The sequence below is a fragment of the Sarcophilus harrisii genome, chromosome 4, assembly GCF_902635505.1.
Source record: "Sarcophilus harrisii chromosome 4, mSarHar1.11, whole genome shotgun sequence".
In the NCBI taxonomy this organism is placed as follows: Eukaryota; Metazoa; Chordata; class Mammalia; order Dasyuromorphia; family Dasyuridae; genus Sarcophilus; species Sarcophilus harrisii.
This window is the reverse complement of record NC_045429.1, coordinates 138,641,169-138,785,347: the sequence shown is the minus strand read 5'-3', so window position 1 is coordinate 138,785,347 and position 144,179 is coordinate 138,641,169.

Sequence of the window (144,179 nt, the reverse complement as noted above, 5' to 3'; positions counted from 1 at the left end):
GAGGAGGTGGAGGGAGAGAAGGCAAAAGTTGGAATAGAAGTGAGTGCAAGGGGCAATGTTGTAAAAAATTGCCCATGCACATGTTCTGTCAATAAAAAGGTACAATTTTTAAAAAATTTATTTCTACTATTCTTTTCTTTCTGGGATATAAACTTAGGATACACTTAGGCTACAATACTGGACTCCCCCTGACAATGGGAGAAAAAGGTAAGAAGTGGGATTGGGGACTTCTGGTCAGGGTCTATATAAACTTGCATTTTACAGTTTTCACTTTGCACTCTCTATTGAAACTTATTTGTTTGGAGTTGCCCTTTCTGGTAAGATTGTAATAAATTCTTTTTTTTTCTTTTTACCTTGAGAATTTCTGATTTTAATTTGGATAAGGGTCACTCTCCTACACAATTTTGTGGGAGAGTCACTCTCCATACAATTTTGGAGGCTTGTCCAGGATATTTCCTGTTCCTGAAGTGTTTCTCCCATAGCAAATACATTTCTCCATTAGAAAGGCTTCTGCAATGGGGACTGGCTAGGCTGGTATACCTGGTTGGCCTGGCTTCTTCTGGGGTTTGTGATGATGCCCCAACATCTTTAACATGGCTTCCAGGCATTTCTGGCATGGAGGATGGCCTAATCACTGGACCAGAGACCTGCAGCCAGATACCTGGATCCAAATTTTTCTGACTTTCTCCCCCAGAATCCTAATGTCCATTAATTTCTTAAAACCCTATAGAGGGTCTTGAAATGACAATTTTCTATCACCTTAAATTTTAGAGCTATGTATGTTTAAATTGGAATTCTGGTATTGAAATTACTATTTACTAGTACATGCTAAAATTTTGAACTTTCTTATTCTGGTATAAGATTTTAGAAATATGTGTGAATTAACATAGAATTATTGCTACTAGAATTTTAACTCTGTATTTGATTTGATTTTAAGTATGAGCTGTGCTTTAACATTTTGTCAGCCTTTGTGAATATATGGTATAAATTTTGTCCAAAGTTATTTAGATATCACCTATATTCTGAATCTTAAGGTTTGTCTTGCTTTTTTCTCTTTCACAAAGTAGTAAACGGAAGAAAATCTGGTATATGGATTTATGTATAATTGCAAAACAAATTATATATAAAAAGTGTGTAATATGTCTAAACATAACTAAGAAAATATTGATGAAGTAGCTCTCTGAATGGAGGTAGCATGGTTCCAAAATATTCAAGTTAGATTTTAATGAAATGGCACCAGTGGGGAAACTGAAATATAGTGGACCATTTGATAGCATGCTTAGAAACTTTCCCCTGAGCTCCACTGCTTTAAGAGAGATTAGGGGAATAATTTGGAACAAATTGTACCTAGGTATGGGTTAGTTGATTCTGATAAAAGAACATATTTTACAAATATAGATGCCTATCAGGAAAGTCAGTAACAACAGAAATGATAAAACAAACAAACAGACATATACATCTAACAACAGATAGATGAATAGTCCAAATATTCACCTACTTATTTAGGATATAATGACCACACATTTTCAGATAGGAAACTGAAAAATCTTACATACTTTAATTGTGCTCACAGCTTCTACTGAACACTTACCCTGATTATAGAAATTTGCTATAACAGGAAAAAGCAGGGACATGATTATAATAAAAAAAAAACTGCTTCTGGCCTCAACCTGAAAGTACATACATGACAGGATAAAACACCCTTAACTCAGTCTGATTTTAGTTAATTGTATATAATTACAATTCCACCTTATAGCCAGGTCACAAATAATCAGATGGATTATTATTTAAAGGAACACCCCTGGGAAACTGAATCAGAAGGATTTATATCAAAATATGTTCAAGTATTAACCATATTCAAAAAGGGACAAAGGTATAGACCACTGTTCTCAGAATCTCCCTAAACAATGTGAAAAGCCTGAAAATAACTCAATACAACCTCACTGATGTGATCTATGGTGTAGGGTTTGTTACCAAATGGTAGCAAGCACCACAAGTTGGGGTTTGGTCATATGAAGAATCCATAATGGTCATTCTCTTTGGCAATGACAATTATAAAATATATAAAAATATATTATAAAGCAGCGAACATCAAATCTATTTTGAAGTGGCTAAGAAATAGAGTAATTGATCAATGGAATAGGTTGGGTTCACAAGACACTATAGTTAATAACTATAAATATCTAGTGCTCGATAGAGCCAAAGACCCCAGTTTCTGAGATAAGAACTCACTATTTGACAACCTTTATGGAAAAATTGGAAAATAGTATGGAAGAAACTAGACAGTTACCAACACCTAACACTGTATACCGAGATAAAGTCAAAATGAGTTCATAATTTAGAGATAAAGAATGATATTATAGCAAATTAAAAGAATAAAGGAAAGTCTACCTCTCAGATCTGTGGAGAAAAAAAATTTATGGGCAAAGAATAACTACAGTATAATACAAAATGAACAGTTTTGATTATATTAAATTAAAAAGGTTTTGTACAAACAAAAGTAATGCAGAGAAGATAAAAAGGGAATGAGAAAAGCAGAAACAAATCTTTATATCCAAGAGTTCTGATAAAGGTCTTATTTCTAAATTACATACAAAATGAATCATTTTTTTAATAATACAAGTCATTTTCCAGTTGATAAACAGGTAAAGGATATGAATCAACAATTTTCAGATGAAGAAATTGAAACCATTTCTAGTCATATAAAAAAGTTCTACAGCACTATTGATCAGAGAAATGCAAATTAATACAATTCTGAAATATCACTACACTCCTTTCAAATCGGCTGAAATGACAGGAAAAGGTAATGATAAATGTTCAAGGGGATGTGGAAAAACTGGGACACTAATTCATTGTTAGTGGAGTTGTGAACTTATCTAGCCATTCTGGAGAGCAATTTGGAATTATGCCCAAAGGGCTATCAAACTGTGCATGCCTTTTGATCCAGCACTGTCTTTATCATGGAGATCATAAAAAGGAAAAAGGACCCACATTTAAAAAATGTGTCTAGCAGCCCTTTTATAGTGGCAAGAAACTGGAAACTGAGTGAATGTTCATCATTTGTAGACTGGATCAATAAGTTATGGTATGTGAATGTTATGGAATATTATTGTTCTATAAGAAATGATCAGCAGGATGATTTCAGAGGCCTGGAGAGATTTATATGAACTGATGCTAAGTGAAATGAGCAGAACCAAGAGAACATTGTACATAGCAACAAGATTATGTAATAATCATTTCTGATGAAGAGACTCTTTTTGACAAATAGATGATCCAGGTCAATTCCAATAGACTTGTGATGGAGGGAATCATCTGCATTTAGAAAGAGGAGTGTCGGGACTGAATATGTATCACAACATAGTTTTTTTTTTAATTTTTTAATTTTTTCACTTTTTTGTTGTTTGTTTGCTTGGAAAAAAATTTGGAACACAAGGTTTTGCCAAGAGTGAATGCTGAAAATGACCTATGGATATGTTTTGAAAATAAAAAGCTTTAACAACAACAAAAAAAATCATTCCACAATCTTGTTGTTGCTGTCTAAAATGTTCTTTTGGTTCTATTCACTTCACTTAGCATCAGTTCATGCAAGTCTTTCCAGTACAGAACAATAATATTCCATTACATCCATATAGCATAACTTATTCAGCTGTTCTCCAGCTGATGGACATCCACTTAGTTTCCATTTACTTGCTACTACAAAAACGTCTGTTACAAATATTTTTTGCACATGTAGGTACTTTTCCCTTTTTATGATCTCTTTGGGACTCTATTTTAAAAATGAACAATTTCCATTTAAGCCCATTTGTTTTAAAATGTCATTATTGGTATTTAATTTAACAAAACATTAACTGTGTATTGAGACTTTAAAAGATAAAAGAAATGACATAATTGATATGTCTGTAGCTGTTTAGATGATTTTTAAGATGTAATTCTGAAGTTACCAATCAAATAACAAGATATTGTGCTCACATTTCATTGAGAATATGCCATTTTTTTTTCAGAATCAAACATATGGTTTGTTTTTTCTGCAGTTTCATATATTTGTTTTCTGTTTGTATCCTAGAATTATTGGGCATGTATAATTTGCATTGTTTGCAAATAAAAAAATTTTTGCTTGAATAAAAATTGCTATGTTTGTATGATAAGTAGCATTCATAAAAATAAGTTAATACCTGAAAGAGGGCCTTACTTATTTGCCAGTAGTTTTCTTTTACATTAAGGAGGGCCAAGATTCAAGCCCTCACTGGTACATTGTATGACCTTGGTTTGATAAGTTATATAATCTCTTGGCATCCTCAAAATGTTGCAAGAAACCTGCCTTTTCTATATTAGTAGAATTTCTTATCTTGGTTGGTCAATTAAGACATGTATTTATTCAATTTATGTTTATTCTGCATATACTTATTTGGAGCTTCCCAAAAGTTTAAATATTTTGTTAATTTAACACTGTACAAAGGCTTTTTGTACCACCCAATATATTCTTGCCTGAATCTGGTCAAGAAAAGGTGAAAGCACATTTATCAGACCAAGGGAGTGAAGGAATGTAATAAATAAATTCTGAACCTGCAGTCAGAAAGATTCATTTTCATGGATTCAAATCTGGCCTCAGACACTTATTAGTTATGCTACCCTAAGCAAGTTATTTAATCTTGTCTGCTTCCTTATGTGTAAAAATAAGCTAGTGAAGGAAATGGTAAACCACTCCATATTTTTGTCAAACCCCAAATGAGGTCACAAGGTTGGACATGACTTAAATGACTGACAAATAGAAAGTGTTTACAAGGACATTAATGAATTACATCCAGATTAAGATACTTAACCCTGGCTGACCTTTTCCTGAGTTCCAGTCCCATCTTTCCATTGGTTTGCGTTATGTATTTACCTGATGTTCTATAAGCATCTGACCCTGAACATGGATGTCTAAGTAAGTTATTTAACCTTTATGAGGGTTTAACACAATTATCTCTATGCTTCCTTCAGTCTTTGCTGAGAGACTAAGATAATTCTGAAGAAAAGAGTAAAGCTGATGAATTTCCCCAGCTCTGCCTTCCTTTAACCCAATTCAATATCAAGGCGAGATATCACCTTCATGATGTCATTGGTTCTCTTTGAAAATGAAGAGTCAGTGATTACACATGTATAACCTATATCAGATTGCTTGCTGTCATTGGAAATGGGGAGGTAAGGAAGGAAGGGGGATTTGGAACTCAAAAATTTTACAAAGATGAATATTGAAAGCTATCTTTATGTGTAATTAGAGGAAAATACTTTTGAGAATGAAGGGTCAACAACAAGACCATTATCCTATATTCCAAACTATATTCCCTCCAAAACCCCTAAACTTCATCATGTCTGAATTTCTACAATTCACAATCTCCTTCTCTCACTATGAATAATCAGTTCTTAGGTTCTATTGATTCTGTCTTTGTAATAGCTTTCATGTTTAGTCCATTTTTATCCTATGTTTATCAAAACTATGCTTCTTATTATTTTTTACTTTGACTATTTTTATAATTTTGATATAAACCTTTCAGGTAACCATTGTCAAGGGTTTACTTTGAACCTTGGCAGGCAAAATTTTCTTTTATGCCATGTTAAATGTCTTATCTGTGTTCTACTTCATTTATGGCAATCAGCCTCTACAACATTTTGCCTTTTCCATTTGAATTCTATCTATCTCCCAGGGTAGTTTCTTCACTTTATCTATCTGTCAATAAATGTCTAGATGCCCTGATATATTGGATTGCCTAATGGGCTGACTTTGAACATTTTTTCCCCTTCCTTGGTATTTTAACCATGGATATAATAACATAGACCACAGCAAGAAACAATATATGCATACAAAAACATATATGCATGCATGCATATTTTATGTATTTCAGAAATCTCTTAAAATTCCATATTTCAGTAATTTTTGATGGATTCAATAACATGAAGTAAATAGATTTCACTTTCTCTCATAGTTCTTTATTGTTCCATTAAAGTAAAATAGCTATTATGATTGTTAATTGACTCAATCAATAAGAATACTGATAAAATTATTGAATGATTCATTAATGTAGAATCTGTTTTAGTCTAGGATTTCAATTATATTAGTCTATAATCATAATTATTGATAAATCAAGGTATCATGTCTGATGTTGCCTTTGTTGAAATTTGGAGAAAAAGAAGAATTTTATGTTAATTTCTATTGTCTTAAATTTTTTTCATGTTTCTAATCTTAATTTAATAGAAATAATATCCCTCTAGAGAAAGAGGCTGTGAGATGATGCCTTAGCAACTTGATTGGTTAATAATTGTCCTTCTTTCTCAAAGTGGACCAGAGTGACATCACTATCTTGGTGGCAAGATACAGTGTGGCTAACTGTGGCTGATTAGACTAATATAACCTCAGAATGCTCTATCATAGGTCCAGCACAAATAGTCCATTTGGAGAACTTGATATTAAGAGTATATAATAACCAGTCCAGGGAAAGTGTTCAAGACATCTGTCATTTTAGCTCTTTCAGTGAAATGGGAATTAAAGGAAGTCAATGAGAAGGTGAATGGTCGGAGTAGAGAAGTAATTATATATAGGAAGAACTCTGGGCTGAAGGACTACAGAACTCCTGGCCAAGGGGATCGACTCATGAAGAGTGGCCTCCTTTATCATTTCCCCAATCATTTGATTTCTAGAGATGGGCTATCCAGATATCATTCTGAGGAAATAAAATGTATAGGGAAAACATTATAAAATATAGAGTCAGCCATTTCAGTGAGACTAGGACATTATTTTAAAATGCCAAACAGAAACTCTAAAGTGAAGGTTACTTGAATGCTAGAATTACTTGAAATTACTTGAATGCTACAACCCTGGAAGAATGAAAATTGAATCAATGAAAAGAGAAGGGTAGAAAGAAAAAAGTGTTTGTTAGTTGTATCAAGATTTGTTTGCCTAACATTGTGTCAAATGTATTACAAATATTGTCTCATTTAATCCTCACAACAAAAAATGTGTTGTGGTATCACAATGAGGTGGGTATCATTATTGTCCCCATTTTGCAGATGGGAAATCAAGACATATATTAAATGACTTACCTTGGGTCATATAGCTACTAAGTATCTGAGGTCATTTGAATTCAAGTCTTTATAACCAACTAGGTGGTGTAATGGATAGAATGTTAGGTTTAGAGTCAGGGAAACCTGAGTTCAAATCCAGCCTCAGAAACTTACTAGCTGTGTTGTGCTGGGCAAAGCATGGAATCTTATTTGTCTCAGTTTCCTCATCATAATGTGAGCTGCAGAAGGAAATGGCAAACTATTCCAGTAGTCACAGGGAATGTGATTTGATCCACAGGGCAACTGACCTAAACTTTGCAGCAAAAATGGCAAAATTGCTTTGATTGGCAGAGCAAAAAGATCAAAACTAAGGATATGGGAGATGAAAGATGGAGTAGATATATTTGTAGCAGTGGTAAGGCATGATCCAAGATGTTTGGGAAGGTGATTAAATAGAATGTGAAATTTAAGAAAGGATGTATCCTAGTTGGGAAGGGAAGAGTAAAGGAGAGATGATAAGAAAGTCATTTGCATATCTAGATATGACTTGCCATACCTAGACCTATAGATGGAGAAGTAAATTCGAATCAATCTGAGATTATAAACATTTTTGCCAAATTGAATCAAGCAGGGAGAACCCTTGAATTGTTCTATCACTTAACTCATATTGTAGTGAGAACACCTACATGAAAAGTTTCAATAACGAAGGAGCAAGTAAGAAAAAAAAATCAGGTATAGCTGCTTTTTGTTAGATTGTAAGACAAGTATTAATGTCTGTAATTTGTTTCCTTTTTGGTTTCTCTATAATATTGTTTTAAATTTTCAAGCTTTCAAAAAGTCCCACTGAGAATCCAGAGGTTGATATGCTGTTTTTGTTAAACAGAATCAAAGAAAAAGAAAAATTAAATGAAAAAAAAAAGTTTAACAACAACAATAAAGAAGGAGCACCAACAGTCAGTCATATCCTGGGATTTCTTAAGGAAGGAAAAAATGTGTGATATTGCAGGGAACTATAGGCACAAAGCATCATTATATAAAGGCTCTATATTCTGAAAACAGCTAACAACCAGGAAGAAAGCCAGTCCTTAAAATGGCTAAAGCAGACTTCCATTTATTAAATCCATGTAACTTCCTATTACTAAACTGTCTTGAATTCTTACTTAGATGTTATTTATTCATATGTAATATCTTTCTAATTTACTGTCATACTTGATTCTCTATAGATTAGATGGAAACAACCACTGAAAATGCAACTATTAGAGAATGGAGAGGTGACAGCAATTAGAAGTAAGAAAAAGACTGAAAAAGCAGATATAAGAACTTAAAACTTGTGGCAAGTGGGGACCATTTAGTCAAAGGCCAAATAACTTTGCATACTTCATTGGACCAACAAAATAGATAAACCTTTAGTTATTCTCATTGGAAAAAGGAAAGAAGATCAAATTACTACTATCAAAAATGAAAAGGGTGAATTTTCCATCAATGAAGAGTAAATTAAAGGAATAATTAGGAGCTATTTTGCCCAACTGTAGGCCAATAATCTGATAATCTAAGTGAAATGAATAAGTACTTACAAAAATATAGATGGCCCAGATTAAGAGGAAATAAATTACTTAAATAGTCCCATTTTAGAAAAAGAAATTAAATAAACTTAATAAATTCTCTATGAAAAATATCTTGGGCCAGATGATTTTAAAAATGAATTCTACCAAACATTTAAAGAACAATTAATTCCAATACTATGCAAACTATTTGGAAAAATAGGGAAAGAAGCAAGCCTGCCAAATTCTTTCTCTGACAGAGATATGGTCCTAATACCTAAAACAGGTATGGTCAAAATAGAGAAAGAAAATTACAGTCTAATATCATAATGAATATTGATGCAAAAATTTTAAATAATATATTATCAACTTATCAGCAGGATAATAGATGATTATTAAATGGGATACCAGGAATACAGTGATGGTTCAATATCAGGAAAATTATTACCATAATGGATCATATCAATAACAAAATAAATAGAAATCATATTGATAATCTCAACAGATGGAGAAAAAAGCTTTTTGAGAAAATACAGCACCCATTCCTGTGAAAAACAATAGAGAACATAACGATAAAGACAGCTTTCTTAAAATAATAAGCAGTATCTATCTAAAACCAAAAGCAAGTATTATATGTAATGTAGAGCAACTGGATGCATTCCCGGTAAAATCAGGGGTGAAACAAGGATGCCCCTTATCACCACTATTATTAAACATCATACTAAATGTTGATTTTAGCAATAAAAAAGCAATTAAAGGAATTGATAGACAATGATGAAATAAAACTTTCATTCTTTTCAGATGATATGATGATGTACTTAAACAATACTAGAACATAATTTTAAAAATTACTGGGAACAATTAATAGATTCAGCAAAGTTGCAGGATATAAGTCATAGAAACCTCCATCACTTTTTATATATTACTGACAAAACCTAGCATGAAGACATAGAAAGAGATATTCCATTTAAAATAACCATAGACAAAATAAAATGTTTGTGGAATCTACTTGCCAAGACAAACCCAGGAACTATATGAACACAATTACAAAACACTTCTCACACAAATAAAGTCAGATCTAAACAATTTTAAAAATATTGATTGAAGATGGGTAGGCTGAGCTAATATAATAAAAAAATGACAATCCTGCGTAAATTGATCTACTTTTTTAGTGCCATATCAATCAAACTGCCAAAATATTATTTTTTAGGATTAGAAAAAATAATGACAAAATTCATCTAGAAGAACAAAAGGCCAAAAATATCAAGGGAATTAATAAAATAAATTACAAGGGTGTTGGCTTAGAAGTACCAAACCTGAAACTATATTAAAAAGCAGCAATAATCACAGTCATATGGTACTGGCTAAGAAAAAGAGTAGTGAATCAGTGGAATCGATTAGACACACATGTCAAAATAATCAAGACCTATTATAATCTAATATTTGATACAGTATCAACTCCAGCTTCTGGAGCTTTTGGAATAAGAATACTATTTGACAAAAATTCCTGGGAAAACAAATTAGGAGAGCAAAGGATAATTTACCTATTAGATCTTTGGAGAAGGGAGGAATTTATGACCAAAAAAAGATCTAGAGAACATTATGAAAGGCAAAATGGACAACTTTGATTACATTAGATTAAAAAGGTTTTGTACAAACAAAACCAACACAAACAAGATTTAAAAGAAAGTACCAAGCTGGGAAAAATGTTTACAATTAGTGTTTCTGATAAATGCCTCATTTCTAAAATATATAAAGAACTGTGTCTAATTTATAACCATAAAAGTAATCTCCAAATGAAAAATGATCAAAGGATATGGACAATACCCAGATGCTGAAACTAAAGCCATCTGTCACCATATGAAAAAATGCACTATATTACTATATATTTACTATAGTAAATATATAGTAATATAGTAATAGAGAAATGCAAAATGACTCTGAGGTGCCACTATACCCCTTTTAAATTGGCTAAGATGACAAGAAAAGATAATGACAAATATTGGAGGAGGTAGGGAAAACTGGGACACAAATGCATTTTTGGTGGAGTTGTGAAATGATCCAATCATTCTGGAAAGGTTGAAACTATGCCCAAAAGGCTATCAAACTGTGTGTTACCTTTGACCCAGAAGTGCTATTATTAGGTCTGTATCCCCAAGAAATCATAAAGGAGGGAAAGGGACCCACATTTGTAAACATGTTTATAGCAGCTCTTTGTGGTAGCAAAGAACTGGAAAATGAATAGATGCTCATCAATTCAGGAATGGTTGAACATATTGTGATTTATGAAGGTACGGAATATTATTGTTTTATTAAAAAGTGATGAACAAGTTGATTTTAGAAAAGCCTGAAAAAATTTATAAGAACTGATGCTGAGCAAAACAAGCAGAACCATGAATTCATTTTACATATTAACAGCAAAAATGTGTTATAGTCAACTATGTAAGAACTATGTTTCCTTTCAATGGTTCAACGATACAAAGCAATCCCAATATTTTGGATGGGAAATGCTATTTGCACCCAGAAAAAGAATTATGGAGACTAAATATAAATCAACACATGCTTTATTCACTTCTTTTTCTGTTTTTTTTTTTAATTTTTTCCCTTTTGCTGTGATTTTTCTCTCCCAACATGTTCCATAATAAAATGTATAATAAAAATAAATTAATTTTTAAAATAAGAAAAATAAATTGAAAAAGCTACTAATCAACTCCCTTAGAAAAAATCTTCAGGGTCAAATGATTTTACAAGTGAATTCTACTAAACATTAAAAAAACACTTAATTCCTATGCTATGCAAACTATTTGGAAAAATAGAGAAAGAAGGAGTTCTACCAAATACCTTTTATGACATAGATATGGTGCTGATACCTAAAACAGGGAGGGTTAAAATAGGGAAAGAAAATTATAGATCAAATTCCTAATGAATATTGATGCAAAAATCTTAAATAAAACATTAGCAAAGAGATTACAGAAACTTATCAGCACGATAAAACACTATGGCCAAGTAGGATTTATACCAGGACTGGTTCCATATTAGGAAAACTATTAGCATAGTTGACTATATCAATAGCAAGAGAAATAGAAGTAATATGATTATCTCACTAGATGCAGAAAAATCATTTGACAAAATACAATATTACTCCTATTTAAAACACTAGACAGAACATGAATAAATAGATACTTTCTTAAAATGATCTGTAGTATCTATCTAAAACTATCAGCAAGCACTATATGTAGGGAGGGTAAGGTAAACTAGAAACATTCCCAATAAGATGAGGGGTAAAACAACTTTGCCTACCATCACAATTATTGTTTAATATTATATTAGCTTTAGCAATAAAAGAAAATAAGAAATTAAAGGAATTATTAGGTAATAATGAAACAAAATTATCACTCTTTGCAGATGATATGATGGTATATTAAGAGAATCCTAGAGATTCAACTAAAAAAACTACTAGAAACAATTCACAACTTTAGTAAAGTTGCAGGCTATAAAATTAACCCACATAAATCATCAGCATTTCTATATGTTACCAGCAAAGTCTAGCAGCAAGAGATACAAAGAGAAATTCCATTTAAAATAACTGTATGAAACATTTGGGAATCACTTGCCAAGTCAAAGTCAGGAACTATATTAACACAATTACAAAATTCTTTCTACACGAATAAAGTCAGATATAAACAATTTGAAGAATATCAAGTAGCTTGTTAGGCTGACAATTTTATAAATTGCCAATAATAAATAATGACAATTCTACCTAAATTAGTCTACTTATTTGGTGCCATACCAATAAAAATGCCAAGAAGTCACAGAGCTAGAAAAATCAATAACAATGTTCATCTGGAAAATAAAATGTCAATAATTTCAAGGCTATTGATGAAAATAAATTGCAAATGAGTGTGGCTAGCTGTACCAGACCTAAAACTATGTTACAAAACAGTGGTCATCAAAATCATTTGCTACTGGTTAAGAAATAGAGTAACTGATCAATGGAATAAGTTAGGTTCCCAAGATACAACAGTCAATGACTATAGTAATCTAATGTTTGATAAACCCAAAGACTCCATCTTCTGGGATATCACTATTTGACAAAAATTTCTGGAAAAATTGGAAAATATGTCAGAAATTAGACATTGATCACAACTAACAGCCTATGCCAAGATAAGATCAAAAAAGGTTTGTGATTTAAACATAAAGAGTGAAACTATAAGCAAATTAGGAGAACAAAGGATAGTCTTTCTCTTAGATCTGTGGAGAAAAAAGGAATTTATAGCCAAAGAAGAATTAGAGAATATTATGAAATGCAAAACAGAAATTTTGATTCCATTAAATTAAAAACTTTTTGTATAAACAAAACCAATGCAGACAAGGTTAGAAGTAAAGCAGAAAATTGGGAGGGGAGATCTTTTTATCCAAGGTTTCTGATAAAAGAATCATTCCAAAAATATATAGATAATTGATTCAGATTTATAATAATAAAAGTCATTCTCCAACTGATAATAGTTCAAAGGATACAACAGACAATTTTCAGATGAAGACATTAAAAGCATTTCTAGTCATATAAAAAATGCTCTAAATTCTTGATCAGAGAAATGCAAATTAAGACATTCTGAGGTACCTCTACATATCTCTCAGATTTGCTAAAATGACAGGAAAAGGTAATAATACATGCTGGAGGGAATGTTGGAAAATTGGGGCACTAATGCATTGTTGGTGGAGCTGTGAACTGATCCGATCATTTTGGAGAGTAATTTGAAGCTATGCCCATAGGCCCATGGGCCTATGAATCTGTGCGTACACTTTGATCCACCAGTGTCTCTACTGGGCTGAATTCCAAAGAAATCATAAAAAAGGGAAACGTACTCACAAGTGCAAAAAAAGCCTTTTTGTAGAGGCAAGGAACTAGAAACTGAGTGGATATCCATCAGTTGGAGAGTGGCTGAATAACTTATGGTATATGAATGATATAGAATATATTGTTCTATAAGAAATGGGCAGCAGGATGATTTTAGAAAGGTTCAAAGAAACTTATACGAACTGATGCTAAATGAAGTGAGTAGAACAAAGAGATTATTGAACACAACAGCAAGATTATGTAATAATCAATTTTGATGTATGTGGCACTTTTCAACAATGAATTCATCAAGGCCAAGTCCAAAATGGAGAGAGTCATCTATGTCCAGAAAGAGAACTCTGGGGGCTGACTGTGTATCACAACATAGCATTTTCATTTTTTTGTAATTGCATGCTTCCTTTTTTTTTTTCCTTTATCATATTTTTCCTTTTTGATATGATTTTTCTTGTGCAGAAAGATAAATGTGGAAATACACACATACACACACACACACACACACACACACACACACATATATATATATATATGTATATATAAGAATTACACATCATTAACATACTGCTAAGGGAGGGCTGGGAGAAGGGAGGGAGAAAAATTTGGAACACAAAGTTTTGCAAGAGTGAATGTTGAAAACTATCTTTGCATGTATTTGAAAATAACAAGCTATTATTTAAAAATTAAAATTGTATTTTAAATTGCATAAAATTAAAATTAAAGTATAAATTGTTTTTTTAAAATATATTTCAAAATAGCTCACTAAGTTAAATTGCCATTTTTATTCATCTTCTTAAGGCATGCACACAGGACTTTATACAATTACTTTTCTTTTTAGAAATAGAAAACTGTTTATAAAGAAGTTTCCATAAGTTTTGGCAGAACCAAAAGGTATTGATATTCTCAGGAAGCAATGTTCCTGAAAGGCCCTTTGTTTCTTTGAATTATTTCAGTTAGACAGGTTTATAGCTAAAGAGGAAGAAAAACTGCCAAAAAAAAACAGATAGAGAAGGTTATTTGATTAGGATTACAAATACTTGAAATAGTCAGCTGTACTTGTCTCCTATTCTTTGAAACAGCCAGACAGCTTATAATGCACTCTTTATATGAGATGATTCAACTGAAAGCAAAAGACATTGTACAAAATGTACAGCTAATATCTTAGTTGAAATCCATCTATTTTCTGAGGCACTTGGTATACTGCCATTCACATAAGTACTCAGAAAAGTTATGTTATGTTCAAGACACAGTATAATTAAACACCCATTAAGGCCACATTTAAACTTGGGCAGATGGGTCTTCCTGACTAGGGCCTGATACTGTCCACTGCGCCACCAAAAGTCAGGAAGCATTTGTAAGGGGGAAGGCACATATGTAGTAATAGATGTTTCCTATGAAATAGATTTCATGGGACAAAATAAATGAAAATTTAACATTTAAAATGAAGCATTATACTTTGACATTTAAAAAATATATAAGTGAATACTTACTCCTAATCATAGCTCATGAGCATCTTTTGATGTGCTTCATTTTATCTGCTTAGCAGAGAACACAATGTTAAAAAGTAAAAGACAGTGAAACGAACAGTTTTGCATATTACATATGCAGAGGAGATGTATAACAAAAGAAAATTTTAAAAAAAATTATGATCTCAGGAACACAATATGACTCAAGAACTTATGAGGACATAGATGTTAATAACCCATGTGTCCAGAGCACACACATTTGGAAACTACAAATATTCAAAGGAATTCAAACCTTTTATCCTTCATAGCAGCTGGTATCCTATGGTAATGTAATAATAGAGTTTTCTGTCACTTTCTGCTAGGTATTACTATATTATTATTATATATTTATTTTCCTTTGGATGTGTCACTTTTTCAAGTTATTCTTTCTCTATGTTAGATGCAACATCTCAGTTCTACATTGGCTACTCCAATTTTTTTTCTTGTTAATGGACTTATCTCTGCTATTAATTTTGATATTAACCTCTTCAGGATCAAAAGTATTTAACTTTTATCTGCTAAAGTATCATGACAGTAATATAGGCAAGTTATGAGCTCAGATATTTAGTCCATAGCCAACATTATATGCCCCTATACCAAGGTAAGGCTAACTAATAAAAGGCAGTCTAAACAGACTAATATTAGGTAGATTTTTGACTGCTTCTACCTTATAGAGAATGATTTAAAGTTAGTCATTCCAAACAATCATGTGACTTTATGTTGTTGTTGTTGTTGTTTTATCAACTGCATTTCTGATTACATTAGCATGAGCAATTTTTGGTGAGGTTTTTTTTTTTTTTGTAAGTTTTAAAAGTTTTTTTTTTCTTTTAAAGATACAAATAAAGATTAAAATATGAACAGGGGCAATCCAGAGAGAAAATTACCTATAGGACTTAAAATTTAAGGTGAGTTTAATGCATCCAGAAAATCAAAGATAATTTAGATTTTACATTGTAAAATCCATATTTCCATAGAAATGTATCTTTTTTATTTTTTTATTTTTGGAAGGGAAGTATGGGATGGTAGAAAGATAATCTAATAGGAAGAGGAAATATAAGAAACAGAAGAAGATAGAGATATACTCCTACCATCCAAGAGGGCTAAAAAGGAATAGTCGAGTCCCCTGACAAGCAATGTGGGAGACTATCAGCATCACACATTCCTTTTACTGAAATAAAATCTATATTATATCAGACAAATTATAAAGAAATATAAAAAATAATAAGTTCCATCAAAAAAATCCTTCTTTATGGACTGTAACACAAAATCCAAATCTTGACTGAAATAAAATGACATTGTGAATAGCAAGTGAATCCAAAACCAAACTATATAAATAATTATCAGCTATTTATGAGATTGACAATGAGAAGTTATATAAGGATTTTTACATGAAACTGACTCAGTCCTTAGAGGGAAAATTTTAACTCTAAAAATATCATAAGAAAATGGAAAGTAAATAATTAATTAACTGAACAAACAGTTAAAATCCAGGAAATAAATAGATTAATAAACTCAAAACATTAACAAAAGAAAAATCCTAGAAGTGGGAAAAGAAATAGATAAAATGGGAAACAGGAAAGGGTAGGAAAAGTGCTAAAATGAAAAACTTTTTTAATGACTGCAAAATCAATTAACTTTTAACTAACTGAATAAAAAAGGTGAAGGAAACTCAAATAAAAGTAAAAATGGACAAGACGAATTCAGAATGAATAGAAAAGAAAACTACAAATTACATAATCATATAATAAATAAGAGAATTTAATGGAAATGGATGAATACCTACTAATACTTATACCAAAACTAATAAAAAATAGAAATCTTGCAAAAACCCTTTGAAAATTGAACAAACTTTAAAGGATTTGAAAAAAGAAAAAAAATTACCCATATGGATTTATAAGTGAATCCATTCATATTTGAAGAGCAATTATTATCTCTCATTGAAAAAAATTCCCAATAACAGAAAAATAATGTTACCACCCAAAATACTTTATAAGACAATTTTTCTTCTTTGATATAAAAAGCAAAGAGAGAAAGAGAAGTCCAGGTAGATTTCACCAGTGAATAGGAAAAAAATGTTATTCTATGATTCCATTATTATAAGAAAATCCCCATCTGAGGAAACTCCATTCATCAAATACAATTCTAATGAATCTAAGAAAAATTCTATTAAAATATGAGAAAGAATTCTACTGATATTTTTTACTGCCTTTATTTTTCTCTTTGTAGAGCCATGACTTAGCATAGTGGTTGAAACCCATTAAACATCTAATATACTTTTACCCCCCAATCTTCATTGATTGATTCATTTGGAAATTATTTCTATTATCTAATAGTTGAGTTCTTTATTTTTCTAATTCCATTATGAAGTTAGTAGGACCAGACTTGTTTTTAATAAAGACCTATTAGCTTCTAATGATCACCACTTCCTTTTTAAAATATTCAAAAAGCAATTGATAAATCATCTTTGAATTTTTATAGTAACTGACATTCATATAACTAACAATTTTTCAGGTTCTGTTATTTTCCCTTTTTTCTTGAAATGGGAACATCATTGATCCTTCTTCTATCTTCCAGAATACATCAAGTTAGCCATATGTTTTTCTTTTTTTTTCTTTTCTTTTGTTCTTTCTCTTCCTATCCTTTCTCCCCCCCCCTCTTTTTTTTTTCAAAGACTGAACCCAGTGATAATGTTGATTGGCACAAAATCTTTGGTATGCTTTTTTCTTCAATATGATTCAGGGCAACTTGGTGTGAACTAAGAATTTATCATAATTGTGCTAATCTTAGTGAGTCTTAGGAGAACATATCTTACCTACTCTGGTTCAGAACTCATTGACTCAAACAATGTGCTAGTTTCCATTTTGTTGGCTGCAAAAACTATAAGCATCACCCAATGCATATGGTTCAATGAGCTTTCAAATTTCACTTATAGTAGCTCATCATTCATAAGGGTCTTTTTTACTTCAAAGCCAGCTCTCAATTTACTACTCCTCACTCCACTTAAGACATCTTTCTAAATTTATGTTGATCCATTAATGACTAATCTTTGTATCCATTCATTCTACCATTTTCCAAATCTTTATAACTATTACAATGTAATTAGTTTTTGGTTGGTCTTTAGTTTGTTCAGTCCTTGTGATCTGAACTCATTAGGGTCAATTAGGTGTTCTCTCACTGTCTTATTTAAATTCAGTTTTAACTTACAATTGATCTTTTTTTTTTTTCCTGTGTGTGCAAATGTTACAACATCATAGATCCACAGTTGGAATTGGTCTTAAAAGTCACCAATGAGTCCATCCCCAAATAAGCAAACTGAGGGTCAGAGAAATAATTTGCCCAGGGGATTTGAAGATGCTTTCCTGACTCTAATTCTATACAGTTATTATTTTTGTTATCATTAACTGCCAAATTGGTTTCTAACTTTCCTAACAACATCCTTACAGGGCCATGGTGTTCTTTTGTGTACATTTTCAATTACTTGTCCATAATGCTATCTGCTGTACTAATGAATCATAGGTCCAAGGTGTAAGGAACCTTGCAACAGCATTTATATGAATTTCCTAAGAACACACTAGTATTAAGTAACAGAAATCAGGATTTGAACTTAATAATTCTTCTGACTCCAAATACAACAGTTTCCCCACTCTACTATGTAGCCTTCATAGTTCATTTTAAAAAGTAGTTGGTTATATAACCGTATTATTTCCCTGAGTCATCTTTTTTTTTCATCAGAATTACTTATATGTGTTTTCAGAAGTTACATTATTTACTTCTTATTTTTTAAATTAACCTTCTGAAAACTATCTAGATTACATGTCACTATACCCATATTCCCACTTCTCTATTATGAACTCTAAGAAGGAAAAATTGAATTGTTTTCAAGTTTCCTTTCATCTCTCCTTGAGCAACCACATGTTTTAGATGGTCAGAATCATGTTTAGAATAAAAATTTCCCTTGTCATTTATTTCATTTTAGGGGGAAATAAATAAATTTTATTAAAGCAAGTCATGAAGTTATCAATTGTTCCATGTATTTTTGGTGAAAAGAGCATCAAAGCAGATGAATAGAGAGTTTAAATAATGTGGTATTACAGTGTCATGCCTCTGCACCAGCTTTATGATGTTTCCCTAAACCCTTGTTTAATAACTTCTGTCTACTGTTGAGTTTAGATTGCTGATATTACTTGTTTCAGTTTTTGACACAAACCCAAGGGCTCTACTATATTTCTCTTTTAGATGCCTGAATTTTCTTATATAACTGTATTTTCTAAATGTGAAATTATACTATCCCCCATTCTTTTCCATTCAAACATGGTATATCTGTACAGAGGCATTTTCTGTTCATAAGCTATATCCCATAAAATCCTAGTTATACCTACAAGGTCAAATTTACTGCCTTGTGTTTGTATTTCTAATTTCCCCTTTTCACTAAACATATTTTGCTGATTGTTCAATTATGTTTTCAGTTTTGTTTTATCTTACAATACTTTCTTTGTATTTTCATACATAGTTTCCTATAAACTAATACTTTCTATTTCTATTTTTCCATGTTATAATACTTACCATTCTATTGGCAGCTATTACAGAGACTTACATGAATCATTTCCTCCCGATCTTTCCCTTTTCAGTTTTTAAAAAAATTTTATTCATACCTTTTGTTTGAACGAGATCTTTCTCCTTATTCAGTATGCTTTCTCTTGCAAAAGAAAATATGTCTAAAATGTCCTAAAATCCCCCAAACCTTCTCTTTAAGTCTACTATTTAAGTCTGGCTGGATTTAAAGATTAATCATTTCCACAGGTTTCCAGATATATGGTCAGTTAAAGAAGCTCATCCATGACAAACATCATGCCTATATGTTAAGGGATGCAGCATGTCCCTCAATTTAGAAAATCCTCTCTTTATTGTTTAAAGTTTGACTTTTTCTTACTTATCCAGTGATGCTACAATTTACTCACTTGTAAATATTCTAAAATAGTTACAATGATTTACTTGTTTGCTTTATGCACAATACTCTCATGACTCCATTCTTTAGCACTGACTCAAGCCTGAAATGTCCTTCCTCAATTCTGCCTTCTAGCTTCCTTCTCTTCCTTCAAAACTAAGCTCAAACCCATCTTCTGCAAGAAACCCTTCCTATTCTACCCATCTCCCCTCACTTCTGTTAGTGTTTTCCAATTGAGATTATTGTGTATTTATATGACGTAGTTATGTTTATGTATTTATCTGTATCCATCTATCTATCTATCTATCTATCTAACTATATTCAATTATATACATGCTGTCTCCCTCATTAGAATGTGAAGTTCCTAAGGACAATTACTGTTTCTTTGTTTGTTTTTTTAATTTTCTTTTTTCCCCATGCTTGCTGACTGACACTGCTAGTTCTGTAATTATTTATAACTGTATTATATATTTTATACTTATTCACTTTAATTAATGATGAATTATATACATATATACACACATATATATTTATGTATATGTGTGTATGTGTGTGTGTGTATGTGTATGTGTTTATGTATGTGTGTTTTTTGTCTCACTCCATTAGAATATAAACTCCATGAAGGTATCTAGGCAGCCTAGCACTAAAACTGAAGTCAGAGAGACCTCAGTTTGAATCCATTGTCAAAAACTTATTGGTTGTGTGACCCTAGATAATTCTCAATTCCTAATCTCTAAAACTTGAAGTAATGATACCACTTACCTCCCAGAGTTATTGAAAGATTTAAATGAGGTCTTTTAAAAGTCTCTTACAAATTATAAATCATTATATAAAAGTTATCAAAAGTATTATTTAAATAATACATAAATATTATTGCTATTATTGGCTGCTTTCCTAGGCCCTAAAGGAATGACTGATAAATAGTAGATATTTACATATAAGTGTTTATTAATTGTTTGATTCATGGTTGTAGTGATAATAACTATTCAGCTTCAATCAAGCATAATAAAGAATATAGCTGCTTACTAAGATCTTATTTGTGAAAAAAATGAATAAATGATGAAAAGTGGTTGAATTGTATAATATGACTTACTAGACAAGCCATACTCTGAAAAGGTTCCGTTTGTTGTCTCAATGTGCCCTTTTATTTCAAAGACTGCTAGAATTTTTCAGGAGCAAGGTCAGGAATGAAGAGAGATCCACATGAAGTGAAATTGACCAGTGGAACACATTAGGCACAGAAGATATAAAAATAAAGTAACTTGGTAACATAGTATTCAATAAATTCAAATATACCAATTACTTGTTAGCATCTCCCTAGTCCAAAAAAAGCTTCTAGAAACATTATAAAACAGAAGTAATTAAGTTTAAATATAAGCTTTAGACCAACACCTCATATTTTGTACCATAACAGAGTCCAAATGAACATATCCAACATATACAAAATCATATCATAAACTGTAGGGGAGGATATAGCTTTCACAGCTATGGAAAAGGGAAGTACTTTTGAAAAAAAAAGATAGTGTTAAATGAATTCTTTTTAATTACATAAAATGTGCAAAATTAAAATCAATGCAATTGAAACTGGAAGACGGAGAGTTAACTGAGAAAAATGTTTGCAGCACGTTTCTCTGACAAAGTTCTGGTACTGAAGATATTTAGAGAACTAATCCACATATATAATAGCAAGTACCATTCCTAATGACTAAATATAAGTAGATAGTTACTAAAGGAATAAAATCAATCTAACATCTTTGCCGATGGCATGATGGTATACTTAGAGAACCCCAGAGATTCTGCTAAAAAGTTATTAGAAATAATCCACAACTTTAGCAAAGTTGCTGGTTATAAAATAAACCCACATAAGTCATCAGCATTCTTATATATCACTAACAAAATCCAACAGTCAGAGTTACAAAGAGAAATTCCATTTAAAGTAACTACTGATAATATAAAATATTTAGGAATCTATCTGCCAAGGGAAAATCAGAAACTTTATGAGCAAAATTACAGACCACTTCTCACACAAATTAAGTCTGATCTAACCAATTGGAAAAATATTAAATGCTCTTGGATAGGGCGAGCAAATATAATAAAGATGACAATATTACCTAAACTAATCTATTTAGCGCTATACCAATCAGACTCCCAAAAAACTATTTTAATGACCTAGAAAAAATAACAACAAAGTTCATGTGGAAAAACAAAAGGTCAAGAATTTCAAGGGAATTAATGAAAAAAAAATCAAATGATGGTGGCTTAGCTGTACCAGATCTAAAAATATATTATAGAGCAGCAGTTACCAAAACTATTTGGTATTGGCTAAGGAATAGATTAGTTGATCAGTGGAATAGAGTAGGTTCAAGGGATAAAACAGTCAACAAATATAGCAACCTAGTCTTTGACAAACCCAAAGATCCCAGCTTTTGGGATAAGAAATTACTGTCTGATAAAAATTGCTGGGAAAATTGGAAACTAATATGGCAGAAACTAGGCATTGATCCATACTTAACGCCGTACACCAAGATAAGGTCAAAATGGGTTCATGACCTAGGCATAAAGAATGAAATTATTAATAAATTAGAGGAACATAGGATAGTTTACCTCTCAGACCTGTGGAAGGGGAAGGTCTTTATGACCAAAGCAGAACTAGAGATCATTACTGATCACAAAATAGAAAATTTCGATTATACCAAACTGAAAAGTTTTTGTACAAACAAAACTAATGCAGACAAGATTAGAAGGAAGCAATAAACGGGAAAATATTTTTACAGTCAAAGGTTCTGATAAAGGCCTCATTTCCAAAATATATAGAGAATTAACTCTAATTTATAAAAATCAAGCCATTCTCCAATTGAAAAATGGTCAAAGGATATGAACAGACAATTCTCAGATGAAGAAATTGAAACTATTTCTAGTCATATGAAAAGATGCTCCAAGTCATTATTAATCAGAGAAATGCAAATTAAGACAACTCTAAGATACACTACACACCTGTCAGATTGGCTAAGATGACAGGAAAAATAATGATGATTGTTGGAGGGGATGCGGAAAACTGGGACATTGATGCATTGTTGGTGGAGTTGTGAACGAATCCAACCATTTTGGAGAGTAGTTTGGAACTATGCTCAAAAAGTTATCAAACTGTGCATACCCTTTGATCCAGCAGTGTTACTACTGGGATTATATCCCAAAGAGATTATAAAGAAGGAAAGGGACCTGTATGTGCACGAATGTTTGTGGCAGCCCTTTTGTAGTGGCTAAAACTGGAAACTGAATGGATGTCCATCAGTTGGAGAATGGTTGAATAAATTGTGGTATATGAAAATTATGGAATATTACTGTTCTGTAAGAAATGACCAACAGGATAATTTCAGAAAGGCCTGGAGAGACTTACACGAACTGATGCTGAGTGAAATGAGCAGGACCAGGAGATCATTATATACTTCAACAACAATACTAGATGATGACCAGTTCTGATGGATCAGGCCCTCCTCAGCACCGAGATCAACCAAATCATTTCTAATGGAGCAGTAATGAACTGAACTAGCTATGCCCAGAAAAAGAACTCTGGGAGATGACTAAAACCATTACATTGAATTCCAATCCCTATATTTATGCACACCTGCATTTTTGATTTCCTTCACAAGCTAATTGTACAATATTTCAGAGTCTGATTCTTTTTCTACAGCAAAATAATGTTTTGGTCAGGTATACTTATTGTGTATCTAATTTATATTTTAATATATTTAACATCTACTAGTCATCCTGCCATCTAGGGGGGGGGGGGGGGTAAGAGGTGAAAAATTGGAACAAGAGGTTTGGCAATTGTTAATTTTGTAAAGTTACCATGTATATATCCTGTAAATAAAAGGCTATTAAATAAAAAAAAATCAATCTAACAACAACGTATGAAAAATGTTCTGAATAACTAATAAGGGAAATAAAAATTAAAACAACTATGAGCTTCTCCCTCACACCCATTAAATTAGAAAATAAATTTTTAAATAAAAAATATATAAGGGATATGGGAGTGCAAGTCCACTAACTGTTTGAGTTTGGGAATTTGGTCTAGTCATTCTGAAAGATAATTAAAACTATATCACAAAAAGTTACTAAACCATACATTTTTAACCAAGCAATACCATTATTAACAACATAAATAATTTTAAGGTCACTAAAAACTCAAGCCCTATAATACTCTAGAACTTCCTAACAGAGATGAGCACATAGAATTTTGTTTAATAATCCAATGAAGAAATACTAGATCAATGAAGAATATCTGAAAAAAATACCTATTTCCCACATTACTATATGCATTTTTGACTGAAATTGATTTGTAATAATTGCATTCGTTTACTCAGAAGGCATATGAGTCATGCCCAAGAGCTGTTCAAGGGGTTACTTTCAGTTTGTCAGAAATAGAATAGAAGAACAGTGAACTTTAAGAGCTAGACAACACCAGTGAAAAGACTTTATAATCTTTATCCAGGCTATAATGAATCCATTTTAAAAGAATCAGAGGCACAAAGGAAGCAACCAAAAGGAGGGGAAAAACAGAAGAAAACAAAACAACAATAACAAAAAGAGAAACTAAACGAAGTGCTGAACTGTGCCAGAGAAGAGAAAAATTGATCCATGGAATCCTATAAATATCTTGGGAGAAAAAAATCAAAATGAAGCAATTGTACTTTACTCTCAAAGGACCAGAAGTTCCCTTTAAAAAAAAAAAAAAAGGCTGCTATTTTCATTAGAGTAGATCTATGTTTTCTTTCACTTTATTTGACTTTCTTTTGACTTTTGTGGAAATGTTTTGCATAACTTTACATGTGGTTTCTTAATTGTGAGTGGGGATAAGGAAGAGAACCTAGAATTAAAAAAAAATTTAAAACAAATGTAATTTTTTGTTTGTTTTTAATGTCACACTGGCAAAAACATTAAATATTTTTTTAAAGAAAAGTCTGTTCTCTACCCTACCTCCCAACTCTTCCTCCCTATACTATTCAGTATCTAACATTATAATATACTTCCTCATTAAAAAACACCACCACCAACCTTTGGTTTAAGATAGAGACCTAGATATCTGTCTGGATGTTGTTTTTCTAAGTGAGTACTTGGAACTATTGCAATTTCACAATAAACTTCTTAAAACAATAGAGAAAAGAATAATAAGGACCTGAAGGACATTGTGTTGTCCTAAGGATTAAAATAAAGTCTAATTGTTGCAGTACTTTGTGGCTAATTAAATTTCTAGCCTCCAATAGGAGAAAGGAAAGGAGACTGGGCAAGAGAAATGAGATCTACATAAGATTGAGCTCCACACTTTGTAGAACAAAGAAAAAAGCTGAAAGTAACAAATATTTTCTAAATTACTGCCCTCCAGCACTATCTATCTATCTGTCTGTCTGTCTGTCTATCTATCTGCCTGTCTATCATTCTGTCATCTATCTATTTTCTCTACTTCTCATTTTCTGTACATGCTTATACATGTGCATGCATACATACAAATGAATATATATGCACATATCTGTAGAAATGTGTGTAGATATGTAACTATATATGCACATTATATACATGTATGTGTATGGTAAATATGTATTAGTATTATGTTTGTGTCTTTACATATACATATGTGCATGTTTTATATATATATATATATATATATATATATATATATATATATATACATGCCTGTACAAATTATTCAAAGTTCTTCAACCATGAATCATGAAATTTATTTTGTATAAAATTCAAATAAATAAAATATTCTCCACCAATGATAAGGTTATTCAAATATTTCTAATTAGTAGAAAACATCATGTTAATTACCTTGAGCTCTAGAGAAGGAAAAGGAATACTGAGTTTAGGGACCTAGATCTAATTCTAGTTCTACTGTTTAATAATCTTCCTTATTTCTTTTAATTAGTTCTATTTTTGCCTTTGCTTGATCTGAGATCAGGATTGCTACCCTTGTTGTTTTTTTTCCCAGTTGAAACATAATAGATTCTACTTCAGTCTTTTACCTTTACTTTGTTTGTATCACTCTGTTTTAAATGTGTTTCTTGGAAACAACATGTAGGATTCCATTCTGCTCTCTGCTTCTGTTTTCTGGGAGAATTTATCCCATTCACATTCACAGTTAATATTACTACCTCTTTATTTCCTTCCATCTTATTTTTCAAAAGTTATACTTTTGTCTTTCCTTTCCCTCTTTCCCTCCTCTTCAGTGTTTTGCTTCTGACCAACATCTTCCCCAAACAGCCCTCTCCTTTTAAACCCCCCTTTCTTATCCTTTTCACCTCTACTTCTGTTCTCCCTTCTATTAGCCTCCTCCATTCTCTTCCCTTTCCTCTCCTACTTACAGTGAGACAAGTTTCTATGTAAGCTAAACACGGATGATGTTATGGGCCAGAACTCTGAATTTGAAACAAAGGATTCTTACAAAGTACTAAGTCAGTGGAATTGATAGAGACAATAGTTATCTAATTTAGCATGGTTCAGTATGATTGATTTAATGCTACAAGAAGATGTTATGGGCCAAAACTTGAAACAAGGTACTAAATGGAATTGAAGAGACAATGGTTAAATATAGTTTAGCATTGATTTAATCCTACAACAAGTAATGGTTTCCTAGTGATATAGTGATTGGTTTGTACTCAGCCAGGAAGATTCAGAGACAAGCAGACAGAAGCCTGGAGGCTGAAGGCTGGAGCACAAACTCTTGAACTCGGACAGATTCATCCTATCTCATACCAACTTGGTGGCAGGCTCTCCTCCTTTACTTCTCCACTGAAACCAAGACTCCAGAAAGCCTCAAGAAAACTAGCCAAGCCCCAAGCTGAAGGGGATAGGACTTTGAAAGAGATAATAAAGGATTTGAACTTTAACACCTGGCTGTATTTGTGGTGATTACTGAACTGAAATGAAGGCTGCTCCAGAGACCCCAAGAAAACCTCCACAGAGAACATTACATTTTAAAGAGAATATTATAGTATGTGGTATAATATCATGCAGTCATTCAAAACCTGTCATTTTTACAATGCTCCACTAGAAAGATAGTTTCTTTTATTTTAAAATTTAATTTCATATTCTATACTTAAACAAAAAACACATTTTAAATATGCAAAGAACAAATTAGAAAATTTCATAAGAATGGAGTTTCTTTTATGTACCCACTTTGTTTGGTGGGTTTTTTTATTGTTGTTGTTGAAGTGAAATGAAGGCTGCTCCAGAGACCCCAAGAAAACCTCAACAGAGAACATTCCATTTTGAAGAAAACACTACATAATGATATTCTCTCTTTGAGGCAAATCCAACGAGATTAAGGTTTACATACTGCCCATCCCCCTCCCTTCATTCCCTCAATTGTAATAGGTCATTTTTGCCTCTTTGTGAGATGGAATTTACCCCATTTTACTTCCCCCTTCTTCTTCCAGTACAATATTCTTTGAACCTCTATTCTTTTTTATGCCATCATAATAAAATCAAATTTTACCTCTAAGTATACCCATAACAGAGATATAGTCCTCAAGAGTTAAACATATCATCTTCCTATATAGAAATGTATTTTAATTTTCAAAAGAAAAGTTATTTTTTTCTTCCCTTTTTACCTTTTTATAGTTCTTTTGAGTTCTGCATTGGAAGATCAAACTTTCTGTTCATCTCTAATCTTTTCATCAGAAATAAATGTAATTTACCTGTTTTCATTGAATGTCCATCTATTCCCCTGACAGGGAATGCTTATTTTTGCTGGATAGTTGATACTTAACTGCAATTCAAGTCCCCATGCCGTTTGAAATATCATATTCAATGCCCCTAAATCCTTTTAAAATGGAAGTTGCATGTCAGACTGGCTAAGATGAAAGGAAAAAATAATGATGGATGTTGGAGGGGATGTGGGAAAACTGGGACACTGTTGTATTGTTAGTGGAGTTGTGAATAAATCTAACAATTCTGGAGAGCAATCTGGAATTATGCCCAAAAATTATCAAACTGTGCATACCCTTTGATCCAGCAGTGTTACTATGGGGCTTATATCCCCATGAGATACTAAAGAAGGGAAAGGGACCTGTATGTGACAAAATGTTTGTGGCAGTCCTTTTTGTAGTGGCTAGAAACTGGAAAATGAATGGATGCCCATCAATTGGAGAATGGTTGGATAAATTATGGTATATGAATGTTATGGAATATTATTGTTCTGAAAGAAATGACCACCAAGATGAATACAGAGAGGCTTGGAAAGACTTACATGAACTGATGCTGAGTGAAATGAGCAGGACAAGGAGATTATACACTTCAACAATAATACTGTATGAGGATGTATTCTGGTGGAAGTGGATTTCTTTGACAAAGAGAAGATCTAATTCAGTTCCAACTGATCAATGATGGACAGAATCAGCTACACCCAGAAAAGGAACACTGGGAAATGAGTGTGAACTGTTTGCATTTTTGTTTTTCTTCCCAGGTTATTTTTACCTTCTGAATCCAATTCTTCCTGTGCAACAAGAGAACTATTTGGTTCTGCACACATATATTATATCTAAGATATAGTATAACATATTTAACATGTATAAGACTGCCTGCCATCTAGGGGAGGGGTGGAGGGAAGGAAGGGAAAAGTCAGAATGAGTGCAAGGGATAATGTTGTAAAAAATTACCCATGCATATGTACTGTCAATAAAAAGTTATAAAAAATTTAAAATTAAAAAAAAGACTATACTACTCCAAGGAGAAGGAAATATGACAAATCACCAAGAATGTGAGCAATGGGTCAAACCATTCTGGAGAATAACTTGGAACTATGCTCACGGCCTCATAAAATTGTGCATACATTTTGACCTAATCATTACTAGAGAAAGAGAAAGAAGGAAGGAAGAAAGAAAAGGAAGAAGAGAGGAAGATATTGACAGGAAATAGAAGTAAGGGGAAATAAAAGAGAATGAATATAAAAGTATGACACATTCCTATAAAAATCATGTTGGGAACAATACTATATGATCACCAATTCTGATGGACCTGGCCATTTACAGCAATGAGATCAACCAAATCAGTTCCAATGGAGCAGTGATGAAGTGAACCAGCTACGCCCAGTGAAAGAATTCTGGGAGATTACTAAAAAACCATTACATTGAATTTCCAATCCCTATATTTTTGCCCACCTGCATTTTGGATTTCCTTCACAGGCCTAATTGTACAATATTTCAGAGTCCTATTCTTTTTGTACAGCAAAATAACGGTTTGGTCATGTATACTTATTGTGTATCTAATTTATATTTTAATATATTTAACATCTACTGGTCATTCTGCCATCTGGGGGAGGGGTTACATTGAATTTCCAATCCCTACATATAACCTGTAAATAAAAGGCTATTAAAAAAAAAAAAAAAAAAGATCAAGCAATGTTTTGCAACTGCCATGCTAAAAGAGGGAAGGGCTTGGAATATGATATTGTGCAAAAAGGGTTGGGGGGAGCTGTGATTACAATAAAAAATAAAGTATGTGACAAAACTGAAAAAAATCATGTTGGGGTACTGAAATCCAGAATGAGAAGAGTCTATTAAGGAAGGTTAAAAAAAGCAAAAAGACATTTAAAAGTTATATTGGGAAAATCAAAGATGAAATATGTCCCTTGCTTGAGGTGAATGGGCTAATGATGACTGACAAAAGAGATAACATAAAATGATACAGTTCTTATTTTGCTTACTGGAAGATGGAAAAATGAAAATGGCTAAGAGAGAAATATCTGGTCTTACTACCCAAGATAAATAAAGAAGTAATGGGAGAGAGCACCTATTTGTCATTGATGAGTTCAAGTCATCTATACACATCTTTCAAAAAGAACTAGAAACTGTGATTGCTAAGCCATTGTCATTAACGTTTGAAAGAACATGAAAATAGGAAAAATATCACAAAACTAGAAAATGGCAAAAAAAAAAAAAAAAAAAAAAAGGAACTAGGCCGGAGGCCAAAAAAAGGTGCTAGGTCATGGGTAATCCTGATTGTGGCTTCTTGATATTTGAATTGTTTCTTTCTGTCTGCTTGAAATATTTTCTCCTTGATCTGATAATTCCAAAATTTAGCTATGATATTCCTTGGAGTGGTCCTTTTGTGTCACAAAAGGGGGAAAGAGGGGACCTCTTTCAGGAAGTGATTGGTGAATTCTTTCAAAGACTATTTTACCCTCTATTTCTAGGATACAAGGACAGTTTTCCTTGATGATATCCTGAAAGATGTTTTCTAGGCTCTGTTTTTCATCATGGTTTTCAGAAAGTCCAATAATTATTACATTGCCTCTCCTGGATCTATTTTTCAGGTCAAATGTTTTTCCAATAAGCTATTTTACCTTTTCTTCATTTTTAAAAAAATTTTGTTTGATTGATTCTCAATGTCTCATTGAGTTATTTACTTCCATTTCTTCAATTTTAATTTTTAGTGAATTATTTTTCCTTAGCTTTTTTATCTCCTTTTGCATTTGCTCAATTGGGTTGTTTTGTTCATTGGTGTTTTTTTTTTCATTTCATAAAGCTGTTTTTTAATGAGTTGGTTTCTTTTTATATTTTGCCAAATCTACTTTTGTCAGGAGTTATATGCTTTTTTCCCCCATTTTCCTAAATTTATTTTAAGGAGTTTTTTTTTCCAGATAATTTCTGTGTTTCCTTTTCCAAACTCTCCTGCAAAATTTTTGTTTCCTTTCTCCATTTTTCTTCTCACTCTGCTTTAATATCCTTTTTGAATTCTTCCAAAATAGCTTTGTGAGATGAAGACCAGCTCATATCACTCTTCGGGGCTTCATGTGGAGATGATTTGCCTTTTGTGTCTTCAGGATTTGAAGTTTGTTCTTCTTTTTCTTCATAAAACTATCTATATATCAGATATTTTTTTTTCTTTTTTCTCTTTTTGTTCATTTTTAACAAAAAATTGATCTCCAACAATTAGGATTCAAGAGAAGCAGAAAAGGTAAAAGGAACTCTTGAGAACTGTATCTCTGTTGTGGATATACATAAAAACTAGCTTTATAATTTGATTTTACTGATAAAACATAAAAAAGGGAAGTAGAAATGGAAAGTGGATAGTGTCAGAAAAAGGGGAAAGGGGGATAAAAAGATGGAAACTACATCCCATGAAGAGGCAAAGAAAACCTATCATGTCTGAGGGAATTTAGAAAAGGCAAGGAACATTGTGTGAATACTACTCTCAACAGAGTTGTCTCAAAGAGAAAATAATTGACATATTTGTTGTACAGAGAATCTTCTCTCACCTCATTAAAAAGGGGGAGAGGAAAAAGGTCAAAGAAAAGAGTAATAAGGGAAGGGAACAAGAAATGGTAAGAGATTCAAAGGGGGGAAGGGACTGATCCTAAAGAGGGTGAGCAGTGTGATACAAGTGGGGCCCAAAAGTTCAAAACTGGGAAAGAGGGTTAGGGGGGGATAAAAATAAGGGAGATAGGAAAAAGAAAGGCATAATCTGGGGATAATGAGATGGCAGAAATACAGAATTAGTAATTTTAACCATAAATGTGAATGGGAATGAACTCTCCCATTAAGCAGAGGCAGATAGCAGATTGGAGCAAAAGTCAGAACCCTACAATTATTGTTTTTAAGGAAACACATTTAAAGGGGTACATACAGGTAAAAGAAAATAGGACAAATTTATTTGCTTATGAATCAAAAAAGAGGGATAGCCTCTTATCTCAGACAAAGAAAAAAAAGATCTAATTAAAAAGAGATAAAGGGAAACTATTCTTCTAAAGGATAACATAGACAATAAACAATATAATACTAAAACATATATACACCAAGGTATAGCATCAAACCCAAAGGAAAGTTAAGGGGTTTCAAAAAAAAAGACAGCAAAACTATAATAGTGGGAGATCCAACCTTGCACTCCCGAAATAGATAAATCAAATCACAAAACAAACAAAAAGAAAATTAAAAAGATAAATAGAATATTAGAAAAATTAAATTATGATAGATCTTTGGAAAACTGAATGGAAACAGAAAAGGAATATCTCTCTTCTCAGCTTTCTGGAACTTACACAAAAATTGACCATATATTAGGACAAAAGACCTCAAAATTTAAATGTGGAAGACAGAAAAAAAATTTTCTTTAGTAAAATAAAGACACAAAAAAATGTTTTAAATACACAAAACATAATTGGAAACTAAACAATCCTTTCTTAAAAAATGATTTGGGAAAACAAATTATAGACACAATTAATAATTTCCTAAATAAATAAGGACCCACATTAACACCATATACCAAATAAATCAAATGGGTTCAATTTGCAAAAAATAGATTAAAATAAATTAGAAACATAGGATAGTTTTTCTAACCTGTGGAGGGGAAAATAAATTTGTGACCAAAAGATTAACTAGGACCTTTTGTCCCAAAACAGAAAATTTTGATTATATCAAATTAAAAAGCTTTTGTACAAACAAAACTAATGCAAACAAGATTGGGGGGCAACAAACTGGGAAAACATCTTCACAGTTAAAGGTTCTGATAAAGGCCTCATTTCCAAAATATAAGAAATTGACTCTAATTTATGGAAACCAAAGACATTCTCCAATTGTTAAATGGAAGGATATGAACAGACAATTTAGATGATGAAATTGAAACTATTACCTTTCTATGAATAGGTTCCAAATCATAGTCGGAAATGCAAATTAACAACTCTGGATAAACTACACACCTGTCAATTGGCTAAGATTACAGGAAAAAATAATGATGAATGTTGGGGGATGGGGAAAACTGGGAATTTGTGCATTTTGGTGGGTTTGGAACGAATCCAACCATTCTGGAAACAATCTGAATTATGCCCAAAAAGTTATCAAACTTGTACCCTTTACCCCAGGTACTACTGGCTTCCCCGAGATACTAAAGAAGAAGGACCAATATGCCAAAATGTTTGTGGCAGCCCTGTTTTGTGGCTAGAAACTGGAAAATGAAAGGACCCTTAAATTGGAGAATGGTTGGGAAATTGTGTATAAGAATTTTGGAATATTATTGTTCTGTAAGAAATACCAGTGGGATGAATAAAGAGAAGCTTGGGAGACTTACAAGAAATGATACTAATGAAATGGGCGAAAGGAGATCATAGGTATCTTTTGAATATACTTAAAACGATACTCTATAAAAATTATTCTGATGGAAGTGGTTTCTTTGAAAAGAGACCTAATTCAGTTTCAATTGATCAATGATGGACGAAAACTACAAAAGAAAGAACACTGAAAAATTAAACTGTTTGCATTTTTGTTTTTCCCAGGTTATTTTACCTTCTAAATCCAATTTTCCTGTAATAAAGAATTTTGGTTTGACACAATATTTATCTGGATATCTGCAAATATTCAACATATATAGGACTGCTTGCCATCTAGGGGAGGGGGTGGAGGGAGAGAGAGGAAAAATCAGAACAGAAGTGAGTGCAAGGGATAATGTTGTAAAAAATTATCCTGGCATGGGTTCTGTCAATAAAAAGTTATTATAATAAATAAATAAAAAGATAATGATAATGATGAGACATCATACCAAAATGTGTGGGATGCAGCCAAAGCAGTAATAAGGGGAATTTTTATATCTTTAGAGGCTTACTTGAATAAAATAGAGAAAGAAAAGATCAATGAATTGGGCTTGCAACTTCAAAAGCTAGAAAAAGCCCAAATTAAACCTCCCTAATCAAATACTAAACTTGAAATTCTAAAATTAAAAGGAGAAATTAATACTATTGTAAGTAAAAAAAAACTATTGAACTAATAAATAAAACTAAGAGTTGATTTTATGAAAAAAAAACAATAAAATAGATAAACTTTTGGTAAATCTGATTAGAAAAAGGAGAGAGGAAAATCAAATTAGTATTCTTAAAAATGAAAAGGGAGAACTTTCCACCAATGAAGAGTAAATTAAAGAAATAATAAGGAGTCACTTTGCCCAACTTTATGCCAATAAATGTGATAACCTAAGTGAAATGGATGACTACCTCAAAAAAATGTAGGCTTCCCAGATTAACAGAGGAGGAAGTGAATTGCTTAAATAGTCCCATTTCAGAAAAAGAAATAGAACAACTCCCTAAGAAAAAATTCCCAAGACCAGATGGATTTACATGTGAATTCTACCAAACACTTAAAGAACAATTAGCCCTAATGCTATATAAACTATTTTAAAAAATAGGGAATGAAGGAGTCCTACCAAATTCCTTTTATGATACAGGCATGATACTGATACCTAAACCATGTAGGTTGAAAACAGAGAAAGAAAAATTATAGACTAATCTTCTTAATGAATATTGATGCTAAAATCTTAAATAAGATATTAGCAAAAAGATTACAGAAAATCATCACAGGAAAATACACCATGATCAAGTAGGATTTATACCAGGAATGCAGGGCTTGTTCAATATTAGGAAAACTATCAGTATATTTGGCCATATTAATAACCAAATTAACAAAAACCATATGATCATGTCAATAGATACAGAAAAAGCATTTGATAAAATCCAACATCCATTCCTATTAAAAACACTTGAGAGAGTATAGGAATAAATGGACTTTTCCTTAAAATAATCAGTAGCATCTATTTAAAACCATCAGTAAGCATCATATATAATGGGGACAACCGCAGCCATTCCCAATAAGATCAGGAGTGAAGCAAGCCCACTATCACCATTACTATTCAATATTATATTAGAAATGCTAGCTTTGGCAATAAGAGTTGAAAGATTAAAGGAATGAGAGTAGGCAATGAGAAAACCAAATCATCACTCTTTGCTGATGATATGATCATATACTTAGAGAACCCCAGAGATTCTACTAAAAAGTTATTAGAAATAATCCTCACCTTAACAAAGTTGCAGGATACAAAATAAACCCACATAAGTCATCAGCATTCTTATATATCACTAACAAAATCCAACAGTTAGAGTTACAAACAGAAATTCCATTTAAAGTAACTACTGATAGTATAAAATATTTAGGAATCTATCTGTCAAGGGAAAATCAGAAACCTTATGAGCAAAACCACACGAATTAAGTCTTATCTAGCCAACTGGAAAAATATTAAATGTTCTTGGATAGGGTGAGCAAATATAACAAAGATCACAATACTACCTAAACTAATCTATTTATTTAGTGCTATACCAATCAGACTCCCAAAAAACTATTTTAATGACCTAGAAAAAAAAAATAACAAAGTTCATATGGAAAAACAAAAGGTCAAGAATTTCAAGGGAATTAATGGGAAAAAAATTAAATGAAGGTGGCCTAGCTGTACCAGATCTAAAATTTTATTATAAAGTAGTGGTTACCAAAACCATTTGGTATTGGCTAAGAAATAGACTAGTTCATCAGTGGAATAGGTTAGGTTCAAAGGACAAAACAGCCAATAACTTTGAAAATCTAGTGTTTGACAAACCCCAAAACCCCAGTTTTGGGGATAAGAATTCACTGACAGTAATTTCTGGGAAAATTGGAAATTAGTATGGCAGAAACTAGTCATTGACCCACACTTAACACCATACACCAAGGTAAGGTCAAAATGGGTTCATGACCTAGTCATAAAGAATGAGATTATAAATAAATTGGAAGAGCATAGGATAGTTTACCTCTCATACCTGTGGAAGAGAAAGGAATTTATGACCAAAGAAGAACTAGAGATCATTATTGATCACAAAATAGAAAAATTTGATTATATCAAATTGAAAAGTTTTTGTACAAACAAAACTAATGCCGATAAGTTTAGAAGGGAAGCAACAAACTGGGAAAACATTTTCACAATTAAAAGTTCTGATAAAAGCCTCATTTCCAAAATATAGAGAATTGACTCTAATTTATAAGAAATCAAGCCATTCTCCAATTGATGCATGGTCAAAGGATATGAATAGACAATTTTCCGATGATGAAATCGAAACTATGTCCACTCAAATGAAAGTGTTCCAAATCACTATTCATCAGAGAAATGGAAATTAAGACAACTCTGAGATACCACTATATACCTGTCAGATTGACTAGAATGACAGGCAAAGATAATGCTGAATGTTGGAGGAGATGTGGGAAAACAGGGACACTAATTGTTGGTGCAATTGTGAATACATCCAGTCATTCTGGAGAGCAATTTGGAACTATGCTCAAAAAATTATCAAACTGTGCATACCCTTTGATCCAGCAGTGTTTCTACTGGGCTTATATCCCAAAGAGATCTTAAAGAAGGGAAAGGGACCTGTATATGCAAGAATGTTTGTGGCAGCCCTCTTTGTAGTGGCCAGAAACTGGAAACTGGGTGAATGCCCCTGAATTGGAGAATAGCTGAATAAATTGTGGTATATGAATATTATGGAATAGTATTGTTCATTAAGAAATGACCAGCAGAATGGTTTCAGAAAGGCCTGAAGAGACTTTTATGAATTGATGCTGAGTGAAATGAGTAGGACCAGGAGATCATTATATACTTCAACAACAATACTGTATGATGATCAATTCTGATGGACGTGGCTATCTCCAGCAATGAGATGAACCAAATCAGTTCCAATAGAGCAGTAATGAATTGAACCAGCTTCACCCAGCAAAAGAACTCTGGGAGATGACTATGAACCATTACGTAGAATTCCCAATCCCTATATTTTTGTCTGATTGCATTTTTTATTTCCTTTACAGGCTAATAGTACAGTATTTCAAAGTCTGATTCTTTTTGTACAACAAAATAACTATTTGGACATGTATACTTATATTGTATTTAATTTATACTTTAACATATTTAACATGTATTGGTCAACCTGCTATTTGGGAGAGGGGATGGGGGCAAGGAGGGGAAAACTTGGAACAAAAGGTTTGGCAATTATCAATGCTGTACAATTTCCCATGTATATTACGTGTAAATAAAAAGCTATTTAAAAAAAAGAGTTCATCAATGGTTTGTTCAATTTCCTATTCTATCACCCTTTCCCCCTTTCTCTTATCCTTTTCTCTAGTGTTTCTGCACTCCCTTTTATCCCTTTTCTTTTCTCTTTCTCCTGATATTTTTTTATAGATAATTTCTATAAATGATTAAGTTATCCTCACTTAGAGCCACAAGTGATGAGATTAGGCTTCAGACAATATTCATTCCCTTCCCTTTCTTCCCTCGATTGTAAAAGGTCTTTGGTGCCTTTTCATGATATAATTGTCATATACCACCACTTTCCTCTTTTCTTAGCAGAAATATTTCCCCTTAATATCTTTTTCTTTGATATTATCATATCAGAATCAATTCACACCACACTCTCAATCCATGTGATTCCTCTTTCTGTCTGCTGCAGTGACAAATAACAGTTCTCAAGAATTACCAATATAATTTTCCCATCTAGGTATGTAAACAGTTTAACCTTTAAATAATATATAATTCCCCCCACTTACCTTTCTATGTTTCTCTTGAGTATTGTCTTTGTAGATGAAATTTTCTGATTATTTCCGGCTTTTTCAATAGAAAAAGTTTCTTATTTCATTGAGATCCATCACATCCTCTGAAAGATGATTGTCAGTCTCTCTGGGTAGTTAATTCTTGGTTGTAACCTTAGGTCTTTTGCTTTTTGTAATATGATATTTCAGGCCCTCCAATCATTTATTATAGATGCTGTCAGATACTGGATAATCCTGAATATTTCTCCTTGACATATGAATTATTTTTATCTGGCAGTTTGCAGTATTTTTTCCTTAAAATAGTAGTTCTGGACTTTTTTTTTTAAAAACGACCCTTGAGCTTTTCCTTATAAGATCTCTTTTTGAAGATGACCAGTTGATTCTTTCAAAAAGTATTCCCCACTCTGTTTCTAGAATATCATGGCAGTTTTCCTTAATGATCTCTTGAAGAATGTTGCCCGTTTTGTTTTTTTTTAATAAAACATCTTTATCATCTTTGTTATATTTGCTCACCTTATCCAAGAGCATTTAATATTTTTCCAGTTGGTTAGATAAGACTTAATTTGTGTGGAAAAACAAAAATAAAATAAAATAAAAAAGGCTTTTTTTTTTTTGGGTGGGGTGTCATGGTCTTTAGAGAGGCCAATAATTTTTAATTTGTCTCTCCAGGAGCTATTCTCCAGGTCAACTATGTTTCCAATGAGACCTTTCATATTTTCTTCCATTGTTTTCATTCTTTATAGTTTGTCTGACTGATTCTTAGTGTCTTATGTTCCAGTTTCTCTCCAAGGTATTTCCATCATGTTCTTGGAAGCAAATTCCTCACTTGCTCCTCATGGAGAAACTCTGGCTCAGATGTTCTGTGCATGTGCCAGATTCCTGTTATGAACTATTAGTAATTTAACTTTCCTTGGCATTCATTATCCTGTATGAAAAGTCATAGTAATTTAAAATTCAAGTGTGTATTAATTCTGTTTATTATAATGTGTGTGCTAAAACTAGGAAAGAGAGTAGAACAAAATAAAAATGAAAGCAGATTTAGATGATTGAGAATTTGAAAACTGAAGTTGAATTTGTCAAATCAAGGTGGCTGAGGGTCTACTAGCAATGTGTCTAAATTTAGAGTGCATTAGAGTGAGATAACATTTAGAGCCAAATCTTTTTGAGAGTATTTTCATAAATAGGTCATCAGAAATAGTTGAGTAATCAGGTATGATGAAAGTGGACATTTTTCTATGTTAGGCTTAAAAAGAATGCACTGCTAAAGAAAGCTCCACCCCACTATAAAGAAGGTGGGTGAGTTTCTTAGAAAGAAAGCCATATGTCTGGGAAGCTAAGAAAAAACAAGCCTTTACCTCATCCAAATTAAAGATAATTGATACCTTAACCAAATTTGATCAAAGCAGAACTTTTATACTTTCCTCTACTCTAAAAACAAAACATAACATTTTAATGTTCCTTTTTTTGTTTGTTTCCAACATCATCATAATAGCTAACATGCATGTACATACACACATCTACACACACTCTGCCAAGCACTTTACAAATATTTTCTCATTTGATCCTCACAGCAACTCTGGGAGATAAGTTCTACATTTTATAGATAAGGAAACTGAGACAAAGATTAAGTGATTTATCTAGAGTCAAACAGTTAATGAATCTCTCAGGTCATATTTGAAGTTAGTTCTTCCACACTCCAGTCTCAAAACTCCATCTACTGTATCACCTAGCTACCTTTAATTTCTAATATGTGCAAACTGAGGAACATACTTGACTTCCCTTGATTCTTTTATTCCTTTCCAGGCTGCATACTTCACTTTTTGTGCAGTACTTTTTTATTTAACAATGCTTCCTTTCTCTTCACTGTCTTCATTCACTCTTCTCTCCTTTTATAATTTCCTTTTATTCTCTCATTAGAATGTAAGTCCCTTGAGGGCAGGAATTGTTTTTCTTTCTGCTTATATTTGTATTCTCAATGTTTAATATAGTAACTAAAAGAAAATGCTTAATAAATGTTTGTTGACTTGACTTGACTTGACTTGTTGTAGTTTTCATATCTAGTCTACTTACCTTCAAAATATACTTTACATTCTTACTATCATTTGTTAACTGGTAACTTTGTTCCAAACACTCTACACTCTGTTCATTCTCTTCTCTTCACCCACTAAGGTAAAACCATCAGTAGCTGTCACCTAGATTATTGAAAAAGCCAAAGAATTCATGTTCATCTTTTAGTTTTTCTGCCTACCAATTGATCCTTCACATAGTTGTCAAACTAATGTTTCTATAACATATAACTAGCTATGTCAGTCCCTGCTTAAGAAGGTAGTTGATATGGGTCCCTCTGGCTTCTAGGATTAAATATAAAGTCCTCTATGTTGTAAAAATCTCTTTTATGTATCTAGCCTACATTTTCAAGCTTATTGCATATCATTTTCCTTCACACATTTACATGTTCCAGCAAAATTGTTCATTTATAATTGTGATGACCACGTATTTTAAAATCAGCCGGAGTCAGGAATTCAGGTTAGGGGGAAATTGTCGTTCTTTATTCTTAGCAGAGATGAAGAAAGATCAGAGGAAGAAGGGAATCAGTAATAGCAATGTCAGCAGCTGAATCAAGAAGCTAGCTAGACCAAAAGCCACAAGACCAGCAGCTACCAGAATAGAACCCAGCCAGGAATGTCTCCCAGCCTCTCTTCCTGTTTCTCTGCCTCCACCCACCAAAATCGTCATTTCCTATACAACACATCAGGACTTGCACAGAGAGTGGGCGGGGCCATTCTTTCTCCAAACATGTATATTAATAGAGTATAGTTCAATTACTATTTAGCCTCACATGCTTGAGACCTCAGTGCATCAACTCAAGCCTCAGCCCATTACATATAATTACTTATACTTCTGTTTTAGAACTTATGCTTAGATTTTTCCACTAAGTTTGAAATGTTTTTCATTTTATTTCATAGAATTTCACAGAATTCAATTTCATAGAATTATAGAATCATCATAATTTCATAGAATTTTTAGCAGTTTATATCAATTCCTCCAATTACTAGTGACTTTTCCCTGATCATAACTGCTTATATCCTCCATTTAATTTTTATGAGATTTAGCCCCCTGGCTGACTGAACAGTTCTGATGCAAACTTATCTGATATGTTGTAACCGACTGGTCTCAAACTCTGCATCACATTCCTTACAGCCATCCATCAATATACCAATAATTGCAGGGGTATCTTGTCATCTGCCCTATCATCCTTTATATATCCTACATTTTCACTTTCTGTTGAAATTAATAATCAGATTGATACCATTAATGCTACTGAACATATGGCAAGCAACTTTTCTAGGATATTACCCACAATTTCTATAATTTTATAGACCAAATATTTTTTCCTGGCCACCAGTACTTCTTAGAACACAAGTACTTTGAAGGTAGGAACTGTCTCACTTTTGTATTCTATACCTTTTACTTAATACAGTGCCTACTAGTATATAATAAGCACAGTAATTCCTGACACAAGCATTTCATCTTCTTCCCTTTTCTTTTTTTTTTCTTTTTTTCCTTTCTTCTTCACTTTGCTCACCTCTCTATAATAGTGGATAGTATAAAAGCCATGCAGTCAAGAAGCTCAAAGTTTTTATCTAGCCTTAGACACTTACTAGCTGTATGATCCTGAGCAAGTCATTTAACTAATACCTGTCTCAGTTTCCTTGTCTTCAAAGTGAGAATAATAATACCTACTCTCCAGAGTTATCTGGGATAAATTAGATAATATTTGTAAAATGATTTATAAACAATAAAACTAGAAATTCTAGTTATTGTTATCATTTATTATCTTTTTTTTCACTTTTTTTTTTTATTTAATAGCCTTTTATTTACAGGATATATACATGGGTAACTGATTAACAATTGCAAACCTCTTATTAATTTTCACCCCCCCCCCCCTCCCTAATGGGGATGACCAGTAGATGTTAAATATTTAAATAAAATTAGATACAAATAATATTCACAAAAAATTATTTTGCTGTAGAAAAAGAATCAGACTCTGAAATATTTACAATTAGCTTGTAAGGAAATCAAAATGCAGGTGGCATAAATAAAGGATAGGGAATTCAATTAATGGTTTTATCATCTCCCAAGGTTCTTTTTCTGGGCATAGTAGTTCAGTTCATTCTGCTCCATGAAATGATTTGGTTGATCTTGTTGCTGAGGATGGCTGATCCATCAGAACTGGTATCATCTATATTTTTGTTGGTATATAATGATCTCCTGGTCCTGCTCATTTCCTCAGCATCAGTTCGTTAAGTCTCTCAGGCCTTTCTGAAATTATCCTGTTGGTCATTTCTTACAGAACAGTAATTTCCATAATTTTCATATACCCAAATTTTTAACCTTCTCAATGTGGACATCCATTCAGTTTCAGTTTTAGCCACTAAAAGGCTGCCAAAACTTAGTCACATACGGTCCCTTTCCCTTTTTATAATCTCTTTGGGATATAATCCCATAGTAACCTTGGATCAAAGGGTATACGTTTGATAACTTTTAGTAGTTCAAACTACTCTCCAAAATGGTTGGTTCGTTCACAACTCCACCAACAATGATCAATGTCCCAGTTTTCCATCCCCTCCAACAATCATCATTATTTTTCCTGTTCTTAGCCAATCGCAGGTGTGTAGTTATCTTGAGTTGTCTTAATTTGCATTTCTCATTAATAATGACTTGGAGCATCTTTTCATATGACTAGAAATGTTTCAATTTCTTCATCTAGAATTGTCTTTCATATCCGACCATTTTCAATTGGAAATGGCTTGATTTTTATAAATTAGAGTTAATTCTCTATATATTTTAAATAGGGCCATCAGAACCTTTGACTGTAAAAATATTTTCCCATTTTTTCCCTTTAATCTTTCCTTCTTTGGTTTTGTGCTTTTCAGTTTGGTATAATCAAATTTTCTATTTTGTGATCATTGATCTCTGTTCTCTTTGGTCATAAATTCCCCTTCCAAAGGTCTGAGGGTAAACTATTGTTTCCTCAATTTATTTAATTTATTCTTTATCCTGGTCATAACCCTTTTTTGACCTTATCTTGGTGTCGGCTTAATATGGATCTGCCTAGTTTCTGCCATATTAGTTTCCAATTTTCCCAAATTTTTTATCAAACAGTAAGTTCTTATCCCAAAAGCTGGGATCTTTGGTTTTCAAAGACGGTTCTATATTTGTTGACTGTTTTATCCCTTGAACCTAATCTGTTCCACTGATCAACTAATCTATTCCTTAGCCAATACCAAATAGTTTTGGTAACTGCTGCTCTATAATATAATATAATATAATATAATATAATATAATATAATATAATTTAGATCTGGTACAGCTACGCCACCATCATTTGATTTTTTTTTTCATTAATTCCTTGAAATCCTTGACCTTTTGTTTTTCAATATGAACTTTTTGTTATTTTTTCAGGTCATTAAAATAGTTTTTTAATCTGATTGGTAAACCTAAATAGATTGTTTAATAATATTTCATCTTTATTATTTTTTGCCTATCCAAAAACATTTAATATTTTTCAATTGTTAATCAGACTTAATTTGTGTGAAAAGTGGTCTTAATTTTGCTCAAAAGTTTCTGATTTTCTTTGGAGATGATTCCTAAATATCTTATATTATCGTATTCTTTAAATAATTTCTTTTGTAACTCTGACTGTTGGTTTTTTAGTATTATAAGAATGCTGATGACTTATTGGGTTTTTTTTATAAAGCAACTTTGCTAAAGTTGTGGATTATTTCTAAAACTTTTTATAGAATCTTGGGGTTCTCTAATTAATCATTCATCGGCAAAGGTAAATTTGGCTTCCTCATTGCCTATTCTTATTCCTTTAATCTCTTTCTCAGCTCTTTTTATATAGTGTTTCTAATAAATTTAAATATAACGGTGATAGTAAATTTTTCCTCAGATATTATTGGGAATGGGTTTTCTCCATTACATATAGTTTGGGTTTTAAATAGATGCTGCTGTTATTTTAAGGAAAAGTCCATTTTTTTATATAAGTGTTTTTTTAATAAATGGATGTTGGTTTTATAAATGCTTTTTCCATCTTTGGATGATCATATGGTTTTTTAATTTGTTATTAAATTAATTATATTGATAGTTTTCCCTAATATTAAACCCCATTTCCTGGTTAAATCCTTTGATCAAGTGTATTATCTTGGAGATGATTTTCTGGTTTTTTCAATTCTTATTTGATTTTAGCATCAATTATTGGGAATTGGTCTATAATTTTCTTTCTCTGTTTTCATACCTGGTTTAGGTATCAGTACCATGTCTGTTCATAGAAGGAATTTGGTAGGACTCTTATTTCCCTATTTTATCAAATAATTTATATAGCATTGGGGCCAATTTTCTTTTGTTTGGTAAAATTCAATTAAAATCCATCGGTCCTGGGGATTTTTCTTAGGGAGTTGTTTAATTTCCTGTTCTATTTCTTTTTCTGAAATGGGACTATTCAAACAATTACTTCCTCCTCTTTAGTCTGGGAAGTTATTTTTGGAGGTAGTCATCCATTTCACGGGTTATCAAATTTATTGGCATAAAAGTTGAGCAAAATAATCCTTATTATTTTCTAATTCCCTCTTCATTGGTGGAAAGTTCTGCCTTTTCATTTTTTAAGATCTAATTTCATTTTTTTTTTTTTCTGATCAGATTTCCAAAGGCATATCTATTTTATTTTTTTTCATAGAAAACTCTTAGTTTTTTAATTAGTTCAATGTTTTTTTCTTTAATATTTTAATTTCTCCTTTTAATTTTAAATTTCCAATTTATTTTGATTGGGGGTTTTTAATTTGGTCTTTTTTAGTTTTTTGTTTCAAGCCCAATTCATTAATCTTTTCTTTTCTGTTTTTATTCAAATGCCTCTAATTTAATTCCTCTTATTACCCTTTGGCTGCATCCAAAATTTTGGTCTGATGTCTCATCATTGTCATTTCTTGAAAATTATTAATTTTATCTATAATTTGCTGCTTCACCCAATCATTCTTTAAGATGAAAGTTGTTTAGTTTCAATTACTTTTGGTCTATTTCCCCCTAACTTTTTTGTTGAATGTAGTTTTATTGCATCTGATCTGAAAAAAGCTTTACTACTGCTTTCTTGCATTTTAATTTGGGTCTTTTGTCCTAATATATAATAATTTTGAATAGGTTCCAGAACTGCTGAAAGAAAGTATATTCCCCTTCTCCATTCAATTTCTCCAAGATCCAACATACCTAATTTTTCTAATATTCTTTTAAACTTCTTTAATTTTTTCTTATTTGTTTTGGTTTTGGTTGTCAATTGAGGTGAAGGTTGGGGATCTCCTCTTTACAGTTTTTGTCATTTCTTCTTGCAACTCTCTTTTCCTTTGGGAAGTTGGTGTACCATGGTGCAATTTTTAATATTTGATATTTTTTGTTTATTACCCTTTAGCAGGATGTGTTTCCTTCCTTATCTCTTTAATTAGTCAATTTTTCTTTTGCTTGTCAGATGGTGGCTACCCTCTTTTTTGACTTCACCTGAATCATAAGATTTTGCTCCAGCCTTTTTATTTACTGTATTTTCCCCCTGCTTTAAATGTGTTTCTTTAAACCTTTGTAGGGTTCTGACTTTTTATCAGTCTGCTTCTGCCTCCTCTTTGTAGGGGGTCCATCCCATTCCCATTTGGTTAAATTACTAAATCTGTTTTCCTGCCATCCTAATAACCCCAGTTGTGCTTTTTTTCTTGTCTCCCCAACCCTCTTTCCCTCTTTTAAACTTATTCCCTCTTGTATCACATACTTTCCTCTTTTAATCCCCTCCCTCCCCCTTTGGTCTTTTTCCTTCCCTTTTACTCTTTTCTTTCCTTTTCCTCTCCCCCGTTTTTAATGGGAGGGAGGAAATTTTCTCTAAAACAAATTCAAATTTTTTTTCTTTAGAACTCGATGGAGTAAGATTCACCAAATTTCCTCCCCTCTCTAAATTCCCTCAGATATGATGCCTTGGCCTCTTTGTGGGATGTGGTTTCCCCTTTTTTCCCTCCCCACCTTATTCTGCCATAATCCCTTTTCCATTATCTCTTCCCCTTTTTTTGTTATATCATCAATCAAATTTTCATTATTCTTTTGTATATCCCACGAAATACAACTCAAGAGTTATTTTACCTTTTCTGCATTCTTGGGTTCTATTTTGGAGTAAATTTTTTTTGTTTGGTTTTCTTCAAAGTTCTTTGTTTCATTAAATTCCACTTCTTCCTAAAAAGCACAGCTGGGTGATTCTTGGCTCATTAAGTTTTGTGCCTTTGATATCATTTCAGGCCCTTCTTTTTTTAATTTGGGGCAGAGTTTGGGTGATTCTTATTTGGCACCTCTATTTAAATGGTTTTGGTGTTAAAAAGTTTTCCCTTTCTATAGTTCGAAATTTTTAAAATATTCCCTTGGGTTTTTTTTTAGGTTTCTTTCAGAAGGTTTCATGTTCTTTCAATTTTTTTGGCTTCTGTTCTATTAATCGGGGTTTCTTTGTAGTTCTTTAAAAAGATTGGTTTTTTTCATTAGCTTTCGTAATAATTCAATTTTTTAGATTTTTTCAAGTTTCATTTTACAATGATTTCTTTTTCAATTTTGTCTTTTGTTTTGTCTTTTTCGTTCAAGAATTTTTCTTTTGTTCTTTTTTTTAAAAATTTTTTTTTCAAGTTTTTACTTTTTCGTTATGTCAAGGGGTTTTGTTTTTTTGGTCTTTTTTTTTCCCATTTCCTTTTTTTTTGGAATTTTTTTTCTTTTCAATTAAGATCCTCTTTTTCTGTTTTTTCTTTCATTCCGGACCTCTTTCTATGTTCTTTATTTTTTTCTTCAAATTTTATTTCCGGATTTTTTCTTTTTCCAATTCATTTCGGAATTGGTTTGCTCTTTTTGGTTTTTTCCTTTTCCCCCATTTACTTCTAACTCTCTTTTGGGATTTTAATGGTCTCCCTTCGTGGGCAAGGGGGGAAGTCTATGCATTTTTGCTTTGAGGGTTTTCAGGGCGACCTGCCCTTTTCTGCATCCCATCTTTTTATTCAAATGCTTTAAAAGCCTTTAAAGGGTGGGGCCCTAGGCAAGGTTTTTCCTCTGCCAGGAAATTAAAAACCCTCCATTTGGGGTGCTCTGGTGAATTTTCCCTTCCCCCGGGGATTCACACGGGACTTCCTGTAGTAGGGAAATTTTTGGCGAGCCCTCGCTGGGACAAGGGGGTGAAATTCATCCCCAGGGGAGCCTTTTGGGCTGTTTTGGTGAGGGAGAAAAGGCCCGGACCCAGACCCCATCTCTGCCCCCCAAATTTTTCTGGATTCAAATCGGCCCTGGAAAAGCTCTATGGCCCCAAGCCAAGCTCCCCACTGCACAGATTGGAGGCTAACCTGGGCTGTGTCCTCCTGCCGTGCAGGATCACAGCTGCCCCAAGGAAAAGCCCGTACTGCGGGTTGGGGCTGCATGCTTCTGCTGAGATCTGTGCCTTCACCCTCAGTTTGAGACTCTCCTTGGAACCTACTTTCTCTCCCCGTCTGCGCTGATCTCCCCCCTGGCCCCGGAACCAACCTTTTTTGGCGAGACTGCAGATTTTCTTCGGCAGGTGAGTTGTTCTACTTCTTATCTTTATGAATTGTAGCAGTCAAGACTATTTTTGAGGCTCGATATAATATTGATAAAGAGGGTAAGAGAAGAGCTTAGAAAGTCGCGTGTGTCTTCTCCGCCATCTTGGCTCCTCCCTGTTATCATTTATTATCAATGAAATGAGACTTCAGATCATGTCAGAGAGTAAATGATTTTTTTTCCTTCAATTCCAACTTTAATGTTGTTGTTTTGTTTTGTTTTGTTTTTAATAATTTGAACTTTAGTTATACAGAATGAGTATAGATGTTTTCTAGTTTTCCTTGTCATTGCTTACATGCCCACATATTTTTTTTCCTTAGTTCTGCAGGTGATATGTTTCAGTGTATATTTCTTAATATGTTCTCTATGCTGAGTTCTTAGACATATTATATCTTTTAGGATACTATCTCAGAATGTATAAAATTGACTCCTATCAGGACTTTTTTGATCTCCATTTACTTTGAAAGGAGAGATCTAAAGAGCTCTGAGAGAACATGTGAAATACATAACTAACAGAAAAGCAAAAGTTCAAAGTAGAATGGATGATCCAAATATAAAATGTGAAGTGGGAACAAAAGCATTCAGACTTTGTAACACGAAAAATGAGTCACAGAGAAAGAAAAGGAATCTCCTTTGGGAGAAAAAAAGCTCAAAATGACTATCGATTTTTTTTTAATGCTACAAGGAGGTCTGTGGAATTTAGGTTCTCTTTTCAAGGACCATTTGTATCAATACTTTTTTAAAAAGCTCTTTAAAGGGGTTTGAGAAAAGCATTTTAGTTAAGTAGTATTTATTATCTTTCCTCCCAAGCATGATTTAAGGTACTTCAGAGTGAATTGATAAATGATATGTTGTCTTTGCTTTGATAGGTTGTAATCCAAATGTGGTATTAATTTTCTATGGTACCCCTCTTATAGTGCACTATTAAGGAAGAGAAACTGGTGGACAACAGCAATGATCTTTCATTCAGTTTAATCTCCTTTACTATTATGGACTGGCCCTATATATAGATGATTTATTGCCAAATGATGTGATGTGATGTAATGATACCTTAAATTTGGTAACATAGCTCATAATTATATTTTGTTTGTTAGGCATAATTGAATGCCAGTAAAATATTCAGAAAATTCTAATTTCTATAAGAGTCAGGTTTGGAACATTCCTGGAACCATTCCTGTCATTCAGGGCTTCTTAAACTTTTTTCTCTTGTAACCTTCTTTTTCTCCAGAAATTTTTATGTGACCCCAAGTATAAAGGTATAAAATAGGTATACAAATCAAATATTTACTGATAATAAATCATAGTTTTGTGAACCCAAGATTCAATTATGACTCCATATGAAGTTGTAAATCATATTTTAAGAATCTAGGATCTAAATGATAATACTAGAAACAAGACCTGTAATTTCAATTATATAGGGCATTTCCAAATGAAAAAAAAAAAAAAAACTCAATCAATGCAGGTTGGCCTTTTCCTGCAATCTTGAGATTATAGTCTTTAGCTTCATTGAAATTTAAAAGATGAGGCATTATTTATAGGATAAGTCTCATTAAAGGAGAAAGGCATTAAAAGAGCCATGAAATATGCTGAAGGTACTAAAGATTGCTCTCCTGTTTAGTTTTGGGTCAAATTTATCTTTATTAGGCATATTAATATCTTTATTATCTTTATTAAGCATATTATCTTTAGTAAGCATATATATGGTTTTAATTTCTCTCAATGTCTCTGATCAGTTTTATGTGGCTTTTTTTGGCTTACTTTTTTTTTTTTGGAGAATTGCCTGTTTATATTCTTTGAAAGAATAAATTGGGAATGGCTCCTTTAAAAATATATTTCTCTTAATTGTTTCATAACTTTAATGTTAGATATTTATTAGGAATTTGCCACAAACATTTAGTGGTGGTTTATTTCCTTTCTAATTCTAATACATTTATTTTGTTTGTGCAGAAACTTTTCATTTTATGCAATTAAAATAATCCAAATTATATTTTTTGACTTTTTTATGTAGGTATTGATTCTCCCACTAGTTTTCATTCTGAAAGGCAATATCTTTTCTCTCTAACAGTTTTTTAATGACATGACCTTTACCTTTAGGTAACTTATATATTTCAAATTTATTAAAACATATGGTCTGATTTGTTGATCTAGACCTAATTTACATCAGATTATTCACTAGTTTTGTAAGCATTCTGTCTTTTTCCATCCTTATCTGAGATACTTATGCCTTAACATAGCTGAAGTTCTTGGGCTTATAGAAAACTGTTACTATATTCATTAGTTTCTGTATCTTACCTACCTCATCTATTTTATTGTTCAACATTTTCTCTTGTAACCAATACTAATCTGTTCTGATATTATGAAATTTATAGTATAGTTTGAGATTTAGAACTACTAGTTGCCCTTCATTTCTATTTTTATTTTCATGAGATTCTTGACCCTTTGTTTCTCTGAATGAAATTTTCTATTACTCTGTCTAGCTCTCTATAATAACTCAATAATTTGTTTGGTATTAGACTAAATATATAAATTAATATAGATATGATTGCACTTTTTATTGTACTAGCATGCTTCAATAATGAGCCAATATTTCTCAAATTATTTTTATTTCTGTAAAAATGTGTAATTTTTAATTGTATTCATTTAAGTTCTAAATATACTAAGTAGGCTGAAGTCTATGTATTTAATGAAAGTGGATTTATTTTGAGTGTGATTTTTAAAAATTCAGCAGGATTGTTTTTAGTAATGTATAAAAAGCTAATTCTGAGATTAATTCATTGATCTTGGTTTCATATTTTATTTAACATTGAGAACTCCTCCGAATAACTAATAATATCACATACAAATAAATTTAATTCTGTTTCTAACTTTGCCTATGCTTATTTGTAATGTCTGGGCTAGCCCTCTAGAGGACCTCAGGATCAGGCAAAATCCTTGGTCTTAGGGTGGAGAAATGAAGGAGACAGGAGAGTTGCCACAAGGCTGGTCCAAGATGGAGTCTGGAGTCTGGAGTCTGGAGTCTGAAGCCTGAAATCTTCTCTGGCTGAAAGCTGCAGCTAAGAGCTGAGGCTGAGAGAAAGCCCTCTGTCCCTGGGACTCCCCTTAAATACCCCAGCATGACTACATCACTACACCACACTTGGCATGCACAATTGTAGAATATCACGTCATTGCATTACTCTAAGTATACACAGACTAGATTGACCACATCATTACATTACATCAAATATGTGCTTAGAGAACAACCATCTCCCACTGAATAGGTACTTAACTACAAGCACCTTGCTGTCTTAGATTCAAGTACACCCTTTCAGAGGTGTTCAGCCACTACACTTATTGACTCATTTTCTTCATTTTCTCATGGTAACTAGTGTTACCAAAATAATATTAAATAATAGCAGAGACAATGAAAATTCTTGCTCTGTCCCTTATATTACTGAAAGAAACACTGTCTTTACTATTGATAATGCTGGTTGGGTTTACCGTATGTTATTTTCCTTTAGAGAAAAACTTTATCCATATTCTTTTCTAATGTTTTTTAACATGTTTATCAAGTCAAATTGAATGATGTTTTACCATTTTTTTCAATATTAATTCCTATTTTCATTCTTTTTTCAATTTCATTAATCTTTGGTTTTCATGACTAATTTTGTAGAAATCTTTAATACTTTTAAAATTTGTTTTAGTAGCATATCTAATTTGATAATTTCTTGTTTTTCTCTTAAATGTGTGTAGAGACATCAATTTTCTGCTAAAGACTGCTTTGACTGAATCCTACAACTTTTGTTATGTTGTCTCATCATTAAAATTTTCTTTGATAATATTTTCTCTTCAATCTATATCTCCTTTATAATTGCCATTTAGTTTTTATTTATGTTTGAATTGTATCTTTATTTCCCCCCTTTAAATATAATTTATATTATGTAGTAGTCAAGAAGAATATATTTAATATTTTTGATTTTCCACAGTTTTTTATATTTTATGCCCTAATTCCTAAAAAAAATTAAAAAGTTAGAAATGTGTACATATGTATATATATACATATATTTATATGGACATATACAGATATACATATACTTGCATATGCATATATATGCATTTTCCCATAAGTATGTATATATGTATTCATCCATCCATCTATCTACCCACCAGACATCTACCATTTACCAGAGTTCTCTCACACATAACTTTTGCCAATCTCTATTCAGATCTGAAAATTTTGTGGTAAATCTTTGTAAAAAATTTTTTTTGTATAATTCTACAAGAAGCAAATTAGAATCCCTAATAAGTATTGCTTTGCTATCTATTTCTCCATATAGATAAAATATCATTAGTTTTAGACTTTTAGATAATATTCAATTAATATATATATTTAGCACTACTATTATTTTTCTGTGGTTAAACACAATGAGATTTATATCCTTATATCTTTTAGTTGGTTTTTTTTTAAATAGATCCTTTTTTGACATCATGATTGCTACTCCCTCTGGCTTTTTTTTTTTTTAACTAACCTGAGATGCAATAGATTCTTCTCTGACCCCTTGTGTTAATATTATGCAAATATCAAATGCATTTCTTGTATTCTACTTTTAAATTCATTCTGTTATCCTCATCCATGTTATGAGTGAATTTATCTCATTTATAGTCACAATTATATTAATTTCACTTATGGTTTTTTTGCTACATTTTATGATGTTTTCTTGCCCACCTGTTTTCTTTTTTTATAAAGAAAAAGGTGTTTTTTTTTTTTTAAAGGGGAGTTGGATCAACATTAGTACAGTAATTATTCATACAGTACAAGTATTAGTACATTAATTATAATTTTAGAGATCTGATTTCACTTTTTATCTCTACATTGCTTAGACTATACCTATTTTCTAGGTCTTATATTTTTTCTCCCCTTTTACTCTTGCCTTTATCATCAGTCTTCCACAGTTGAAATTGTGTGTGCTATTCTATATCTGATTCTTTGCTCTCTCTTCAATATTCCTCTTCCCTCTTTTTGTTTGCATTTATTCTTCTGATGTTTAATGTGTTTGTGTATCTTTAACTTTTCTTCTTGTTTGGATAGGAATGGGATTCACCCCCACCTCCATATGTTCATATTTGATCTCATAGGGCCCCAATTTTTTTTTACTTTTCAATCAATAATATTTTCTTTTTTCAAATACATGTAAAGATAATTTTCAATATTTATCCTTGTGAGACTTTGTGTTTTTCTCCCTTCCTTCTTTATATCCTCCTCTCAATGACAGCAAGCAATCTGACATAAATTAAACATGTGCACTCATTTTAAATATGGTTCCATATTTGTCATACTGTGCAAGAAAAATCAGATCAAAAAAAAAAAAAACATGAGAAAGAAAAGACAAAGAAACAAAAAAGTGAAGGTACTATAAGTCAATCGACATTCAGTCTCCATAGTTATTTCTTTGGATGTAGTTGGCATTTTCCATCTGAAGTTTATTGGAATTGTCTTAGATTACTATATTGCTAAGAAGAGCCAAGTCCATCATAGTCAATCATCAAACAATCTTGCTACTATTGTGCACAATATTTTCCTAGTTCTGCTCAATTCACTTAGCATCAGTCCATGTAAGTCTTTCTAGGTTTTTCTAAAATCAGCCTGCTCACCAATTTTTTTGTTGAACAATTATATTCCATTACACCCACATTCCATAACTTACTCAGTCATTCCTCAGTTAATGGATATACATTCAATTTCTAATCTAATAAATCACAGGGACAACTGAGCTCCTGCTAATCCACTAAGAAGATACCTTTTTAGAATAGAGTTCTACAGCCCTAACAGAGAGTTATGCTTTTGGTGGTACTCAGTAAGTGCTGTTGATTGAATCTTAGTCAGGAAATGGAATAGAGATCAGAAACATTGATAGATAATTTGATGATTAAGTTCTAGCAGAAATATTAAATAGAGGAAAGAAAGAATTGTAGGGGAGCGAAAAGATCATATTGAAAGTGCAGTAATGAATAGAATCAGCTACACCCAGCGAAAGAACTCTGGGAAATGAGTGTGAACCACTACATAGAATTCCCAATCCCTCTATTTTTGTCTGCCTGCATTTTTTATTTCCTTCACAGATTAATTGTATGTTATTTCAAAGTCCGATTCTTGTGCAGCAAAATAACTGTATGGACATGTATACATATATTGTATTTAATATATACTTGAACATATTTAACATGTATTGGTCTACCTGTCATCTGGGGGAGGGGGCAGGGGAAAGGAGGGGAAAAATTGAAACAAAAGGTCTTGCAATTGTCAATGCTGAAAAATTACCCATGCATATATATGGTAAATAAAAAGCTATAATAAAAAAATTTTTTTTTTTTAAAAAAGATAATATTGGAATAGGCTAGCATCTTCTTTGAATCTTATAGTCTTAAAGAGTTGCCTAGGGGACTGAGAAGTTAAGGGACTTGGTCAAACAGCCCATCTGTCTTAAAAACAGTACTTGAACTCAAGCTCTAAGGATGTAAGACTACCTCTTTATGTATTACATCATTCTATCTCTGTTACACATGTGAATGAGTGTGTAGGTATATATACATGTGGGTATAGTTGAGTATAAAATACATGAGTGTGAATATACAAGTATATATTGAGTACAAAATATATAAATGCTCATATACATTTTGTATATACAAATGCTCTGTGTGTTTACATGCATAGATATACATATATATATATATATATATATACATGTGTATTTATGCATGTGTATGAGTATAAATATATTATCCTTTAGGATGATATAAAAGGAAACTGAGCATAAGCATCATATTAAGTGCTTTTTATGTGCCAGATTCTATAATAAAGCCACAGATTACAATGGACAAAAGGCAGTCCTTACCTTCAAGGAGCTCACAATCTAATTAAAAGTGATCTGCAGTTGACTAATACCAAATATCCTATACCAAGATAAGATCACAATGGGTGGATTATTTCTACATAAAGAGTGTTAGTATAAGCAAATTAGGATAACAAGAAGTAGTCTACCTCTTGTATATGTAGAGAAAGAAGGAATTTATGGCTAAAGAAGAAATGGAGCATGTTATTGAATACAGAAAGGATAATTTTGATTATATTAAGTTAAAAAGTTTTTGTACAACAAAAGCAATTCAGCCAAGATTAAAAGGGAAGCAGATAACTGGGAAATTTTCTTTTATATCCAAGGGTTTTGAGAAAGGCCTCATTTCTAAAATATGGAGAGAGTTGACTCAAATTTATGAGAATACAAACCATTCTCCAACTGATACATGGTCAAAGGATATGAACAATTTTCAGATCAAGAAACTAAACCATTTCTAGCCATATGAAAAATGCTCTAAATCACTATTGATTAGAGAAATGCAAATTAATACAATTATGAGGTACCATTTATACCTCTTAGATTGGCTAAGGTGACAGGAAAAAATGTTGATAAATGTTGGAGGGGATGTGAGAAACCTGGGACATTAAGACATTGTTGGTGGAGTTGTGAGCTGATCCAACACTAGAGAGCGATTTGGACATATACTCAAAGGGCTATCAGAGTGTGCCTACACTTTGATCTATCAGTATATCTACTGTATCTGTATCCCAAAGAAATCATTAAAAGAGGTGAAAAGGATTCATGCACAAAAATATTTCCAGCAGCACTTTTTGTAGCAGCAAGAACTAGAAACTAAGTGGATGCCCATCATTTGGGGAATGACTGAAAAAGTTATGGTATATGAATGTAGTGGAATATTATGTTTTTATAAGAAATGAACAACCTGGAGAGACTTACATGAACTGAAGTGAGTAGAACCAAGAGAATATTGTACATAGCAAAAACAACATTAAGTGATGATCAATTGTGATGTACTTGACCCTACAACAATGAGGTGATTTAGACCAATTCCATTAGACTTGTGATGAAGAGAGCTATCTGCATCCAGAGAGAGGAATAACAATATAGTATTTTCACCTTTGTTGTTGTTGTTTTTTTTGTTTTTTCATTTCTCATTTCCCTCCTTCTTTCCTGATTTTTCTTGTGCAGAATGATAAATGTGAAAATTTGTTTAGAAAAATTGCACAAAAAAAGAAGTGGTTTGCAAAATGTACCCAGTTGCCAAATAAAATTATGAGTTGTTGACATCAGACATTTTACTTAGTTCATAAGAAAATAAAATGAACAGAAAACTTCATAGTTAAACCTCAATAACAATAAAATATAATGCAGCAATTTTTGTTTATTCTTTGCTATGTAATTTTAATTATTCAAATATGCTGAGAAAACAAAAAGAATAGTGATCTTGTAATAAAACATTGTTCATTCATGTTTAAAATGAATTTATGATAGAGAAGAAAAGAAATCAATTTGAGCAGAAAAAAATGTCCCTCTTGCAAGTAACAAAAACTGAGAAAAATTTTAAGTCATTTATCTTTTTTTGTCTTCCCAACATTGAAAAGAATAAAAGATATATTGGTAAACACTGTAACTGAATGATTTTGTATGTGAGGTAAATGAACCAAAACATTTCAATGAGTTTTCATGGGAATGAATTTGAAATATAAATTCATTTCTAGAGATTGATAAACTGTTAAAGAAAATAAGTCATTGTATTTCAGTATAGTTTGGTAATATTTCCTATTTTGCATATTTATATAGTTTTCTAAATTGCACATTTGTTGCCTTATCCTTTTCAACAACTCTGTACCAAGAAGGGCAGATTTTTATTATCCTCTTCTTATAGCAACTGGTTTTTTTCTATTCCAAATTACTGTATAATGGTATCAAACTAGAAAACAAATCTGAGTTCAAGCTTAATTATTTTCCTTTATTGTTGCTGTTCAGTCATTTCAGTTTTGTTCTACTCTTCCTAATATCTTTTAAAATTTCCTTGACAAAGATATCAATGTAGTTTTCCATTTCCTTTTCCAGTTCATTTTATACATGAGAAAATTGAGACAAATATGATTAAATGATTTGTGATGGGTCATATACCTATTGTGTTTGAAGATGGATTTGAATTCAGGTTTTTTCTGATTCCAAGATCAGCATCGTCTAACTTCCTATACTTTTCCTTAGGTCAGGCTGAATTTTTCTTCATATTTAGGATTAATGCTTTATGCTTTATTGCTTTATGCTTGGCAGTAGGCAGTCCTTAAGATGAACCTTGGTAAATTGAATTGACCTCTATGTATGCATTTTATCTTTGAATGTAAGCTGCTAAAGATCAGAAGCCTTTATTTTTGTTTGCTTTCTATTCCTTAATACCTAATGTACCAACCACCTAAATAATAGTATAGCTATACTATAGTGTAGTATGTGCTAAATTATCCTATACCTAATGTAGTGGGTGCTTAATAAGTACTTGTTGATTAAATGTTCCCATATATACCTAGGTGTAATTACTTCCTCATTACAAAAGTAACGCACTTCTCACAACATAATGGTAGGTCACAAAAACAAAACAAAACAAAACAAAACAAAACAAAACAAAACAAAAATCATTTTGTATATACCAAGGCAGCATCTATTAAAAAAAAACCCTGCAAATCATATTAGATATAAAATCCTTTTGTGAAACAGAAATAATCACTGGTGGTTATGGTTGTTATTGTTGGAATTTTTGCAGGTGTCTTGAAGTGAATCATATTTATTTTCATATAGAAAATACCTAAAATATGCTCCTCAAATCAGTTTAAGTAATATTTAAAATTTAGACCTTTTATAATTTCTAGTACTTCAAGTTCTGGGAAGCCTTGAAGAAGAGTTCATTGAAGATATTATCTCTGGGTCAAAACCTACATGCTTTTCTTGATTTAGTTTTGAGAGATACTGTAAACCAAGTTTAGAAAACAACTAAATTAGATTAGTTTAATTAAAATTAAAATTAAAAGGGGAGTAAAATACAGTCTTTGCCCTCAAGGAACTTTCAAGGAACTTAGTAGAACAATCATTTATGTTGACATCTTATTTTTGGCATGTTTAAATATTATTTTTTATTATTTTTTTTAATTTAGGCTTTTTATTTTTAAAATATATGCATGGATAATTTTCAACATTCAAAATCTTGTGTTATAATTTTTTTCTGTCCCTTCCCCCCACACTCTCTCTTAAACAGCAAGTGATCTAATATATGTTAAACATGTGCAATTCCTCTATACATATGATTACAAGTATCATGCTGCACAAGAAAAATCAGATCAAAAGGGGAAAAATGAGAAAGAAAACAAAATGCAAGCATACAAGAACAAAAAGAATGAAAATATTATGTTGTGGTCCACATTCATTTCCCACTGTCCTTGGAATGCAGCCAAGAATAAACTACCCCACTAAAGTGAGCTTTTTCTTCCAGGATAGAAGATGGGACTTCAGTAAAACAAGTGAATTCCATTTATTTCTCATGAAAAAACCAGAGCTAAACAAAAAAAAAAAATTGACCTCCAAATATGGGACTCAAGAGAAGCATAAAAGGCAAAAAGAATTCTTGAGAATTATATTTCTGTTATGGGTACATAGAGAGTGCATGTATAATTTGATTTTACTGTTATAATATAAAAAAGGAACTAGAGGACTTCCAGCCAATATGGCAGAGATGACACACACATCTATTGAAGCTCAGTCTTACTCTCATTGTATTTTTTTCAGGACAAGGCCTTGGAATTAATGCTTGCCTGAAAAAACCCGCAAATAATTACCAACAGAAGATATGCTCGAAATTCACCAGAGAAGGTCTGGTTTTGCTCACAGGCAGGGATGGATAGATCAGGCACAGACTGAATGCAGGCAGTGAGAGTAAAGAAGGCATCTCACACTGAGCAGACCTGAGGGCAGTGGGGTGTGATCTCAGCTGTTTCTGTGGGGAGAACTTTACCACAGTGTGGCTACTCTGTCCTGGCAACAAGCCAGTAGATCAGCAGAGAAGCTATAAACACAGGGGATAAAGACTATAACCCCAAAAAGCTAGAGTCTCTGGGACATGGCCACACCCACCCAGAATGACTCAGCAAGCTCTCAGTCTCAGAGTGCTAAGACACAGCACAGTCATTGCTGTCCTGCTAGTGCCTCACTGCTGCCCTTTACAATCTGTAGAGGAAGTTCAGTAATACCATCCAACACTCACCCCTGCCCCCCCCAAAAAAAAAGCAGACAGAATTTGTTTTTTGTGTTTTGTTAGTTTGCTTTCTTTGATCCTTCTTTGACAAAATGAGCAAAAAATTAAAGTGCACTCTAACTATTGATAGGTTCTATATGGAAGAGAGCAGACTTTAAACGCTGAGGAGACTAAAAACAGATTGTCTCCAGATGAATCCCCAAAGAGGGATATGATCTGGTCCTCAACACACAAGACTCTTATAGAAGAAATTAAAAAAAGCTCTTACAAGAGAGGTAGAAGAAAAATGGGGAAAGGAAAGAGAAGCTTGGCAAGAGGGACTGGATAGAAATCAAATCCTTGAAAGACAGAATTAGTGATTTGGAAAAGGTAAACAATTCCAAGAAAAACAGAATTAGTGAATTGGAAAAGGAAAAGAGCTCTCTAAAAAATAAAATTGGCAAAATGGAAAAAAATTCCATAGAACAAAACAGTTCACTTAAAAACTCAATTGGACAATTAGAAAAAGATACAAAAAAGTGAGTGAAAAAAATAATTCATTAAAAATCAGAATTGAACAGATGGAATTGGACTTCCTGAAAAATAAGATGATGAAAAAAAGAGCCTCGACACTATTTTCCAGCACATTATCAAAGAGAACTCCCAGATGTTACAGAAACAGAGGATAAAATAGACATTGAAAGAATTCATCAATCACCTACTGAAAGGGAGCCTAAGATCAAAACTCCAAGAAATATTATGGCTAAATTCCAGAACTATCAGACCAAGGAAAAAATAATACAAGCAGCTAGAAAAAATCAATTCAAATATAGAGGAGCCACAAAAAAGTTTACTCAGGATCTACCAGCATCCACATTAAAAGATTGAAGGGCCTGGAATCTGATATTCCAAAAGGCTAAGGAACTTGGTATGCAGCCAAGAATAATTTACCCAGCAAAAATGAGCATTTTTTCCCCAGGGAAGAAGATAGACATTCAATGAAATAGGTGAATTTCATCTAATTCTGATGAAAAAAAAAATGGAACTAAACAAAAAGTTTGATCTCCAAATATAGGACTCAAGAGAAACCTAAAAAGGTAAAAAGAAATTTTGGGAACTGTATTAATGTTATAAAGATATATACAGAACACATGTTATGAGCCACAACTTGAAACAAGGTGCTCACTCAATGGAATTGGTGGAAGCAATTCTTGTGTGCTTGGGTTTGCACCTTTAAGATTTTACACATTAGAGCTTACACATTAGAACTCACACCTTTGAGAGTTCACACGTTAGCTCACACGTTGGAGTTCACAAGTTCAGGAGATTCACAAGTCAGAAACCCACAATCCCACTCTTTCAGAGGAGTCAACAAGTGTTCACACCTTTAAGAGATCATATATAAGAAGCTCTTAGAGCTTTAGTGAGTCAGTTCAGAAGATTGCCAGGAGTCGGAGTTGAGCTAGAAGCAGAAGCTGCTAGAGGCAAAAGATTAGCAATGAGAGCTCTCAGAACCAAAGAAAGCTCAAGTGAGTTCAGTTAATGAGACTGACAAACTAGAGACTGAAGTTGGGCAGAACTGGGGATTTGGGAGAGGCCTCTAAGAAAGCTAAGCAGGCCCAAAGAAAGAGACAAGACTTGGAAGGAGAAAATAAATGTTTGGATTTTATCAAGCTGGCTGCACTTGAAGTGATTATTACTTTGAACTGAAACTAAGGTTGCCTCCAGAAACCTCCCAAGAAACATGCTCACAGAGAACAATTATATATTATAAAAAAGAAGAACACCACAAACACATGTATAACTTGTTCTAGAAACTAGAGGTGGAAAGGATATTGTACCAGAAAAAGGGTAAAGTGGGGGTACTACATCTCACAAAGAGGCAAAGGAAATCTATTATATCTGAGAGAAAGAATGCAGGGGGATGAATATAGTGTATGTCTTACTCTCATCAGAATTGCCTCAAAAAGAAAAATGTAAATATTCGATTTACACTGAAACTTCTCCCACATCATTGAAAAGTGGGAGGGGAAAAGTAAAAAAGAGAAGGAGTAAGCTAAGCAGAAGGAAATACAGAAATTGTGAGGAAAGGAGGTAAGAAGGTAGGGGAGGGATACTAAAAAGAGAGAGCTGTGAGAAGCAAGTGGTGCTCACAAATTTAATACTGGGGAGGGGGGTAAATGGGAAAGAAAGGAGAAAAGGATAAGCAGGGGTTAACAAGATTGCAAGTAATACAGAATTGATCATTTTAACCATAAATGTGAATGGGGTAAACTCCCTCATAAAGAAGCAGTTAGCAGATTGGATTAAAAGCCAGAATCCTACAATATGTTGTTTACAGGAAACACACCTGAAACAGGGCGATACATGCAGAGTAAAGGTAAAAGGTTGGAGCAAAATCTACTATGCTTCAGGTGAAGTCAAAAAAAGCAGGGGTAGCCATCCTCATCTCAGATCAAGCAAAAGCAAAAACTGATTTAATTAAAAGAGATAAGGAAGGGCACAATATCTTGCTACTGGGTAGCATAGATGATGAAGCAATATCAATATTAAACATATATGCACCAAGTGGTATAGCATCTAAATTCTTAAAAGAGAAATTAAGAGAGCTGCAAGAAGAAATAGACAGAAAAGCTATAATAGTGGGAGATCTCAACCTTGCATTCTCAGAATTAGATAAATCAAACCACAAAATAAATAAGAAAGAAATCAAAGAGGTAAATAAACTAGAAAACAGGAATGATTTTTAAAAATAAAAAGCAAAATTCAATTAAATATTAATACAATCATATTAACAAAATATACAATTTAAAAATTTCAAAAAAGAATTTAAAATAAAGAAAAGAAAAAAAAAATAACCCTAAAAAACATTTAGAATAGGAATAAATCCCAAAATATAAAAAATTTAAAAGTAAATAAACAAATGGGGAAAAAGACCTTTTTAAAAAAAGGGGAAAAGGGACCAATATTATATTCAATTTTATTAAAAAATAGCTTTCAATAAATAAAAGAATTAAAGAAAAGATGTAAAAACTAAATTACATCTTTGAGATGAATAAGGATAACGACCCCCAAAATTTCGAAAAATATTAAAAAATTTAAATTTACAAAGTTAATATAAATAAATCCAAAACCTCAATTTTTTAAAATCACCAGCAAAACCCAAACAAGAGAAAAAAAAAATTTCCATTCAAAAAACCTTGATAGTATAAAATATTTGGGAATCTATCTACCAAAGTAAAGTCAGGAATTATATGAGCAAAATTACAAAACACTTTCCACACAAATAAAGTCAGATCTAAATATTTGGAAAAATGTTGTGCTCTTGGATAGGCCGAGCAAATATAATAAATATGACAATTCTCCCTAAACTAATCTATTTATTTACTGCTATTCCAATCAGACTCCCAAGGAGCTATTTTAATGACCTAGAAAAAAATAAAACCAAAATTCATATGGAAGAACAAAAGGTTGAGAATTTCAAGAGAATTAATGAAAAAAAAAAATCAAATGGAGGAGACCTCCTCCTACATTATAAAGCAGCAGTCACCAAAACCATTTGGTATTAGCTAAGAAATAGATTAGTTGATCAGTGTAATAGGTTAGGTTCACAAGACAAAATAGTCAATAATTATAGCAATCTAGTGTTTGACAAACCCAAAGATCCCAACTTTTGGGGTAACAATTCATTATTTGACAAAAACTGCTGGGAAAACTGGAAATTAGTAAGGCAGAAATTAGGCATGGACCCACATTTAACACCATACAACAAGATAAGATCAAAATGGGTCCATGATTTAGACATAAAGAATGAGATTATAAATAAATTAGAGGAACATAGGAAGTTTACCTCTCAGACTTGTAGAGACAGAAGGAATTTGTGACCAAAGAAGAACTATTATTAATATTATTAATCACAAAATGGAAAATTTTGATTATATCAAATTAAAAAGCCTTTGTACAAACAAAACTAATGCAAACAAGATTGTAAGGGAAGCAACAAATGGGAAAACATTTTCACAGTTAAAGGTTCTGATAAAGGCCTCATTTCCAAAATATATAGAGAATTGACTCTAATTTATAAGAAATCAAGCCATTCTCCAATTTATAAATGGTTAAAAGATATGAACAGACAATTTTCAGATGATGAAATTGAAACTATTTCCATTCATATGAAAGAGTGTTCCAAATCACTATTGATCAAAGAAATGCAAATTAAAACAACTCTGTGATACCACTACCAATCTGAGATCAGATTGGTTAAGATGACAAGAAAAAATAATGATGAATGTTGGATGGGATGTGGGAAAACAAGGACACTGATGTATTGTTGGTGGAGTTGTAAACAAAGCCAACCATTCTGGAGAGCAATCTGGAATTATGCTCAAAAAGTTATCAAACTGTGTATACCCTTTGATCCAGCAGTGTAACTACTGGGCTTATATCCCAAAGAGATACTAAGGAAGAGAAAGAGACCTGTATGTGTAAAAATGTTTGTGGCAGTCCTTTTTGTAGGGGCTAGAAACTGGATAACAAATGGATGCCCATAATTGGAGAATGGTTGGTAATTTGTAGTATATGAATGTTATGGAATATCATTGTTCAGTAAGAAATGACCAGCAGGATGATTTCATAGAGGCCTGGAGAGATTTTTATAAACTGATGTTAAGTGAAATGAGCAGAATCAGGACATCATTATACATGGCAACAACAAAATTAGATGATATTCAATTCTGATGGATGTGGTTCTTTTCAACAATGAAATGATTCAAACCAGTTCCAATAGTTTAGTAATGAAGAGAGTCAGCTAAATACAGAGAGAAAACTATGGAAAATGAGTGTGGACTACAACATAGCCTTTCCACGCTTTCTGTTATTGTTTGCTTGCATTTTTGTCTTCCTTCTCACTTTTTTTTCTTTCTTTTGAGATCTGATTTTTCTTGTGCAGCAAAATAACTTTATAAATATATATACATATATTGAATTTAACAAAATTTACTTTAACATATTTAACATGTACCAGACTACCTGCCATATATGGGAGGGGGGTGAGGTGAAGAAAGAGAAAAGTTGGAACAGAAGGTTTTGCAAAGGTCAATGTTGAAAAATTACCCATGCCTATGTTTTGTAAATAAAATGCAATAATAACAATAAAAATATTCAATAAATTTTGAACCAGTCAAACCTGGTCCACACAAAACATGAAAGAAAAAGAAGACCCAATGATGTATTAGTATCCCAATTTTCCCACATCCCCTTCAACATTCGTCATTATCATTTCCTGTCATTTTAGTGAATCTGATAGGTATGTAATGTAACTTCAAGATTATCTTAATTTTCATTTCTCTGATTGATAGTGATTTAGAACATCTTTTCATATAATCAGAAATGGTTTTAATTTCAACTGAAAATTTCCTGTTCATATCCTTTGACCATTTATCAATTGAAGAATGGCTTGGATTCTTGTAAATTTGAGTCAATTCTCTTATATTTTATAAATGAGGCCTTTATCAGAACCTTTGAATGACCATTTTTTCCCAATTTATTGCTTCCTTTCTAATGCTGTTTGCATTAGTTTTGTTTGTACAAAAACATTTTAAATTTAATATAATCAAAATTATCCATTTTGCATTCAAATATGTACTCAAGTTTATTTTTGGCCACAAATTCCTTTCTTCTCCAATAATAAACTATTCTTTGTTTTTCTAATTTGCTAATAATATCACTCCTTATGTCTAAATTGGGAACACATTTTGATCCTATCTTGGTATTATATTGACATCTTCACAATAGCAAAAGAGAGAATTAGAAGAATATCCCAGTAAAGTAATGTGGTAGGTAAATATTTACTTATTATTGCCTTTTATGATCTCTGGGTATAGTCAAATTAAAATCCTTGTGTATACGCTAATTCAGATTTCCAGCTTTTGTCTGTACACCATGCCCATCATTACAAAAGTACTTATTCCTCATTTCATCTGTTAGCTCAGATGTTGCCTCTTTAGATAATATAGCTTCCATTTAAATAGGGCAACTAGGTGCTTCAGTGGGTAGAATGCCAAGCCTGGAGTTAGGAAGACTCATATTTGTGAGTTCAAATAGAGTCTCAGACACTGCCAAGCTGTGTGCCCCCCGGCTTCTTCATCTGTAAAATGAGCTAGAGAAAGAAATGGCAAAACACTTCAGTATCTTTGACAAGAAAGGCCCAAATGAGGTCTTGAAGAGGTGACAGGACCAGAATGTCTGAATAACAATAAAACCATTTAGATAGTACTTTAAACTTTGTGATAATATAAAAATATTACTTCATTCTCTCCTCATAACAACTCTGGGAGGTAGGTGCTATTTTTATCCCGAATTAGGTAGCAAAACTGAAGCAAGCAAAAGTCAAGTGAATTTCTCAGAATCATACATCTGGTTAAGTTTTTCAATCATAATTTGAACTCCTGACTCCAGGTTCTGACTCTATCCACTGTGATATCGACTTTCCAATTTTTCCTCAGTGGAATGTAAGTTCTTTGAAAGCAGATGGTATTTTTAATGTTGCCTTTGTATCTCCAACACATGACATAGTTTTTTTGCATGTAGTAGATCTTTACTGAATGATTTCTGAATCAAATTAAATGTAATTTAATTTTACATTTTAAAAATAAAAGTTCATTTCTTCAATCAAGGGTAAATTAATAAATGTATATATATATATATATATATATATATTACGTGGAGGAGACTATTTCTTCCCATATGCTAGGCAGTTTTTATTCACTGCAATAGAAAAACAGAAGGTTGAAAGTCACAAGGTCTAGGTATGAGTTCAAACTACCTTTTGTAAAAATTTCACAGTACTCCATAAAATTGAAGCTCACCTTGTTCAGCAGTATGGGGATCACTGTTTGGGGAAATGATTATTACAATCCTTTGATATATTCTGTAGTGACTAATTCAGTGTTGCACAACTAGTAAAAAAATCACTCCATGTCTGCTGAAGAAAAGGAGTCACAAGGATTGGTGCTCTCAGAGTTCTTTCAGCTCTAGCAAGATCCCTAAGCAGCTTTCTATTCCATTTATTATGGTCTTGAGCTAGCTATTAGTTTATAGCTGTGGCTACATCTGCTTCAGATGAGAGATTCTCAGGAGGGAGGGAGGGTAGGAAGGAAGGAAGGAAGGAAGGAGATGGGGGCAAGGAGAGAGGAAGGAAAAGAGAAGAAAAGAAAGAAGAGGAGGGAGGGAGGGAAGGAGGGAAGGTGGAAAAAAAGAAAAGATGTAGGGAGGGAAGAAAGGAAGGAAGGAAGGAAGGAAGGAAGGAAGGAAGGAAGGAAGGAAGGAAGGAAGGAAGGAAGGAGAATGCTTGCTATGTGCCAGGCATCATGCTAAGCATTTTACAAATATTATCACACTTGATCCTCACAACAATGCTGGGAGTTAAGCATTATCGTTAGCCCCATTTTGCATTTGCAGTTGAGAAAACTGAAGCAAATAGAGATGACTTGCCCAAGATCACATAACTAATATCTGAGGTTAGATTTGAACTCAGATTTTCTTGCCCTCAGAATCAGTGATCTGTGCACTATGCCACCTATTTGCCTAGAAAAACGAAACTTGTTTAAGCTTGGCTAAAGATAATAGCAGATTGGCTTGACATTATACAAGAATAAAGGCATAATTATAATGACCCTTTTTCATCCAGTAGCAGAGAAATTAAGAATAGGACTATAGGGACTCATCATTTCTCTTTTCCTCTACATCTTTCCTCTTTCTTTTGCCTTATTTTACTTTTCCTTTTGTTTCCCCTTTTCTTTTTCTTCTTTGCATTGAAGGAGTATTGGGAATATCTAAACTTTCTACACTTAAAGCTAGTGCTATAGAGACAGGAGCAAAGTATTTCAGAACAAATATTCCATTTAATAGGGTAGCAATTTTCTTATTTATAGCACCTTTTGATGGTGTTTGAGAAAATCAGCATCAGTGTTGATTGCAAGCCATTGATAGAATTTTATTTGCTTTGTACTCTGTTAACAGAGGATTAGGCACTTGTGTATACTCAGTATTGATCAAAAAATGTTAAAGATATTTGAGAAAAGTAATAAGAAAGAAAATTGATAGTGAAAAGACTGTAGCCTATGACAATGTTGGCATATATGTATGAAATATTACCCCATGTAGAGACATAATATAATATAGCTATAAATTAAAAGCAGGTTTCTTCAAAGAAACTCTACATTTGGATACCTGTCCACAATTCTTAAAGTAGAATGATAGCTTATGATAGCATATCAAAAGGTAATGAGATAAAACATGAAATTGATTCATAATCTGCTAATCTGAAATTTCATCAAAACATTTATATCATCCAAGGGAAGTTTTCTCTCCAAAAATATGAATTTAAAGCCATTTTTAATGAATAGAGAATGAAAATAGACATAAAATCAAAACACAAAACCCAATTATGCTTATTTGTATACTACAGACTTAATATTTGCAAGAACAAATTCTTCCAAAAATCCTTCAAGGTAGTTGGAACATGTAATGTATAAAAGAATAAGGTCATTATCCCTCATTCCTCCACCAAGTGTGGTTGATACAGTCAGAGAAAGCAAAGATTTCATAATAAAAAGAAAAGATCTTAGCATGTTAACAAGATGTAAACATCCCCTTAAGGAAATGTGGACCTTTTGCTCTGAAAAAATTAAAGGGAGAATTTTTTTTTTGGACAAGTAAACAATGGAAATACCATTATAGGTTTTAAATACCAAAATCCTGGACCTGCATTTGGGAATGCAGAATAAAAATACTTCCATGTGTTAGATGCTAGGGATACAAAAATGAAAAATAACAGTTGTCTTGTAGAACTTTAAAGGACAATGGTATAATTATCTATGACATATATGAATAATAATAATACAATATAGAATGTGATGAAAGTCTCAAAAGAGAATGTTTTTAATTAGAGTCATTAAAGAAAGGCTTCATGAAACATTTTGTTTAATAATTTTATTTTTTAAAAAGTCATAACAACAGAATGAATATATATATATATATATATATATATATATATATATATATATATATATATATATATATAAAATTCACACTGTTGGCCAGGTGAAACCCACTCCTCAAAATGCAGAGGAGTCCAATCAGAGTTGAAAGCAGATAAGTTTAATTAGGAAGAAAATCAAACACTAATGCTGAATACTTTCCCCTTACTTCACTCCCAGTACAAGGTATAAATGAGTCCCTAGCCCAGGAGAGGCAGGGGAAATTTATACTTGAAAACCACAAAAGTGAGATTCAGGGGGAGGTTGAAAAAATGAATGCTCTATTTTTCTCAAGAATAGATGGATATAGAAGCAGGATATTTTACAGGAACCATTTACCACAATGCTGGTGTGGATCACTGGGGAATGGGTTGTGGACATTTTAGCAAGGTTAGTCTGTGAATACCAACAAAGGCTTCTGGGAATGAGAAAGACTTTGGCTCACTGCAGGCTCCTGATTGGCTCCTTTTAGCAAAGACTAACTCTGTGGGCAGTGCACCAATTTCATAAGGTAATTTTTTTTTAATACATGACCAAACTGTTATTTTGCTGTACAAAAAGAATCAGACTCTGAAATATTGTACAATTAGCTTGAGAAGGAAATCAAAAATGCAGGTGGGCATAAATATAGGGATTGGGAATTCAATGTAATGGTTTTTAGTCATCTCCCAGAGTTCTTTCTCTGGGCGTAGCTGGTTCAGTTCATTACTGCTCCATTGGAAATGATTTGGTTGATCTCGTTGCTGAGGATGGCCTGGTCCATCAGAACTGGTCATCATATAGTATTGTTGTTGAAGTATATAATTTCATAAGGTAATTAATAAAGCAAAAAAAAAAATCTCAGGAGCACTTCTACATTCCCCAGTTTTGGTCAAGGGCCATGGCTGACCATGGAGGCAAAATTTGTTGCTACCTTGTATGTTTTCTCCTTGCACAAATCTAATGGGATCTTAGGTTGCCAGTGTTTTGGTGTTTTTTTTTTTTTTTTGTCTGCACAAGAAAAATCAGATTAAAAAGGGGAAAATTATAAAAGGAAAAAAAGCAAGTAAACAACAAAAAAGGCAAAAATGCTATGTTGTGATCCACATTCACTACTCACAATCTTCTTTTATCAAAATCTTTCTGATGATTACAATTGTCCAAAAGTAGGATGAGCTGTTTAGAGATATGGTAAGTTCCCTCTTCCTCATGTCCTCTCTACTTTGAAGGTCTTTAAAGATAGAAACAGATAGGTCAATTAAGAAGTTCTAGTACTTCAAGAAAAGAATAGAGACTGAATAAGAACAATTAGAAGGAGGTATAAAGGAAGCAGAATTTCCAAACTCTTGCATATGAAGAATAGAAAAAGAAAATATCAAGTATGAGGTAAGGAATCCACATTAATATGATAAATCTCCAAAAATTGATAAATCTGTTCTTGAAAAACAGTTGTTTAATTGAACAGCATATGATTTGTGTTATTTTAGGTGTCTGTGGTGTCAGAAAATAATGTAGGCATACATACATATCTGATATTTCATACCTGTGATATATCCATGTGTATATTTCAGTCACAATGGTAGAGATCTGAGTTGACTTACTGAGAAATTTTGACACATAGTATGGACAAAGATTGATATTCTGGACTCCTCTTCATTGACACCTGGAAAACTTTTTCTTTGTAGGACACTGAAACAGTTTAATGGGAAAAAGAGATAAACAATTGTGCAACCATGTGCTATGAAATATTATTCTTAGTGAACTCAATTTATATCTTTCTCTGTGAATTTTTTCTAATCCACTTGCATTCATGGATTGTGGAGTGATTATTTCATAAGAACAGCATATGACTCTGAACCACTTGAGAATCTGGAAACACTTGAAAGACTATCACCTGAGACAAAATATAAGACTTTTCACCAGTTTCACAATATGGCTCTCATATTTTTGAGAATTGATAATAGACCACTGAACTCATCAAGCTATACCTAGAAATTGTTATATTCTCTTTAATATTTCAGAAGCTAAAACTCTGACAATATTTGAACACTACTTTCTTCAGATTCCTCTCACCTCTGATTGAAAGGCTAGAAAGCAGAGTACCAAACAATGTCTTTCAGTAATGGAGTCTCAGCTCATCCACTTTGCAGCTGCTTTTTTGCCTGGTTTCAACTCCCTGGTACAATTGTGCTGGGGATTTCTTACTGATCCTCTTCCACTTTGGTGGTAAATGTCTTGGTAAAAAAATGTCTTCTCTAGTATTAGATAATAAACTCCTTGAGAACAGGAACTATTTTTCTTACTATTAATAGTATCTTCAGTGCTTAATCACAGTGCCAAGCACATAGTAGATGGTTATTCGATTTAATTAATTTGGAATATAAATGACAGTATATTCTATTCAGTACCAATAAATGAGCCAAAAGGTTCATTATTCATAGTTGATTCCTGGCTCCTAGTTTATAAGAATAATCCTAAAACTTGCTATCTCAGGTCAAGTTAATCAAACCTGGAGCAACTGGATGATGTGCCTAAATGCAGGACTTGGAGTCAGGAAGACCTGAGCTCAAATCCAGACTCAGTCACTTTACTAACTATATGACACTGGGGCAACTTAATCTGTCTGCTTGGTTTTCTCATTTTTAAAATGATCATAATAGGAGCATTATATCCCTCTCTAAGAATATTATTTTGTTGTCTACATTCATAACTAAAGGAAATGCTAAATTATAGAGTTAGAAAAGTATGTATTTTTTCTTATTCATATCTCCAGATCCATTGAAACCAGAAGCCCTTGAGCCCCAGTTTTAAGAATTTCTACTCCATTGGAATATATATTTTTTTTCAGAATAGAGGCTGTCTTGCTTTTTCTCTTTGTATTACTAGTGCTTAGTATAGTGTTTTGGATATAAATAAGTACATCACAATTTATGCAAAAATAGTATTAGAAAAAGAGGTAGTCATGACTTGGTGAGTTAAAAATAGTAAATGTATTATACTATTCACAAATTATGTTTTAAAAAATGTAAATAAAGACCTAAGTAGATCTAGAGGAAAACTCCTGCATGTTGCATAGACCATTGATTTAGGGCTGGAAAAAGATCTTAGGAATGTTCAAGTCCAAAAGACTCATGTTACATAGGTTTTGATTTAAACCAGTGATGGGAGTACCAAAATGGATAAGTTCATAGTTATAGAATAATATTGTAGTGACACATCAAATGATTGCCAAAACTTTTTGATAGAACCGTCAATAATCTTCGTTTAACAAAGTTGTTATTGCCTTTTACCACTAGATGGTGGTCACAGGGTCTCTTTATGTTAAAAAGTTTTATTTAAGTTTGGCTACTGTATGATATTAGTAACCTTTTCATGATGTGCATATATTTTGCACAGTATTGTGTCTCTCACATTTATCCCCATATGAATACAGCTCAGGAGTTTGCTTGTAGACAAATGCATAACTGAGAAAGTTGAGGATATAGATTTTTTTATTATTTATTCTTTCTTTAATGATTCATAATGATGGCATATATTTAATTTAAAGCTATTACTTTTGGAATGTCATACCAATTGGAGGCTATTCAATATAAAACTTAGGCTATAGTTTCTACTGATATTTGTTTTGTAGTTATGATAAAAAAAATACAAAAAAAACCCCAACAACCCAGATATCTACACATTTTTCTTTTGCAGTATGATATTTATGGAAATATGTATAGAAGAATTTCAGATATTTAACATATATTGGATTACTTGCCATCTAGGACAGAGGGTTAGAGGGGAGAGAGGGAAAAATTTGGAACACAAGGTTTTGCAACAGTGAATAATGAAAATTTTCCATGCATGTTATTTGAAAATAAAAAGCTTTAATAAAAATCATAAAAAGAAAAATAACAATAATTCCATAAAAATTCTATTATGTGATATTTACAAAATCAATCACTAAACTAATTAATCAAATTAATGATATGCTATGCCTATATTTGTTACAGTGAATCACACTATTTAAAAAATCATTATTCTAAAGATAATTATCATGTTTCCCTTCAAGACAGCTCATACACATATATACTCTTCTTGCTGATGCTAATGTTTCTAATACAATATTGTATAGTAATGGTGATAGTGGGCAACATTGCTTCACTCCAGATCTTACTGGGAAAGGTTCCAATTTTTCCCCATTGCATATGATGCTTACTGACAGTTTTAAAAAGATGCCCCTGACTATTTTAAGGAAAAGTCCATTTATTCTTATACTCTCAAGTGTTTTTATTAGGAATGGATGTTGGATTTTATCAAAAGCTTTTTCTGCATCTATTGAGATGATCATATGGTTTTTGTTAGTTTGGTTATTGATATAGTCAATTATCCTAATAGTTTTCCTAATATTGAACCAGCCTTGAATTCCTGGTATAAATCCTACTTGTTCATAATGTATTATCCTGGGGATGATATTCTGTAATCTTTTTGGTAATACTTTATTTAGGATTTTAGCATCTATATTCATTAGGGAGATTGGTCTATAATTTTCCTATAATTTTCTTTCTTTGTTTTCAGCCTACCTGGTTTAGGAATCAGTACCATGTCTATGTCATAAAAGGAGTTTGGTAGGACTCCTTCAATCCCAATTTTTTCAAATAGTTTATATAGCATTGGAGTTAATTGTTCTTTAAATTTTTGGTAGAATTCACATGTAAATCCATCTGGTTCTGGGGATTTTTTCTTAGTGAGTTGGTTAATAGCTTGTTCTATTTCTTTTTCTAAGATGGGACTGTTTAGGATATTTACTTCTTCCTCTGTTAATCTGGGCAAGCTATATTTTGGAAGGTATTCTTCCATTTCTTTAAATGGTGGAATTTATTGGCATAAATGTGGGCAAAGTAATTACTAATTATTGCTTTAATTTCCTCTTTGTTAGTGGTGAATTCTCCCTTTTCATTTTTAAGACTAATAATTTGATTTTCCTCTTTCCTTTTTTTAATCAGATTTACTAAGGGTTTGTCTATTTTGTTGTTTTTTTCATAGAACCAACTCTTAGATTTATTAATTAATTCAATAGATTTTTTTACTTTCAATTTTATTGATCTCTCCTTTTATTTTTAGAATTTCAAGTTTAGTGTTTGGCTGGGGGTTTTTAATTTGTTCCTTTTCTAGCATTTTTAGGTGCAAGCCCAATTCATTGACCTTCTCTTTCTCTATTTTATGCAAGTAGGCCTCTAAAGATATAAAATTTCCCCTTATTACAGCTTTGGCTGCATCCCACGCATTTTGGTATGATGTCTCATTATTGTTGTTTTCTTGGGTGAAGTTATTAATTATGTCTATGATTTGCTGTTTCACCCAATCGTTCTTTAGTACGAGATTATTTAGTTTCCAATTATTTTTTGGTCTACTTTCCCCTAGCTTTTTGTTGAATGTAATTTTTATTGCATTGTGGTCTGAAAAGGATGCACTTACTATTTCTGCCTTCCTGCATTTGAGTTTAAGGTTTTTATGTCCTAATATATGGTCTATTTTTGTATAGGTCCCATGAACTGCTGAAAAGAAACTGTACTCCTTTCTGTCTCCATTTTGTTTTCTCCAGAGATCTATCATATCTAACTTTTCTAGTATTCTATTTACCTCTTTATTATTTATTCTTATTTATTTTGTGGTTTGATTTACCTAATTCTGAGAGTGTAAGGTTGAGATCTCCCACTATTATAGTTTTGCTGTCTATTTCTTCTTGCAGCTCTCTTAATTTCTCTTTTAAGACTTTAGATGCTGCACCACTTGGTGTTTAATATTGATATTGCTTCATTATCTATGCTACCCTTTAGCAAGATATAATGCCCTTCCTTATGTCTTTTAATTAGATAAATTTTTGTTTTTGCTTGATCTGAGATCAGGATGGCTACCCCTGCTTTTTTGACTTCACCTGAAGGATAGTAGATTTTGCTCCAACCTTTTACCTTTACTCTGCATCTATCTCCCTGCTTCAGGTGTGTTTTCTGTAAACAACATATTGTAGGATTCTGGCTTTTAATCCATTCTGCTAACCGCTTCTTCTTTATGGGGGACTTTACCCTGTTCACATTTATGGTTAAAATTACCAATTCTGTATTACTTGCCATCTTGTTAACCCCTGTTTATGCTTTTCTCCCTTCTTTCCCCCTTACCCCCCTCCCCAGTATCAAACTTGTGAGTACCACTTGCTTCTCACAGACCTCCCTTTTTAGTATCCCTCCCCCCACCACCTTAGAGTTCCTCCCCTTATCTTACTCCTTTCCCTCAGTTTCCATATTCCCTTCTGCTTAACTTATTCCTTCCCTTTTCACTTTTCACTTTTCCCTTTTCAATGAGGTGGGAGAAGTTTCACCATAAATTGAATATGTCTACAATTTTTCTCTTAAAGCTAATTCTGATGGCAGTAAGATACCCACTATATTCATCCCCTTCCATTCTTTCTCTCAGATATAATAGGTTTCCTTTGCCTCTTTGTGAGATGTAGTACCCCCACTTTACCCTTTTTCTGGTACATGTCCTTTCCACCTCTAGTTTCTAGAACAAGGTATACATGTACTCTTTATACATCTTTATAGCAGAAATATAGTTCCCAATATTTCTTTTTACCTTTTTAGGTTTCTCTTGCATTCTATATTTATAGATCAAACTTTTTGTTAAGTTCTGTTTTTTTCATCAAAAATAGGTGAAATTCGCTTATTTCATTGAATGACCATCTTCTTCCCTAGAAAAAGATGCTCATTCTTTCTGGGTAAGTTATTTTTGGTTGAGTACAGAGTTCCTTAGTCTTTCAGAATGTCATATACCAGGCCCTTCAATCTTTTAATGTGGATGCTGCTAGATCTTGGGTGATCCTTATTGTGGTGCCTCTATATTTGAATTGTTTTTTTCTAGCCACTTGGAGTATTTTTTCCTTTGTTTGAGGGTTCTGGCATTTGGCCACTATATTTCTTGGTGTTTTGATTTTAGGATCCCTTTCAGTAGGTGATTGATGAATTCTTTCAATGTCTATTTTACCCTCTGTTTCTATGACTTCTGGGAAGTTCTCTTTGATAATTTCCTGGAAAATAGTGTCCGGGCTCTTTTTTTCATCATATTTTTATGGGAGTCCAACAATTCTCAGATTGTCTCTCCTAGACCTATTTTCCAAGTCTGTTGTTTTCCCAAGAAGGTATTTCACATTTTTCTCCATTGTTTGATTTTTTTGGTCTTGCTTGACTGATTCTTGTTGTCTCCTCGAGTCATTCAATTCCATTTGCTCAATTCTAATTTTCAAGGAAGTATTTTCTTCATTCACTTTTTTTATATCTTTTTCTAATTGTCCAATTGTGTTATTTTGTTCTGTGGAATTTTTTTCCATTTCACCAATTTTATTTTTTAGAGAACTATTTTCTTTTTCCAGTTCACTAATTCTATTTTTCAAGGATTTGATTTCTTTATCCATTCTGTCTTTAAATGAGTGGGATGACTTCTGCAGACTCTCTTGCCAAGCCTCCCTCTCCTTTTCCCATTTTTTTTTCTAGCTTTCTTATGAGAGCCTTTTTAATTTCTTCTATGAGATTCATCTGTGCTGAGGAGCAGATGATTTCCTCCTTTGGGGATTCACCTGGAGACAGTCTGTTTTTAATCTCCTCAGGGTTTAGAGTCTGCTCTCTATCTATGTAGAAGCTGTCAATCATTAAGGTCCTTTTCAATTTTTTGCTCATTTTGTCAGAGAAGAATCAGAAACAAACTAACAAAGAAAAAAAAAGAAAAAAACCCCAAATGGAATCTGCTTTTTTGGGGGGGAGGGGCTGGGTGGTGTTACCAAGCTTCCTCTGTAGACTGGGGGGAGGGGGAGGAAGGCAGCATCGAGGCACTAGGAGAACTGTGCTGCATCTGCGCTCTGAAATTCTGAGAGCATGCTGAGACTCTGAGAGAGTACTGAGACTCTGTGGGGGAGGGGTGACCAGGTCCTGAGAAACTTCAGCTGTTTGGGGTTGTATTCTTCAGCCCCAGTGTTTTTAGCTTTTCTGCTGGGCTACTGACTTGCTGGTAGAGCAAAGTATCCAATCCTGTAGCAAAGCTCTCCCCACAGAGATGGCTGAAATCACACCTCACCCCACTCCAGTCTGCTCGGCTGTGACCTGTCTGCCGAGGTCTCGCTGCCACTGCCCTCAGCCTATGCCCGATCTAAAACTGTCCCTGCCCTCGAGCAAAAATAGACCTTTCCTGTGGAATCTCAAGGATGTCTTCTCTTGGTAATTATTTGTGGGGTTTTTTTCAGTCAAGCATTAATTCAGAAGCTTGTCATGAAATGAATTCTGAGAGAAAATGCGGAGCTTACACAACTGTGTGCCTCCTCTCCGCCATCTTGACCAGAAGTCCAATTCTGTTTTTCAATGAGTTTTTTTTCCAAATCTATTTTGTAAGATGTTATATACTTTTCCGATCTTGTCAAATCTATTTTGTAAGGAGTTAGATGATTTTTACATTTCACTAAATCTGTTTTATAAGTTTTCTTCAAATAACTTCTTTGTTTCCTTTTCAAAATTCTCTTCCAAAGTTCTCATTTCCTTTACCCATTTTTCTTCCAACTCTCTTTTAAAATCCTTTTCAAATTCTTCCAAGAGAGCTTGTTATAAGAGAACCAACTCAACTAACTCTTGTGACTTTACTGGAGATGATTTACCTTTAATATTTTTAAGGAACTTTGGGAGTTAGTTCTCTGTCTCCATAAAAGCTATCTATGCTCAGAGTTCTTTTTGCTTTTTTCCTCATTTTGTAATGGTTGAAATCTGCTATTAGTGCAAAGGGGAGAATTTTTCAAACTTCTTCTACAGATGACAGTGACTTAATGCTGTTCTGGGCCAGTGCTTCTGACTTCCTTTCTAGACTGGGTGGGTATGGCCAAGTTCTATATTATACTAGGGTCAGAATCTCACTATTTACTATTTGTATTTGTGTTGGATATTTCACAGCTAATCTGCTGATCCACTGGTTTCAGAGTAAGCAGCATTGCTGAATTTTGGCTAAGTCTCCCAGCAGATTTTTCATAGTACACCACTCTGTGTCCCTGGCTGTGCCTGTGTTTGGCCATCTAACCCCTTACCCTTGCTTGATGGAAACAGATCTTTTCTGAAGTTATTCCAAAATATATTTTGTTGAAAATTTGTTACACTCCAAATATTTGTGCTACTGTTACTCCAAAACCAGTTCAGAGGCTTGATCTGGTATTTATCTGAGTGAAGCCAGAAAGAGCTGAGATAAAGTACTGTCTACTCTCTGCCATCTTGGCTTTTCCCCTCTCTGTTTTAGTTTTTAATGTGTAATTTTCTTTGGTTATCTTTTTATCTCTTTTTCCATTTAGTTAATTCTACTTTTGAAGGTATTGTTTTCTTCAATGGATTTTTTTTTCATTTGGTTAACTATATATATTTTTAAGGAATTGCCTTCCTCTCATTTCTTTTCTCATTTTTCTTCTGTCTCTCTTATTTACCTTTTACCATATTTAATGAGCACTTCCAAGAAGCATTTTTTTGGACTTGAGACCAATTCATATCATTTGTTGAGATTTCCTCTGTGGAAATCCGTCTTCATCTTAGTTGGTGTTTTGGTCTTCCCTGTCAGTACAGTAGATTTCTATGGTTCTTTTCTATTTCTTACTCCTTTCCTTTCCTTTTCTTTTGGTATTTCCTTTTTTTTTTTTTTTTCCTTTTATAGTTGAACTCTGTTCTTGAGATAAAGGGAAGTTGTCCCAAACCTATTGAGCAGCTCTGAGCCTTTGTTTTGAGCACAGGGTCACCTTGTGCTTGCAGGGGATAGCTTTGCCTACTCTATTTAGGAAACAGCGTGGTATCTCGGAGTTTCCCGTCTAAGTTGATACTGTAGGCTGGTCTGCTTCTCTGTTCTTCCACTAAGCCAAGACCAAAGGTTTCAGTTGCTGATTTGTTGAGATTAAGACTCTTTCAATGACTTTCTCAAAGTCTGTCTGAGCTAGACTGAATATTTTTCAACCCAGTGAAACTTCCCTTTCTTGAAGTTTTCCTATTGTATCTTGAATTGTAGAGCGGTTTCATTGCATCAGAATCTGTTCAGAGGTTTAGTTCCATATGGTTTTTCAGGGAAACTGGGAGAGCTCGAGCAGCTTCCTGGTTTTGCTCTGCCATCTTGACTCCAACCCCTCAAAACCATATGATTCTTACACATCAGAGAGAAAAGATAGATAAGATACCTATTAAAATCAAAAGACAGTGTTTAAATTGTTTAAAAAAAAAGGAACGTGTTTCTTTAGTACAGACTTACACCTTAGACCAAAGAAAACTATATCTACCTTATCAGTCAGTCACTAAACATTGGTTAAAAACCTACTTTAAGTACTTTATTAGATTGAATAAAAAATGGCTGAAGTCTTCCTTGAAGTATTGAGTTTCTCTGAGGTTAGCTAGTTTTGTTGTTGTTATTTGAGTAGTCTTCAAGCAATTTGTGGGAAGGAAAATAGACATTAAGGTATGTCAAAGAGAAATCACAGAAAGAAAAAATAAAAAGCAAATAAAAGACAAAATAAAGCCAGTTATCTTATTATCTCTCCTGTTAAAAGGCATACTCATTTCAAGTAAGATTTGTTTCATTTGTTTTATGTGAAAACCCTGCATGTAAGATAGAGCCTGGCATATCATAGCTGCTTGTCTAATTCTTACTCATTTATTGATTAATTAAAAAAAATGATTAACCTTCTATGCTTTGTAGTCAAAAACATTCAGAAAGCAATATTTTATGAAATAAACTATTTTCCATTTTGGCAGAAAAATATAATTTAACTGAAATTTTAATAGGTAAACTATATTCATAGGTAAGGTTTATTTTATATCTTGAGGTTGACTTCCCCTCCCTGAAGAGCACATTACCATTTTTATCTAAGAGGTAAATGGATAAATATGGTTCAGTTTCAAAAAATTTATAGTCATATTTCAGAAATAAAATGGATAGAGCAGTGGACTTATAAGCAGGAGTTCATATTCTGCCTCAAAAACATGACCCTTCACCATATAACCTCTAAGATTGAGGCTTCTCATTTTTAAAATGAGATAATAATGCTCCTAACTCACCTGCTTTCTTTGAGATCAAATGAGATAATATATATATAAAGTAATCTATAAACCTTAGTGTACAATATAATGGCAAGCTATTTCATAAATTGAGCTACATGCATTGGTTACTAAGTGGAATTTATTTTATTTTTATTTTGCTGTTTGTACTGAACAACAACAAAAAGTTATTTTGAAAGATCACTTTTCTTAGGGATCTCATTATTTCCTAGAACAAAAATAATTTTTCTTTGGTTAGAACTAAGACTGCATTGCTTAGAACAAATTGTTGCTCATAGCTGGAGAGAAACAATCTCTTCTGGTTAAATCAATCCTCAAGTAACAATGTTCAATTTTGATTCTCTGTCTCTCATGGAAACAAAGGAATTTATCTATTTGTAAAATAAATTTTATGTAACACTCTTAGTGTTTCTTATAAGCAGTAGAAATTGACCAGAAAAGAGAACATTTAAAAAGAAAGAAAATTAGTATGTAGATTATAGGAAAGCTGTTTTTTTTTTTTTTTATGAAAAAAGGAGGTCCTAAATGAAACTTATTTTCAGAGTTTAAAAAATGATAATGAAGCATCCATAAAATAGATAGATAATTTCAAAAATTTTAAAAACAGCTTCCTTCAATCTTTTTACTTCAGAGCCAACTTCAAATTGGAACTATTTTTGTCTATTTGAATTGTTCTAGTATGTTTTCCTCTTGTCTTTTCTTCTTGTTTATAAACTGATAATTGAACCAAAAGAATTCATATACCATAGATTATCTTATCTTTTAGACTACTCATCCAACTGTAGTGACTTTATAAGAAAACATATTTTTGAATGATTTCCAACTTGATTTCAGAGACAGTAGAGGCCCAGATGAGCTCTTAGTACATTAAATACCATCTGAAATGAGTCTGAAATGAGAACCTCTTGAGATTTACCAAATAACACTAATTGCCCAGATCAAGTAAACTATAGTAAAAAAAAAAAAAAAAAAAAAAAAAACATTCTAACAAGGCCTTTACAAAAAAAATGTTAGAAATTAGAATAGAATATGTGAAGCAAAACCAGTTCCAAGAGAGGAACTGAAAGATAGCACTATTTCAGGAAAACATGTGCAAGGAAATAAAATCATTACAATTTGAGAGCTCTCATTTAGCCATCCTCACAATAGCAAGACTATTCTTCACTTATCTCAACTCTAAAATATTCTGCAAATTAAACTTGACAAGTTTTGAGAAATATATAATCTCTCAAGACTTCTGATTCTCCATCTGTAAAATGAGGGTATTAAACTAAATGTCTCCTAAGGTGCTATTCCAGACCCAAATCCATTTCAGTGCGATCCTCTGCTCTATTAATGCAAATAGAAAATATCTTCAAAACATGGAAATTTCACAGCTGGCTTATTGTCTAACATATCTTTATATTTATGCAGCTGAAAAAGCAGACCATAACAAAGAAAAAAACCATTTCTTTCCCTTTCACTATTAATATATGTACTGGACAAGCAATACCTATTTTTGAGAAGTCCAAAGTGAATGTCTGACATACTATATTTCCTTTCTTTGGAGTATGCAGATAGAACAAGAGTTTTCTAATTATAAATCTTAGTCTTTTCTTAAATGGGTCTAAAATACTCATTGCATACCAAGGATTATTATTTTATTCCATTTAAAAATACTTTCAAAAGATCTTGTGCCATAATTTGGATTTTGATTATTTCATTGGTGTTTCTGTCTAAAGGTTCACTTGTTTGTTTATTTAATCAGTTCACTCAAAAATATATGAAAATGCAAATAAAGGAAAGGTTAAGTCAAACTCAAACCCATGTCTTCTCTGTATCTAGGTATTATGGACTGAGACAATGTTGTTAGTATGTGGGCTCTTAACCTAAAATCCATTAATTTGTTTCGGTAGTTGTGTTGTATTTCAATATAATCTGTTTCCATTGTAATTCTTTGCATTTTATCATGTACATATAAAAACAATATTCTGAAAAGGGATATATAGGCTTCAGTAGATTGATAAAAGTATTCATGAAACACAAAAAAGTTAAGAAGTCCTTTTCTGGAGACAATTTCTTCAAACTTTCAATCAAGAAAACTTTGTAAATATATACACCTCAATTAAGTATTCAGATTTCTCATCTGTAAAATGGGATAATAATGCTACTATTTCAATAGGTTGCTATGAGAGTCTTACCACCTGGACACTTGTTATATGCATGTTCAGTGTGATGTGATGTAATCTACTGGAGTATTTAAAGGAAGTCTCAGACACAGAAGATTCTTTCTCAGCCACAGCTCTCAGCCATAGACCCAAGACAAGATGCCAGATTCTAGATTCCATTTTTGACCAGCCGTGGCTTTCCTGCCTTCTTCACTCCTCCACTAACACTAAGGACCCGGGCCCATCCTGAGGTCCTCCAGATAGAGCTAATCCAGACATTTTAGGGACTCACCTCATTATTTAGAAAGTATGGCTATTTCATGTGGTTATTTAGAAAGCATATCTCTTGAAACCAGGGATAATTTGGGTGAAAAAATGCATGGTGTTATTCTTTCTCCACACATTTAGACATACCAGTATGAAAGCAGTTTAGAATGAATGAGCCAATCCATAAAGTGAATAGGTATCCACATAATCCTTTGAGTTGAGAGGTATTAAAATGTGAATGTCTATATATGATTTTTTTATTCATATCAATTCATGAAGATTATCAACTGAAAAGTATTTTAGTAGAAAGAAAGCCTATACCAATGAAATCATATCCTGAAATATCATTGTTAGTGACTATTAATATAGCCTAAATTCATGTGTTAGGTTAAGTTACACAACCACCCTGATTCAAAATATGGAAATCTGCAATACAATTGTCATTATACTGACTTTAAAGATGAACAAAGAAACTCAAAGAGGTTAGGCAACTCGTTTAACTTTTGTAAATAATTGTCACAAACCTAGAGTCAGAGGAAGAATTTAAACCTAGATCTCCCAACTCTTAATGTTTTATTCTTTCAATCACATTCCACTTAAGAGTGCAACAGGAAGTTTAGACAATGTATAATAAGCATTATGTGTCATGTATCCAAAGTAGTATGATATGAATTCTGTGGAATGATAGCTTATATATTATAAATATTTGCAAAACAGGTTTAAAATGATCTGCATCTTAATTCTTCTTTGGGAGGGGACTTTAAAGGGCCCCTGCTCTCCAATTAACTTTTAGCTCATTTCAGTCCATATTTTTCTTTTGTTTCTAACTTTCCTTTTTTAATAAAACAATAATAGCATTACTAAAAAATTAGAACTACAGACAGTAAAAAATGAACATTTCATCAAATTATTTCAAAGTTTAAAATACTATAGCTTAGTTTTGTGGGATTCTTTCCTATAAATCTACACTTATAAACAACATATGATGCCATTTCATTTATTAATTCAAAAAACTTTTATTGAGAATGTGTCTAAAACAATGAACTGTGCATCTTTGAAACATATTTCTCTGAATATATTCGTTTGTAAGTCTATAGCAGACTTATAGAATTGTAGCAGAATTAGTTTAATTATAAAATTAGTTTAAATTCATTAAAATATTAGTTTGGTCCTGCTTCTAAAATAATTATTCAATACTGATTTTAAAAAATGATCATCTATGTACCTCTCAGATCTGTGGAGAAGAGATGAATTTATGGACAAAGAAGAACTAGAGAACTTTATGAAATGCAAAATGGATAATTTTGATTACATTAAAATTAAAAGGTTTTGCACACAAAAAATCCCAATACCTCCAAGATTAGAAGGGAAACAATAAACTGGGAAAATGTTTATATTCAAGGGTTCTCACAAAGGCCTCATTTCTAAAATGTATAGTATTATAACTAAGTCTTTCATAAAATGATTCTGATGGGCTTTTGGGATCAACTTTTAATAATTTCTAAGTATTCATACTAATTGTTCTTCTAAAGCTTAATAGAATTTTCCTCTGAATCCATCAGAACTGAGAGACTTTCCCCCTATCCTTTGGTAGCTTCTTTATAGACTACTCTTTGCCCTCTGATTCAAAGAGCTCTACACAGTTTTTCTTTCATGATATTTTGAATTATGTCTATTTATATATAAATGTGGGTGAGTGTGTATCACTTTGAAGCCTTGCTTGTAAGAGTTTTTGGAATTATTCTTTGCCTTATGTGTTTGTATTTTGGATACTTATAATCTAGAATTATAATTCTAGATTCTAGATTATGATTATTAATTATATTATTATATATGTACATATTATATAATGTATGATCGTATTATATAATATTACATATATAATAATATAAAATTATTAATTTTAATAGATTTTTTTTGAGGGGATAATACTTCCAGTTCTATGCTCTGAATGATGTAGAATTCTTGCCTTAACAGGAAATTTTAGGAGCTGAAACTGGGACCCTGGACCCTCTAGGAAAACCATCTGTTGCTGTTCTGGACAGGAAGATGAGTTAGAGATAATTTTTTAGTTGTCCCCTTAAAGCTGGTTCTGGTAACGGTTCTGCATTCTCTGCTCCTTTGGAGACACTATATTATCTAATGAGCTAGGGGGCTTTGTGTACTGAGTTTATGATCCTGTATGACATGATGAAAACTGTGGTCTACAATTCCTACCCTAGTCATTTACCTGTAGGCTGAATTTGTGATCTTGAATGCAACAGAGATAATTGTTTTTTCTCCTTTATTTTTTAATCACTTCTTACTTGGTCCTTGTTTTTCTTGTGTATTTACTGGAAAAGTTAAAGTCTGTACTACACAGCTTTCTCCTACTCCATTATCTTGATTCCCTTTACCCTCCCTCTTTAACATTTCTTAACTATTCTAATTTTCTTTCAAAAACTGTGTTCTGTTTTTTCAATAAATAAAACTGTAAAGTAAGCCAAATTTCTTTTTATCTCAAATTATGTAGAGCTTCAAATCATAAAGGGGTAGATATTTGAGCAATATTTTAATAATATGAAATTATAAGTGGCAGTAGCACTTAAATTTTTCTTTTCCTTTAAATAGTATTATTTTGTATTGTTCAACCCCATTAAGACAATTGAGATTATAAAGAGCATACAGTATTGTTTTCTTATTAGATTTAATGATTCTCATCTTTAAATTCCATAGAAACACACATTTTGTTTTGCATATGAAAAAGTATTAGCTCCTTATCAAATAATGGGGTTTGTTTCCTAAGCTAGGAAATTGGACTGTGAGAAAAGAGGGATGAGAGGCTATCTTACCATCTAGTTTTTCCACCCTTCTATGATGTCTCATCATAAAATTATATAAATGATCATAAATGAATACCATCATTTTCTGCTATAAAAAAATTCTGTATTTTAGAAGGGAAAATAAAAGGTAATTTTGCTTAGTTCCATAGATGTAAATGTAGGTCTGAATTCAGACATGAAATTAACATGTAATTGCTTAAGACTTCTCTACCTAGCACATTTTCTAAGAATTTTTAAAGGCAATATTTCAACAGAAAATGTGATTGTCAGGTTAATTTCTTTTTGTTCACTGTATCTTGGATGAGTAAGATTTTATAAAAGATAAAAAATTGTATATCAAATTTTTAAAATGGTTTTAGAACTTAGACAATTTTTAAACAAAAATATTAAGATCTTTAGCAATTGTTTTATATTTAATTTCCAATTTCATAGCTTATGTTAATGCCAAAGAATATTGGAAAGGCTTATGCAACCTTCTCTCCCACCCCTCTTTCCTTCTCTCTCATTCTTCCTTTCTTCCTTCCTTCTTTCTTTCAACCTCAAAAATAAAGAATAGAAAACACAGCCTAGTGGTATCAGATCTCAAACTATAAACTACAAAATAGTCATTTTAAATAATTTGGCAGTTGTTTCAAAAAATTAGAGAGGTACATCAGCAGAACAGATTAGGCATACAATATAATTGCTAGTGAAAGTACACAAGCAATTTAATGCTCAGGTCAATCTGGTTGGCTACTTTTTCTGATGGCATAGGCAGGAAAATGTCAGGTGTTAACTAACATGAGTACTTTGGCTAAACCAATTAAAGTTTTAGAAAATATTTAAAGAGGGAAGTAATAGAGAGCAGGGCATGACCTATTTTCACAGCAGAGTTAAGAGAACATTTGGAAGCTTTCCTAGTATTCTTTTTCTTTCAGATTCCATTGCATTTATTCTACACATTTTATCCCCCATAATATACACTGATCCATGTGTGTGTGTGTGTGTGTGTGTGTGTGTGGGTGGGTGTGTGTGGGTGTGTGTCTGTGTCTGTGAGTGTAAAAGTATATAAGCTCCTTGAGGATGATCATATATCCATCACAATGTTTTGCATATACTAAATACTTAATAAAAGTTAAATTGAATTATGAAATTATTTTATGACATGATTGTCTTATGTGCACACACACACATACACACACACATGAGAGCAGCTAGGTAGCACAGTGGATAGAAAACCCAGCCTGGAGTCAGGAAAACTTAAGTTCAAATCTACCTTTAAACACTTACTAACTGTATAACACTGGGCATATTACTTAAACTCTGTTTGCCTCAGTTTCCTCATCCATAAAATAAGGATAGGATTGTTGTGAGAATCAGATGAGATAAGAATTATCAAGTGTTTAAGAGACTACCTGAGACTATGTGCCATAGTAAACACTACATAAATTTTGCTATTAGTATTTTATGTAATTGGTTAGATTTTAATAATAGTTACAAGAACATTAGGTAAAAATAGTAATAATGTTAGCTAATAATATAATATTTAGGATTTTAAGTACTTTTCATGTACTATTGAATCTGTTCTTAACAGCTTGCACAGTAGGTGCTATGATTATCATGTCCATTTGATGGAACAAATAATAAACTAGCAAATAAATTACTTGCTCATACCCAGTCAGCTAGAAATTATCAGATACAGAATTCAAACTCAAGTCTCTTTAATATACCACCAGTTAGTTGCCTTATTCTTAAAATTAGAGTACAACTATTGGGGCCCCTTCTAATTCAACCTTGAGGAGATTTTGGCCTTTCTCAAGGCCCATGAATCCTCTATTCCATAAAGTGGCACTGGATTAGGACTTTGTGGAAATTTTCTTTGCACAAACCTTTATTATTAAAATAACACAACATTCATGGATTTTCCATTTGATAAAACTACTATATGATACTCTTTGGGCCTGGAGTCATGAAGACTTGATGTCTCATTGAATCATTCACTTCCATTTGTCCAATTCTAATTTCTAATAAATTATTTTCTTTGGTTAGCTTCTTTCTCTTTTTTTGCATTTTGCCAATTGTACTTTTTTAGCTTTTTATTTTTAGATTATATACAATGTTTTCAACATTCAATTTAGAATATATGCTTTATGTTTTTAGAATATATGCAATGTTTTCAACATTCAACCTTGTAAAATATTGTGTTGCAAATTTTTTTCTTCCTTGCTTCTCCACATGCCCCCCTTTAGAGACCAAATCCAATATGTTAAACATATACAATTTTTTATACCTATTTCCTCAATTACCATGCTGCACAAGAAAAATCACATAAAAAAGGAAAGAAAATGAGAAAGAAAACATAAAGCAAACAAACAACAAAAAAGCTGAAAATACTATAGTGTGATCCACACTCAGTTCCCACACTTCAATATACTAGTGTCCCAATTTTTCCACATCCCCTCCAACATTTATCATTATCTTTTCTTGTCATCTTAGCCAATCCAAGAGGCATGTAGTAATATCACAGAATTGTCTCAATTTGCATTTCTCTGATCAACAGTGATTTAGAGCATTTTTATATGACTAGTACTATTTTTAATTTCTTCATCTGAAAATTATCTGTTCACATCTTTTGAGCATTTATCAATTGAAGAATGGCTTATATTATTATTACAAATTTGAGTCAGTTCTCTATATATTTTAGAAATGAGACCTTTATCAGAATTATTGGGTATAACATTTTTTCTCAATGCTTCCTTTCTAATCTTGTCTGCATTGACTTTGTTTCTTAAAAAAAAAAAAAAAAAAAAAAAAAAAAAAAAAACTTTTTAATTTAAAATAATCAAAACCATCCATTTTGCATTTCATAATGCATTGTAAATGTTCTTTGGCCACAAATTCCTTCCTTCTCCAGAGATTTGAGAGCGAGAGAGAATATTGTTTGTTATTCTAATTTGGTTATAGAATCACTATGTCTAAATCATGAACCCATTTTGACTTTATCTTGGTTATAGGGTCTGAGGAATTGACGAATGTCAATGCCTAGTTTCTTCCATACTGTTTTCCAATTTTCCTAGAAATTTTTGTCAAACAGTAAATTCTTATTCCAGAAGCTGAGATTTTTGGGATTATAAAATACTAGATTAATATAAACATTGACTATTACGTCTTCTGAACCTAACTATTCTGCTAATCAACTACTCTATTTCTTAGCCAGTACTAAATGGTTTTGATGATCGCTGCTTTAGAAGATAGTTTTAGATTTGATACAGCTTGGTCACCTTCATTTGCATTTTTTCGCATTAAGTCCCTTGAAATTCCTGAGCTTTTGTTCTTCCAGATGAACTTTGTTATTATTTTTCTAGCTCTATAATGTGATTTCTTTTCAGTTTTATTATGTAGAATTACCTTTTTATTATGTTAGGTTAGTGTAGCCATTAACACTTGATATTCTTCCAGATGTTTAGATCTGACTTCATTTGTGTGGAAAGTGTTTTGTAATTGTGTTCATACAGTTCATAATTTTGTCTTGTCACATAGATTCCCAAATATTTTATATTATTTTACATTTATTTAAAATGGGAACTCTCTTTGTATTTCTTGCTGATGAACTTTCTTTGTAACATATAGAAATGCTGATGCGTTAGATGGATTCGTTTTGTGCCTTGCAATTTTGCTAAAGTTGTTCATTGTTTCTAGTAGTTTTTTAGTTGATTTTCTAGGATTCTCCAAGTATAGAATCATATCATCTGCAAAGAATGATGTTGATTTCCTCATGACATACTCTAATTCTTTAATTTTTTTCTTATTGCTAAAGATAATGTTTCTAATACAATGCTGAATAGTAATGGAGATAGGGGACAACCTTGTTTCACCCATATCTTATTAGCAATGCTTCTAGTTTATCTCATTACATATGATGCTTTTTGATGCTTTTAAATAGAGGCTCATGATAATTTTGAGGAAAACTCTATGCATCCCTATGTTCTCAAATGTTTTTAATAAGAATGGATGCAGGAATTTATCTAAAGTTTTTCTACTTTCTGAATATCTTGAAATAATCATATGATTTCTATGAGTTTGATTATTGCTCGTAGTTTTCCTAATATTGACCAGCCCTACATTCCTCATATATATTCTCTTTGGTCATAGTATATTATCCAGGTGATAATATACTCTTATCCCTTTGCTAATATTTTATTTAAGATTTTTGCATCAATATTTATTAGAGAAACTAGTCTGTATTTTTTTTCCTTTTTTTTCTTTTTTATTTATATATTCATTTGGTCTGTAATTTTCCTTCTTTGTTTTGACCCTACCTAGTTTAGTTATCAGCAACAGATCTGTGTCATACATGGTATATAGTAGGACTCCTTCTTTCTCTAATTTTTCCAATAGTTTGCCTGATATTGGCAATTACCAATTGGCAATTAATTGGAATTAATTGTTCCTTAAATGGAATTTCCAATTAATTGGAATTAATTGTTCTTTAAATGTTTTACAAAACTTATTTATAAATCCACCTGGCCCTGAAAATCTTTTCTTAGGGAGTTGATAATAACTTTTTCAATTTCTTTTTCTAAAATAGGACTATTTAAATGTAAGTTCTAATCAATTGGAAAAAAATATCAAGTTCTCATGGGTAGGCAAAGTTAATATAATAAAAAAGACAATAGTATCTAAATTAATATACTTATTCAATGCCTCACCAATCAAACTCCCAACAAATTAATTTACAAAGCTAGAAAAAAATAACAAAGTTCTCTGGAGGAACAAAACATCAAGAACTTCAAGAAAATTAATGAAAAAAATGTAAATGAATGTAGCATAGCTGTACAAGATCTAAAACTATATTATAAAGCAATAAGCATGAAAACCATTTGGTACTGGATAAGAAATAGTCAATCAGTGGAATAGGTGAGGTTCCCAAGACATAACAGTCAATGAATATGGTAATTTAGTATTTGACAAACCCATAGACCCCAACTTTTAGGATGAGAAATCACTATTTGATTAAAAAAAGATATTGTGGGGAAATTGGAAATTAGTATGGAAGACACTAGTTTTTGACCCACACCTAACATCTTATACCAAGAGAAGGTCAACATGGGTTCATAATTTAGACATGAGTAATATTACAAGCAAATTAGAAGAAGAAAGGACTGTTTAGCTCTCAGATCTGTGAAGAAGGAAGGAATTTATAGCTAAATAAAAATTGAAGTATATTACTGAATACAAAATCAACAATTTTGATTACATTAAGTAAGAAAGTTTTTGTTCAAACAAAACCAATGCATAGAAGATTAGAAGGGAAGTAATAAACTGGGGAAAAAATTTCATGTGCAAGTATTCTGATCAAGGCCTAATTTCTAAAATATATTAAAAATTGATTCAAATTTATAAGAATTTAAGCCATTCTCCAATTTATAAATGGTCAAAGGATATGAACATAGTCACATGGGGGCAGGTAGGTAGTGCAGTGGATAGAACACCAGCTCTAAAGTCAGGAGGACCTGAATTCAAATTTGGCCTCAGACACTTAACACTTAAGGATCCCTAGCTATATGACTTTAGGCAAGTCACTTAATTCCAATTGTCTCAGGGGGAAAAAAAAAGAATATAGTCACATGAAAAGATACTCTAAATGACTATTGATCAGAGAAATACAACTTTGAGGTACCATTGTATCTCAGATAACCTAAGATGAAAAGAAAAAAATAATGATGAATGTTGGAGGGAATGTGGGAAAACTAATACATTTTTGGTGTAGTTGTGAACTAATTCAACCATTCTGGAGAGTGATTTGGAACTATGCCCAAAGAGCTATGAAACTATGCACATCTTTTGCTTCAGCAGTGTGACTACTGGGCTTATATCCCAAAGATAACTTATAGGAGGGAAAGGGACCCACATGTGCAAAATTGTTTATGGCAGTCCTTTTTGTAGAGGACTGGACAACTAACTAGAAATTGGACAACTAATGGATGCTCATCATTTGGAGAATGACTGAATAAGTTATGGTATATGCATGCTGAAAGGGCTGAAACTATGGAATCAATGAACTGAGGTCAGGACTGCTAAGCTCTTGAGACTAATTACCAATTGGAAAGTACTCTATGGGCATATGCTTGGAAAATGGTCCTTTCCACTATCTGTACTGGCTCAGTGATTGGTGTATACAAAGGATTGTAGGAGGGACTAGGGGGTGGAGAAAAGCTAGCCAGGGACACACACTCTCAGGGGTAGATGAGGAGAAGGCTGTCATGGAAAATCTGCTTCCATCCTGTTCCATCCTGCATCTGAGGACAAAATAAAGATTGAGGACTTTTGCTTATCCTGACTCTGGCTGATTCTGGGGTGTCCTGGGTGCTAGTGCGGCCATTACATTTGGCGCCCAAGCATGGGAACTGAGGACCCTAACTTCACTGAAGAAGTCTCTGGTGACCAGGAAATAGGGTGAGTATTTAAATAGACAAACAGGGAACTTAACTCTGTTAAGGGCTAAACTAGTAACCTTTTCTAGCTACAATGGGAAAGATATTGGGAAAAGATCCAGCCCCAGCCCCAGACCTAGCCCCAGCCTCACACCCATCCCCACCCCAAGCTAGTGCTTTTGAAAGCATGCTTAAGTTGATCAAGGGACAAGGATTAATTGTAACTTGGTTACAGATGGCTAGACTGTTGGGTACATTAAAACACACATCCCCTTGGTTTTTAAAGGAAAAAGAGATAGGGCTAGATAATTGGAAGCTGGAAGGAGAGCAATTATGTGAATACTACAATGATCAAGGTCCTCGTTCAATTTCCAAGGAGACATTCTATACATACAGCATAATACAATTGGCTTTTAAAAAATCCTGCTAGTTATAGAAAAAAGGAAAATTCTAAAAATGGCCAGATGAGGAAGTGTGAGGAAAATGAGAAGGACAAAGGAGGGATTAACAGTGATATCTCCAGAGGGCATGAGGAGTTAAGTGAAGATGAAGGGCATGGTGAAGAGCATGGTGATTCTGGCTCTCACAAAGCAGCTTCAACCCCGCTTACATCGAAACTGGTTCTTGACATGCCCCCATCAACTTCACTTTCCAGGATGGAGGGGGAAGGAGTAGTAGCAGAGTAGCAGGGGCTATGACACCACTAGCACCTCCCCCCAAAAATCATCCCCTCCTATGACTGGATTGCAAAAGGCAGAAGTTAAAGCCAGGGAAGAAAGCCAGAATTTAAGTGATTTGCAGATGAAAATGTATCCAGTGATTCAAGAGTTTGACTCTTCAGGTCAAGAAAGTAGAAGATACGCTCCTTTTGATATAGAAATCCTCAAAGACTTGAAAAAGGCTTGCACTCTTTATGGGGCTACATCAGCTTATGTTAAGATGTTACTACAGAATTTGGCTTATGAAGTCTTAACCCCTAGGGACTGGAAATCTATAGCAAGGACATGCTTAGAACCTGGACAAAACTTATTATGGCTTTCTGAATATAGTGAGCTCTGTAGGATACAAGCCCAACAAAATAGGCATAGTGGACTTAATCCTTCAATCACCTATGACCAACTAACAGGTGTAGGTTCTTATGCAGAAATTTCAGTACAGATTAATTACCCCTTAGCAGCTTATGGGCAAATTGCTGCTGCTGCTATCAAAGCATGGATTTCGCTTCCCAATAAGAACAACAAGGGTAAAGTCTTCACAAAAATAACACAAGCGTCAAATGAACCCTTGCTGACTTTGTGGGACGTTTGCAGACTGCTGTCTTACGAACTAATGGTGAAAATGCAGTAACAGACATTTAATAAGATAACTTGCCACGGAAAATGCTAATGAGGTTTGCAGAAGAATTATACTAGGACTGCCCAAGGATGCTACTTTAGAAGAGATCATAAGACGCTGTGCCACAGTGGGCACAAATGCCTTTTATAGCCAGGCTACGATGCAGACTTCCCAAAATCTAAACATGGGAAGACAGGGTCCCTTTTGGCAAGGGACTTCCAGAGAGACTTGCCAATGCTTTCAGTGTGATAAAGTAGGGCATCTGAAAGCTCAGTGTTGGCATAGAGACAGAATGAGAAAACACGGTGGGAGAACAAGACCCAAGAAACCATGTCCAAAATGCAACAGAGGCTTCCTTTGGGCATCAGAATGTAGACTGATTCAGGGAAACGGGATGAGGGGCCCAGCCCCAGGGCTCAAGACAATAAACACTTGCGGCATGATGGCAGTCAATGGTGCACCCAGAGAGTGCCTAGAAGTTCAGTACCTAGACATGACTAATTAGCCAGGAAGCCATATGATGGGAGAAGGGGATTACACAATCATCCAGCCAGAAAGCAATCTGATGGGAGAAAGGGATTACAATTGGGGAGAATAGAGTTGTATGTAGCTGGGACAACTGAGATACCCCTTGAAGAAGTGAAATCTGTTCCTCTCCAGCCTATAGATCCCTTGCCTCCAGACACAGTAGGCTTGACCATTTCACCTCCTGAGAGTACTTACAAAACAGTGTCCATCCACACACTGATGTGGGAAACTGGGGAATGTGTAGATAACATCCCAGTCACTAACGCAGGTACACAATGTGTGATTTATCAACCAGGAAAAGTAGTAGCATCAGGTTTACTAATACAGACTCCTAATAAGCAATCTGGTGATAGTTGTCCAGATTCTGACTCCAAGCAAAAAAATCTAGGAATATACTGGACAGCAACTGTAACAGTTGACCAACGTATGTTCACTATCTATATAAATGGCATACAATTAGAAGGATTGGTAGACACAGGTTCAGATCGTACAGTCATTAGAGGTGTGAACTGGCCCAGTCACTGGCCAAAGACTAAGGCAGACACCTACATGTCTGGCGTAGGGGGAACAATAGCAGCTGAAGTTAATGCTGCCCCTTTGAGATGGTTATTTGAAAGTGAAACAGGAGTTTTTACTCCTTTTATAGTTGAAAAAATTCCCATCAATCTGTGGGGAAGAGACATTTTACAACAATTAGGATTAAAAATGAGTACCTCAGTTTTTTAGGCAGGGCTGCTGTTGAAAGCCTGCCAATACTTTCATCTATTCTTATCCAATGGAAAACTGATACACCAGTGTGGCATACCCTTTAATCCTCAAGGACGGGCAATAGTAGAGAGGAGAAACAGAGACATTAAGATGCTCCTCCAAAAACAAAAGAAAGGGGGGGCCACAGGTAACCCTAGAGAACTTCTAAATCTAGCTCTTTATACTATTAATTTCTTGATTTTTGACAAAAATGCACTGGATCCGGCAGACACATTTTATAATCCACCAGAAAGTCAGTGTCTAGTGTGAGTAGCTCCACTATCTTTAGATAATCACCAGGTGATGTGGAGAGACCCAGAAAGTGGTGAATGGAAGGGACCAGATAGGTTAACTGCTTGGGGGAGAGGGTTTGCTTGTATCTCCACAGGTGGAGAATGAATCAGATAGGTGCCAACCAGCCGTATTTGCCTTGTCCATCGCAGAGAGATGGAGCAGACTCTTGAAACAAAGGAGAAGCCCCAAGAAACATCAGATGGGTCCATTGTTGACTGTGCCCACCACTGAATGAACATGGCAGTTATGGCGTTTGACTCATGGACATCAAAAATTGTTAGACTTCAAAACCCTCAGGAATCATTGGATTCTCTGAGACATGATAAGATTGTTGTAGGACTTCAAAACCCTCAAGAATCATTGGATTCTCTGAGACATGATAAGATTGTTGTAGGACTTCAAAACCCTCAGGAATCACTGGATTTTCTGAAAAATGATAAGACTGTTGCAGGACTTCAAATTCTGCTGGGATCATTGGATTCCCTAACACATGAAAAGACTTGCAGGAGTTCAAAAACTTGTGGGGATCATTGGATTCCCTGACACGTAAAGCAATGGACAATAGATTGGTTTTGGACTATTTCTTGGCTGCTGAAGAAGGTGTATGTGTGACTGTTGTTTACATACCCTCCTTTTAGGACTTCTGGAAATCTCTTATAATACCATATTGATTTATATTGTTTGTTATATCACTATTGTGCGTGTACACATTGCGTGTACAATTCATGTTTCTTGTACCACATTGAGCCTGTACTGACTGTGGGGAGAGTCATCACTAATAGCCTGTGTGTTACCTGTTTCTAATAAGAGCTTTCAGCCCAGAAACCAGCTAGCAATCCCCACTTCCCTTTGGTGCTTTTCATCTCCCTTCCTGAGATGTCAGGAAGGGCATGATCATCTCCTTCTTAGTGCTTTCAGATCCCTTCCTGAGAAGTCAGGGAGGGCATGATCACCTCCTTTGGGGGACTCTCACCATCCTGAGAAGTCAGGGATGGCATGACCATCTGTGTTCTAAAACAAAAGAAAGTGGGAGATATAGAGGGCTGAAACTATGGAATCAATGCACTGAGATCAGGACTGCTGAGCACTTGAGGCTAACTACCAATTGGACAGTACTCTATATGCTTGGAAAATGGTCCTTTCCACGATCCGTACTGGCTCAGTGATTGGTGTATACAAAGGATTGTAGGAGGGATTAGGGAGTGGAGAAAAGCTAGCCAGGGACACACACTCTCGGGGGTAGATGAGGAGAAAGCTGTCATGGAGAATCTGCTTCTAGACTTTTTTTTTTTTTTAATAGCCTTTTATTTACAGGATGTATACATGGGTAACTTTACAGCATTAACAATTGCCAAACCTCTTGTTCCAATTTTCCCTTCACCCCCACCCCTCCCTAGATGGCAGGATGACCAGTAGATGTTAAATATATTAAAATATAACTTAAATACACAATAAGTATCATACAAACATTATTTTGCTGTACAAAAGAATCAGACTCTGAATTATTGTACAATTAGCTTGTGAAGGAAATCAAAATGCATGTGTGCATAAATATATGGATTAGGGGATTTAATGTAATGGTTTTAGTCATCTCCAGAGTTATTTTTCTGGCATAGCTAGCTCAGTTCATTGTTGCTCCATTAGAAATGATTTGGTTGATCTGTTGCTGAGGATGGCCTGATCCATCAGAACTGGTCATCATCTAGTATTTGTTGAAGATATAATGATCCCTGGTCCTGCTCTTTCACTCCAGCATCAGTTCGTGTAAGTCTCTCAGCCTTTCTGAAATCATCCTGTTGGTCATTTCTTACAGAACAGTAATATTCCATAATTTTTCATATACCACAATTTATTCTAGCCATTTCCAATAGATGGACATCCATTCAGTTTCAGTTTCTACCACTACAAAAAGGGCTGCCACAAACATTCTTGCACATACAGGTCCCTTTCCTTCTTTATAATCTCTTTGGGACATAATCCAGTAGTAACACTGCTGGATCAAAGGGTATGCATGTTTGATAACTTTTTGAGCATAGTTCAAACTACTCTCAAAATGGTTGGACCCGTTCACAACTCCACCAACAATGCATCAATGTCCCAGTTTTCCATCCCTCAACAATCATCATTTTTTTTCCTGTCATCTTAGCCAATCTGACAGGTGTGTAGTGGTATCTTAGAGTTGTCTTAATTTGCATTTCTGATTAATAATGACTTGGAGCATCTTTTCATATGACTAGAAATAGTTTCGATTTCTTCATCTGAGAATTGTCTGTTCATATCCTTTGACCATTTTCAATTGGGGAATGGCTTGATTTTTATAAATTAGAGTTAATTCTCTATATATTTTGGAAATGAGGCCTTTATCAGAACCTTTGACTGTAAAAATATTTTCCCAGTTTATTGCTTCCTTCTAATCTTGTCTGCATTAGTTTTGTTTGTACAAAAACTTTTCAGTTTGGTATAATCGAAATTTTTCTATTTTGTGATCAGTAATGATCTCTAGTTCTGCTTTGTCATTAAGACCTTCCCTTCCACAGGTCTGAGGAGGTAAACTATCCTATGTTCCTCTAATTTATTAATAATTTCATTCTTTGTCCTAGGTCATGAACCCATTTTGACCTTATCTTGGTTACTGCTTAAGTATGGATCAATGCCTAGTTTCTGCCATATTAGTTTCCAATTTTCCACAATTTTTATCAAACAGTAAGTTCTTATCCCAAAAGCTGGATTTTGGTTTGTCAAAGACTAGGTTGCTATATTGTTGACTGTTTTATCCTTGAACCTAATCTGTTCCACTGATCAACTAATCTATTCTTAGCCATACAATGGTTTTGTAACTGCTGCTCTATAATATAATTTTAGATCTGGTACAGCTAAGCCACCATCATTTGATTTTTTTTCATTAATTCTTGAAATTCTTGACCTTTTTTTTTCCATATGAACTTTGTTGTTATTTTTCTAGGTCATTAAAATAGTTTTAGGAGTCTAATTGGTATAGCGCTAAATAAATAGATTGGTTTTAGTAATATTGTCATCTTTATTATATTTGCTCGCCTATCCAAGAGCATTTAATATTTTCAATTGGTTAGATCAGACTTAATTTGTGTGAAAAGTGGTCTGTAATTTTGCTCATAAAGTTTCTATTTTCCTTGGCAGATAGATTCCTAATATTTTATATTATCAGTAGTTACTTTAAATGGAATTTCTCTTTAACTCTGACTGTTGGATTTATTAGTGATATATAAGAATGCCTGATGACTTATGTGGGTTTATTTTATAACTACAACTTTGCTAAAGTTGTGGATTATTTCTAATAACTTTTTAGCAGAATCTCTGAGGTTCTCTAAGTATACATCATGTCATCGGCAAGAGTGATAATTTGGCTTCCTCATTGCCTATTCTTATTCCTTTAATCTCTTTCTCAGCTCTTATTGCTATAGCTAGTGTTTCTAATACAATATTAAATAGTAACGGTGATAGTGGGCAACTTTGTTTCACTCCAGATATTATTGGGAATGATTGCAGTTTGTCTCCATTACATATGATGCTTACTGATGGTTTTAAATAGATGCTGCTGATTATTTTAGGAAAAGTCCATTTATTCTATACTCTCAAGTGTTTTAATAGGAATGGATGTTGGATTTTATCAAATGCTTTTCTGGATCTATTGAGATGATCATATGGTTTTGTTAATTTGGTTATTAACATGGCAATTATATTGATAGTTTTCTAATATTGAACCAGCCCTGCATTCCTGGTATAAATCCTACTTGATCATAGTGTATTATCTTGGAGATGATTTTTGTAGCTTTTTTGCTAATATCTTATTTAAGATTTTAGCATCAATATTCATTAGAGATTGGTCTATAATTTTTCTTTCTCTGTTTTCAGCCTATCTGGTTTAGGTATCAGTACCATGTCTTGTCATAGAGAAGGAATTTGGTAGGACTCCTTCATTCCCTATTTTATCAAATAATTTTATATAGCATTGGGGCCAATTGTTCTTTAAATGTTTGGTAAAATTACATTAAATCCATCTAGTCCTGGGATTTTTTTCTTAGGGAGTTGTTTAATTGCCTGTTCTATTTCTTTTTCTGAAATGGGACTATTCAACAATTTACTTCCCCTCCTTTTAGTCTGAAGTCTGTATTTTGGAGGTAGTCATCCATTTCACTTGGTTATCAAATTTATTGGCATAAGTTGAGCAAAATAACTCTTATTTCTCTAATTTCCTCTTCCTTGGTGAAAGTTCTCCTTTTCATTTTAGACTACTATTTCATTTTCCTCCTCCTTTTTCTAATCAGATTTACCAAAGGCTTATCTATTTTATTGGCTTTTCATAGAACCAACTCTAGTTTTATTAATTAGTTCAATATATTTTTACTTTCAATATTTTAATTTCTCCTTTTAATTTTAAATTTCCAATTTAGTATTTGATTGGGTTTTAATTTGTCTTTTAGTTTTTTAGTTCAAGTCAATTCATTAATCTTTTCTTTCTCTGTTTTATTCAAGTAAGCCTCTGGATATCAAAATTTTATTCCCGCTTTGGCTGATCCACAAATTTTGGTCTGATGTCTCATCATTGTCATTATCTTGAGTGAAATTATAATGTGTATCTATAATTTGCTTGCTACCCAATCATTCTTTAAGATAGAGATTGTTTAGTTTCCAATTACTTTTTGGTCTATTTCCCCTAATTTTTTGTTGAATGTAGTTTTTATTGCATCATGATCTGAAAAGAAAGCATTTACTATTTCTGCTTTCTTGCATTTAATTTTGAGGTCTTTATGTCCTAATATGCTTCTAGACTTACATGAACTGATGCTAAGTGAAGTGAGCAGAACCAGATCATTATACATGGTAAAAGCAAGGGTATATGATAATCTATATATGGCAATAAGATTATACAATGATTAATTCTGATGGATGTGGCTTTCTTCAAAAATGACATGATTCAAACAAGTTCCTATTGTTCAGTGATGAAGAGAACCATCTCCCCCTAGAGGGAAGACAGTGGGAACTTAGTGTGAACCATCATAAAGTAGCATTTTCACTCTTTCTATTGTTGTTTGTTTGCATTTTGTTTTCTTTCTCAGATTTGTTTGTTTTTTTCCTTCTTGATCCGATTTTTCTTGTGCAGCAAGATAACTGTATAACTATCTATACTTACATTGGATTTAATGCATATTTTAGCATATTTAACATGTATTGGACTACCTGCCATCTAGGAGAGAAGATGGGGGGAAGGGAAAATTTGTAACAGAAGGTTTTGCAAGGAACAATGTTGAAAAATCACTCATGCATATGTTTTGTAAATAAAAAGCTTTAATAATAAAAAAAAGAGTATATGGTAATCATTTCTGATGGAAATGGCTCTTTTTAACAAGATGATTCAGGCCAGTTCTAATGGTCTTGTGATGAGGAAAACCATTTGTACCCAGAGAGAAGACTGTGGGATTGCGTATGGATCCCAACATGGTATTCTTACTCTTTTTGTTGTTTGCTTGCATTTTTTTCTTTTTTTTTCCTTTTTGACCTAATTTTTCTTGTGCAGCATGATAATTGTGGAAATATATATAGAAAAATTTCACTTTTAACATATATTGGATTACTTACCATATAGAAGAGGAGGAGAAGGCAAGGAAAACAAATTAGAACACTTGGTTTTTCAAGGGTGAATGATGAAAATTATCTATGTACATGCTTTGAAAATAAAAAGCTTCAAAATTATAAAAGAATAAAATATGATTAAGTAATTTATTCCCTTCTTTATTAATCTGGGTAATCTTTATTTTTGTAGGTATTCATCCATTTCACATAAACCATAAGATTTATTGGCATACTGTTGAGCAAAATAGCTTCTCTTCATTGGCAAAAAGTTCATCCTTTTCATTTTTGATACTAGCAATTTGATTTTCTTTTCTCATTTCCTTTTTCTAATCAAATTAACTAAAGGTTTATCTATTTTGTTGGTTTTTTCATAAAATCAAGTCTTAATTTTTTTATTAGTTCAATAGTTTTCTTACTTTCAATTTTCTTAATTTCCCCTTTTATTTTTTGGCATTTCAAATTTGGTGTTTAATTGAAGGTTTTATTATTTGTTATTTTTCTAACTTTTTTATTTGCATGCCCAATTTATTGATATTCTCTTTCTCTATTTTATGCAAGTAAGCATCTAGAGAAATAAAATTTCTCCTTTTAACTACATTGACTATATCCCATAATTTTTGGTATGCTGTTTCATTACTGTCATTCTCTTGGATGGAATTATCAAGTGTGTCCATGATTTGTTATTTCACCCACTCATTCTTTAGGATTAGATTATTTAGTTTTCAATTAATTTTTGGGCTATTTTCCCTAGTCTTTATTACATGTAATTTTTATTTTTATCATGATCTGAAAAAGATACATTTTCTCTTTCTGCATTTCTCCATTTATTTTTGAAGCTTTTATGCCCTAATACATGGTTAATTTTTGTGTAGGTTCCTTAAACCACCAAGAAAAAAAAAAATTCTATCTCCATTCAATTTTCTCCAAAGGTCTATCATATTAAATTTTCCTAAGATTCTATTTACCTACTAACATTTTTATTTATTTTGTAGTTCAATTTATCTAGTTCTGATAGAGTGAATCTGAGATTCTCTCAATAATATACCTTTCTTTGGCTCTTTATCCTTGTATCTCTGTTAACTTTTCCTCCAGAAATTTGGATGGTATAATAATTGGTACACATATATTTAATATTGGTATTATTTCATTATCTATGGTATCCTTTAGCAAAATGTAATTTCCTTTCTTATCTCTTTTAATTAGATCTATTTTATCTTTTGCTTAATCTGAGATTAGGATCAGTACCTCTACTTTTTTTTTTAACTTCCTCTGAAACATAATACATTCTTCAGTAGCCTTTTGGCCTTTACTCTGTATATATCACTCTTTAAATATGTTTCTTGTAAGCAACATATTGTAGGATTCTGGCTTTTAATCCAGTCTGTTTTTCTGCTTCCATTTTTAGGAAGTTTATTCCATTCACATTCCCAGTTAAAATTACTAACTGTATTTTCACCATCTTGTTTTCCCCAAGTTCCACTTTTTTCTTTCCTTTCCCCCTTTCCCTCCTCCCCATTGTTTTGTTTCTGTCCATTATCTTCCTCAAATAGTTCTACCCTTTTTACACCCCCTTTTATTATCCCTTTCCCCTTCTACTTACATTTTTCCTTTTATTAGCCTCCACCCTTCCTTTGCCCTTCCCCCTCCTATTTCCCTAAAGCATGAAACAAGTTTCTCTATTAAAATAAATATATCTGATATTCTCTTTTTGAGCCAAATCTGGTGAGATTAAATTTCACACAATACACATCCTCTTCCTTTCTTTCCCTCAATTATAGTATTTCTTTTTGCCTCTTTATGTGATATAATTTACTTCATTTTATATATCATCACAATAAAATCAAATTATACCTACATCCTCTAAGTTTATTCCCCAACAAAGATACAGTTCTCAAGAGTTAAACATACCTTCTTTCCATATAGGGATGTAAACTTTTTAAACCTTTAAAAATAGTTGTTTTACTAGAGAGTATAGGAATAAATGGAGTTTTCCTTAAAATGATAAATACCATCTATTTAAAGCTATCAGCAGGCATCAGATGTAATGGGTATAAACTAGAACCATTCTCAATAAGATCAGGGGTGAAACAAGGTTACCCACTATCACCATTACTATTCAATATTCTATTACAAATGTTAGTTTTGGCAATGAGAAGAAAAAGAGATTAAAGCAATGAGAATAGATAAGGAGTAAACCAAATTATCACTCTTTGCAGATAACATGATGGTAGACTTAGAGAATACTAAAAACTTAACAAAAAATTACTAGAAAAAATTCACAACTTTAGGAAAGTTGCAGGATATAAAATGAATCCATATAAATCATCAGTATTTTTATATATTATCAACAAAGTCCAGCAGCAAGAAATACAAAGAGAAATTCCATTTAAAATAACTGCAGATAACATAAAATATTTGAGAGTCTATCTGCCAAGGCAAAGTCAACAACTTTATTTATTCATAGTTATAATGAAATGAAAAGGAACAAGAATTGTAGAGAAATTATTCTCTGAGAGGGCAAATAATATTTTTGGTCTTTTAAGGAACCACTCACATAAAGGTGGGCAAATTGTCTAACAATCTCTCTGATCCATGAGATCCTTGTGAACAATGCTACACAGCCTGGAATGCGCTACCATTTTTCACAGACTATTCTTCACCAAGACATCTAATAATAAATGCTGAATTTGGGGAAAAGGTTTGTAGAACACCCCCACAATGTCCTCTGACACCCACAATAGTGATTTTACCTTTTTTTTCTGCCTTTCAGTGACAGGAGCTGTATTGTTTCTCTATTTGTTCAATAAAAGCACAAAGGAGAGCTGCTTCAGACAATAACTTTAGTTTGAAGGGGAACTGGCAAAAGATTGCACAGAAAGTTGATTTATTTTAGAGGATCATGGGAGTACAAGGAGGAAATTGACACCCAGCCATCGAGAGAGCCCTTGACCTTATCAAAGCAGAAGCAGTTTCAGAGTTGTATATGTACACAAATGAAAAGAACACTTTAATTTAGAAAACTTGAATTCTTTTGTAAAGAAAGGAGACAGCTTTTTCAGGAAGCAGGAAGGTGAAAGCAATATCTGATACATTTTTTCCTTTTTTTGAAATAAGCAATTATTTTGCTTTCTTTGTTTAATAACTTTAATTGAAAAAAATTTAAAACAAAATAAGTTAACTTGAACTCTTAAAAAATTTTAAAAAAAGTTGTTTTTTTCTTCCCTTTTTACTTTTTTGTGTTTCTTTTGCATACTATATTTAAAGATAAAATCATTTGTTCAGCTCTGGACTTTTCATCAAAAATGAATGAAATTCTCCTATTTTGTGAATGTCCATCTTTTCCCCATTCAAGCTCCTCTGCCCTCCAGAATGTCATATTCTAGGCCCTTAGATCCTTTAAAGTGGAAGCTGATAGTTCCTGAGTAATCCTGATTGTGGCTCTTCAATATATGTATTATTTCTTTTTGGCTGCTTGAAATATTTTCTTCTTGATTTGATAATTCTGAAATTTGGCTACAATATTCCTGGGAGTTTTTATTTTGTGCTCTTTTCAGGAGGTGATTAGTGTATTCTTTTAATTCTTTATCTTCTGTTTGTAGGACAGCAGGGCAGTTTCCCTTGATGTTTTCTTGAAAGATGTTATCTAGGCTCCTTTTTTCATCATGGTTTTCAGGTAGTCTGATAATTCTTATATTTTCTTTCCTGAATGGATGTATTTTCCAGGTCAGTTGTTTTTCCAGTGAGATAGTTTATATTCTCCTCTTTCTTTTCTGTTCTTTTTTTTTTTTTGTACCATTTGACTGATTCTTGATATCTCATTGAGTCATTAACTTTCATGTATTCAATTCTAATCTTTAGTGAATTATTTTCTTCAGTTAGCTTTTTAACCTCCTTTTGTATTTGGCCAATTAAACTTTTAAATGAGTTGTTTTCTTCATTGGATTTTTTTTTCCATTTCACCAATCCTATTTTTATGAAGTTGTTCTCCTTATCTATTTCACTAATTCTGTTTTTCAAGGAATTGTATTTTTTTATATTTCAGTGAACCTATTTTAAAGGAATTTTCCTCAAAGAATTTCTGTGTTTCCTTTTCCAAACTCTCCTTCAAAGTTCTCATTTCCTTTCCCCATTTTTCTTTTAACTCTCTTTTAAGATTCTGTTTGAATTCTTTCAAGAGAGCCTTTTGAATTACAGACCAACTCATATCTTTTGAGTCTTCATCTACAGATGTTTTGCCTTTAGTTTCCTTAGGGTTTGAAATTTGCTCTTCCCTGTCTCCATAATAGATATCTATGGTAAGAGCTCTCTTTGCTTTTTTTCTCATTTTTAAAGGTTGAGGTATGCTCTTAAGGGAAAGAGTTAATTGTCCCACTCTTCCTATAGAAGCAACAGTGACTTCATGTTGCCCTGCAGCTGGTGTTTCCAGATTCCTCCCAATACTGGGAGAGTGTGGCCAAATTCCTCATTATGGTGGAGTTCAGAGACTTGGACTTCCCTACACCAAACCTGTACTGGGTCATGTCTTCCCCCACCTGCCCAATAGATACAGACCTTTCCTGAAGTTTTTCCAAGATATCTTCTGCTGGAAATTAGTTACACTCCAAATATTTGTGGGTTCTCTCTCTCCAAATTCCATTCCATCATATTTGATCTAGTATTTATTCTGAGGGAAGTCAGAAAGAGCTCCAGTAAAGTCCTGTCTACTCTCTGTCATCTTGGCTTCTGGAGTCAGGAAGACCTGAATCCAAATCCAGTCTTAGACCCTTGCTAGCTATGTGACCCTGAGCAAGTCACTTAACCATATTTACCTTAGTTTTCTCTTCCATTAAGTGAGCTGGAGAAGGAAATGGGGAACCACTTAAGGAGCTTTGCCCCCCAAAAACAATAACAAAAATATCTAACTGGACTTATGAAGAATTAGACATGACTAAAATGAAGTCTATTTTGCTCTATCTGGTACAAAACCCATGGTAAATGATAGCCCAAAAGTAGAAAGAGAACTAATATTATGTCAATTCTGGTAATAAGGATAAAAACTTATTTTTATATAGTTTCAAAGTTTATAAAATATTTTCATTAGGAAAATTCTGTGTGATAAGTAGAGGAATTAATAATCTAAATTTCATAGTAGGGAAATCAATTTAAAAGAAGTTTACTCCGCCTGACTTAGGGTTCAGAGGGAATCCACTGTCTCCAAATCTTGGGGGTTTTTTTCTACTTCACTAGATTGCCTTATCTGTAATAACATTGTCATCGGTAATAAGGAAACTATTTCTAAAATTAAAAAAAAGTCAAAATAAAACCAAAACATAATACTTTAGAAAGTATTAAAATACATTTATGCTATAGTATTTGATTGATATACATATATAATTTCTGGCTTAATCTACATATGGAAAACAAAATGAATGACTGTTTTGGAAAATGGAGCCATAAGTTCCCTTTCTTAGAAGCAATGGTGATATTGATGTGATTATTCTTTGCAGAGGGGTGTTATATTATGTTAAGGGAAGCAACAGGGGGAATACATATACGAAGATACAATAGGAAGATGACTTGGGTTTGTTTAAACTGTAACTGAATCATTACAGCCCAAGGACTAGAGCTAGAAATCCAGTTGGAAGGGTTCATCAGTAGACACAGGGAATGGGGAATATAATTCTGAAGCTAGCATCCTTTTATTTCAGGCTCAATTTGGGGACATAATGAGGCACTTATGAATCACTGAACATTTATCAAAGGAAGATTACTTTGCTTGAAAGATAAGAATTGACAGTATAATGGTTCCTAGCTTCTTTGGATGTTTTCATATTCATTTAGAAATGAGTTTCATCAGTAAGACATCATGATTTGGTAACTCATTAAGCTTAAGAGGTACAAAGTCCAAATGGCTTGGATTTTTTACTTGCACTATTTAGTGAGGTTTTGTGAGGAAATAGCTTCACCAAGGGAAGCTATTAGGAAAGATGGTGCTGAAAAAAAGGTGTGTACGTGTGTGTGTTTGACAGAGGGATTATATAGAGACAGTTCTATCAGGATAAGAAAAGTCATATTAGGAAACAGCTGTCCGACTCCACCATATAATGCTATGAAAATAAAAGAACCAGTCTTGCAATCAGGAGACCTAGCTTCAAATCTAGACTCTGTTACTTATTATCATTTTTGATCACTGGGAACTCACTTAGACTCTGACCTTTAGTCTTCTTATCTACAAAATGAAATGATAATTCTTTGAAGAGTATAGATTCTACCCCGCAGAGTTGTGCAAAAAGCACTTGGCAATATTCATGTGCCAAATGAATATGTTTTATTATTTATTAAATGTAGATGCTGTTATTATAATGACAATGGGGTGAAAAAAGAAGTGGAGAGTGTTCACATTAACTTAGAATACAAATAAATGAGGAGATCATAAGAGAAAAGGAAAAACTTCACCAAACTGTATAGATGCAAGAAGCCTTAGGGATCATCTAGCCCAGAGGTGTCAAATTCCCAGTTCAAGGATTCCAACCACCTGCAAAACTTTTGGAAGCAGGTTAAAAAATAATAAGGAAATGCCTAAAAAAAATACAAATATAACATATTGTTAGTTTGTGTTTTTCTAAAACTATATAGTCCACCGAATTGCACTTTATTTGATCTTATAGACCAGACCTAGTCCCATGTTCTCTTCTTACATATAAGGAAACTGAGACTTAAAGAGATAAACCCTAACCTGACTACTACAAAGCCATACCTCCAGTTAATAGTACAGGCAGGACTTCAACTCAGATTTTCAGGCTTTGACTCCACCATCCTTTTCACTATACCAGACAGCTGTTCAATCAATACGTATACAGGCTGTTATAGGGTTTCAAAAAAAAACATGATAAAACTTTGCATCTCAAAAATGATTCATAGACATTTTAACAAGTTTATATTTAAATATCCCTCCTAATAATGTGACATTCAAAATAATAGAAAAAACACTCAAGTGAAACTGAGGGTTTTTCCTTTATTCAATAGGATTTTTTCATTCCTATGAAAGTTGCTTTTTGGGATAATTGATGCTGGTGTAGTTTATCATCCTCTTGAAGTGATAGCCTATCCCTCTCCTGGGTCTGTGATATGAATGAATATTTATGAGATTTATAAATCAACTTTCCTCCAAGGAGTTCCCATTAACATTTCAAAAGTGAAAATGAGGAAGCTATAAAGAGAATGCAAATGTATAAAAGGAGAAATAAAATTATGGGATGTTAGGTGGTATCAAAACTTAACACCTGGCAGAAGGCGGTCATCTTTGACCTTCAAAGTGCAACAATTGCCTAGTGATCAGCTTGGCTAGCAAGGACAGAATGCTGGGCTTGGAGTAAGAAAGACATATCTTCTTAAATGCTAGTGTTTGAAATCAGATTTGTATTGATTGAGAAAATCACTTCACCCTGTTTGCCTCAGTTTCTTTATCTGTAAAATTAACTGTAAAAGGGAAAAAAAATAACAAATCACTCCAGTATCTTTGCAAGAAAATGCCAAATGAGATCACAAAGAGTCAGACATGACTGAAAATGACTGAACAACAAAATTGTGGCTAGATTTACAGATGGTGTGGATACTTTTTCCAGTCTTCCACCATTCTGTTTTTTATTAAGCTAAATTATTGATGATACCCCATCCATTCAATTTATGCCACAAGGAAATTTCTAAAACATTTGAACAGTAACTTATGTTTCTATAGAAATAAAGACAGCTAGATGGTATAGTAGACAGTGTTGAACCTGAAATCAGAAAAAGCAGAGTTCAAATCTATCATTAGAAAAACAATTTTGAGATCCACAGTAGTCACTTAACATTTGTCTTGTGGCTTATCCCCATCTGTAAAATGGGCAGAATAATAGTATCTATTTCTCAGAGTTGTCAAGGAGATCAAATGAGGTAACATTCATAAAGTGCTAGCCGTTTCTGACATATTGTATTTTCTTAATAATTACTTATTTGAAGCAGCTAGATGGCAGTGGATAGAGCATTGAACTTAGATTCAGGAGGACCTGAGTTCAAATTAAGCCTCAGACACTTAACACTATTTGATCCTGGACAAATCACTTAACCCCAATTGTCTCACCAAAAAAAAAATGTTTATTCCCTTCTTCCCTGTAGTAATTTATGCCTTCCAAGAGCTTTCTTCACAACCACTATGTTAGATAGATATTGCATCTTGTTATTCTTATTTTATAAATGAAAAAAATCAATCATAAATGACAATGTTACTGGCTCTGGGTCACGTAGCTAGTGAGTATTGACAGTAGAATATCACTTTAGGTCTGATTATCATAATTCTAATACTGACAATTTGTGTGACTTCAGATAAGTCACTTAACTTCAGTTAAGTCTCTGAGCTTTGACTTCTTCATCTGTAAAATGAGGAAAATTGATTAGGTTGCCCCAAAGGACCTTCCAGCCCTGAATCGCTAATCCTAAAATTCCAAATATGACGCTTTGATCTACCATACTGCATTTGGGAGAGATAGGAAGTGTGTCTCTTAACCCAACTATGTTAAAAAGTGTGTGTGTGTGTGTGTGTGTGTGTATTTCTACATATATATACACACACACATGTACACACATTTTTAAAATAGCACATTTGTGAGGTTAGTGAAATACATAGAAATTGGGGAATAGTGCTAAATGAATATATAAGCTCTTTCTCTGAGATTACTTTTAGGTCTTACAGTTTCTACTATTAATATTGAAAATATATTATTTAAAATACATAATCTTTTTTAACTTTCAAAAGTCCTTCATAAACTGTTACTTTCCTTCCTCTGCAGTTTCCTTATATCTTATTCACTTTCTCATACTTGGTAATCCCATAAGACTGGTCTTGCTGTTCCCTTCCCCTTCACTCCATATCCCAAATGACACTTTTCAGTGACAGTTTTTCTGTACCTAGCTTCTCTCCATCATCAGCTCTCTCTTCTTTATTAGTTTCCTTCCCATTTCAACTAGAGTTCTACTTTTTCTAATCTTAATGCCTTCCCTCTGAGATTATTCTAAATTCATCTTAACTTTATCCTTTTTGTTCATAGTTGTTTGCCTGTTGTCTCCTCCAGTAGGTTATCAATCAGTAAATATTTATTAAGTTATCCATAATGTGCTATGTACTATGCTAAGCACTGCATAGTATACAGAATCCTACAGAACATAGAAAAATTTCTCCTAGATTATATGCTAAGAAATACAGGCAGTAAAAACATCACATTAAAAAAAAAACAGCTGCAGTTTCTCTTTGTGGGAGTTGGAGAGCTGGGTCATAGTGACAGGACATAAGTAAGCAGTTTGACTCTCTAACTTTTCAGAAAGATGTCTTAGCTTCATCTAGACATAGCCATGCTATGCTTCTAAATTGTTATATCTATAAGATATCTTTTTTTTTTTTTTTTTTTTTTTTACATCTTTACACATTTAGAATCTGAGTTATGTAGCAATGGGACAGTCAATCCATCAATCAGTCAAGAGTCAACAATTGCCTAGCATTTGCCAGGTATTTAATAATCCTTGGGGATAAAAAGAAAGATTAAAAAAAATGATCCTGTTCTTAAGGAGCTCACAGTTTAATGGGGGAGAAAACAAGCAAACATTTAGAGAAGAATGGAGAGTTCATTGTCAGGAAAAGGAGAGGATAAAAAGTGAATTGTTTTAAATAGAATAGAGTATAGATTTCTAGTACGAATTTTGTTTTTTAGTGGAGAGATGAGGAGAGGTATATGAGAGAGAGAATGAGGAGAGATATAATTTCATTTGACAGATAAAAGAAATTAAAATAGGAAGAGATAATATAATTTACCTTATAGCCACATAAATCATTCATGGCAGAACTAGAATCATCTCTCAAGTCAAGATCATGGGATTTCAATTTAAAAGAAGCCACCTTTCACATTTTACAAATAGGGATTTTAAAGCATACATTTACCAAAGCCTCTCAAGATTCAAACTCAAATACTCTGACTTAAAATCTACCATTCTGTCTTCTTCACCATGAGGACTCTTGCAACTCAGAGTTTACCATGCCTTTATTTCTATCACACTTCATTGAAAACAATAAAAGCAACAATTTTCAGTTTGGTATGTAGTATATTAGGTTATCATATGGTGAATATAGTTTTATTAAAATCAAGGAATTAAAAAAAACTGAACCTCTTTTAAAATGTTGGATGTTTAAAAGTAACAATATGAACTGAGAAAGTTCAAAGACAAAAAAAAAAATACAAGCAAACATTTTCAAGAAACTGATTACCTACAGGACATCATTTTTCAATATTTATATTTCTATTGAGAATATAAATAGACTTAGAAAATAAAGATTGAATTAAATTAAACAAATGTGATTTGATAAATATTTATGGAGTTCCTTGTGCAATCAATATAGATAATGTATACAAGAGTCTTAAATATATTAAAAGGTTTACTCTTATTTCATGAATATTGAAAATATAAAGGCCATTTAGAACTGGCTTTACTTGACTAATTCTATATTGTAATAGGATACAAACTTATAAAGCATGTAATACTTAGCAAGATTTATGCTATCATGAAACAGGTCATTTATGAGTTGTTAATATTGATGTGTTTAATTACTCTTAAACTAAGAATGAAATAATGCAATTCTATAAATTGTATGGAATTAGAACAAAAGAACAATTTTGTTTAGGATTTTTAGATTGTGTGTATATTATATATACAATCTATATGTACATATAGATGTATACATATGTATATGTGTGTATATATGTATGTATATATAACACTTATCAAGTCCAGACAGTTTTAAATCTCAGCTGTGACAACTAACCTCATTAATATTTTTCTCAGTCATATTTTTTTAAATAGTCAACCACTGTTTTTAAAATTAAAGTGAGGAGAAGATAAAAATAGTTCCCTTTAATGAAACCATGTAGGGGGAAGATATGTTCATTATCTGAAATTATTTGAAGGCAGAGCCATTAAGGTAGGAGAAGATTTATTTTAAATAGAGTAGCTAAAAATAGTGGGGTAAAATTTAAACACCCATACTCTCATACACATACATAAAAATGTCATTTGATGATCTTCAAAAGATTCCTCTTGGTAAAGCATTATGGTTAGAATGTTAGTTAATTACAGTAATATAAAAATAAAAATTATTTAAAGATTAAAATTAATTTTATATTTCTCACCATGGTAGTTATCTGATGTGTTTTAGCATTTGATAAAACAATCTATCATGTTTGTATAAGCCTAGGAATTTCATCTGGGATTTCACTGATAGTGAAAATTACCTCATGAAGAAACTCTGCTCTGTTAATGCCTATTGACAAGTCTACCATGTATAGTCTTATAGAGTTATTTATGGCTTTGATTAAGTGATTTGGCCAGAGTACAAGGTCAGTTTGTGTCAGCTGCAAATCTAATTATGAGGTTGTTCTTCTGTTTACAATGCCTCCACTGTGTATGTTGTCCCGGAAATGAACTAGTTTTTATGACTTTGTAGAATGGTTAGAACACCTTGATTTCTATCTTATTTTATAATTGCTTTATGTTCTGTTAGACTAGTAACTTCATAAGAGTATCATCTATATCTCAAAAAGACAACCTGACTACAGGTACGTCTCACCTTTCTTTACCTTCAGTTTCTCAATCAGTAAACATTTATTAAGTATCTTCTATATCCCAGGCACTATATTAAGTGCTGGGGACACAAAAAGAAGTAAAAGACAATCTCTGCCCTCAAGGAGCTTACAATGAAATGGAAGACGTATCATATAAATATAGACAAAGTAAACTATATACTAGATAAACAGGAAGAACTTAACAGAGGAAAGAAGACATGAAGGGTTGAGGGAAACTATAAAATATAAGATTTTAGTTGGGATTGAAAGAAAGAAAGGGAAGTCAGCAATCAGAATAAGGGATAACCAGACTAAATACACACGGCCAGGAAGTGGATTAGTTTATTCATGAAAGCCAGGAGGTCAGTGTTACTAAATTAAAAGATATGTGAGGCAATATGGAATTAAAGGAGATTTTCAATAAGGAATGGCATGATTAGACTAAATTTAGGAAAATCACTTTAGTAGCAGAATGGAGGATAAGATAGAATGGGAAGAAACTTGAAACAGGCTGATCTGCTATCAAACTCTTGCACTTTATGCAATTACCACATGTCCTGTACAATTTTGTTAGTTATTTCTTAGGAAAGTATTTTTTAAATTGATTTTGAGAGCACTGGATTACATGACCTCTCAGGTCCCTTTCAACCCTAAAGGTTTTGAATTTCTGAGGAAGATGAATGGTTGTTATCTAAACCACTTAATTTCCAGAGCATTCAAAATAGTAATAATTAGTGCTTTATATGTTCTCCAAAAAAAAAAAAAACACAGGAATCTTGAATCTCAAATTGGTTTCATTATCTCTCCGAAATTCCTTTTTTTTTTAAAGTCCTCCAAATTCCTGACTTTAGGGGAAAATGAAAATATTAAATAATAAGACATAAAAGAATAATAGATAAGAAATGAGTTAAATTAAAAGCAATCTTAGAGGAATGGTCTGTATAGTTTCTTCTTTCTCTGATCCTTTGTCTATTAAGTAAAAAATAATAATATAGAGAAAACCTAATGTAGTGGAAAGAATTTTGAAGGGGGACAGGAAACTGATTTCTCTTATTAAATCTGCCAACAGATTTGGCTAAATGCAGTGGAAGGGGTGGGAAGTTACTTTGAAATACTGAAAATGTAATGATTGGACCTGAATTTGAATGCCATCTCTGTTATATACTAGTCATGTGGTCTTAGACAAGTTACTTTAATTCATTTAACTAGTACAGAAGAGATGACCTGGAGTGTTCTGTGAAGTCTCTTATAGTTCTAGAACCTTATGTAATTGAATATTCAAATAAAGTGATTTAAGTGGTCATTTTCCAGTTGATAAATGATTAAGGAATATGAAGAGGAAATTTTAGAGGAAGAATCTAAAACTGTTTATAGTCACAGGAAAAAAGTTCTATATCATTATTGATTAGAAGAATCTAATCTATTGATTAGATTAATTAGATTAGAATTAAAACAATTCTGAGGTATAAACTCATATTTATGAGATTGAATAATATGACAGAAAACGAAAATAGCAATTATTAGAGGAAATGTTGAAAAATTGGGGCACTAATACATTGTTGTTGGAGCTGTGAACTGAGAGCAATTTATAATTGTGCTCAAAGGACTATCAAACTATGCATACAGAGATCCAGCATGGCACTACTAGGTCTATATTCCAAAGAGATTTTTAAAAAAGGAAAATGACCTATGTGAACAAAATATTTGTAGCAGCTCTTTTTGTGGTGGCAAAAAATTGGAAGTTGAGGGAATGCTCATCAACTGAGGAATGGCTAAACAAATTATGATATGATTATGATGGAATAGTATTTTGTAGTAAGAAAAAATGAGAAGGATATTTTCAGGAAAACCTGGAAAAACATACAAATTAAGACAAAATGAAGTGAGCACAATCAGAAGAACCTCAAACAGAATAGCAGCAATAATGTACAATGGTCAACTGTAAATGACTTGGGTATTTTCAGCAATGCAAAGACCCAAGGCAATTTTTTAAAAAAAAACCTATGATGAAAAATCCTTCTTCAAGGGACAGATGGAATCTGAATGCTGATTGAAGCATGCTTTTTTGTCTGTGTTTTCCTTAACTAGTCTTTAACAAGGTTAATATGGAAATATGCTTTGTGTGACTATGCATGTATAATCATTATCAAATTGTTTACTTTCTCAGTGGAGGGAAAGGGAAGGGAGAATGGGAAAGAATTTATAACTCAAAATCATAAAAAATGAAGATTAAAATTTATTTTTACATGCAATTGGAAAAATACACTAAAAAAAAAGATAAGGCAAAGCTCTATTCACACTATTGTGTGTGCAATAACATGATTAATAAATAGTAGAGACAGAACAGAGTGTGTTTTGAGATGTGTGTTTGGCAAATTGAGGTGCATAAATAAATCAGAAAGATCAAAATGCTTTGCTTCCAGCTAGGTGGCACAATATATAGAGCACCAGGTATGGAGTCTTGAAGACTTTTGTTTAAAAAGTGGCTTCAGTCATTTACTCCCTGTATTTTCTAGGTCAAATAACTTAAGTTCCGTTTGCCTCAGTCTCTTCAACTATAACATATCAATGATAACATCATCTAACTCACCGGGATATTGTCAAGATCAAATGAAGTAATATTTATAAATGCTTGGCACATAGCTCTCAATAAAAGCTAGATATTTTATCATTTTATCAATATCATTGTTACCCTTACCAAATATTCCCATACCCTTTCTAGATCTATTTCTCAAAGATTATTCCTTTACTTGAAAGTCATGATCAAAAAGAGCCTGGACATCACCTTTCAAGAAATTATCAAGGGAAACTATTCTGATATTTTAGAATCAGACAGGAAAATAGAAAGTGAAAGAATTCACCTATCACCTCCAGAAAGATATCCCAAAATGAAAATGTCCAGGAACATTATAGCCAAATTCTGGAAGTCCCAGGTCAAAGAAAAATATTGCAAGCATCTGATCCAAGAAACAATTCAAGTATGGTGGAACCAGGATAACACAAGATTTAATTGTTTCTAGAATAAAGGACTACAATATTTGGAATATTCTGGAGAACTATGAAGCTAGGATGAGAACCAAGAATCATTTACTCAGCAAAAATGAGTACAATCTTTCAGATTTTCAAGCATTCATTGAAAGGACAAGAGCTGAATGGAAAATGTGAATTTCAAATACAAGACTTTGGAAAAACATAAGGAGGTAATCAAGAAAGTGATATAAGGAACTTAATAAGTTTTACCTGTTTACATTCCTACATGGGAACATGATACTTGTAATTCATTAGAGCTTTCTTATTATTATGGCAGTTAGGAGGAGTATATATAGACAGAAGGTGCAAGTGTGATTTGAAGATAAAGGTATAACAGCTTTTTTTTTTTTTTTTTTTTTTTTTTAATGGTGAAACTTAGGGATGAGAGAGGAAAGTACTGTGAGAAAGGAAAACACGGAAATAGAATCCTGTGAATTATCTGCCATAAAAAAACCCTACAAGACAAAGCTTTTACAGTGGAGAGAAAGAAGGAAAGGAGAGGGTAAGTGACTAAACCTTACTCTCATCAGAATTGGATCAAAATGGAAATAACATATATACTCAATATGGTTATGTAAATCTATCTTACCCTGAAGGAAAAACAATGAAGGGAATGGGATATGGGAAGGTGGGATGGTGATAAAAGAGAGAACATATAGGGCAAGGAAGTGATCAGTAGCAAAACACTTTTGAGGACTAACAGGGTAAAAGGAGAGAGAGAATAAATGGCAAAAAATATAGTTAGCAATACTAGTAAAAATAATTTTGAATCAAGTTTTTTTATAAGATCTCATTTCTCAAACAGAGAGAACTGGGTCAAATTTATATATATATATATATATATATATATATATATATATATATATATACATATAATATAATATATATACAGCCATTCCCCAATTGATAAATGATCAAAAGATATTATCTGTGCCCTAAAACTTGTAAATTCATGGAAATCCTTTGATCCAACAACACTATTACAGACATGAATACCAAAAGAGATTTTACAAAAGAAAGGAAAATGATCCATGTGTACAAAAAATATTCATTGCAATTCTCAGGAAAAAAATAAAAAACAAAAACCTGAAAGCTGAAGATATGTCCATCAATTGGGAAATGGGTCAATAAAATGTGCTATTTGTTTGTTAGGGAATATTATTGTTCTGTGAAAAATGATAAGCAGCATGCTCTCAGAAAAAACAAAAACAAAAATCTGGAAAGTCCTCCATGGACTCAAACAAAGGGAAATGTACTATATATAAAGTAATAACAATGTTCTATGATAACCAGATGTAAATGACTATGCTATTCTCTTAAATACGATAATCCACAGCTACTCTGAAGGATATGTGATAAAATATCCTATCCATACCCAGAGAAGGAACTGATTACATCTGAATACAAATTGCAGCATTTTCTCTTTCTTTATCTCTCTCTTTTTGTTAACTTTGTTTTTTGAGGGTTTTTATTTTGGAGGGGATCAGAAAATCTATGTTTTCTTTTATAATGACTTTTATGGAAATGTTTTACATAAAAAATAAAATCAATTGAGAGTGAAAAAATTTTTAAATGTGTGGGTCAGTCACTTCCAACTCTGACAGTTTCTATGCCTGTGGTATTTCTGAATTTTCCTAATGGTCTACCAAATATTCCCAAAAGGAGTCACACTGAAATAGTCTCATAGAAATAAAAAAAAAATAAAAAAAAAAAAACAAAGAAGAAGAAGACAAACTGCAGAAAGATGAACTAACATCAAGAGACAGAATTTAAAAAAAAAAAAAGTATTTTCTATGACCTAGGGCAAACCACTTTTCTGAATCTCACTTTCTTCCATCTTTTGGGGAAACTGAAAGTAGGGAAAATAAATCAAAATGTCTGAATTCTTTGCTCCCAGTTACCTGGCTAGCAGATAGGACATGGAAGCATAGACAGAGTGAGGAAGATCTGAATAAAACCGATCTTTATGGCTCTGAAAGTCTTTGAGTGCATGATGAAATTCATCCTATCAAGACATCCTGGGACTTGAAAGGGAGGTCAGCTTGCTAGTTGAATAATTGGGATATTAGTTGAAGTGACTCATATAAATGTTTTATTGACTGTTAAGTGCTTAACTCAATTTGTACATATTTCTGAAGAACAACTGTCTTTTGTTAAAATCTACAATTTGTTACTTACTTATGTGTCACATATTGGGAGATTAATGATGGTCCTTTCTTCTTTTGCTCTCCAAAAAAAAAATGGCATTACACTAATCTATCACTTTCACTTACTCAAATGGAGATCAGTGAGAGTCACAAGAAAATACTTCTCTGTTACAGCAAATTCATCATCATATTTAGGAAGTTATGCTTTGCCTCATTGTTATCAAATTAATTTGCCTTTTATGACTGTTGATACAAGATAATATTACTACAAAATAAGATTACCAAGATACTAATAATATTGGAAAGTTAATTTAAAAAAAAAATAAGTTCCTAGAACCCAAGTTAAGAATTCTTAAATTATATATCTCTAAATTTCCTTGTATCTATTGTTATTTTTTATTCTTTGTTTTCAAAGAGGACCAATAACATCAAAGAATGACATCTTGACTCCTGCATGAACATTATTTAGGCAGAGTTGTATAAAGTTGTATCAAAGATCAGTGCAAGACAACAGTTAGGATAATTAGCTAGACCTGGCATGCTGTATATGAAACTGGAGTTTTTGGTGACTGACCAATTTCTAAGTGTTCCATAGTACTTGCTTCTGCCCTTTTCATGGCCATTAGAACAAATTGTTTTCATTTAGATATTCTGTAGGAGACTATCTTCACCTACTTGGAGCAGACACCCCCTCTCCAACTCATCAACATGTCTTAGGACCATCTATTATCCTCAACTTGGTTTAGTCCTTTCTGCTGAGATGGTTTACTGGAATATGGTATGCATTTTATAGTTAACTGGATCCAGTAGTGGGAGTTGAATATCAACTAGACATCAAAGGTGCTTGTTGTTGTTGTTGAATTGTTTTAGTTGTTTTATTCTCTATGAATCAGAAGTTTTCTTGACAAAGATGTTGAAATTGTTTGCAATTTCCTTCTCTCACTCATTTTACAGAGGAGGAAACTGAGGCAAACAAGGTTAAATGACTTGCCTGGGGTCACATAGCTAGCTTATTGAGGCAGGATTTGAACCCAGGTCCTTCTGACTTCAGAGTTGTCGCTGTGTTAAGGATGAACAACCCTGAAAAGGGTTTGACAAGTGGCCTCACAGCAGAAGTTCTGGTCCTTCTTTAATATCCCTTGTTTGTATAAATCCTGTGGTACTATGAAAGCAGATTTATAAAATTTTTCTTTCTGAAATTACTTTTAGTTTATTCCAAACACTTCTTAAAACCGATTAAGAGTTGCTTCTAAAATTTTAATCCCATATTTTAAAGTCTTGGAATTGCTTTCAAATTTGGCAGTCATTCAATGGATTCAAAGAACTTGATCTTAACTCATTGTCTTACTTTCTCTACAAATTGTATCCTTTAAAGTTTTATAGAGCTATCAACATTCTCTGTCAAGCATAGATGTTCCCTTCTATCATTTTATATTAGTAAGGCATCAAGATAAAGCACTTACTAGGTACTTGGGACCTGGGCTTTGTCAGAGTAGCTACAAAGAAAGGGAAAACAAAATCTTTGACATTAAATTGTCAAAAAGCTTTGACATTCTAGTGGGGACAATAACATATATAACTAGGTGTATACATGATATATACAGAGTAGAAGACACAAGCATCTGGAGGTACCAGAGAAAGGCTTCTTATAGAAGGTAGGATTGAATTGTCTTTAAAAAGGCCAGGAAATTGAAGAGATATAGGTGAAGAGGGAAAGCATTCCATGTATGGGAGAATGAAGTGCAAAGACAACAAGAGATGGAGTGTCATGTGTCGAGAACAAGTAATACTAGTAGATTATAGAGTAAATGTGGGAAAGTAAAATGTAAGAAAATTAAAAGGTAGGAAAATTAGGAAGATCTTTCAAAGCCAAAGAGAAAACTTTATATTTGAGCCTCTTCATAACAGGGACTCAACTAGATTTATTAAGTAACATGTACAGACTTAAATTAAACTTTAAAAAATCACTCTGGCAAATGAATGAAGGATGGATTGGACCTGAAGGAGATAAGACAGACAGTACAAGATGAAGGCTAATGAAATAGTTAAATGAGAAGTGGGGAGAACTTAGAGTTTTACTTATACAGTATATATGTATAGGTAGAGAAAAGAAACATATAGGAAATGTTGTGGTGATAGAAATGAAAAGATTTGGCAACCTTTTAGGTATATAGAGTAAATGATAACTGAGAAGATAAGGATGGCATTAAATTTAGGACCCTGGACGATTGCAAAGATGATAGTGCCCTTAATAATGATAGGAAACTTTAGAAGTGGGGAGAATTTGGGGCTTAGTTTTAGAATCTTGAGTTTGAGTGGCCTCTAGGATATTAACTTCCAGATGCCCTCCCCCCTCAAAAAAAAAAAAACTGATAGAGATGCAGAATTGTATCTAAAGAGAAGGTCTGGGAGTGTGTATAAATACATTTGGAAATGATGTATGTAAAGATAATCACTAAATACAGAGAAACTGTGAGGTAGGTAAGGGACACAGAATAGAGGGAAAAGAGAATAGGCCTCAGGCAGGCTTGGGAAAAACCCAGAGTTTGAAAGGTGTGGATGAAAATCCTACAAAGGAAGCCAAGAAAGAGCCCTGAGACCGATTGAATAGAACCAAGGCAGTAATGGAGTGAGACAGGGAAACAGAGACAGAGAGACACAGAGAAAGAGAATGAGAGACAGACAGAAAGAGAGAGAGAAAGAGAAAGAGAGAGAGAGAGAGAGAGAGAGAGAGAGAGAGAGAGAGAGAGAGAGAGAGAGAGAAAGAGAGGGAGGGAGGGAGGGAGGGAGGGAGAGAAAAAAAAAGGAGAGAGGGAAGAAGGGAAAGAGAGAAGTACATCCAAGAAGAAAAGATGATTAATAATGACATGTTCCAAAGAGAGCAAGAAGGATTAAGATTGAGGAAAGGACACTTACAATGAATAACTTTGGAAAGATTAGTTTCAGTAGAATGAAGTTTGGATTATTCTGATTTGAATCAGTTCATGAGAGTCAGATCTTGGTTCACATCCTGGCTCTGACATAGACCATGAAGTCTTGTCAAATCAAACCATTTTGTGTCTCCATTTCCTGATCTGAAAAATGATACTAATTCTTCCTTTCTCAGAGTAGTTGTGAAGATCAAATGAGACTATATATGTGGCATGCTTCTAGTTCTAGTGTTCTAGTTAAGCATTCCTGTCTAGGGCAGTGTTGTTAAACTGACTACAAATGGAGCCAAAAAGAGAGGCTCTAAAGTTTCCATTCTAATTGGGAGAAAAAACACATAAAAGGCAACTTAAAAGAGGATGGGGGAGAAAGTATGTAACAGGGAACATGATGGAGAAGTCCCTAGTATGAATGCTTGAGTAGGTGCCATCCTTACCTTGCTGTGAGAGAAGTCATTCAGAGGGGGGGCCCCAGGGCCAGGTGGAATGCACTTCTGAGGTCTGTATTTCAGGACTGGCAGTCAATAAATCCTTAATCCTGTTAAAATCTTATTCTTTTCTTTTAATCTCCTTATTTATCTTTTGATTTTTCACCTCGTTCTTTTTTTTTTCCTTTATGAGTTTGCTTAAATCCTCATCTTTTGAATGAATTTCCTAATATCCTTAACCCACTACTGAAATACTCTTCAGTAATCACTAGCCAGACTGATTTGCACTTTATCTTAATAGCTATTATTTTGATCTTTTCTAAGTATCTTAAGTCTCTTATGTAGATTTATTTCCCAATCCCCCTCTGCTTTATGTCTTCATTTGCTCTGCTATTTTTTGTTAACTAGGTCCTGGCCTTCCCTCTGAAATATACTCAATATTAGTTGAGTATATTTGCTCATCACATCTTTTGTTCACTATTTTGCTCAAATCTTATAAATGTATTTACTATTTTTGAAGTGTTTAATATGTGTAAAGTACTTTACTAAACACAAATTGGAAAAAAAAAAACAAATTAAAAACCTGTTTCTTGCATTCTTTGAAAAGGGGCTCAACATTTTTTGAGTATGTCACATACTTTCATTTTTTTTTTTCTAGTAAAGTCATTCTCTTTAAAAAAAAATAAATAAAATTATATATTATTTTTAGTTCCCAGTTGTTTACCTCTTTCCTATCTACCCCCCAAAAGAACCTATTGGGGAGGAAAAAAATACAATAATCATTATATACATAAAGTCACAGAAAACATATTTCTATATTAGCCTTGTTATATGTTGGGCAGAAGCAAGAAAAGAAAGTAAAAGATAACATGCTTCAATCTGACATAACATTTTTCTCCAGGAGTTCTTTGGAATTGTTATGAAGAACTATATTGATTAGCATAGTTCAGTCTTTCACAATTGATTATCTTTAGACTATTACTATTACTTGTAAAACTTTCTGATTTTACTTTATTTTGCATCAGCTCATAGAAATCTTCCTATATTTTTTTCTGAAACTATCCTCTTTGTCATTTCTTATAACAATAATATTTCATCACAATCATATAATACAACTTGTATAGTCATTCTCCAGTTGATGGGCATCCCCTCAGTTTACAATTCTTTGTCATCACAAAAAGAGTTGTTTGTACTTTTTGTATTTATGAACTATAGATCTATTCTTAGATGAATGTTTTTAAACAATTGAAGGAGGTAATGAAATTTAGCTAGAGGTTAGTGAAAATAAAGATTGTTTTCACAGTTCTCTTAAATCTATGCATAGACTCCTTAGGGGAACATATAATCTGGATCAAGAAGCTCTATTTTAGGAAGATAAATAATTTTAAAATGATAAATAATTCAAGACAGTTTGAGAAAGGGGCAAGTAATAAATGCAAGCACTAAACTCTAGGAAAATCATAAAAGGTTTCCCATAGGTGGTTTCATTTTAGTTATACTCGAAAGGAATAAAAAAAATTTGACCAGCTATAAATGGAGACATTCCTGGAGGAGGGGATAGTTTTTGTAAAAGCATAGATATAGAGAATGTAATCTGCCTGAAACATTGAATGTAAAGTGATGTGAAATAATTATATTAACATAGGCAAGAAGCAGTTGTGTGTAGTAAGCTGGAGAGTTTATATTTGATCCTATAGATTAGACAAATAATCCTTCCAGCTCTAAGTTCTCATGCTTCTATTATGCAATTCCTCTACTTTCCTCATATATTTTCTACATCCTTTCTGAAACTCATCAGTATTTCAAAATCCTTAATTCTATGCTTCTTATTAATTATAATTAATATATAATTGCATATTAACAGCAATTTAGACATGATTGATTAGTTGTGGAGATACTAATGATGATGATGAATTTAGCAATCTTAGATTTATAAAATTAAGAGTAAATATGTGATATTGATGAATGTTAATGATTAATTCTAGTATGCTGTTGGACATGTTAAATAGAATAATAAACTTGAAGAGCTAGAAAAAGTCTTTGAGACCACCATCATTGTTTTATAGATGAGAAAACAGGAGCAGAAAGGAGAAGGAATGTGCCCAAAGTCATATAGGTTTTGTTATGGTTGTTGTTTTAAGAATATGTGTTTATTTATTTTTTTTAATAGCCTTTTATTTACAGGTTATATGCATGGGTAACTTTACAGCATTAACAATTGCCAAACCTCTTGTTCCAATTTTTCACCTCTTACCCCTCCACCCCCTCCCCTAGATGGCAGGATGACCAGTAGATGTTAAATACATTAAAATATAAATTAGATACACAATAAGTATACATGACCAAAACGTTATTTTGCTGTAGAAAAAGAATCAGACTTTGAAATATTGTACAATTAGCTTGTGAAGGAAATCAAAAATGCAGGTGGGCATAGATATAGGGATTGGGAATTCAATGTAATGGTTTTTAGTCATCTCCCAGAGTTCTTTCTCTGGGCATAGCTGGTTCAGTTCATTACTGCTCCATTGGAAATGATTTGGTTGATCTCGTTGCTGAGGATGGCCTGGTCCATCAGAACTGGTCATCATATAATATTGTTGTTGAAGTATATAATGATCTCCTGGTTCTGCTCATTTCACTCAGCATCAGTTCATGTAAGTCTCTCCAGGCCTATCTGAAATCATCCTGTTGGTCATTTCCTACAGAACAGTAATATTCCATAGTATTCATATACCACAATTTATTCAGCCATTCTCCAACTGATGGACATCCATTCAGTTTCCAGTTTCTAGCCATTACAAAAAGGGCTGCCACAAACATTCGTGCACATACAGGTCCCTTTCCCTTCTTTATAATCTCTTTGGGATATAAGCCCAATAGTAACTATGTGTTTATTTTTAAAAGGCTTTAAGTTCAAAATCTATTTTGAAAAAATGAAAAATATGTGACAAAGTTTACATGTAAGTAATGGGATTCAGCAATTGCTATAACTTCCAAGTAAATGGAAATTCCATAATTCTAGCAATATCAGACATATACATTTCTTCTCTTTTGCAATGGAGCTACCCACAAACAATCAATTATGCTTGAAAGCAGTGTTAAATATATAGAATTGCATTTGAATTGAATTCAAAATAATGTCCATATAGTACAAGGAAAAGGAAGGGGCGGAAAAAATGCCTTTGTATGTCCTATTTAACACAAAGTGCACTGTCTACACTCAAAGTAATGAAATTCAACTCACTAAAAGGCACTTAGCTTTTAGAGTGCTGCTATGTGAAAGACAAAGATAGATGCTAATGATGCTCAGTGGGAGAAGCTGTTAACACTATGATTTATTTGTCTACCTGAAAGATACCAAAGTTGCTTCCTATTGGGCAAAAATGTACTCTAAAAATTACCAGGAATTCAAAATATAATTCTACAGCAGCCATATATCTCATGACTTGATCAACTTTTGCTTTGTTAGGAGCTCAGAACTTTGGTATATAAAACTCTTTTGCTTCATTCTTTGTTAGCAGATCTTGATTATTCTTCAGCAAAGGGTGCTCAAAAATACTTTCGCTTTTATGTGGTTCCATAGCTATATTCTGGATTTATGTGCTAACCTTGCTTGACAAATAAGAATGAATTGAAATCAGAGAACTTGAAACAAGAAGGGACATTAATAATCATCTAACTCCCAATGGGAAATGAGACTGAGATTAAATAAATTGACTAAGGTCAAGCAACAGAGCCTGGGGCAGTCCATTTAGTGGCCCAGTTTTGAGTAGATCAAAGATACACAAATTAGTTATTCTCTTATACCTTCAGTAAAAGGGAATGCAGAGACCATTATAACCTAATGATTTGAAAACCAATGACTTCAAATTTCTACTACAATTTTTTACAGACGTTAAGTGCCTTAGAAGGATGTCATTAATGAATTTTAGACTTGAAAGGGACCTTCAAGATGTTATAGTTCAACTTTTCCATCTCTACCTTCTTATCTTGAAAGGGAATAAATTGAGAAGAAACTAAACACAATAGTTAAATTATTTGTATAGGCTAATTAGTAATGACTAATTAAGTGTCAGAACTAGAATCAAAATCAAGGCCTCTGAGAAGCATATTGTGGTGGCTCAGCTGATCAATAAAATAGGGAACTATTACTATTTCTAATATCTATAAAGCCATAGTTCTCTACACTATATTGTATGTTAGGCTACCTTCTGATGTTAGAAGATCAAGAATATATTTCTAAGGAGTATTCTTCTAAACTAATCTGAAGGTAATATTAGAGTTGTCTGATTTAATCCCTGAAAGCTGATTAATACACATATCTATGACATGTCCACATATCAAGATCATGGACAAAAACTTTGTTATTACTAGACCCCAGAAATTGTTATGGGAATAATAAAAATGCTAGTTAACTTGTTGGGAAAGAAGATTAAAGTTAATACTAACTCTGACACATTAATATGTGCCAAAAGAGATGTTACAAATATCATCAGGAGCTAATGATCGCCTACTAGGCTTGGCTGCTGATAGAGTGAGCTTTTAGTCAGAGAGACTGATCCAAATACTCTAAATCCCACAGTTCCCTAGGAACTGAGTAGATATGAAAATTAAAGCAGTCAGTGGTGCTTGCTTGAGTGGTGTTCAAAACCAGGCTAGGAATGATTTATTTTATCATTGTCTTCCTGAAGCTGACCTATTGGTCAATCATAAATCACTTTCCCAGGGAGCCCATGCATTAATGAGTGCTGAAGCTATAGCTAGCTAGGGATGGATAGTTTAACTCTGAGCAATCAAATAGGACAGGTGTTGGAGTCTGAAACCAGTTTCATTTTTTAAAAAGTGCTTCTTCCTGGACATTTCCAGTTGTATTAAATTATGTAATAATAAAATTGTCTTTTCATTCCACAATGTTTACTTTTTAATGTCATTTGAAATTGTTTTGAATTTCACATCTGAATCATCTTTTTTTAAAAAAAATTCTGTACATAGCTTTTTTTTTGCTTTAAATTTTTAATTATTTAAAACTTAAATATAAGAAAGAAAATAAAGAAAAATTGCCATGTTCACAGCAGAACTGAAGAGAGGGTTTAGAATATGAAACAAATGTCAAGAAAGTCTGTATAATGGATACTACACATTATTTTGAGACTTGTAAATCTTTTCTTTGCTTCCTTGTAACTTCTTTTGTTTTTTTGCTGTGTACTTTTTACTTTATTTTTCCTGTCTTCTTCCCCCCAACTCCCCAAAGAAGAATACAACTAAGTATAGATCTACATACACATGTATATGTATATATACACACATACATGCACACTTATATATATGCATATATAAACATATATATATATATATATATATATAAAATCATGTACATATACATATACATTCACACACACACACACACACACACATAATGTTAGGTCATACTACGCTTGTTTGTTATCTGTTTCTTTGAGGATGGGTAACATCATCCTTCATATGTCCAAGTCTTTCCATAGTTTTCTAAATCTACCAACTCATGATTTCCTACATCACAGCAAATATTACAACTTTATACTGTCTAGTTATTTTAAATAGTCCAAAACAATATTGATTAATATAGTTGAGATGTTTCCCTATTTTTCTCTTTTAATGAAATCTATTTTAGCTTTAACTTTGTCTGCTATCAATGATTACTACCAGTGCTTTTTTTTTTAACTAATAAACTTGACTCCTTATCATTAATATTACATCAGTGTATATCACTTTATTTTCTAGCCCTGCTGACTCCTATGCTTTACTTCCACCCATTTTTTGTATTGTTCCCACTATAGCCCATTTCTGATGAGAACAGAGTTCCAGAACTACCATTCCTCTTTTCTGCCTAATTTCTCTGTCAGTTCTTCCTCTCACACCTCATTTACATAAGATAATTAATTACTCATTTTTTCTTTCCCTAAATAGTTTTGCTTTTTTAGAATCACATTGTACTCAGCTTGATCCTAGTCTTTCTTTTAAACTGCCAATTACAATCAACAATCTTGCAAATATACTTCATATCTCCATGTATAAAACATAAATAGTTCTTATTGAGTCCCTTGAAATCAGTCTTTGATATTTATCTTATATATCTCTTGGATCTTATATGTTAAACTTTCTATTAAATTCAGGTCTTTTTGCAACCAAAATCTGAAAGTCTGGCAATTCATTGAATATCCTTTTGTCATTCAGGATTATGCTTACCTTTGTTGGGTATGATATTTTTGACCTCCATTCTAGTTCTTTTGATCTTTAATATATCATTTTCTTAGATATGCCATCATTTAATTTAGCCACTGCTAAATTTTGAAAATAAAATCTAGCTGCTGATAAGTCTTGTATGATTCTAATCGTGGCTCTACAATATTTGAATTTTTTTTTTTTTTGCTTATACTATTTTCTCCTTGACCTGGAGGTTTTGGAATTTAACTATGATATTGCTAGAGGTTATCTTTGTAGGATCTCTTTCAGGTTGTGATCAGTGGATTTTTTCTACTGCTACTTTCTCCTTCTGTTCTAACACTTCAGGATAATTTTCTTTAGTTATTCCTTGTATTATAATATCGAAATTCTTTTTAAAAATCATACCTTTCAGATAGTCCGGTTATTTTTGTGTTTTCTCTTCTTGATCTGATTTCAAGATAAATTATTTTCTTATTAGATGTCTCATATTCTCTCTTATTTTTTCATTCTTTATATTTTATTTTATTATTTCTTGTTCTCATTATATTTACTAAGTTCCCCTTGCCCAATTCTAATTATCAAGGAGTCATTTTCTTCTTTAAAATTCTGAATCTACTTTTCTAGCTGGTTGACTTCCTTTTCTAATCTTATTTTCTTGGATTAGACTCCAAACTCTGCCATCTTTCCAGAATCCTTTTTAATTGTCTTTTCAATCTCAACTTTACTACCAATAATTGAGCACTTCCACCATACTAACTATGGTTAGTTACTAACCATAACTAATTCCACCCAATATAATTATTGGGAGAACCTTTCTCTTTTTCTTCTTCTTCTTCTTCTTCTTCTTCTTCTTCTTCTTCTTCTTCTTCTTCTTCTTCTTCTTCTTCTTCTCCTTCTCTCTCTCTCTCTCTCCCTCTCTCTCTCTCTCTCTCCCTCTCTCTCTCTCTCTCTCTCTCTCTCTCTCTCTCTCCCTCTCTCTCTCTCTCTCCCATCTCTCACTAGCTACTTATTCTTTCCTTGTAGTTTACAAACCTGCTTAGATTCTTTCTCTTATTTTGGCCATATACTCAATTCTATATCCTACTTCCTTTTCATAACAAAACTATTCAAAACTTCAAACTACTATTTCACTCATCATCTACCCTTTTTTACTATCCAGTTACTTCTCAGCTTCTTGAAAACTGGCTTCTGAATTGATTACTCCATATATTCTGTTCTAAGGACATTAATTATCTCTTAATTATAGTTATCTTGACTTTTCTTAGCCTCTTCCTGCTAAATCTTTTTGCATTTTTGGACTCATTTGATCACTCTTCCTCATTGATACTTTTCCTTAAATTCCATATATATATATATATATATATATATATATAATTATTATTCTCCTTGTCTGACCACTTCTGAGTTGGCCTATCATTCATCTCTGATCCCCATTAGAGTTAATCTCATTCAAGGCTTTGTCTTGGATCTTCATTCTGTTTCTCTCTCTTGCTCATTTTCTTTCCTTTTCTTTTGGTATTTCCTTTTTTTTTTTTTTTTTTTACTTTTAAGGTGGAGCTGTTCCTGGGGTAAAGGAGGCACTCTCTCAAGCTTTCTGTGTAGCTCTGAGACTTGGTGTTGAACATAGGGGGCTCTTGTGTTTCCAGGAAGTAGATTTCCCTGCTTTGTTCAAGAAACATCCTGTTTTCCCAGAATTTGTCTTCTGTGCTAAAAGTAAAATCTGCACCACTGAATTTGCTCATTTAGTGAGCTAAGATTGTGGATCTTAAATGCTGATTGCTATGATTAAAACACTCTCACCTGCTTTGTCCCAATGAGAGTAATCTTTCTTGAAGTTTTTTTGGTCTATTTTGAGCTGGAGCATGGTTTCATTACATCAGACTCTGTTGAGAGGCTTTGTTTCATGTGATTTTTCATGGAAACTGAGAGAGCTGGAGCAGTCTCCTGTTTTTATTCCACCATCTTTTCTCCTTCCCTTTCTCTACATTCTCTCAGGATTTCAAGTATCATCTTTTTGCATCTAAATCTTTAATTTAAGCTTGCATCTCTCACAAATTAGATCTCTTAATTTCCACCTGTTCTCTGGACATTATCACACAGCATAGTAGCATCTTGAGCTCAAAAATGGTCAAAATAGAAGTCATTATCTTCCTTCTTAAACTCACTCTTTTTTCCCAAGGAGGATTTTATTTTCCAAATACCTATATAGTTTTAAAAATTTATTTTTGTAAAATTGTGTGTTCTAGTTTTTCCTCCTTTTCATTCTCTCCCTCTTCCCTAAGATAGCAAGCAATCTGACATAGGTTAAATACATGCAATTCTTTTAAACATATTTCCATATGTGTCATGTTGTACAAGAAAAACCAGACCAAGAAACAAAACAAAACAAAAAAAAAACAAAACAAAAATATGGCAAAGAAAACAAACAAGCAAGCAAACAACAATGGCAACAAAAAGGTGAAAATATTATGCTTTGATCCATATTCAGTCTTCATAGTCCCCTCTCTGGATGCAGATGACATTTTCCATCCATGACTATTGGAATTGCCTTGAATCACTTCATTATTGAAGAGCCCACAGTTGATTATCATACAATCTTTTTGTTACTGTGTGCAATGTTCTCTTAGTTCTGCTCACTTTACTCAGCATCAATTCTTGTAAGTCTTTGAAGGCTTATATTGTAACTTATTCAGCCATTCCCCAACTGATGAGTATCCACTCAATTCCCAATTCCTTGTCATTAATAAAAGGGCTTCTACAAACATTCTTTGCCCATGTGAGTCCTTTTCTCTGGATACAGACCCAGTAGCAATACTGATGAATCAAAGGATATGCACAGTTTTATAGTTCTTTGGGCATATAAACTCATACTTATTCCATATTTTCCTATTTTTATTGAGATATCACTTTGTTTCCAGGCATCTAAATTCATAAACTAGCCTTCAATCTTCTTTCTGTATAGCTAATAAGTTGCAGAGTCTTGTAGTTTTGTGTTTTTTTCTGATACTTTTCCTATATGAACCCTTCTACCCACTATAGTTGCCATCTGCCTGGCTCATGGTCTCATGACCTTTCATTGGATTACTATAACTGTCTTGTAATTGATTTACTTCTTCATTTTCCTCCCTTTTAAAATTTATTCTCCATACAAGTGCCATGTATGTGCCAACTGTGCCACTCCCCTGTCAAAAATAACTTTTATATCATTCCAGAAACCATTAATAAAAAATGCAAATTCCTCATTCTGGCACTAATGTACCACTACAGAAAAGTGGAGGCAACAATGAATTATAAGAAAAAATACTAGGATTTTAATACTGTTTCTGGTACTAATTTTGCTGAGTCTTTGATATTGATTCAAGTATTCCAGTCTCCACCAATTATTACCTTTGTGAGCATGGGCAACTCATTTAATTCAGTATGATTTAATACAGGTCAACAAACATTGATTAAGTGTTTACATATGCAAGGCCCTGAACTGGCAGGAGATACACAAGGAAAACAGAAAGAACAACAAAAACATAAAGGCCCTTAAGGAAGAATTTATGTTTTACTAGAGAGAGGATGAACAACATGTACATAGAGGGAAAGAGAGAATACTAAAAACTGGAAAGTCAGGAAAGACTTTAAACAGTGAGAGAGAAAAAATGAATTATATTTTGAAGCAGGCTAAGAATTTTGAAAGTATGGATATAGATGCTAGTGGAAGGAAAGAAGAGAAAATGAAAAGATAAGAGAAGGAAAAATTTAGCAGCATAGGCAGATTTCACATCATAACAGAACTCTTTTCTTTTTGGCTTCTACAGATTATTTCTCCTTTTTTAATGGCTACTTAAGGATTTCCCAGAAATAGGAAAGCTCCTTATATGAATTCATCTATTTATTATCTATCTATCTATCTATCTATATTTCTTTTTTTTTCCTATTTTTTTTATTTAATAGCCTTTTATTTCCAGGTTATATGTACAGGTAACTTTACAGCATTAACAATTGCCAAACCTCTTGTTCTAATTTTTTACCTCTTACCCTCCGCCCCCTCCCCCAGATGGCAGGATAACCAGTTATCTATCTATATTTCAAAGCAAAAACAGTTGGGGAAGGAAGGAGAGAAAAAATGATCATAAAGCCGGTCAGAGGAGGCACTCTGACCTTCTTTCCTATTGAGTAAAAGAAAACAAGTAAAGGATAAATGGTTGTAGAGACAAGACTAAGGCAATTTGGCAGGAAAGATGCAATGATGTGAAAGGAGATGGAGAATCACAAAACTACAGTAAATATAGTCAGGAGGAAACCTTCTACCATGACAGTGCCTTGGTACAAAACTCCAATCTCTTAGATTTCTAGTGGCTTCTGCTATAAAATTCTCATGTTCCCACACTTCAAATTTCTTAACACATAGTCTTCTTTGATATCATTTAAATGAAAATTGCTATAGTTCTTGACAATTTTGTCTTGTGATCATAACCTATTCCACTGATCAACTGCTCTATTTCTTAGTAACAAATGGTTTTGATGACTGCTGCTTCATGGTATAGATTTAGATCTGGCACAGCTAGGCCACCTTCATTAGCATTTTTCATTAAATCCCTTGAAATTCTTGCTTTTTGTTCTTTCAGATTAATTTTGTTACTATTTTTTCTAGTTCTGTAAAATAAATTCTTGGGAGTTTGATTGGTATGGCACTAAATAAGTAGATTAATTTAGGTTGTATCGTCATTTTTATTATATTCGTTCCACCTACCCATGAGCACTTGATATTTTTCCAACTGATTAGATCTGGATTTATTTTTGTGGAAACTATTTTGTACTTCTGTTCATATAATTCCTGACTTTCCCTTGGCAGATAGATTCCCAAATATTTTATACATCGACGGTTATTTTGAATATAATTTCTTTTTGTGTCTCTTGCTGCTGGATTTATTGGTAATATATAAAAATGCTTAAAATATATGTGGATTTATTGTGTATCCTGCAACTTTGCTAAAGTTGTGAATTTCTCCTAATAGTTTTTTAATTGATTCTCTAGGGTTCTCTAAGTATAGAATCACATTATTGACAAAGTGTGATAATTTGGTTTCCTCTAATTCCTTTAATCTCCTTTTCTTCTCTAAATGCCAAAGCTAGCATTTCTAATACAATATTTAATAATTATGGTGATACTGGGCAAACTAGTTTCATTACTGATCTTATTGGGAATGGTTTTAGTTTGTCCCCATTACATATGATGCTTGCCGATAGTTTTAAATATCTGCTACTGATCATTTTAAGAAAAACTCCATTTATTCCTATGCCTTCTAGTGTTTTTAGTGAGAATGCATGTTGGATTTTATCAAATGCTTTTCTGCATCTATTGAGGTAATCGTATGATATTTGTTAGTTTGGTTATTGAATTAATTTATTATACTGATAGCTTTCTTAATATTGAACCAGCCTTGCATTCCTGGTATAAATCCTACTTGGTTATAGTGTATTATTTTGGAGATGACTTTCTGTAATCTCTTTGCTAATATTTTGTTTAAGATTTTTCATCAATATTCATTCGGGACATTGGTTTATAATTTTCATTCTCTGTTTTCACCCTCCCTGGTTTAATTATCAGCACCATATCTGTGTCATAAAAGGAATTTGGTAGGACTCCTTCTTTCCCTATTTTTTTTCAAATATTTTATATAATATTGGAATTAATTGTTCTTGGAAAGTTTGGTAGAATTCATATGTAAATCCATCTGGCCCTGGAGATTTTTTTCTTAGGGAGTTGATTAATAGCTTGTTCTAATTTCTTTTTCTAAAATGGGACAATTTAAATCAATTAGTTTTATTATTTTCAATTTTATTTTAAGAATTTTAAATTTTGTATTTAATTGATGACTTTTAATTTATTCTTTTTCTAACATTTTTAGTTGTGAATCCATTAATTGACCAACTTTTTCTCATAAACTTGCATTTTATTCAAGTAAGCATCTAGAGATATAAAAATTCCCCTTATAACTGCTTTGGCTCTATCCCACAAATTTTGATATGTTGTCTCATTATTGTCATTCTCTTGGATGAAATTGTTGATTGTGTCTATGATTTGCTATTTTGTCCATTCATTCTTTAGGGTTAGATTATTTAATTTCCAATTAACTTTTGGTCTATTTTCTCCTAGCCTTATATTGCATATGATTTTTATTGCATCATGATCTGAAAAAAATGCATTTACTATTTCCTCCTTTCCACATTTGATTTTGAGGTTTTTATGCCCTAACACATGGTCAAATTTTGTATAAATTCGATGAACCACTGAGAAAAAAGTAAACTCATTTCTGTCTCCATTCAATTTTCTCCAAAGATCTATCATACATAAATTTTCTAACATTTTGTTTACCCCTTTAACCTCTTTTTTATTTATGTTGTGGATCAATTCATCTAGTTCTGAGAGATCAAGGTTGAGAACCCCCATTAGTATAGTTTTGCTGTCTATTTCTTCTTGTATTTCTGTTCTCCTCTAGGAATTTGGATGCTATACTACTTGGTATATATATATATGTTTAGTATTGATATTGCTTCATCATCTACATAAAATATAGTTTCTTTCCTTATCTCTTTAATTAGATCTATATTTGTTTTTACTTAATCTGAGATCTGGAATGCTACCCCTGCTTCTTTTACTTCACCTGAAGGATAATAGATTCTGCTCCAGTACTTTACCTTCACTTTATATGTATAACTCTGTTTTAAATGTGTTTCTTTTAAACAACATACTGTAGCATTCTGGCTTTTAATATACCCTGCTATCCGCTTCCATTTGATGAGACAGTTCATTTTGTTTGGGATGAAGAGACCTACCCAAATTGATTACTCAGAGATCACTCATAAAAAGCAGAATTATGTGTTAGAATCTTGAGAAGCAGACCCCATCCTGGTCTGTGAGACTAAGCCCACAGCAGGAGAAACCCACTTTCTTGAAAATGCTCACAGTTTTTATACATTTCAGGCAAAGAACTCCCAAAATCCCATTTTGTATATGGTGTGATTGATCACATAAGCCTCTATTCCCCTATTTGGTCAGTGGAATAAGATATGTACAGCTTCCTCACCACACATCCTCTTTTGGACAGGGGAATGTAGTCCAGGCCTTATCTAAAATCACATGCTTCCTAAACTGAGGGTTGTAAAGTTTTTGCTAATAGTCTCTGATCAATATGTGCTTGATCTATAAGTTCTTCACCTTTTCCACACAATTTCATTCACATTCACAGGTAAAATAACAAATTCTGTATTCCCTGCCATCTTATTTATCCTAAGTTATGCTTTTCTTTTTCCTTTCCCCTTTCCTTCCTCCCCAATACTTGATTACTAACTCCCTCAAATAGTCCTCCCCCTTTATAGTCCCTCCCCCTTTTTACACCTTTCCGGTAATACTTCATTTTTTTTCTTCTTTCTATTAGTCTTTCCCTTTCTTTTCCCTCTTTCCCTTACACTTCCCTATAAGGTGAAAAAAGTTTCTCTGTAAACACAAATATGTCTGATATTCTCTCTTAGAGCCAAATCTGATGAGAGGAAGATTCACACAATGCTCATCTTCCTCTGTCTTTCCCTCAATTATCATAGTTCTTTTTTTTTTTTTTTTGCCTCTTCATCAGATGTAATTTCTCTTATTTTATCTCCTTTTTCTTCTTTTTCCAGAACAATAACCTTTTCACCTCTAGTTTCTTTTTCATATTATCATAATAAAATCAAATTTATACCTGCATTCTCTAAATGTACCCATAATAGAAATATGGTTCTCAAGATTTCTTTCCTTTTTGCCTTTTTATGCCTCTCTTGAGTTCTGAGTTTGGAGAGCAAATTTTTGGTTCAGTTTTGGTCTTTTCATTAGAAATAGGTGAAATTCACCTATATCATTGAATATCCATCTTTTTTCTCTAAAAGATAATGCTCGTTTTAGCTGCATAGTTTATTCTCAGCTGTAATCCAAGTTCCTTAGTCTTTTGGCATATCAGATTTATCTAAAATATCAGGGCAGTTTTCTTTTATGATTACCTGTAAGATAATGTCTAGGTTCTTTTTTTCATCATGACTTTCAGGAAGTCCAATAATCCTTAAATTGTCTCTCCTAGATTTAATTTCAAGGTCAGTTGTTTTTCCTCGGAGATATTTCATATTCTATTTTTTTTTGTTTGACTGATCCTTGAAGTTTTTACTGAGTCATTCACTTCCATTTATTCAGTTCAAATTTTTAGTGTATTATTTTCTTCAGTTATCTTTTTTAGCTCCTTTTGTAATTGACCATTTGAATTTTTTGTTCATTGCATTCTTTTTCCATTCCACAGATTTTGTTTTTCAATGAATTGGTATCTTTTTTATATCTCTTTTATAGAGCATTACAATGCTCTACATTTTTCCATTTATTCATGCAATGATCTCATTTCATTTCCTCATTTTTCTTCTAACTCTCTTTTAAGATCCTTTATGCAATCTTCCAAAAAAAGGTTTGTGAATTAAAAACCAGCTCATGTCTCCCTTTGGGGCTTCATCTGGAGTTGCTTTGCTTTTAGGAACCTCATGATTTGAGGTCTGTTCTCTCTTCATAAAAGCTGTCTGTGCTGAGAGTTCTTTTTGTTTTTGTATTTATTTTTTTAAGGCTTGAGGTCTGTTCAATGCAAAGGAGGAACAGTTGCTTTAATTTGCCCTGGGGCAGTTCTGCTGATTGATTTCCAGTGTTCAGTAATAGTAGCTAGATACAACATTCTTCCAGTGCTCATGGTTTACAATTTGCCTTTTATAGCAAATCTGCTAAATCATTCACTTGCAACCAGGACAGAGTAGCCTAAGAGACTTTCGGAAGATTTCCAGGTGTGTGGAAGCTGCAAGGCTCTGACTCCCAATCCCAGCTCCTTGCCCCGGCATCCTGTGCTGCAGTCTGGCCTTGTCAGCCTATTCCCCTGCCTATTTGAAACAGACCTTTTCTGAAGTTCTTTCAAGGTATCTTCTTTTGGGAATGTGTTTTACTCCAAATATTTGTGAACTTGACTCCAAAGCCAGTTTAGAGGGTTAATCTGCTGTTGGTTTGAGAGAAGGTCAGAGGAGATCACAAGAAGTCATGCCTACTCTCTGTCATCTTGGACCAGCTTAATTCTTAACAAAAAATTTCATCAAAGGCATTTTGAAGAAGCAGTTGACTTGGGAACTTTTTTTCAAATATTACTGAGAACTATCTAAAATTCAAGATATAAAAGGTATTCCAAAAAATCTTAGTGCTTTAATAGTTTAAACTAATCAAACTCATAATACCAAAAGTCATTTCTCAATTCGTGGATATGTAGTCAAAATATATTTTAAAAAATTTCTCAAAAGAATTGCAAAATATTAAGAGCTATTTGAAAGAAGGCTCCTAATAAATAATGAGAGAAATGAAAATAAAAATAAGGGATACCTAGAAAATTTGCGAAGATGACAAAATATGGGTATAGTCAATGTTACTGGAGCCTTTTTGGAAAAATGGGCACATTGATGTATTATTGATCTCTGTATGGATTATAAGCATTCCAGAAAACAATTTGTAATTAAGTGAAGAAAGTGAATAAAATATCCATATTTTTTGAGCCAGGCTTTCCAATACTAGGAATATCTCTAAAATAGGATAATGATAAAAAGAAAATTCTCTTCTAGACTAGTGGTGCAAAAGAATGAGATGGAAGATAAACAATAAATATCACTAAGGATAAACATAATTTTTATATAAAATTCTGCATAATTATATAGCATAATCATAACATATTCTCCTAATCCTTGAATTATGTCCCAATAATATCCTCTTCCTAATTTGTCTCAGCATTGTCTTTTTTCCTTGGGAAAATAAAAAAAAAATCACTAATTGCTTAGTTGGGTAATAATACTTCAATTACTAGCCTTAATATTTGTTTTCTCCAGAAATTTGTGTGGTTCCTTTGGCTTTATTTTGACAGCATTTGTATGTATGAAAGTGTATATATGTGAGTCTATGTATCTGTTTAATCCAGTGTTTCATACATGGTAGATACTTAATAAATGTTTATTGACTGTAGGTACACATATGCATATATTTTTAGTGATTGTTTAATTATGTATTTAGTTCCTTTTATAATTAAGAATTTATATGTTAAAATTCCAAAGGAAATTTTAAGGTAAGCACCGCATCTCAACTTTATACACATTTGTCCTTAATATTTGAATTTTATAACTTAAACAGTAAGTTCTAATTTTTATATACTAATTTCAAGGAACATGCCTTAGCTTGAAAGACTTATTGCACCTTACCCTTTTTTTCATGCCATCTGCAACAAGGGTAATACTATGAATCTTGCCTAATAAAAGCTTCTGGCTGTGTTCAATAGTAAAAGCTCATCTCCCACAGCAATCCTGCACCGTGGGACATTAAATCTAGCAGTTAATTATCTGGCTACAGCTAGAGATGTAGCAAGGACATTGCATTAGGAAAACCTCAAAATTTATTTTATACTGCCTGATTACCCAGTGGGATACAAAGGAAGATCTTGGACTTAGGAAATTAAATTTATGTATTAACTCAAACCTAATGTGTAATCAGTGATTTCTGTTCTTATCTACTTAATTTTTTTTTAATTCTTGTTTCTCTTTTTATTACAAGTCTTTTCTCTAAACACATAGTTGAATTTCTTTTTTTCAGAAAAAAAAAACCCACTATTTTTCCTGTGAAAAATGGTGATATTTACTAAACACATTTGAAAGAGTATTATTTCCCCTGGGTACATTATTGAGGCCATTCTGTTGTTCCTTCTTTAAAGTATCAAAAATATGCTCTCAATCTTAGATTTGTAGTTTATGTAATCATTGCAGCTGAAAAGGTAGACAAAGATAATTTTCTCTCAAAGTATGAGGTCTAAAACCCTCAATTTATGGTCTGCTGAGGATTGCATAGCCATAGTCTTTAAAAAGGAATCAACAAGCATACAAAAACAACTCAAATAAGTCATTTTTTTTTATTATTTTGGAACATAATTTATCTCACAAATATAAAGCTAAGTATTAAATACAGTTTCAGGGAGGTATGTTTCCTAATTCAAGCTGAATACTCTCCTTACATGTTTGCCTGTACTTTAAAGTCAGAGGGAGATTCTAAAGTGGAATCTGCAGGGTTTTACTAAGCTTTTGTTGTTGCTAGAACTGGGATGGAAACATTCTTCTGCTTTGCATAGAAACTATGATAGTTGTGAGTAACTTTTCCTTTGGTCTTATAATGAAAAATTTTAATTTCTGATATCTTTTTATCATTGTCTTAGAGTCATTTTCATTTATTTATTTATTTATTATTATTATAGCTTTTTATTTACAAGATATATGCATGGGTAATTTTTCAGCATTGACAATTGCAATGCCTTTTGTTCCAAATTTTCCCCTCCTTCACCCCACCCCCTCCCCGAGATGGCAGGTAGACTAATACATGTTGAATATGTTAAAGTATATGTTAAATACAATATATGTATACAAGTCCATACAGTTATTTTGTTGCACAAAAAGAATCGGACTTTGAGATAGTGTACAATTAACCTGTGAAGAAACTCAAAAATACAGGTGGACAAAAATAGAGGGATTGGGAATTCTATGTAGTGGTTCATACTCATTTCCCAGAGTCTTAGAGTTGTTTATTATGCAACTTTTGGTCAACTAAAAGTCATTTTCTGTGAATAGTAACCCCACTTTATCAAACTCTAACTTATGAAATCATAGTTAAGAAAAAGTCAGAGTCATTTCTTTTATTGAAATGTCGTTAAGTTGATTAAAAACTGTCCAATAGGATGTGAAAATTTATTTAACACCTTAATATGGTTGAGATTAAAAAAAAAAAAAGAGGAAGACTCTAAACTACCTCTGATTTTTAGTGACATATAAACTTTCTCTCTCAATCTGTTTAGTTGTAAACCCTCTAAATACACTTTAATATGTAACCTGACAATTTACTGAGAGAGTTTGTTGAAGAAATTTGTTTTCTTAAGGGATATATGGAATTATGAGTGTTTAACTTTGTTCAACTTTTATGACATTGAAAAAATTAGGATTAAAAATCTGCCTTTAATTTTATGACCTAAAAGCAATGTACAAAATTACAATACATAAAAGAATGATTTTTTAAAAAATAATTCTGACATTATTTCACTTTTTAGAAGGCTTATGGGATTTCTATTCAGGTTTTCGCTAAGGCCTGAACCTATGCTTGAGCATAATAATAAAATTTACATTTTTACCTCTTTAATTTCTATGTTGTGTTAAATATATATTTGGCATCAAGTAACTACCAGATATATTCAGAGAAGAAATATTTCTCCCATAATAGTTTCACTTATTGAAACTATCCTTTCTTTCTTTATGGATTGCATGCTATCTTCAATATAGGTCATTAATGAAAGAGCACAAATAATTAAATTCTTTACTTTCTTATAAGATAAATTCTTAAACTAGTTCCAGTGGATGTCAACCTAGAATACATGGGAAAAAAACTCCAGCACTATGACAGAGAGAAATCATTTCAAGTCATGCTTGGGTGGCATTAGAAACATGAAGCTGTGTTGTTTCTCATATTTTTCCTAGGGACAAATAGTAAACTTCCTACAGCCAAGGTTAAAAATATTGTTAATAATAAATCATTTCATATTAGAGCTTGAAGGAAACAGATGTCATCTAATCCTTTTCCCACATTTTACAGATGAGGAAGATGAGGTTCAGAAACAAAAGAATTGCCTAATGATACATAAAATTACTGTATGGCAGAGACAAGAAAACTGAAGCTTGTATATTGATTTTTTTTCCCCAGTGTTCTTTTCACTATACTGCACTGTTTCCCACGAAATCTCTTCATAAAGACTGGATGATTTCATGTTATTTTGTTTTACTTTACCATCTAGATGGTAAATTATACAGAAAACCACTTGAGTCAGCATAGTATAGATAGCATAAAGAGTAAGGAATTAGGATTCAGGAAGCATTGAGTTCCAATCCTACATTAAATAATATCAGTGTGATCCTGAACAATCCATTAAATTTTCTGGACTTCAGTTAACTTATTTATAAAATGAAGGAGAGAATCAATGTTTAAAATCTCAATGAATCATTAATTTATGTGACTATTCCTTACTTTAAGAAAACATGATTAAAAAAAACATACATCTAAATGTATGAAGATACATGGTTTGAAGATATCTTTGAATTGTTCTAGTCTGAATCTTTTATTGTATATGTAACATCCTTGTACAATAATTAGCTTATTTTATTTAGTTTATTTTAATACTATGGGACTACTTAATGTCTTCTGTGATCCAAATATTACCTTTTTTTGCAGACTTTGAAGATTGGAAATTATGAATTCAATCACAATCTCTTCTTAAAATTTAGGCAGAGATTGATTCCTCTGAAGAAATAATGTTAATAATTACAATCAACATTTATATAGAATTTCTTATGTATTAAGTACTGTGACAAGCACTTCACCATTATGTCATTTTATTTTCATAACAACCCAGGAAGATAGCTTTGTAGACGTAGAAAATAGGCAAAGTTTGTGACTTCTCCAGATTCATACAGCTAATGAAGTGTCTAGACTAGGTTTTAACTTAGGTCTTTCTAATTCAAGGGTTTAAACTCTATCTACTATGTTACCTAGGTCCTGTGAAATTTAAATTTATTCCTACTTTTCTTTACTACTTTCTTTATGATTGAGGAAAAATTTTAATTATTGGGAAAGTTTCAGTAATGAAACCATTGATTTTATGAGAGTAGATAAACTAGCTTTGAAGCTGAGAAAAGAGCAGCAAACCTTTTTGAGTAGTGGATACACTGGTTGTATCAGTCTTGGTCTTGCTGGTTAGAGATATCTCTAAAATTGTCATAATTCTGCCTTAACTTCTCTTTTTCTTTCTTTAGTATTGGCTTATATAATCTTACTTTTCCTTTTCCTTTTCCAGGCTTTGGAATCTATTCCTGATTCTGAGATAGCTCTTTCCTTTTTTACAATTTTCTTGTGCATTATCCATTCTCTCAAGAAATTGTTTATTCAAGAAAATGTGATGTTTCTTTTCATACTCAGCTCTCATTGATTGATTCAATCAAGACTTCTTAACTAACAAAATATTATTAATTGTAAGGGAGTAGGAGTTCTAATATTTGTTGTTTTCCAAGGATTTATGGGGTGATTTAGACAATTCCATATTTTCAAGTCCCTATAGATTTTAGTGACTTGGAGAGATTCTACATTACTCTTAACTGTGTACAGCACAACATTCTACCATCTTCATTAGATAAAAGACTGAAGTAGAAATATTATGCTTCAGCTAAAGAAAAAATAAGAAAAAAGCAGCAGGGATAGTGATCCTGTCTTAAACCAAACAAAAGCAAAAATGGATTTAATTAAAAGTATAAAGGAGGAAACTAAACTTGTTAAAGGATAACATAGATAATGATGTAATACCAGTGCTTAATATGGATGTACCAAGTGGTATATCATCTAATTTTTTGAGAAGTTAAGTGAGTTTTAAGAAAAAAATAAAAAATAAATCTATACTAGTGGATGATTTCAATATTCCCCTGTCAGAAATAGATGAATCTCACCATAAAATAAATAAGGTAGAAACTAAGTTGCTGAATAGAATTTTAGAAAATTTACATATGAGAGGCCTCTAGAGAAAATGAATGGGGAAAGAAAAGGATATAAGTTTTTACATGGCACCTACATAAGCAACTGACACATGACATATGATATATATATACATATATATATATATTAGGATATATATGACATATATAATATATATGACAAATATTATCTCTCTCTCTCTATTTATATATATATATATATATATATATATATATATATAGACATAAAAACTTCACTTTCAAACATAGAAAGGCAGTATGAGTAAATTAATCCTTTTTACTTGTGAAACAATAAAATCGCATGTAATAAAGGGGTGAAGAAATAATCCTAAAGAATGGATGGGCTGAGCCAAGATGGTGGAGAAGCCACATGCAACTATCTAATCTCCTCTCATACTGTCATGCCCAATTACTAAATTTAGCCTCAAAAACAGCACTTGACTGGTAAAATTCATGAAGATTAGAAGTACAACAACTTACCAGCCAAAGATAAAATAGAGAAAAAGAAGATCAATTAATTGGGCTTGCAACTTAAAAAGGTAGGAAAAGACCAAATTAAAAACCCCCAATCAAATACTAAACTTGAAATTCTAAAAGTAAAAGGAGAAATTAATAATATTGAAAGTAAAAAAAAAAAAAAAACTATTGAACTAATAAATAAAACTAAGAGTTGGTTTTACAAAAAAAACAATAAAATAGGCCTTTGGTAAATCTGATTAGAAAAAGGAGAGAAGAAAAGCAAATTGTTAGTATTAAAAATGAAAAGGGAGAACTTTCCACCAATGAAGAGGAAACTAGAGAAATAATAAGGAGTTTCTTTGCCCAACTTTAGGCCAATAAATTTGATAACCTAAGTGAAATGGATGACTACCTCCAAAAATATGGGCTTCCCAGATTAACAGAGGAGGAAGTAAATTTCTTAAATAGTCCCATTTCTGAAAAAGAAATAGAAAAAGCTATTAATCAACTCCCTAAAAAAAAATTCCCCAGGACCACATGGATTTACATGTGAATTCTACCAAACATTTAAAGAATAATTAGCCTCAATGCTATATAAACTATTTGAAAAAAAATAGGGAATGAAGGAGTTTTACCAAATTCCTTTTATGACATAGACATGGTACAGATACCTAAACCAGGCAGGTTGAAAACAGAGAAAGAAAAGTATAAACCAATCTCCCTAATGAATATTGATGCTAAAATCTTCAATAAGATATTAGCAAAAAAACTACAGAAAATCATCCCCAGGATAATACACCATGATCAAGTAGGATTTATACTAGGAATGCAGGGCTGGTTCAATATTAGGAAAACTATTGGTATAATTGGCCATATTAATAACCAAATTAACAAAAAACATATGATCATCTCAATAGATGCAGAAAAAGCATTTAATAAAGTCCAGTATCCATTCCTATTAAAAACACTTGATAGCATAGGAATCAATGGACTTTTCCTTCAAATAATCAGTAGCATCTATTTAAAACCAACAGTAAGCATCATATGTAATGGGGACAAACTGTAACCATTCCCAATAAGAACAGAAGTGAAACAAGGTTGCCCACTATCATCATTACTATTCAATATTGTATTAGAAACGCTAGCTTTGGTAATAAGAGTTGAGAAAGAGATTAAAGGAATTAAGAGTAGGTAATGAGGAAACCAAATTATCACTCTTTGCTGATGATATGATGGTATACTTAGAGAACCTCAGAGATTCTACTAAAAAGCTATTAGACATAATCCACAACTTTAGCAAAGTTACAGGATATAAAATAAACCTACATAAGTCATCATCATTCTAATATATCACTAACATAATCCAGCAATTAGAGTTACAAACAGAAATTCCATTTAAAGTAACTACTGATAGTATAAAATATTTAGGAATCTATCTCCCAAGGGAAAATCAGAAATTATATGAGCAAAACTACAAAACGCTTTACACACAAATTAAGTCAGATCTAACCAATTAGAAAAATATTTAATGCTCTTGGATAGGGCGAGCAAATATAATAAAGGTAACAATACTACCTAAATTAATCTATTTATTTAGCGCTATACCAATCAGACTCCCCAAATGTTATTTTAGTGATCTAGAAAAAATAACAACAAAGTTTATATGGAAAAACAAAAGATCAAGAATGTGAAGGGAATTAATGAAAAAATAAAATAAAATGAAGGTGGCCTAGATGTACCAGATCTCAAATTATATTATAAAATACCATTTGGTATTGGTTAAGAAATAGACTAGCTGATCAGTGGAATAGGTTAGGTTCAAAGGACAAAACAGTCAATAATTTTAATACTCTAGTGTTTGACAAACCTAAAGACCCCAGCTTTTGGGATAAGAAGTCAGTGTTTGACAAAAATTGCTGGGAAATTGGAAACAAATATGGCACAAACTAGGCATTGACCCACACTTAATGCCATACACAAAGATAAGATCAAAATGGGTTCATGACCTAGGCATAAAGAATGAGATTATAACTAAATTAGAAGATCATAGAATAGTGGCCATCTTCAATAATGAGATGAACCAAATCACTTCCAATAGAGCAGTAATGAACTGAACCAGCTACACCCAAGGAAAGAACTTTGGGAGATGACTATGAAACACTACATAGAATTCCCAATTACTCTATTTTTGCCTGTCTGCATTTTTTATTTCCTTTACAATCTAATTGTAAATATTTCAAAGTCCAATTCTTTTTGTATAGAAAAATAACTGTTTGGACATGTATACATATATTCAAATTAATTTATACTTTAGGCGGAGCCAAAATGGTGGAGAAGGCACATACGACTTTCTAAGCTCTTCTCTTACCTTCTTTATCAATATTATATTGAGCCTCAAAAATAATCTTGACTGCTACAATTCATAAAGATAAGAAGTATAACAATGCACCAGCCAAAGAAAATCTGCAGTCTTGCCAAAAAAGGTTTGTTCCGGGGGCTGGGGGGGGGGGGGGGGGGGGGGGGGAAATCAGCACAGACTGGCAGAGATATTAGTTTCTGAGGAGAGCCTCAAACCGGAAGTGAGAGCACAGATTGCAGCACAAGCTCGCAGCCCCAACCCTCAGTACAGGGCTTTTCCTTGGGGCAGTTGTGAACCTGCACTGCAGGAGGGCACAGCCCAGGTTAGCCTCTAATCTGCGCAGTGGGGGGCTAGGCTTGGGGCCATAGAGCTTTCACAGGGCCGATTTGCAGCAGGCAGAGACTTCCAGGCAGACTTCCGGTAGAGCCAGCTATCTGCGGTCAGCTGCTAATACCCACAGCCCTACAAGCGGCTCTGGCCTGGGGCAGTGACACTTTCACCGCTTAGTCTCTAGCCTAGGGCAGTCGTTAACCCACACAGCCCAACTGGGAACTTTGATAGCTTGGCCAGTGGTGGAACCCACCTCTGGTTGGGGGAAGGGAAAACTCTCACTCAGAGCACTCCCATACCTCGCAGCAGGAAGCCGGTTTACATCTCTCCCTGCTCTGCAGAGGAAGCTGGTAATCCCCTTGCCTAGAAGGCATACCCTAAAGGCTTTAAAACATGAATAAAAAAATGAAAAGAATGATTGACAGCTTCTATGCAGAAAAAGAGCAGGTCAGCAACCCTGAAGAGACTAATAGCAAACAGGCACCAGACAATACGCCAAAGGGGAATCTCACCTCTCCCCTTTTACATGATACTCTCATAGAAGACACCATTAAAAGTCTCAAAAGAGAGTTAGAAGATAAATGGGGAAAGGAAAGAGAAACTTTACAAGAGAGCAACAACTTCCTGAAATACGAATTGGAAAGGATAAAAAAATTCCCAGGAAGTGCAGGGAAACAAAATTTGTGAATTGGAAAAAGTAAAAAAATCTCAGGAAAGTAAGATTTGTGAATTGGAAAAAAATAAAGAATTCACAAGAAAGTAGGATTTGTGAATTGGAAAAGACAAAGAACTCACAAGAAAGTGGGATCTATTTCTCAGCTAAGCTGAGAATATTCTATATTCCTAAGAGATTCCTAATATTCTATATTCTCAGCTAAGCTGAGCATTTTCTTCCAGGGAAGAAGATGGACATTTAATGAAAGAAATGAATTCCATTTGTTTCTAAGGAAAAAACCAGAACTAAACAAAAAATTTGATCTCTAATCATAGGACTCAAGAGATGCAGAAAAGGTAAAAAGAACTCTTGAGAATTGTATTTCTGTTGTGGATATACAAAAAGACTACATGTATAATTTGATTTTACTGATATAATATAAAAAAGGAAAGTAGATATGGAAAAGGGATGAAGGCAGAATAAGGTGGGAAGTGGGGATTAAAAAAAGGGAGGCAAGAGGCAAAGGAAACTTATCATATCTGAGGGAATTTAGAGAGGGGGAGGAACATTGTGTGAATCTTACTCTCATCAGAGTTGGCTCAAAGAGAAAATAATTGACATATCTGTTTTAGAGAAAATTCTCTCTCGCCTCATTAAAAAGGGGAAGAGGAAAAAGTAAAAGAAAAAGAGTAATAAGGGAAGAAAGGGGAAAAGATTCAAAGCGGGGAGGGAGGGATTCTAAAGAGAATGAGCATCGTGATACAAGTGGGGTACATAAATTTAAAAAGGGGAAAGAGGCTTGGGGGGGCAAGAAAAAGTAAAGCATAATCTGGGGATATTAGGATGGCAGGAAACACAGAATTAGTAATTCTAACCGTAAATGTGAATGGGATGAACTGTTCCATAAAGAGGAGGCAGATAGCAGACTGGATCAAAAGTCAGAACCCTACAATATGTTGTTTACAGGAAACACATTTAAAGCAGGAAAATACATACAGAGTAAAGGTAAAAGGCTGGAGAAAATCTATTTGCTTCAGGTGAAGTCAAAAAGAGGGTAGCATCAATATCCAGACCAAAAGCAAAATTGATCTAATTAAAAGAGATAAGGAAAGAA